Raw genomic sequence first — 144,179 nt, 5'->3', positions numbered from 1 at the left:
TACAAGTAAAATATTCCAAATCTTTACAATCATTGAACTTAACACATAGCTTTTACTAATTACTTGGAATTATTGATGAGTTCAGTTTCAATAAAGAAATGTCTAATTTCCACTGCAAGCTAAGAGATATTGCACTGTCAAAGTTTACGTAATTTATCTCTATGGCACAAATTAACTTTTTATCTATATACATTTTTAAGAATTAGAAAGATAAGGACCCTTCACAAATAACATTTAAATTTTCATGTTGATAGGAATTCTTAACTTAATTTTACCTGTTCAGACTGCTGGGATTTGAAAATATAATGCATATGCTAGGTGTTTTTACAGAGTAAAGCAATACCATTACTTTGGGGGAAGGAAGTGGCTTTGATTTTGGTTTGTATAACTTCATTCCCTTTAAAAAGAATTCTATTTAATTTTAAAGTTGCCTGTGATCCAGTTTAACATTGAGCTCTGATGAAAAATCAATCACTTTAAAATGGTATGACTGAGACTGTAGGAATGTGTGAAAGTGCCTGTCCATTTTGCAGCTGAGTCTGGCTTATCTGTGTTAGAAACATAATTTTCTGTTTCAGCATAGACACAGTCAGGGAAAAAAAAAAAAAAGGCAAAAAAAAGGCTTATGTTTCAATAAAGGCTAAGAACTCATCAGAGATGTCAGGCATCTTCTCAGGTGCACAGCTCCTCTCCTGTGGCCTGAGGAATGCAGTAGCATTCCTTCCCATTCCTCGTATTTAGGTGTTTTACAGCTCCAGAATAGCAAGCTTTTTGCCCTTCTGTAGCCAATTGTAAGGCAGTAAAAGGTGATGCAGTTATCTGGAAACCTAGGCTGAGAGGTTTAATTTCAATTCCATTAGCTTTGCCATCTGTTTCATCTCAGTAATACAAGGTACTGACAGATGTGGATTCTGCTTTTGAGTTCTTTCTGTTCAGAAGAATACTAAGCCATTGGCTAATAAACTTACTGCCGTTCATAATCAGATTAATGGTAAGACCCTTGTACTCCTCAGCTATATACCTAGGCCCTACATAGTAGAATCTATGATACCTACATCCATTCACTAGGTCATTCCAAATTGAGAAAAGAGGTGGGTTTTCTGCATATTTTCCCCCATAAATACTGGAGCACCTCCACTTCAGAGCCAGGCATATCTGAACAGCAATTTCTGTCTGGTGCAGAGTCCAGGTAAGACATTTGGCTGGGTCCAGTTACAATGCACAGATCTCGATAAAACTGTGAGTCTTGGGCTGAGCAAGGAGTATTTCTCTTTATTTTACTTTTTTGTTGACCCTGCCATAGACGTGTGAGCTGAATGATTAGAAGTAAAGCACTGCTAAACCAATTTGTCAGTTATGGTTAATATGACTAAGGGGCTTGGCTCAGGTGAGCTGTAGCTAAACATATGAAGTTGACTGCTTTACATATCTGAGATTCATTTATCCAAGTATAATATTTGTTGTCCAGGCTACTACACTGGAATCACCCTAGGCTCCTTTTCTGTAGTCAGCAAAGAGGAATAAATGCTTCCACAAAATAATTAACTTCATGCTATAGTAGATATCTAGTAGATATCTAGGAACAAATAAATCATACTGTTTCTCTCGATTGACATCAGAATGGCTTTATTTCAGTAAAAATAATAGTACATCTCACATGAAATCTTGAACTATTTTTCAGATTATTACTACCATTCTAAAATAAGTAGTTTAAGACCAGTGTGTAATTCCATATCCACACTGCATAAATAACATGACCGATGTTACTCCAGTTGCAGAAACTGAGAGACTCATGGAGAGGGTTACCTCTTGGCAGCCAGAGGAAGAGAGCTGGTGTCTCCCAGGGCATAAGGTTCCAGGCACTGTGTTGGGGGTGGGCTGTAGCCGTCTGCTGTTCCTGGGGAATCTGCTCTCCCATTAGATTTAATTTGTGGATGGAGCCATACTCAGTGACACCTGCCCTGTTTCAGTACAAAGCTGCCTGTCCTTGGGCCTCAGCTGTATCTGGCTGGCAGATTGCATCTGAAACCATCTATGTGCTGGTCTTGAAGAAAAGTATGCAACACGAATCAGTCTTGCCTAGCGTGCGAATAACCAGATGTGGGTTTTCAAAAAAAGAGGGTTTCATTTCTGTTAGAATAGCAAGTAATAGTGCATAGTACTTCAGATTAATTTCTTGGTTTGAACAAAATCGATAGAGAAGCATGAAACCAAAAAGATACCCAGTTTCCCTACTGCTAGTTTCTTTAAAACAGACAGACCACAGAAACAATTCTCTCAATTATATCCTTACACAATGTGAGGCACAAGGAGGCAGTACTTCCTGAAAAGATGATGTAGAGTCTTTCATTAAGCATAAGAAGACCTCAGATTGAATCTACTCAGACTTTTTTTAGGAGAAGAGTCCTGTTGGTAGAATACAGTAGAAAAGAATATAGACACTCCTATAAGGAAAGTAGATATAATTTGCATAGTTTTATGTAGTTCTCTTTTCTTAACAGGGACCCATGTATGACATACAAAGGAAGAGGAAACCTGTCTCACTGAGATAGGACTCTGATAAAAATAACCTCCCAGGTACTTCACTAACTCATTGCTGTAATAGCTGTAAATTAAGTCACTGCTAATTACTGTGGTTGCAGTTCTAAATTTCTTTTCTAGACTATTTACTACAGATATTAATATTTACTACAAGTGTCAGTTGCACTTCCCTCTCTTTTTTTTTTACTGCAATGTGAAGTCAATAATTTTCTCTCAGTTCTGAAAAGCAAACAAACAAAAACACATCTTAAATTACTTTTTAATGATTCCTTTTCTCAGAATCTATATTTATACTGGAGAACGGGAGTGCAGTACAATATGCTTGTATCATATACCACTTTTGTCAAAAAGATTTCTTGGAAAGGTATAATGCATTATTAACTGTAAGTCCTCATAAGGAAGAGCTGTTTTGAAGGTGGTATTCTTGTGTCAGTTTTTCTAGATGTGATAGAAATACTTTTGCAAACATTTTTCAGTTGTATAAGTTTATACAATTTTTCCACAGTAACAGGTTTGATTTATTGATTCCATCTGTAGATTTAGTTGGACTCAGGGCTATTCCATTTCATAAAATCTGTAGATAGGATCTTTTCTTTCTTTCTCCATTGTCGTTGACTGGTCTTTTTTCCCCCATAGCAAAAAAGGTGGCAGGGTATTTTTAACTTTTCATATAGTCCTCCTCCTCCCTTAATATTTTGTTTGAGCTCATTCCCTTCTGAGTATTCCACTCTCACACTAAGTGCCCGTAAACAGTCACTTATGCCCGTAAGCAGTCACTTGCTTGTACGAGTTGCCTCTGAGAATTCCCCAGTAAGCCAAGATCAGCTTCCAGTTCTGTTCTGAAATCCAGACATAGGAGCGTCCATTACACATTTCATGTTTGTGCCTCTAGTTCCTTGTGATAAGGCAATAATAACCCACTCATGTAGTACATCTGAAGCCTTGTCATCACTTTTAGAAATCTATGTTAAATTATGTTATTCTATTGAAAAAAAAAGAAATTGCTAAGGAGTAAATTTAATTCTTGAAAAAATTAGAAGCATTTTATGGACTTTACCTGGAACAAGGGCCCAGTAAAAGGAGAAATTTTCAGAGGCAATTCATGATGGGACAAGATTATTGTCATGGACCAGGAACATACTGACCCAAAACAAGATGGAAAGAACATCCCAGCTTCAAAGAGCTTACAGTATATAACAAGAAGTAACGAATGGCAGCAGTCTATTGGAAGAGCACAAGAAAACGAGAGGTAGTGATCTCAGTACAGCAGAAGTATACAATTTTCATGTTACAGAATCATAGAATGGTTTGGGTTGGAAGGGACCTTTAAAGGTCATCTAGTCCAACCACCCTGCAGTGAGCAGGGACAGCTTCAACTAGATCTCTCAACTAGAGGCCTGTCCAAACTGCCCTTGAATGTTCCCGGGAATCGAGCACCTACCACCTCCATGGGCAACCTGTTCCAGTGTTTTACCACCCTCATTGTAAAAAACTTCTTCCTTATATCTAGTGTGAATCTACCCTCTTTTAGTTTAAAAACATTACCTCTTGTCCTATCACAACAGGCCCTACTAAAAAGTCTGTCCCCATCTTTCTTGTAAGCCCCTTGTTCATTAAAGATGTCTCTGAAAAGGAGGCTTTTAAAGATGGATTTAGTGGACAATAAAGCCAGATGCTCATAGACTATTCCAATAAAAATAAGAGATACTAGAAGATCAAACTTTAGAAGGAGGAGCCAAAGTTTTCCTTTTAAATATGATGATAGAGTGGTACTTGGGGGCCTGGGAATGACACAAGTAGTGTATGTTTGATATAATGGAGAAGACATAACCAGTAGAGAAATGGGCAAAAGGGAAGCCAGGATGAACATTCTTAAGCAGCATTCTGATGGAGGATGGTTGAAAATTATTCAATTCTTAAACCTGAGAAAGGTGGTGCAAGGAGATGGCAAGCTGCCATTTTATCAGAGACGAAAGTTGAAAACAGTATACAGAAAATCTGCAAGTATTAGCATAACCTTGATTTGTGGATGATGAGATTTGTTAAAATCTGATGATGCCAAAGCAAGCACTGAAGTGTGAAGTGAGGTGAAGGACAGCAAACAGGTTGTGAGAAAGGAGGAAATCTGAAATGCTAGTTATTTATGTTAGACAAGCTGAGAATTTAAGATATACTTTTGGAATATGGAATTAAAACTGTACACTGACTGCAAAAAATTCAGTTAAATCAGCATCTATGATTGAATTTAACCTAAGAAGGTATAGAGAATGAAGTGTTGTGACTGAACCCTAGAAAACACATAGGAATTTGAAGAAGAAAAAGTCCTTTAAAGGACATGCTAAGTAACAAGTGACTAAAAAGTTAGGAGGATATACAGGAAAGGGCTCAGACTTGGAAGGCAATGTAACACAGAGGAGAATAATATCTCATGGAGAAGAATATGGTTTATGGTCAAAGACAGTTGACCGGGAAAACGAGCAGGGTGTATAGAGTACAGTTCTTGAGATTTGGCTAAGAAATGACCATTTGAAAATCTGGTGACAGGGTTTAAAGCTGAGAACAAGACTTGAAAGCTGAGAAAGGGATGAATGCAGATGTGAAGGAGGTGTGACTGCCTGAGGGTCAGGAGGACACATGGAGGAGAGGCGAGGCTATGCCCTTGCCCCCGCACCCACCTTCCAGAGCAGCAACTGGCTAATTCCGGATGGCCCAGACACATGGGGACCATCATAGGACTTGCTCTAGAGCTGCTTTAAACAGATCTTTCTCTCACACCACTGCCAAATATGTTCACAGTTGAGAGCACAGAAAAGACAATACCCACCGCTGGCTGCCAGGCAGTGAGAGGTGCAAATTATCACACTGTTGAACTTTATGGAGGGTGCTCTAGATGTTGACAGAGATCTCCTCTCCAGAGCTCTCTAAAAAAGGTGCAGAGGTAGTGTATTCTTAGAGAAAAGTCAAAGGGAAGAGCAGACAGTCAAGGATTTGGAAGAGGAGATTACAGCCAAGGCAAGAGTAGATAATAGGTATCTGCTTATTGTGATGTATTTCCAGCGCATTGCTCAGAGCTCCTGGGGTTTCAGCTCTGTCATTCACAGAGCACTTTGCCATCTGCACAGCAAATGGTGTGAAAAGGTGTTTAATTCAAAGTGGAAATCATATAGAACAGTGAGTAAACGATGGACTCAGCAAGAGGGAATAGTTGGTTAAAATCTTATATTTTTATACTTCCAAAAAGTTTTAAGAGAGTTGATTAATGTTAAATTCTTCTTGAAATTTTATTTGCTGCCAACCCCTATAAATCATTTGTAATCTCTCTCAAAAAAGTATCATCTCCCAATAATATTAGTGTTGAGTGATTTCCTTTGATTTTTATCCCTTTATAACACCCAAAATAAGAAGGTAAATGGAATTGTAACTCTCTTCATCCACATGTGACCCTGTATATGGCTTGTTTCTTTCTGTAGAATTATTTTGCCATTTAGTATTGAAGGTTAAAGAGAAGTATTAAATTCTGTCCACAGGATATAATAAATGAAGACAGTATGCATTTGTCTATACAGTACATTTAATCATTGGGGTATAATACACATCACTGAATATATCTTGCTGTATTTGCCACAGATTCCTAAATGGTATGATTCAGTATTAAACCAGACATTTTTAAAAAAAAAAGTCTGCTGTTTAGGAATGAAAGTCTGAAAATTTTCTCCAGTCCCTTGTGTAAAATTAGGCTATATAACTTTATGTATTTATAGCCTGATGTTTAACACATTTTATCTACTACAATGAAAATTTTAATGATGCATTAATATATCTATTTTTCTTCATATTCCTCACATTCTTTTTCATTATGTTTCCTCTGCATTGTATCTTCACCTTTTCAGCATCATTCCACTATTTAAAACCAATTATTCTTATGACTCCCTAAACTTATTGTTAGCAAGTGCGTTATTTACACACCTAGCCTGACTTTTATTTAATATCCTGATTCTTAGGAGCAAGCTGCATTATGTTAATTAGAATTCCACCATAGCTTTACCCTACAACTGAACAGAAATCTAAGAACAACAAAAAAGTAATTCCTAAAGAAATTCTGACATATAAAAATCCCCACTTACTATGAATTGGGAAAATAATACATTTTTGAAAATTTCTCCAGACTCCAATTAGCAAAGAGTTGATTTGAAAACCTCATGATTATTGTGAAAAAAAAAAAAAAAAAAAAAAGCTTGGAGTTACTCTGAACAGAAGCAAAATGAAATATTCTGATTTTTTAAGTTTGCTTCTGAAAATAGTACAGAAAGTGAAACACTGAAATAATTTTTTAGACACAATATTTTCTGGAAAAAAAACCCACCAGTCTACTCCATTCACAGAAAGCTACGTATCTTATCACCTTTAAACAATGGGTCTGTATTAGATGCCTAAATATGGATTTAGGAAGTTCAATTCAGACTCCTACTCTTTAAAATTTTTATTTTTTGGTCGTCAGTGCCATTACAGCAGCTTTTTATAAGACATAAATGTTTGATGTCCTGTTAGCTCTGATTATGCAGGACATACTGCATATTGAATATGATGCACCAGGCCTCACTTATTTTTTTCATTTTATGGGAAAAGATTTGATAGGATAAATTTTGACAATGAGTAAAAAATGTACATAGTCTTTAGTATAATTTTAACCTGTTTTCACATAAGGCCATGCAAGCAATATTATCAGGGCAAGTAGAGTATCACAGAGCAAAATTTCCCTTGGGAGCACTAGTGAGGAGTTCCTGAAGACTTCTCACTTCATACTCATTGTTGCCACCTATCCATGATCTCAACCGAAAAGTCATACTTCTGGTTCTCACATTGAATGCCAACTTTTCACTCCTCTGATGTACATCTGAAAACGTAGAGGGACTGATATTGCTGTTCAGAACAGCACTATGTAAACATTTTTACTCTATGCCACATGCAGTGGAGTATGTTGTTCCAAGTGACTTGGACAACCTGCATCTAGAGCACGGGAACTGGCCCCTACCTGAGACAAGGGTAAGCTTACAAATCACATATTTCCCCTGCATTATTTTTGTGGGAAAACAAAAAACAACATCAAAAACCCTTTATCTTCTTTGTTCAAAAACACTCATTACTCTGATGAAGCAGAGTTTGGTCCCTGGCAATAAGTAGCTTTAAAACTGAGACTAGGTCACTTGATGATCTCTATACATAGAAAATGCTTGAGGCACACTTCAGCATCATACAGAACAACTTATATTTCACCCAGTGTATTTACTCGATCTTGCAGGGGCATTTGAATGTATGAGACCATTTTCTGCTTCTTGCTGTGATTGCCTTGTAAATCATACACTTTGTTTTGAGAGGTTTTATAGGCCATTTGTGGGTGAAAGTGAGGAGTCAATAAATAGTGCAGCTACATATCTGACGTATGGTGAGGCAAATTGACTGAAAGTCTTAGACTGATGTAAACGGATATCAAGCACACGAATATACTGATGGTAGGTTTTGAAAATAAATGAGATTATTAAAACTAGCAGTATTGGCAAACAAGAAAATGACAATTAATTTAGCCAATTGTGTGCATTCGTATTTCTGCTAGTAGTCAGCCCAATTGAAAAGATCAACTGAACTGTGGAAAAATTCCAGACCACAGCCTCAGCCCAGCCACCTAGGTTCACAAGTCTGAATTAGAAGTGTGACTCCAGCTGCCCTGAGCTCTACTTCTTTGAGCTGTTCATCCTGGAATCTGACTCTCGGTTTGAAATACTTCAACAACATGTACTTCAGTTGGTAACTAGGCTGTAAGTTGTGTAAGGCAGATGTTTTCTTTCTGCTTTGGCCTCCATTTTAAGAGCGGCTAGAGATAGATGATGCTTCTTATTTTTGGTACCCACCTTAACTTATCTTAAATGGGTCCAATGTTGTAGAGGAAGTGAGAGGTTTTGAATCCACAAATCACATACTCTTTACGGAAACAGGTGCTAAGGACTGAGAATTCCTCAGTATTCTTGAAAGCATCTTGCTCAGTGGAACAGGTTTTTTTCAACTATGAACTGGATCTGCTATGTTTTCTATTTGGTTGGAAGTCCAGACAAAAGTATCAAGGATTTTTAATGTGTTTCTACTTCTTTTCAAGGCATGCTATAAATTCAACTCATGTAATGCTATGAAGTTTCATTTTTTTGAACTTTATTGTTTATACTTCATAAAAAAATCTAGTGGGATATATAACATCTGATTTATACTGTATGTCTACAGATATCAAGCAGAATAAGTCTGTCTCTTGAAAAAGCATATCTGATATTTTTATGAAACATGTAGCCTGTCTTTTGAAGATAGTTTTGAAGGAAAGTACCTTTGTTGAACAAAATGAAATTACCATTTTGGAATATATTCAGGCATGAAGGATTAAGTGGTAGTCTTAAGATATAACTCCAGAGCAAGGCATGAAACCATCCTTATCAGGAAATAGAACAATCTTAATGTAGCAGACCTAGAATGGCTTTGCTGTTCTCTACCTTCAGATCTGCCTTCCCCTGGACTATATCAGATGACTGCCTTATAGTTATAGGGTTAGAATGAGGTGATGAATAGCCTTCCATATTGTGGCACAGTAGGATATGTTAATCGCAGCAGTGCAACCATCTGCTTAGAGTCCGGGGTAGAAGAGACCAATGGCTTAGAGAGAAGGGTCCCAGTCACAAAATTCAGCAAGGGGGTCGTATGCTCTTTCTTTTGAATAGGACTTAGCTGGACTTCTAAGAATACGTGAAAAAAACTTCTGCATTCAAACATATATTCCCAATCAAGTGGTGTTCAACATCATTCCTCCAGCAATGCAGAGCACCTGCAGAACAGTGTATCTTGATGTTCACTGCCAGTCATCCAATGTGGCAACAGATGTTTTGGTAAGACTTTTTGTCCATTCAGTTACAGCAGTTTGTAGACCAAAAGAATCCTTTTAGTTCTTTCATGGGTCTTTTGGTTTGGATTTTTTTTTTCTTTCGAGGGATGTTGGTTGTTTGGATTTTGGATATTTTAACTACCAACTGGATAGATTTGCGTGTGCCGGATTTTTTTTTCACTTCTTTCTGTTTACATCACCTAACATGCACTTATCAAGATTCAAAAGGAGGGTAACACCTGCTCTGTGCCTTCAGGATCTCAGAAATTATAGAGGATTTCTAGGCTTTACTAGGCTTTTGAAAATAAACAGTGTACACGCAGGGGCTCAGAGCTTAAACCAGAATAGATGTATGCTCCAAGCTATTTTTACAGATCTCTGACACCAGCCATACTATGTAAAAATCTGGCCCTGGTCATGAAAACAGAACAATGGATCTATACTTCTGCATGATCAGGGCCTAAGTTATGCTACAGCTTAATATATCTTTTTCAAGTAGTCTACAGTTATTTCCTGTACCCTTATCTTTGACTACTTTTATGGTATGCAACTTGTCATCTAAGCCATATGGTATTGCTGCTGCTCACTGACTGGATGACAACCTTTGTAAACAAAAGGGAAAACATCAAAGAGTTTTCTAGATAGCTATATGAACACTTTACCCCTGCAATCTCATAAATAGCAGATATTGGAAGCATTTTTGAGAGTTTTACTTCTAATATATAATCTTAAGAACTAACCAGGATAGCCCGTAGAAATATTTACCAACAAAAGTTTAAAATATTCAAATTAATATTATTTATTGTTATCTGAGCAAACAAATTCATTTTTAATAATAAAAATCTGCTTTAACACAAAAGAGAAGCTCTAAAAAAGCCCTGAACATATAAGTTCCATTTTGTCTGCCTGCCACAACTGAAAATACAGGGATAAAAAAAGATAAACTTCTGATTAATAATTTTGGTCAGTTTGATCTCCAATATCTAATATCAGCATCTTATAAGTAAGCATTTTCCCAATGAGAGCACTAAAGGACATTTTAGATAAGCTAGTACAGATTTAGCTAATTTGATATATCTACTGTTTTTTTCATTAAGGTGTTCAGTAAATTGAAATTCTTTTCCCCCCTCTTTAAAACATTGTACATTTTTTGCACTGTATGGAGTTGAGAGTGCATCTTAAAAGACCGAAACAACTTTTTAAAAGATAAACACACTGTTCAACTTAGCAAGTAGTAATATGTATCACATCTACTCAGAATTATCTTTTCTCTGACAAGTACTATTATTCTAGACTTTTGGTTTTTTAGTGGAAGGTAGTTTTCTGGTCTTCACTCTTGATTCCATTACTATGACCCATTAATCTGTTATACAGTGCCCTCATGTAAGCCCAGGAAACTAAAAATGTAATAACAAGTTTCTGTATTGTTGCTGTCTTTTTTGTCCTTATCATGCCATAGAATTCTCTTTCACTTTTTGACATTTTTATATTTATGGCTGACGTGTTCACTATACACTTAATCCTACTATTCTCTTCTTCTTCTGCAAAATGTTGCCATTTTACGCACATCTTTTATGAGCCTCCTTCTAACAATATGATAGTTAAGTCAAGCCTCATGGGATATGTCTGTCAGCTCCCCCATTCTCTTAACCAAAACCTGCCTGAATTTTCTCTCTTAAGCTGAAATGAGATTTAAGGAGTAACAGATCTGCATTTTGCAGTGTTGATGTTTGTGTCTAGTAAAACATACAGTGAAGCTGGAGTATTTTTTCAGACTGTACTAAAAGTAGAATTAACCCTTCTATTCAAAAGATGAAAAGTTGCTAAGTATAGCTACAGGGAATAAATAAAGTTGTCTAGTCAAGAGATGAAAGTACAGTTGTGCAAAAGGAAGAGAGAGTCCCTTTGCTCTACTCTTGCCCCAAGAAAACATGTTGTGCAGGTGTATATTTAGAACCAAGGACAGATGACATATAGCGGGTCCCTCAGGCTGCCTGACAGCAAGCAAACTGTTAAAGAAGGGGTAACAGCTGCTTCCGTAAAACTGCCATGAAGATGGAAGTGGATTAAACCCAAATTTGCTGCCCAGATCTCAAAGGAACAAGTCTGGAAAAAAGGCATCCTGTGCCTAAGGAAACAGCTTAATACCATCAAATGAGAGAGCTCCAATAATGTATCAAAGACAAAATGCAAGAGAGTTGAGAGACACTTGGAAGTTGGAACTGCACAAACTTCTCACTCTTGATGCAGTAGGCCATTCTGAGAAGTGTATACCAGAGAGTCAGCTGCCAGGAAGGTGGGTACATCAGCAAAAATGCCATCGTACCTTAGCTAGAACATTGCAATAAACACAGAAAATTGCCAATACTAATATGCCTGCTGCACAAACTAACTAGCTACTTTCATTTTTATGTTTAAAATATATATAGATACATAAAGAAAGTGGAGGTCTTCAAAGGCATGAAGATTTTCTGTGATTGGGTTGAGTGAAATCCTGTTCCTCTTTATACCAATGTTAAGAAAACACAGCGGAGACTGTATTTCAGTGCTCTGTGCTGGACTAACACAGCCAAGGATCACATTAGCCCCATTCACCAATCTCGTTATTGCACGTGTTCCGCTTTTACTGTTGATACAGAACTTTGTACTGAAGACAAAGTTCTGAGAAGTTGCAAGAAATGCAAAGCTATGATCCCCCACATTTTTCCCTTCTGTTTCTTTAAACATGAATTGTAGCCTTTACTGATTTAGGAACTAAAGTCAGGGGGGCAGGGGTATTGTTTTGATTACATACTGTTCAGGAAGCATATCTGGAAACATAGATATACATGGCTTAGTGTATAGGAGGAAGAGAAATCATTTTGCTGGAGATACAAATTAGGAAATTCATAGCATTCATCTATCTTAAAACCTAGCCGTGCCTATGGATAATTTTTTTCTGTTCTCCATTGACTTTAAATAATGTTCCTTGTACTGAGATTTGATAGACAGAGTTGGCTGCCAGGAAGATGGCAGATAGATGGAAATGGACCAAGAGAGCAAGGGCAGATACCTGAGCTTGATCCACAAGTTTTGCAGCCTAGTTTTGTCAACATATAATATGAGAAAGCCATATCCCAGCTGAAATCATTCTGCTGTGGGGACAACCCTTACAGGCAGCTTTCCCAAAAGAGGGTTTGCCAGTTTATAGCATATTTTGCAGGGAGGTAGCGAAACTACTGAGGGAAAAATTCCTTCTGCTAGAGTATGCACTGTCTGTGCTCTGAGGCTGGCATAGTTATGCCAATATAATTCTAGAGAAAAAGGTGGCAGCTTCTCACATTAGTCTGTATTTATAGCTCTAGGTTAGAGAGAGATTGAAAAGGCCATTAACACTTTTATATAAAATGTACTGTTCGGTGTAATTTCTGCCTCTAAAATAAAGAGAAACACCGTGAGGACTCAGTTTGGTGGAGTTCAGGAATGCAACTTCATGTAAGACTTTCCATTCTCTGATTTCATATTTCTGGTTGGTAAAGCACAGACCAGGTGGAATTCAGGCAGCATGTGTTTTACATAACATTTGCATTTGGGACAAGACTAAGGATTGTCACCTAATTACTTTAGCAATTTTCTGACCATGAGTAACAGGAGCACAAATTGCCATTACTGGCCATGAGATGTAAAAGTTGCTTTAAACTGTATTTTCAAAACAGCCAGCTTTTTCTTCCATACTGTAATCTTCCTCATGCAGGAGAATGAAAAATTAGAGAGTTTTAATGTAACAAGGTTTTTCTTGGTGTTAGTAACAGAGCTAGTAGGTATGTAGCCCTGATAGTAGCATGCAAGTTGTGAAAACATATGTTGAAGAATTTATAAAAGGAGAAGACAAATATTGTAAGGCTGAAATTGTGTTGGAGCTTCAAATCAAGCTGAAGTTTTTAGAGATTGAGACAGTCATGTTGCATTTAGTTTTTCTTTATTTCCTGAGATCAAGAGCAAAAATCTGAAAATAGTGTTGAAAAACTCTGATCTTGTATTTTTGGCATTGAAATTTTGGTATTGAAATTACCATAACTTTTAAAAAATCTGTTTTAAAAAATGCATAGCCAGATTAAAGAGGCTTAGGCAAACTTTGAAAAAGAAAGCAAAGCTTTAGCTGTTGCTTCAGACTTGTGGTTTAACCTAGTCGGCAACCAAGCACCACACAGCCACTTGCTCACCCTCCCCTCACAGTGGAAATGGGAGAGAATCTGAAGAGGTAAAGTAAGAAAACTCATGGATTGAGATGAGAACAATTTAATAATTGAAATAAAATTAAATTAAAATATTAAAAATATTATAATAATAATGATGATAATGATAATAATAATAACAATGAAAAGGGAAAGGGAAAGGGAGTGCAGAGGGAGGGAAATCCAGGAAAAACAAGTAATGCAGACTCTCACCACCCACAGACTGGAACCCAGCGAGTCCCCAAGAAGCAATTGCTGCCCCATGCTCAGCTCCCCTCATGAATACACTGAGCATGACATCATATGGTATGGAATATCCCTTTAGCTAGTTTGGATCAGATGTCTTGGCTGTGCCCCCTCCCAGCTTCTTGTGCACCTGGCAGAACGTGGGAAGCTGAAAAGTCCTTGATTAGTGTAAGCACCACTTATATGTTATCAACATTATTCTCATACTAAATCCAAAACACAGCTATACCAGCTACTGCGAGGAAAATTAATTCTATCCCAGCTGAAACCAGGAAAAGACTACCACTGCAAAAATTATTGATAATGAAAAGCAACGTGACTTTGAATTTCCCAAGGACTTATGAAATGGTTGCTTCAGGGATTCAGGTCCAGTACTACATGAATTCCCTATTATCTCGGTCCTTAGAGCTGTGTTAGAAATATTTCGTGTTTCTGTGTACATTTTCAAGCTTATAAAGCTTTTCCAGTTCTTGAGGAGAGTGACCCGTTTTGAAAGGTTTACAGATTTACTATGCAGAAGTGAAAATAGCAAAAATCCTGATCAGAAGGGCACAATGAACCACACTTGAAGTGTTTCTACACAAATGGGCGCAGCATGAGGAAGAAGCAAGAGGAGCCTTGGGCAGTACCAGACATATGACATCATTGGCATAAGTGAAACCTGGTGGGATGACTCCTGTGACTGGTATGCCATGATGGATAGTTACAGGCTTTTCAAGAGGAACAGGCAGTCCAGGAGAGGCAGGGGCTGTGGGGGTGTGTGTGTGGGTGGCATTGTATGTAGTGGAGGAGCTGAAATGCATGGAAATTGGAGCTGGCAATGGCACAGTTGAGAGCCTCTGGGTAAGGATTAAGGGACAGACAAATAAATTGGATGTTGTTGTGGGAGACTACTACAGACCACCCAGCCATGGGGCCATGCTGGGCCACCCAGGAGGGTGACACTGATGAGTTTTTCTTCAAGGAACTAAGGGATGCCTCTAAGTCATCTGCTCTTGTCCTTATGGGGGACTTCAGCTTGCCAGAAGTCAGCTGGGAATACCACACAGCTGGGACAATCAGGTCCAGCAGATTCATAATCCATCTGGATGAAAACTTCTTGGTACAGGTACTAAGGGAACCGACCAGGAAAGGTGCCTTTGTTGATTTGTTGCTTATCAACAGAGAGGGTCTCGTGGGTGAAGTGGCGATTGGTGGCTGCCTTGGCCACAGCGACCATGAAGCAGTCAAGTTTAAAATCTATGGTAACAGGAGGAAAACTGGTCCCCTGGGAAAAAGCTTTTGAAGGTGCCAGGGTCCATCAGTGCTGGTCACTTTTTAAGCACCACCCCCTAAAGGCACAGGAGCACACAGTGCCAAAGTGTAGGAAGCCAAGCGGGTGAGGCAGAAGGCCAGCTTGGCTGAGCAGGGATCTTCTTTTAGAAATAAGGCAAAAAAAGGAAGTTTATGGCCAGTGGAAGCAAGATCAGGCAACATGGGAGGACTACAGGGGAGCTGTTTGCCACAGCAGGGAGCAAACTTCAGTTAGAGTTTAAGCAGGCCAGTACTGTGAGGGACAATAAGAAAGGCTTTTTTAAACTTTCCCAAAGTAATTGTCCCTTTTTTAGATTGTCCCAATCTTCAAGAAGGGCAACAGCAATGACCCCGGTAACTACAGGCTCATCAGTCTCACTTCTGTGCCTGGCAAAATTATGGAGAAGATCATTCTGGAAGTTATTGAAAACACCTGAAAGACAATGCAGTCATTGGTCCCAGCCAGCACGGGTTCCCGAGGGGAAAGTCCTGCTTAACAGACTTTATTTCCTTCCATGACAAGGTTGCCCACCTATTTGACCAAGGGAAGCCAGTCGATGTAATCTTCTTGGATTTCTGTAAAGCTTTCAATACTGTCTGTCACAGTATCCTCCTGGAAAAAATGTCCAGCATGCAGCTGGATAATCACACAATGCAGTGGGTGAGCAATCGGCTGATGGGTCGGGCTCAAAGGGTTGTAGTAAATGGGGTTCCACTGGGCTGGTGGCCAGTCACTAGCAGGGCTCCACAGGCGTCCATCTCAGGACTGGTAGTCTTTAATGACTTCATAAATTACTTGGATGCAGGACTGGAAGGAATGCTAATTAAGTTTGCTGATGACAGAAAATTGGGAGAGGCTGTTGACACTCTCGAGGGTACAGAGGCCTTGCAGAGAGCTCTAGACATAGTAGAGAGCTGGGCAATCACCAACTGTGTGAAGTTCAACAAGGGCAAGAGCCAGATTTTGCACCTGGGCCACGGCAACCCTGGGTGTACATAGAGGCTGGGGAACGAGAGGCTGGAGAGCAGGCCCGTGGAGAGGGATCTGGGGGTTCTGGTTGATGGCAAGTTGAACATGAGCTAACAGTGTGCCCTGGCAGCCAAGAGGGCCAAGTGAGTCCTGGGGTGCATCAAGCACCGCATTGCAGCTGGTCGAGGCAGGTGATTGTCCCACTCTACTCTCCACTGGTGCGGCCTCACCTTGAGTACAGTGTGGTGCACTTTTGGGTGCCACAGTATATTCAGGATATAAAGCTAGTAGAGAGTGTCCCGAGGAGGGCCACAAAGTTGGTGAAAGGTTTACAGGAGAAACTGTACAAGGAGCAGCTAAAGACACTTGGTTTGTTCAGCCTGGAGGAGAGGAGACTGAGGGGAGACCTCATTGTGGTCTGCAGCCTCCTCACAAGGGGAGGAGGAGGGGCAGGCGCTGATCTCTTCTCTCTGGTGGCCGGTGACAGGACCCGAGGGAATGGCAGGAAGATGTGCCAGGGGAGGTTTAGGTTAGGTATTAGGAAAAGGTTCTTCACCCAGAGGGTGGTGGAGCACTGGAACAGGCCCCCGGGGACGTAGCCACTGTGCCAAGCCTGACGCTATTCAAGCAGCATTTGGACAGCACCCTCAGAGATATGGTGTGAATTCTGGGGTTGTCCTATGCAGGGACAGGAGTTGGACTTGATGATCCTTGCCAGTCCCTTCTAACTTAGGACATTCGATAATTCTATGAAGTACTGTGGCCACATGGTGATTTATTATTACGGGCCAGGCTTGTTCAGCCTTTTTGCTACCTCTTTAAAATAATCAAGTATTCACTGTTATTAATTTTTTTCATCCATCCCAGGTGGCTTTTGCAGTCATTGAAATATCAAGGCAGATGCTCTGATCCTTTAGCTATAAGTAAGGACTGGGAAAGAAATGGATTCCAAAGTTATGTAGTTCTATCCTAGTCCCAAAGAACATACATGATTTTGAAATTTCCTGAAGTATCTTTATTGAGAGTTTTGTCTGTAATGGAACTGGTGTCTTCTGATGAGGGAAAAAAAACCCTGTTGAAAAACAAAACTCTCAACAGAGGTCTATTTGGAACATTTCAATTCTATTCATCTTGTTGTCTCCAGCCCTGCATCTCTAACTTTACACTGAAACTTGCTAGTGCTTTTTTTCCTCTGGACTAGAAATGAATCAGTTATCTTCTGGCTTTTCTCAAAAGTGCCACAAGGAACATTCATACAGGATTGATATTGTAATTTCAGTTTACTCACTCTTTACAGAAGGAAAGAATAAAATAAAAGCTCTGTTCATGCACAATCCTTCTACAGAATGTCTTCTTGAAAAGGGCAAGTAGTACATTTAGACCACTCGTGATTTTACAAGATCAAGGCTAAGTTGATTTTTTGAGTAGTTCTGATTACACTATATTGTGCTAAACTGGTTTGTCTAACTGTGTAATCAAATACAGTATAAACTGTCTGTCGCTAGCAGCTTGCAAGTACCAAACAATAACAAAAAGAGTAACTAATAAAATATGCAAGTACAAATTCAGGAGCAATAATTGTAAAATACAAAAGTGTGAAACATTATTTTAGCCCAAATCTTATCAAATACACATTAAAATTCATTGCTTTACAAATTAAATAGAACAGTATCTTTTAAAAACAGCCTATATCACAGTAAAGAACAGTAGAGAAGTTTTTGCAAAGCCTGGCAATTTATGCAGTGTGTGTACAGCCAGATATGTAAAAGGTAATTTTCCTCACAATGGATCTGATAGATAATATTACAGAAAGCAGGTTGATGCACTTTATTCTGGTATGCCAAGTTTCTTACATAAAGGAGGGGGTTTTATATGTAGAACAAATACATTAGTATGCAAAGTTCAGCTCCAAAGCTATACTCTCATAGATTTTATGTGCTGTAAGAATAACGCAATGATCTAGTCTGACCTTCTGACATTGTTCACCCTCAAAAGCTATACCTCCTAATTCCTGCATCAAGGCAAATAACCTGTGGCATTACAACATATGCTTGAGAGAGACATCCAACCCCCATTTTAAAGTTTAGGTAATATTTGTTATTTATTTGTTAATTGCTGTTTATAGATATATTACTGTAGTGCTCAAATAAGCTTCAGTCAACAACTACAATCCCAGACTATTTAGCACTTGTCCCTAATTTTTTTCCCCAAAAAAGGCATCCAGGCCAACCATCCTTCCTAAGAAGACGACAGGCTTCAAAAGCAAAACCTTCCTGTTTCAGATGGAAGTTTTCTATATATGGCAATGATTTCTATCTGCACAGTGTGAAACCTAAGCCTCTTTGAAATTAATGTACGTGCTACCATTGACCATTGGCTTGCTAACCCAGGGGTGTATTCCTGAAAAACACTCTAGAAGTTTATAAGAGGACACAGTCTTTCTCTTGCATCACTGATGTAGTTTTACTTCAAAATCATTAATAAGCTGAGATTTGGAAAAGCAGAGGGATATTGTTAAGGAAAACTATTTTTAATGCTCACGTGACTAGATTGGACCATCTTCTTTACAGATGTATGCCTCAGAGAATTCATACAATACAATGCATTGTCATTTCAGATGTAAATAATTAAGAAAAGTGCTCTATTATGATGAGCTTTAAAATCTTACCTGCTCCAATAAGACCTTAATTACCTATGTATACCACTGTCAAAGATCTATGATGCTACCATTGCCATAAAGTCCCAACAGGGCTGTAATTCAGCAGTGAAAATTAATCTCTTAAGTATAGGCTTAATCTCCTAAATATATGCTTAAATGCATTCCTATCAATCAAAGAATTAAAAGTGGTTTTATGTCCTACTGACTTTATAACCTGTATCACTCAGTTTTGAATGGTAAAATAAACACAAATAGAAATTAGTTTTAGGAACTCTGTATTTCTAATTTCTGCTTCTCAAACCACCTTCAGCTTTACAAAGAAACAGCAAAACATAGAGATTATAGCTCCTGTTGGAGTACTTAAATATTCCGTAGTATCTAGATATTTCATAATTATTTCTTCACCATTTTTCAAATTATACGAGCCAAAGTTATCTTGTGTTACAGCAATGTGAATGCGTGAAGGTGGATAAGTGTTTGTAGCTTCCTCCACCACTCCACTGCTACACTTGCAACCCAGATATCTTATCCCTACAGGAGACACATTTGCTTGGATTTGGTCTGCCTGGTTGAGCACCTAGTGTCTCTGAAGTTACGCATCCCTTCTTCTTTTTCCTTGAGGATCAACAGTTTGGGCAGACTTCCATCATGATCACAGAAACTGGCCTTCCTTTCACCTCCTGAGACACTTTTGCTGGGTGTGCAATGAGATCACTCCACTCTGCTCTCCAGAAGAACATGCTTCACTCAGGAGAACATAAAGGTCAGTAAGGTGAAGGAAGGATGTTCAGTCTTACAGATCAGTGGTAGTGCAAGTTAATGTGTGGGAGATGAGAAAGAGTCACTTATATTTTACCTTTGCTGTACTAGAGTAATTCTATGAATTTTTGTTATATTATTACTTTTTAGGTAAGTCAAGCTGAATTGGAATTAGAAACTGTAGACAAATGAAGAAGACATATTTTTCTCATATAGTTTCACTTAAACAGAAACAGAATGGCAGTCTATTTTCTTAGGAGTTAATTGAATGGGAGACGTGCAGAAAAAGACGTTAAATAATGTAGTGTAGTAAGGAAGTATGTTTAGTTTATTTTTAGGATAGCCTAAAGAAGCAGATAATCAGCAACCTTATTGCTTACTCTGGATTACATTTTCCTTATGTTCTGCAAGGAAAAACTCAACTAGACTTTCCTGATTTAGATGGATATCATGGGTTGACCTTGGCCATCTGCCAGATTCCCACCCAGACTCTCTCTGGCTCCCCCTCCTCACATGAACAGGCGGAGAAGATGGAAATGCCCATGGGTTGAGATAAAGACAGGGAGATCCATTACAAATTACCATCACAGACAAAACAGGCTCAGCTTGATGAATATTAATTTAATTTTTGCCAATTAAAATACAGTAGAACAGTGAGAAAAAAAAGACAAATACTAAAACATCTTCCCCTTATTCCCCCCTTTCCCAGGCTCAACTTCACTCCTTCATCCCCAATGCCTGTACCTCCTCCCCTCTGAGCAATGCATAGGGAACGGGGCAGGGGGAGCTGCGGCCAGCCCCCAGCAGCCCCTCTCTGCCGCTCCTCCCTCCTCACCCTTCCCCCTGCTCCAGCCCGGGGCCTTCCCAGGGGCTGCAGGGAAACACCCGCCCCGCCGGGGTCCCTCCCGGGGCCGCCGGGGAATCTGTGCCGGGGCGCCGGGAGCACCTCCTCCCCTCCCGCCGCTCTCCTCCCCTCGGGGCTGGCGGGGCTCTTTCTCACCCCCTTTCCCTCAGCCCTGGCTGCCGGGCAGCCCTTTGCCCTCCGTCCCTGCCTCCCTCCGTGCCTGAGGGGCTCAGCCGGGCTGTGCAGTGGCACCCTCGGAGCCGGCTGGAACCGGCTGTGTCCGGCGCGGGGCCGCCCCGGCCGCTCCTCACGGGGGCCGCCCCTGCATGTCCAACGTCTTGACATATAAAGAGCATTCCGTCGATTTTAATGATGTTTGTAATCTTTCCACCTGGAGAAACAGTAAAATTATTGTTGCTAGCTGGTCGAGGCAGGTGATTGTCCCACTCTACTCTCCACTGGTGCGGCCTCACCTTGAGTACAGTGTGGTGCACTTTTGGGTGCCACAGTATATTCAGGATATAAAGCTAGTAGAGAGTGTCCCGAGGAGGGCCACAAAGTTGGTGAAAGGTTTACAGGAGAAACTGTACAAGGAGCAGCTAAAGACACTTGGTTTGTTCAGCCTGGAGGAGAGGAGACTGAGGGGAGACCTCATTGTGGTCTGCAGCCTCCTCACAAGGGGAGGAGGAGGGGCAGGCGCTGATCTCTTCTCTCTGGTGACCGGTGACAGGACCCGAGGGAATGGCAGGAAGATGTGCCAGGGGAGGTTTAGGTTGGGTATTAGGAAAAGGTTCTTCACCCAGAGGGTGGTGGAGCACTGGAACAGGCCCCCGGGGACGTAGCCACTGTGCCAAGCCTGACGCTATTCAAGCAGCATTTGGACAGCACCCTCAGAGATATGGTGTGAATTCTGGGGTTGTCCTATGCAGGGACAGGAGTTGGACTTGATGATCCTTGCCAGTCCCTTCCAACTCAGGACATTCTGTGACTCTGTGATTCTATGACTGTTCCAGTGTTACCTGTAGCTTTGCTGATGTAGTCTTCTCTTGCTACAGGGATTTTGCACAGCCGGGGTTTTACATAGCCAGGTTTTTAAATACCAAAAGAGAATTTCACTAAATTTAGTACCTTAGTGAACAAAACAGGCAAAAGAAAAGAAAACATGAAAAAAAAGACCCAAAACAAATGCACATTTACTCTTTCTTATGAAATCAGTGTTATTCATCAGAGTACTCTTTAGATTGAATCATGTCTATAAAATGGTGGGTCCCTCTTTATTCCTTAGCTTTTAATCTTTGCCTTGCACCGATGGTCATGCACAGGGAGACCTATCTCAGAATCTGTTTGCACTTCAAGCTTCAGTAGATACTGTTTTATTAAAATAGAGTAGAGCTGGAAGTGAGTTACCGGTTTTGCTGTTGTCTTTGTTGAGGACTAAGATTTCACTGTCAAACTTCGTCAGTATTTAGAAGTTTGTCCCTTGTCAGGGAGAAGGACAAGTCCAATATTCCTGTGTGGGAACCTGACTGTTTCTGATCAGCAAGTGCACTTATAATCCTGTTTTCTCTCTAGCAGACAGGCATCAAATTGAATGAAGGGAACCTGAGCTCTGTTTCCGGTTGAGATACCAACACTGTCTGGAGAAGATTCTGTATTTCTGTTTTCCTGTCTCTGCTCTGCCATGTCTAGTTGGATGGTGACTTTTTCCTACTCTGTATTTGAACAATACCTCACAGCTAGTTCTAACTGACTTCTAGATGCTACTGTAATAATAAATAGAAAGAATAAAAAAATGTATGTACAAACATAGCATTTCAAACATCTAGACTAACATTATATCTTGGGTACTAATTCTGGCTTCTCCAGAAGCTTCATGAGAGATTAAATAAGCCTAAATGTCAGTGCAGCCTTTGCTCTGGCACATTTGTTTATCTTGGCTCTCTGAATCGTCAGTTCACTTGCAAAGTCAGCAGAAAACTAACCCAAGAAAGAAATAGAATAGTTTCCTGCAAGTTCAGTAAGTTGAATTGATCATTGGAAGGCCAAATGAATGCTGGAACTACTACAAAGGAAGAGCGAAGGAAGTGGGGAACTGTCATAGCCCAATTTAAATCAGTTTATGCTGCCCTAGAATTATTTCTGATTTGCCAAGAAAAGTAAACAGTTTAGAATGCTTAATGGAAAATGCATGTCAGCCATATTAACATATCTTTTGTAAATTTTTTAATTTATTAATATTTGATAAGTAATATTATCTGGAACAAAATTGTGGAACAGAATAATGAAGCATAAGCTCGTTGCTACTTTTTTTATTTTCAGCAATCTAGAAAAAGATAACTTTTGCATGGTTATCCCTCACCTCTGGTTTCTGATCACAAATAGAGTTGGCTGAAGTGTTTTTAATTTCTATCTTGTACAGAAAGAAAAACCAAAATTTTTTCTTCTTCTCTCTTACTTTTAGTGGATACCTACTTCTATAAACACAATAACAGCAAAAAGACTAAGAAAAAGGTATGTTCATGGTTCAGTGGGGTGGGGAACCACAAACAGGACACGGAAAAGGCCAAGGTACTCTATGATTTTCTTTTTTTTTTTTTTTTTTTTTTTTTAAACTGATAAAGTCTGCACTTGGATGACTCAGCTCCTTGAGACTGCTAGCAGAGTCTTTGAGAGTGAAACAATAACCATGTAGAGAAAGATACCTGAGCCATATAGACATACAGAAGTCAGTGGGCTGAGTTGGGATTCATCCAGGGGTACTGAGGGAGCTGACCAATATTACTACAAGACCTTTACCATATTGGAAAGGTCATACTAAGCAGGGAACATGCTGGTAATTGGAAAAAGACAAATATTACAGTCATCTTCAAGAAAAACAAGAGGGAAGAATGAGCAAACTTCAGGCTAATCAGCCTCACCTTGGCCCTTAAGGATGTTATGGATCAAATTCAATGGAAACCATTTCCAAATTCATGAACAGCAAGACAATAGGAATTTGCCAAGGGGAAACAGTGTCTTGGTAAATCATGATGAAGGGGCCAGCCTCTGTGAACAAAAGAAAGCACAGGTTGTTTCATTTGACTTTAGTGACACTCCTGATCCCATCTTCCGTGGTGTCATAATAGGCAAATCAGTGAGATATGTACTGGATAAGACAGCTATAAATCAAATGGAAATTTGTAAGGACCTCTGGCAGCTGGTCATTTAACAATATTCCTCAGGCATTCATCCTGGCACCAAAACTGTGGAATAACTGTATTAATGACATGGAATACGAAATGAAATGTATCCTCAAAAAGTTCATAGTAAATACTGAATTGTGGGTCATGGTCAATATGCTGGAAGTCAGGGCTGCTAGTGTGATCTAGACAAAGCTGGGAAAGATGGGCTGACAGGGACTTCATGGAATTGAACAAAGACAAATGCAATTTCATACACCTAGGGTAGAATAATCCCATGCAGCAGTACAGGATAGAGGTTGACTGATTAGAAAACAGCTTTGTAGAGGAGAACTGAAGAGGCTTGGTGAACAGCAAATTGAAGCGAAATCAGCAATGTGCTTTGCAGAAAAGAAGGCTAACAGCATCTTAGGCTGCATTAGCAAGAGTGTAGCAAGCAGGCCATGGGGACATGATCCTTCCCCTCTACTCAGCATTTGAGCAACTGCATCTGGAGTATCATGACCCTGCTTTGAACAGGGGTTTGGACTAGATGACCTCAGGGGGCATCCCCCCACCTCAAGTGTTCTGTGATTCTAAAGCCATAATTTCATACACATAATACCTAATTATTAAGACCAATTATATGCTACATTATGTTTTCGAGTTCCTAGGTGATGTGTCCTTTCTGGATGCTTAGAGATTCGGAGAATTGGATTCCCAATTAGTGAGAATACTACGACCCAGTTGATAGTAAGAATCAGTGCAGAAGTGCAATGGTATTGGTGTTACTGATCATACCTTTCTAGTGTAAGTATTCATGTAGCACTAACCAGATTCTCCAAATCTTGTCCTAGGTGGCTACATTTAAAATATGGATGGATTCTGTAAACAGTATTTCACTTTTGGTTGCTTTCAATCCTGCCAAGCCATTGGAATGGACACTCAAGGACATTACATACTCTTTCCCTCTTCAAACTTGGGTGAGAGAGGAAATTTTCTTTGTCCTTCCATAAATAAGGAATCATTGCCTATTCTTTATGTCCAGTGATGGTTTGTCAAGTGTGTTTCTATCATTAATTTATAGCATGCACTGCTGCAGTCTTGGAGAGATCTGTTATTCTGAAATACTGATTGCAAAATTACGAGTCTAATTTTTCATATTAATGTACCGGAGAATTATAATTGATTACCTTTCTGTATAGCTTTTTGAGATACCACAAACCTCTTGGTAATCTAGTGACTTTTTGTGATTGAGAATGTATTGTTTTATACATTCCATAAAACATGATTTTGTATAAAATGTTATATATCAAAAGCATAAAATGTAATTATTATTTTTCTTTAGATTAAAATGTATCAGTGAAAGTTCTGCATAGTTCCCACAATAAGAGTGTGTTGCATAAAGATTTAGTGCTGAAAGGAACCTCCTTTTCACTGAATAGAACCTTGCAATATACAGCATACATAAAAATGAAAAATCTCATTTTTGTTACAAAAAAATGAATCTACAGAGAATTATTAAAAAGTGGAGTCACAGCATAATGACATAAAAACTTCCATGCTGACTTTTCTGAGACAAGATGTATGTTACAACTGTGCTACATTAATAAAAGTTTAGCTAAATATGCCAATTATCTCTTCAGTGTAAAATTTCTCCCTCATTCAGTATCACTAGGAAGTTGGGAAATATTTTAACAATTTTTTCCATTTTAATCATCTTTATACAAGACAAAAATTTACAATAAACCCCCCTGAATTTGATTAAAAATAGCACCTTTTTTTAATTTTCACCATAATATTTTTGTCTTCAGATGTTGTCAGAATAATTATTAGAAGTTCTGGCCAAATTCTGTCAAAAGCAATTCCATTGTTTTCATTGGAACTGCTTCTAAGGGGCTTGATCCAATTTCTGCAGAAAGAAAAAGGGATTTTTTTTTCTTCTGATTTTAATAGGAGTTATAATAGTTCCATGATTTTGTGATTGTGTCGATATATATAAAGTATTCCATGAAAAAAAGAGTGGGTTGAGTTTTTTGTTTGATTTGGGGTTTTTTTGTTTGATTTTTTTTTTAATCAGGAGAGTATATTCCAAATATCCAAATGGTCAGTTGGGAGGGTTTTATTTACTTATTTTAATGTGTTTACTTTTATGTAGTTAGCAATGACACCGGGAACAGTTCATATATCTAGCCTGATCTAATCTAGTTGGTATAAACTATTGATTTTAGAGAGAGAGGACAGCAACAATCCCAGTTTGATGAGACTCGTCTTGATTTGAGAGCACATTTCTGGATCAAATCCCAGGGTAAGAATGTCAAATGCTTCTACAGAAGCTTAAAAACTGTTACAATCAGAGCGTCTTGGAAGGTATTAAGTGAGAAGAAAGAAAAAGCAAAGAGATTCTATTAAACATAATAGTGCATTTCTGTGTGCTTTTTTATTACAAATGTGCTCCTGTCTTGTTAAAGTAGCAGAGGTTATCCCTGTTGTAACCATCTCTATCTGCTCTATAAATATGCATTTGACAGTTAAAAATGTGGCCGTTTAAATTTCTATTATTTGTTGCTGAGCTCTTCATTGTCATTTTAAAGCTAGGGAATAACATTAGAATTGTTAGAATTTTCAAAAACATAACAACTTTATTTTCAATATACCCGAAAGCCAAGGCTTCCAATACATTGAGGGCAGCCATTTCCTATTAATTTCTGCTTATTCACATTACGTGAATTGCATATACAGACCTGTACATAAGGGATTTCAATACCCTGTTTCAATTAATTTCTAATTATAATTGGGAATCAAAACCCTTTGTATGGCTTTGACAACCCAAGAGAAATATTTTAAGGACTCCTATAAATATTTAGGGAAGAACTCCAAGCATTTGAGCTGACATTAAGACAACTACCTATGCTCTTTGAGTTAAACCTATAACCACCTTTTTCATCATTTGCATCCAATTTGGGGTTTAATGCAGAATCTCTGAATGAAGCAGGAATCTTTCCAAAGCTTCAATGGAAGCCAGTGGTCAACTGGGAAAATAGGAATTTTGTGTCTTGATGGATGGGATCTTCACACTTTCTATTCGCTGGTCTGATCCACGCTCCATTTGAGGAAATGGTATCAGTGGAGGAGAGACAGTCCAGTACCATCCATCTTTTCTTCTTTTCTGTGAACCCCAGCTCAACAAACAGCATTCCTTGTATTCCTGAAGTTAAGTTAGATACAACTTTAACAGGCAAGGAAAGCAACTAGGAGTAAGAAACTGATAATTTAAGGTCAGAAAAAAGAAATATTGTTGCAGTAAAAAGATGTAGGGAGGTTGTTCCAAATGGTAGTTTTTAATAGCACAAAGGATCTAATAATGACGTGACTGCAGGCAGGGCCAGTGACAAAAGGACAGAGCTGTTGAAGGAATGATGAGACAATATATCTCTAAACTACCCTGCATGTTTTTCCTGATTTAAAAAAAAAGAATATTTTCTAGATTTGCATACTTATTCTTAACATGCATTGGAAAATACTATTGTATTCAGCTGATGACCTAGAAGGAAAGAACTTTAAGTTCCCATGCAGAAATGGTGAAATTATCTTCCCCCATTTATTAAAAGTGGTTTCTTTCTGTTTCATAAATAACGCTGAAACAAACTTTTAGGATTTCATATTCTAGTGCCTTTGCTCTCTTTTATTTTGCTATTTAAACTGATGCTCTGAGGTGCAGTGCATGAAAAACCCTGAAATAAAAATTGAATGGTGCATTAAAGTGAAAAAAAGTTTTAAAGCACATTATGCTGTGGTGTCACGTTATTAATGTACTTAGATATCTTAAATTGCATTCCATGTATTAGATTGCGATTGTTATATAAAACTGGCTTCCTGGCTTAGCTAGCTATTTCCAGAAAGTTCCTAAGGTAGAATTTCTTTCTTTCAGTTAAAACCCTGCTTACCGTTATTTTTACTGTCCAAACGCACATACGCACAAATAAGCACACACACAGACACATACACCTTTCTATAATGGGAGGAGTTTCTTCATATCTGAGAAACAGCTGGAAACCTTCTGTAGGACTAAGGTAGGATTATAGTTCCATTTTAACGTTTATACTCACAGATAAAAGCTATCGCCCATGCAGCAGGGGAGATAAGATGGCTGACATCACTAAGCTGCCTTCACTAAGCAATGCTGATGGCTGCCTTTTTGGCAGCCTAGGGCAGTATGCATGATTAAAGAGAGAAACTTAAGCTAAACTAGACACTTTAAAAACAAATACACTTTGGAATAATGTTAACTCTGCTTAGCACCTAGGATTTTACTGTATATATCATAATAGTCTTAAGCAGCTCCCTTTGTAAGCAATTCATCCAGGAGTTAATGTGTCAAGTTTAATATGCATCAAGAAACACTCATTTGTAACTAAAAGGTTCATAATGCAGAGGAGCTTTTCATCTTGGACATGTAATCACCAGCCTTCAAGCAGAATGTACCAGAACATACATCCTGTGCTTGAGCTCTAGGACTGCCACAAGAAAAGGCTGGCATGAATTTTCTTGCTGTTATTTCCCTTCTCAGCCTCCTGGATTCCGAAGAAATCTGGATATGTTGGAAGATGCTGAAAATGTGCAGTAAATCAGCAACCATTCTCACTAGAAATTGTATATGTAAAATTTAAAAAGTATCTCCACTAGCTTAGTAGACAGAAAACAGCTGGTGATCCAGCAATACTTTTCCTTTTTTCTGTCTTTGCCTGTAGTAAGCCTGGTCCCACACTGAACTTCTTAGGAAAGTTTTGCCTGTTTAAGGTGACTGAAAGATGAAAAACTCTAGGGGTAATCGGGCATGCTTTGGCTTTCAGGTGAATGAATTTTCATTAGCTGAATGTGCAACCTTCTTGATGCAAAACAGAAATACATTAGGTATGTCCAGTTCAGAGCTTAAGTGTTAAATATAATATTTTAAGAAAGATTACATAGACTTACAGCCTTAATAAAGTATTTATTGTTAAGCCACAGGCATATGGTAAAAAAAACCAAGTCAATCTATGGACTGTATAAATAGAGATATACTTTTCCTCTCTTTCTATCTAGTTTAGAATTCAGAGTAAGAGAATTAATATCAACATTTAGTTTAAACACATAGTTAGAAAAATATTTACTTGGTAAGTATCAGGTAATTGTCACCTTTGTAAGAGCTAGATAAATTTTATATAGCCCTTTTCATTAGTAAACACCAAAGCCCAGTCTGTGGATGATCTACCCAAGCCACCTTGCAGAAGTAACTTAGATTAGACCTCATGTCAGCTTAATTGCACTCCAGTGAGCTGCATTCTCCTTTAAATGCCTTGATATATTATATTTTCATATAACTTTCTAGATGGACTTTAGCAGACAATGTACTCTACATTTTATAAAACTGCAAGGCTTTAAAGGGAATTTTTGGTAGGCAAGCTGTCAGGCAATGAACTGCGTAAGGAAGGCTAAAGAACAAAATTCATGAAGTCCTAGAAGTGGGAATGTTCAAGTCTTCTTCATTTATCTTGAAACTACTTCGAGAATTACTTTAATTTAATGTTTGTTCAAATAATAGATAGCCTTGACACTTTTTCAAAAAGAAGAGAAATTCCGCATGTTATCTTTCTATCTTTAATTACATTAAAGAATAATGACATACTGTCTTTCGTAGCTGGTCTTCTCAAGAACTTCTGTTCTGATTTTTCTTTCTTCTAGAGAGATCCCTGATTTTTCAGGTCCATACTGGTTATCTAAACTAAAATGTGGTCATAAGAACATTATGTGAACTTTTTATATACGATGTTTTACAGTGCAGAAGCACCTTACTGTCTTTTTGCATAAAAATTTATATCATATGTTGAATTATTAATCTCTTTAGTGATATTCCAAACAAATGCAATTGGTTGACAGATTCTTTCCTAACACTTTCTTTATAGAATCAAACTTTTTATTTTCCTAAAAAATATATATTCAATTAAGACAAAACTTTTTAAAGGAACATACTGATGTAAATAAAGAATCAATTGGTCAAAGTGTGGACATTTGGCTGAGGAAGAGCAATAGCAATTTGGGTCTGTTTGGAACAGTTTGGATCTTCAGAAATTTAGGTTTAAATCCTTAATCTGCTTTCTTCACTTAAAGTGGAACAGCCACAATAACAGAGCAGAAGACCCTCAAATAGTCAGTTTTTAAGCACTTATAACACTGTCCTTGCTTGGGGGGAAGTGGCAAAGCAGGGGTTTGAATAGTTGTTTAATACTTTTACAGTGATCAGTTGTATAGCCTTCCTTGTAATTTCTTCTGAAATATTTGTAATGGTTTTAGTTATAGAATTATTATTTTTATTGTTCTTGGAATGTTGTGGGTGATAGGAAAACAGATTTTTGCTCTCCTCTAATTCTGAAGAATTATCTAAATAAGAAAATACAAACTTTCTTTCAATTCTTGAAAAAAAGCCTGTGGGATTTCACTATTTATTGGTATTACAACAAAACTCAACTAAATTCACATAGCGATAAAGAGGTTCTGTACTAGGAAATGCAAAATATAAAGGAACAAAGGTGTTCCATTAACATTAAGCATTGAAATCAATCCATGCTTTATAGTTGAGAAAAACAAAACAAAAAATAATATAAAAAGAGTTTAAAAAGAATTTACATCCCCTTTCTAACACTGCACATTAAAACCGTGACACAGCTAGAGACAATTTCTGGATTCTAAGTATACTACTTTACCATTCCTCAGACAGAATTTACTCAGGGATTCTGTGTTTGTGGTAGAATTCTGCCAGAGAGCTGAGAAAAAGAATAGAAATTATCTGACAGAATCTGTAGGTATGGCTAGAATCTCTCCATGCCATCACTAATGGAATACTCTTATTGACTGTGGTAAGGCTGTTGCAAAGTGGGAAAAGGATTCTGGCTCAGGGGTTAGCAGGCCTCATTGAGAGAGCTTTAAACTACATGTGAAGGGGGAAGGGGATAAAACCAGGCTTGCTAGGGGTGAGCCTGGGGGTGGCATGCCTGTGTTGGAGATGAGATCCATAGCTCAACTGGAGTGCATTTACACCAATGCACGCAGCATGGGCAATGAACAGGAGGAGCTGGAAGCCATGGCATGCTAGGGAAATTATGATGTGGTGCCATCACAGAAACATGGTGGGATGACTCGCACAACTGGAGCACTGCAATGGATGGCTACAAGTTCTTTAGAAGGGACAGGCAAGGAGGGAGAGGTGGAGGGGTAGCCTTGTGTGTTAGAGAGTGTTTTGACTGGCTAGAATTCCATGATGGTAATTATAAGGTTGAGTGCTTATGGGTAAGGATCGGGGGAAGGCCAATAAGGGAGACATCCTGGTGGGAGTCTGTTACAGACCACCCAACCAGGATGAGGAGACAGATGAAGTACTCTACAAGCAGTTGGATGAAGTCTCACAATCTCTAGTCCTTGTTCTCATGGGAGACTTCAACTTACCAGATATCTGCTGGAAATACAACACAGCAGAGAGAAAGCAGTCTCGGAGGTGTCTGGAGTATGTGGGAGATAGCTTGCTGATGCATCTGGCAAGCGAGCCAACCAGGGGAGGTGCCCTGCTGGACCTGCTGTTTACGAACAAATTAGTCCTGCTAGATTATGTTGTGGTCAGAGGCTGTCTTGTGACCATGACATGATAAGAGTTTTCAATTCTTGGAGAAGTAAGGAAGAGGGTCAGCAAAACCACTACCCTGAATTCAGAAGAGCAGACTTTGGATTGTTAAGGAGTCTGGTTAACAGAGTCCCTTGGGAGGCAGCCCTGAAGAGCAAAGGAGTTCAGGTAGGCTGGATGTTATTAAAGAAGGAAGTCTCAAAGGCGCAGGAGCAGGCCGTCCCCATGTGCCGTAAGTCGAGCAGGCAGGGGAGAAGACCAGCTTAGCTAAATAGTAAGCTTTGGCTAGAACTCAAGAAAAAAAGGAGAGCTTACCACCTTTGGAAGAAGGGGCAGGTGACTCAGGAAGACTACAAGGATGTTGTGAGCTTATGCAGGGAAAAGATTAGGAAGGCGAAGGCCCAGCTGGAACTTTAGCTGGCCACCACCATTAAAGATAACAAAAAATGTTTTTATAAATATATCAGTGACAAAATGAGGGCCAGGGAGAACCTCCCTCCTTTCTTGGATGCGGAAGGTAACCTTGCCAGGAAAGACGAGGAGAAGGCTGAGGTACTTAATGCTTTCTTTGCCTCAGTTTTTAATAGTCCGACTGGTCATCCTCAGGCTTGTCAGACCCCTGTGCTGGGAGATGGAGATAGTATGCAGGATGAAGTCCCAGTTGTTGAAGAGGTAGCAGTCACTGACCTGCTTCTTCACCTGGATGTTCACAAGTCCATGGGGCCGGATGGGACCCACCCAAGGATACTGAGGGAGCTGGCAGAGGAGCTTGCCAAGCCACTGTCTATCACTTATCAGCAGTCCTGGTCAACCGCAGAGGTCCCAGATGACTGGAAACTAGCGAATGTGATGTCCCTCTACAAGAAGGGTTGGAAGGAGGATCTGGGGAACCACAGGCCTGTCAGCATGATTTCGGTGCCGGGAAAGGTCATGGAGCAGATTATCTTGAATGCCGTTACATGGCACGTGCGGGACACCCAGGGGATCGGGCTCAGCCAGCATGGGTTTATGAAAGGGAGGTCCTGTTTCACTAACCTTGTCTCCTTCTATGATAAGGTGACCCGCTTAGTGGATGAGGGGAAGGCTGTGGACGTTGTCTACTTGGACATTAGTAAGGCCTTTGACACTGTCTCCCACAGCATTCTCCTGGAGAAGGTGGCTGCTCATGGCTTGGACAAGTGCACTCTGCACTGGGTTAAAAACTGGCTGGATGGCCAAGCCCAGAGAGTGGTAGTGAATGGAGTCAAATCCGGTTGGCGGCCAGTCACGAGCTGTGTTCCCCAGGGCTCAGTGTTGGGGCTGGTCCTGCTCAATATCTTCATTAATGACCTGGATGAGGGGATTGAGTGCACCCTCAGTAAGTTTGCAGATGACACCAAGCTGTGTGGAAGTGTTGATCTGCTGGAGGGCAGGAAGGCCCTACAGAAGGACCTGGACAGGCTGGATCGATGGGCCAGAGCCAACGGTATGAGATTCAACAAGGCCAAGTGCCGGGTCCTGCACTTGGGTCAAAACAACCCCATGCAACGCTACAGGCTTGGGGAGGGGTGGCTGGAGAGCTGCCTGGAGGAAAAGGACCTGGGGGTGTTGGTTGACAGCTGGCTGAACATTAGCTGGCGGTGTGCTCAGGTAGCCAAGAAGGCCAATGGCATCCTGGCTTGTAACAGGAATAGTGTGGCCAGCAGGAGCAGGGAGGTGATAGTGCCCCTGTACTTGGCACTGGTGAGGCCGCACCTCAAGTACTGTGTTCAGTTTTGGGCCCCTCACTACAAGAAGGACATTGAGGTGCTGGAGCATGTGCAAAGAAGGGCAACGAAGCTGGTGAAGGGTCTAGAGCACAAGTCTTATGAGGAGCAGCTGAGGGAGCTGGGGTTGTTTAGTCTGGAGCAGAGGAGGCTGAGTGGAGACCTTCTCACTCTCTACAACTACCTGAAAGGAGGTTGTAGCGAGGTGGAGGTCGGTCTCTTCTCCCTATTAACACGCCATAGGATGAGAGGAAATGGCCTTAAACTGAGCCAGGGGAAGTTTAGGTTGGACATTAGGAAAAATTTCTTCACCGAAAGGGTTGTCAAACATTGGCACAGGCTGCCCAGAGAGGTGGTGGAGTCTCCATCCCTGGAGGTATTTAAAAGAAGGGTAGACATGGTGCTTGAGGATATGGTTTAGTGGCGGAGTTGGCAGTGGTAGGTTAGCAGATGGACTCGATGATCTTAAGGGTCTTTTCCAACCTTAGCAATTCTATGATTCTATGATTCTATGATTCTAAGAGTACAATTTCATGCAAAGTTTTAAAGATGTCATTTCCATAAAAAGCTTGGAAAATGGTAAGATTCATCAAGTATGCAATTTACTTTAAATATGGAAAATAGAATGTTAAAACTAAGAGCTTGTTCTTGCTGCGTCCAGACATATTCAAGTACTATTTTTCTTTACCTACAAGAATCACTTTCAAAATTTCTGGTAACTGAAAATATCTATCAAATTTGTTTTCAGACACATATATACCTTGTATATATGAACACCCTGGAAAATATGGTGTTGTGTCAATCTGCAAAGGCTCTTGATTCCCCCCCATCAGGAAACTGGGAATCTGAAAACTTTGATTCCAGGAAAGACTATCATGAAGAAAAAAAAGTGATGGGCAATCCCTGATCCAGACAACATATTAGTATACAATTGTGGGACCAAGTAAGCCATGGTCATCTCTGTTCTGAAGTCAAGTGATAGCTGCAGTAGCCAAAGCTGTTACGAGTGTGGGAATAAAAGCAACCGGATGAGAATATATTAGGAATCAGTAATATATAGGAAGAGAATGGAACTGATAGGAAAATTTAAAAAGAAATCTTGAAATGGAGTATGTCAGTGATTCTTGAATTTTGGGGACAAAAAATTAAACACCATTATTCAAAAAACTAAAACAAGGCAATAGCATTTTTCTCTTTCCTTTTCTAGACCACAGATCATGGTTTGACAACCGCTGACAGAAAGGGTCAGTAGAAGGAAAAAGGGGTAAAAGAGGCAGTTTCCTGTGCTGAAATGTCACAATACCAAAATATAAATGGATGTGAGAAACTAATAAAAGTGGTAGTAACAGAATTATTTTGTTGTCAGGATATGGAAGCCTAAGTGGTGTACCACAGTAAGTGATAGGCTAGACATAGATATGTGGGTGACACAAAGAATGTTGGGGATCCTCTCAAAGGGAATGGAATAAGTTCACCACAATACTGTGGGGATCCATGGGATACATGTAAGGATATATAACAACAGTCTGCTTTATGATCAATATAGTATGAAAACTTAAGAATAAAGAATTGATAAGAACTAACTCATTAACTAGCCTAAACAAGCTATCCAGACCTTGTCTACTGGGATTTAAAAAGCACTGTTTCTATGCTAAATTCAAGTTGCATGATATATTAGTGTAAAGGGAGATGGGAGAGGTCTAGGTTTCATCACCTCCTTTTCATTATATTGTCTTTCTTGTTTCTCTTGAGCAATTTTGAAAACGATGAAAGGTGAAGTACAAAGATGTCCCTTGACCTCACTGGTTGATAAAGTTGATATTGGGATAGTGTCACGGATGTGAAATTTTGGTGTTTGTCTATGTTGTCAAGGGGATACTAAGACAAAGCAACAGAAAACATTTCAGCAGAAACAGAACATGCTTGTGACAACCATTAGCCCACCTTTAGATGCTAATCTTTTTGGAGGCAGAACTGTGTAGTTCATATTGTATCCATAATGCCTAACTCTATGGATGTCTTTGCTTATTTAATCCCTAGGCATTGACTTGAGCCCAAAGAAGGGTTAATTTTTGAGAAAATGTATGTTTTCTGGAAAGAAAAGTCTAAAACTGTAAATATTGCTGTTTTTTCACAGGAAAAAAAAATTGTGAAGGAAAACCTAAATAAAAATAAGACAGTTTTGCCTTTGTCAAAATAATGATTTCGTGACCGGTTTTAGGAGTGCTTAGGAAAATCATGTCGTTATCTTTCTGAGTGTAGGATTGAAATGCAAATGCAATAAAATGGCTTGTTTAACTAAAACCTTTAAAAAAACATTAAGAGGGAAGAGATATCAGGGAAGATGGGCATGTTCATTCAATTTTGACTGAAGAGTTTGATGTTTTTTTCCCTAAAGGCCTTACATAAAACTTCACAATGTAGCATTAGCCTCTACAGCTCTCTGCCACATATCCTTTCTTGCCTCCTCTTATTTTACAGAGGTAAAGATTTTGTACAAGAGAACTGAGATTTTATAATGCCAACTAGAGCAAAACAGCAAATCTTGAGGCCAATAAATTATGACCATAACTATAGCCAGTATCATTTAAGTGCTTTTTGGTTTCTGATGTAAAAGCACTAGCTTATCACAGTGTTGACAACTGCCAGCCCCTATGGCTCCAGCTTATAACTTGTCCATTTTTACCCATCAGCCACAGTGAATTTAATATAATGCAATAAACAACCATGCTCATCAGAAGCAGAAACGGACTTAAACTTAACTCAACACAAAAGACTACCAATTAGGCAGAGCAAGATAATGAAAGAAACTGATGTGAAGTCTTCTGTTTGTATACCATGAACCAATTAAACTTGTCAATAATTTACTTCAGTGGAGAGAAGATCTAATGCAATGAAGGCATGACGACTAACCAAGAGGGGACCACTTGTATAGTGAACATCACTATGACAAAAATCTACATCTTGCTACTTTTTGTACCTCAGCTCATAGAAATGGTAGTAAGACCAACTCAAATGTATAATTAAGCTTTGTGATATTTTCACTCCATGGAAGTATGTAACTTGCATTATTTTTTCATTATGATAGACTTTCCTAGTGGAGGGATATATGCCACAGTTTAGTCCAAGTCAGCAACTAAGCACCACACAACTGCTTGCTAACTCCTCCCTGGTGGGATGACAGAGAGAAACACAGAGTAAAAGTGAGGAAACTCGTGGGTTGGGATAAAGACAGTTTAGTAGGGATAGCAAAAGCTGCATGCACAAGAAACCCAAAACAAGGAATTCATTCGCTGCTTCCCATGGGCAGGCAGGTGTTCAGCCATCTCCTGGAAAGAAGGGCTCCATCATGGATAACAGTTACTTGGGAAGACAAAACAAAATCACTCTGAACATCCCCCCCCTTCCTTCTTCTTCCCCCAGCTTTACATACTGAGCATGATGTCATATGGTATGGAATATCTCTTCGGTCAGTTGGGGTCAGCTGTCCCGGCTGTGCCCCCTCCCAGCTTCTTGTGCACCCGGCAGAGCACAGGGAGCTGAAAAAGTTCTTGACTAGTGTAAGTGCTACTTAGCAACAACTAAAACATCTCTGCATTATCACCACTGTTTCCAGCACAAATCCAAAACATAGTCCCATAATAGCTACTATGAAAAGGATTAACACATCCCAGCTGAAACAAGGACAGAACAGTAAATTTTAAGTCATGTAATAGAATACATCATACAATGAAATCAGACAATTCGGTATGATCTCCTGCATAATTCAGATCATAAAATGTCACAGTATTTTCCTCATGAAACCCATAGTTTCTTGTTTAATCACTGCTTATCTTTCAGAAGGGCATACAGCTAGATCTTCTACTAAGCTGTCTCCAACCCATCTCAGCTTTTTATTGGAAGCACATTCAGAAGGTGCATTACATCCAAATTTGTATGCAGGTATGGATATGGTTAGATATTTTAAAATTTCTTCCTGTAATTGTACCCCTATGATGTTAAATATGAAAGGTTGACACAGTATGAGTGGGAGGTTCGAGTGTTTGTTTTGGTGAACTTTTCTCAAGTCCTTGACAGGTGTTCTGGTAAGAAGATGAAACACCCTCAGATGTTTGTTTTCACAACCATGTAGTAGTGCAGTAATGGTTGGATGACTTAAATTCAAATGTCTGCTACCCACCCCAGCTGAGAGCTCAATCCTTGGTCAACTGAAGTGTGTTGCAGACATGAGGAAGAAGCAAAAAGTTTTCTTATCTACATTTCTCTCAATTTTCAGGAACATTAAAAAAAAAGCACCCAAATGCTAACAGCTTTGAATCCTTGCTTTCTAGTCAACTATCACTGTATTAGAATACAATGTACTAACAGGATGAGTTAGTACGTAAATGTATGTGTGCATGTATATTTATGTATATATTAGTAACTATAACTGAAACTACTCCACCTGCAAAGTTTCTAGAATAATGACTGTGTCATGGCCTGCTGTTTAAGATGTAAATTAAACAAGGAACAGCTCATCAAGAATTTTCTTTCTAAGGTTCTTGTAAAGGGTCATAAAGGTACTGCCTTTGAGATGGCTCTCAGGATCATTCGTTGTGCTAAACGTACTCAGTGATTTCTGTCTGCTGTGTTAAACACACTGTATCAGCACACTGGCCAGAGAGACTTAGAACAAATGTGGCTTTTTAGTTATTAATTTCTGTTTACAGTAAAAAGACTTCAAAGTTTCAGCTTTATTTCCAGTAGTTACATCTGGATCCTGTCACAAAAAAAAAAAAAAAAAAAGAGGATTTCACCATGTTTAACACTTCAGAAGTGTTTAAGAAGACATGATATAAACTGCATATGCAAAACTCAAACAACCATACTCCAGAAAGGATGTCTGATCTAATAATAGGTGCTGTTTAATGTAAGAGCTCAGAAGCCTAACCACACTAGGAGTTCTGATTCTCTGTAGCTTAAGAGTGCTGGATCAGACCAGCAGTGTGCCTAGTCTGGCCTACTTGACTTCACCTTTAGCCGGTATTGTCTCTTTCATTATTGTTCCTACCACTGCAATAGATAATAAATCTTCTAAGCTGGGGAGGAAAGACATACAAACAAACCAGAACCAGGCAGAAATATAGAGGCTGTCTTTTTTCCTAGCCTTTGAAATTAAATTTAAAATTTATTTAATACATGTCAAATTTTCAAACTGAGTACCAGAGGCTGGAGCATCAGGTGACCTGTATTTTTTTTTTCCCAGAGGTGTTCTCAGGTTGCATCAAGTTTTCATTTAAGAAGACAGTGTCATCAACAAAAACTGCAGGATCTAAAAGGAGATACAATGGAAGTCTACCATACCTTTTTGTGAAAGCATCATCATTGTTGGAGGTCATTTAGTGCTCTTCTTTTTAGCTCAAATGTTAGTGAAAGAGCTTTTTGGCTAATTTGTATCAGCTTGAGACAACTAATTAAATGGACTCGTTTCAGTCATGTTTCTTTGAAGATGAAAGAAAATATGTGAAAATATTTTATTCTTCAAGTGTTCAGAGCAAGTTATTGTAGTCTTTCAGAGTTAGGTGACTATCTATCTATCTATCTATCTATTATCTATCTATCTATCATCTATCTATTTATTTATGTAAACACAGGGAATAAAAAAGGAATTAAGCAATCTCTAATTTTTGCTCTGTTACCTCTCTATCAATTTCTCACCGATTACTCTCCCGTCATAGTTTCACTCTCTGTCCAACTTTTGTGACAAAATGCTGCAATATGCTTCTTTTCCTTGAACTCTTTCTCTGCCCTCTGAATTGTTTAAATTGCTGGAAAGCATGTCTTGGTAGCAGTCACTAACAGCAGTTAAAATTCTATAACTTTTATTTATAATTACAAATTGTGCCATGAAGTGAGCTATTGAGAAGAGCGTTTTTAAATTCATCCTGTAAACTACAAAGCGTTAATACCCCTACAGAAGGAAATAATGGGATTCCTTGTATATTATAATTAAAATCCATTTGAAAATTTGGATTTTTCAAATCCATTTTTATATTGCTTTTTTGAACTATAAAAGAACTCTTTCTACTAACCGAATTCACCCTTTTTTTTTAAACATCAGAACAAGAACTGTGGTCAACATCTAATGTTTTATTAATTTGAAATTATTTGTTTTTCCTCCAGAGGCAATTAACAGTTTAATCTAGCAGTGGTGTTATGAACTCATAAATGACACAAACTATTTTAAAATAAAAATCTCATAGAAAAGTATGTAAAAATATTTTGACAAATACTTTTGTGTTGTAGTACAGTGAGCAATCGGAATAAATTTTCAGTCATATTAATTTATTTTGCATGTGCTTTCTTTAGAAAGATGGGCAAGACACTAATATACATTGATACTGATCAAACTGTGGGATTTCTGTGGAAATAAGGAGGGGGGATGATTAAGAAGGGGGGGGATGATGTGTGGGTGTGGTTTCTTTCCTATGCCATTGCAGATTTCAGTCTTTCCTTAAACTGACTTTAAGACCTAATGCTATTGACGGCTTTCCAAATTTTGGAAACTACGGTCAAATATATAGTAAATTTGCACCAGAGCTCTTCTGCACCCAAGAAAGATCTGTCCAAGGAGATTGTGCTGGGGTTTATTCCCAAAACTTATATTGCTGAATATTTTAAATAATAATAGCAAAAGGAATTCACCTTCTTAACAATGTGAAACTCAAAGGAAATAAGGAAATTTAATACTGTAATTTAGTTTCATACTGTAGATTTTATTCGTGATTTGGTAGTGTAAAAATACACTGAAAACTTGTAATTTCATTTGGGATGATACATTGTCTGTGCTTGTGGAAGAATGTGGGTAGTGTATACGAGGGAGAATATTTCTGGCACATCATCTGTGCCATCGTCTGTCATTGAACATGCTGGACTGTGTTCCCCAAAGCTGCTGCCTGATGAACGGCTTTTAGAGTTTTGAAAGATTCTCAAAGAAGTTATTCAAAGAAATGAGATTCTTTTATCAAACAGAGAAAAAATCCAACTCAAGTGATTAAATTTGCATGTTTAGATTGCTGATGAAGTTTTACGTGACTTCACACCTTAGACTTATTTATTATGCAATGTCGCAGTGCTTTCTCAGACAGTTTTCGTAACATGCTTGCCTTAGTGATGGGTGAAATGCATCTTGCTGTATCTCACATTTTGTCCACAAGTATGCTGTTGAAACTTAGCGTTAGTAAATTGCTATAGAAAGGCTGAGATGAAGAGCAAGAAGGTCCTGTATACTGTGATACACAGGAAACCAGAGAGCAATCTCTTTCCTCTAAGAACTTTGAATCTATCAAATGCCTTAGACAAGTATAAACTAATGCTTCTTTGTTGTTCATCCATCATGAGCAACTCTTTCATTTACAATACACTTACAAAATTGTTATTTTCTGTTATTGTCCTAGATTACAACAAACCACTGTCATACGCAAGTTGATGATCTTTGCATATTTTGCATAGCCATACTTCATCTTTATCTCTGTATTCACAGCTCTGGTTTCCAACCTTAGAAACAACAACTGAACAGGTTATTGTGTTGCCCAATGGCTTTTAATTTTAAGCCTGAAATGCAAGACAATTTTCACTTCTGATAATCTAGTGCACATGAATTACTTAAGTGTTAGGAAGAGCTTGCAGTGTAGGCATGGTAACGTGAAATCACTAATTTTCCTGCTTATCTAGTGACGGAGCTCCTGCCACAAAACAAAGAGATGAGGTTCATTGCCATTATACCAATAGTTATTTTTTATTGAGTCATTTGGATTTGGCCTACATTCTGCCTGAAGTGGTTTGAAAGGCTGGGGAGTCTTCAGTCTGTTAAAATAAATCCTTTTGGAACTAATCCATTACTTTTTGAAGAAAGGGATAGGTTTTCTAGTTGATTTCACTGATGTTAGATCAAATAGCTATGTGATGGTTTGTCTGTTTTCTTACTGGAAATTGAAAATGTGAGTGAACCATTGGCCTCACTGAATTTCATCCAAATTTTTTTGGTCAGTCTAGAATCTCATCCATTATGTCTGTTGTGAAATCAAACCCCACCAGCTTCCTATGGCCTGAAATCAGTGCAATCTAAGTTGGGAGCAAAGATATTCAGGACTGTGTATATTTAAATATTGCCATGTTTCTAAATGTGATCAGACTTTTTAGACAAAAGCTTATGAGCAATCACAGGGCAGCAGGTAGGCAGCCACATAAATGAAGCATAATTGGTCGAATACAGATTTTAGTCAGCAGCAAAATGTTTGATAAGGTGACCTTTTAAATTAACCTGCTTTAAAGATGTAATCATTCTAAATAGACAGATACAAAGCAGCTTATTAACAATAGGTAAGTTGAAAATACAACCCATCAATCAGGTTTGATGAGTACTAGATAAAAAAGGGCAATTTCCAAACAGCCCATATGACCACTGAGGCCTTTTGCTTTAGCAGGAACAATTGCTTAATCAACAACTCTCAGCTTCAAGAGTTAAATTCTGTTCTAACAGAATGTGGCCATCTTGGGCGTTCAACAAAATTTCATACCAAAGGAGGAGATTGCAGATAGTTTTCTGGTGTTCCTTTAACTTATTTTAAAAAAAAATTCTAAAAAATTAATTCCTTAGTTTGTGTTTACATGCTAGAAGAGCAATCCAATGCAGCCAAACTGACTGCACAGCAATATCTCAGAGCTTGAAGGAAAATAGGCATTGCTAATTACCTAGTCAACTCAGTCTAAACATATGCTATTCACTTTAGCAATCATTTAAAATAGCTCCCAAGTAAGAGCAAAATGCTGAGAATGGTTGTACAAGTGAAAAAAGGTCACAATGAAGAGGCAACTGTACGGTATGTCATGTGGGTTTTTTTCCTCAGTACCTCTGTATGTGGCAAAGTTCCATCTGCTGCAAATAAGGACGATTCATTTAATTTTCGTATGCACCATCTCCTTCACTCGCTTGGTGTTAGGATGTAATACTGTACAAAACGTCATAGAGATCCGATGCCAAGATCTAAGAAGAGACAACAAAAAGTAGTTCCTTAATTTCTCTTAAACCTTTGTACAAGTCTGAGGGATACAAGGTGATCAAATCCTAAAAGGTTTGGGAATATCTTAATTTATCAGATGGAATTAAACTTAAACGCATGCATGTTTTTCATCTCAGAAGGCCTCTTCTGATTTAATTTTTAACTGAAGCACAAAGAAGGATTTTAAAGTACAGAGTTGCTTACAAATGATTAGTACAGGAAAATCCTTCCATTCCATTGCATTGGCTCTTTGGAAATTTTCAGTGTACTAAGCCTTGCATTCAACCACTAGATTTTTATAAAATGTGTTTCATTGTATAAGGAGGTAGCCTGCTGAAATATGAATTAATTTCATTTTATCTTAACCACAAATATATTGCTTACTCCTATATTAGGTGGAGTTGGTTTGGTGCATACTATAAGAATGGAAGTTCTTTTCATATCAGTCTCAGTTTCTTAAATCTCTGAGACAGAAGTTAATAGTGTTAAGATAACAAAGAGACTGCTGAAAGAAGAAAAAGAAGAAAAGGCAATTTGTCAGATTTTTTACTCATTGCTGGCCTCTAAACATGAAAGATCTTGTTGGTGTCCCCAGTTAAATGTAGGAGATCAAAGAAGCATTGATATATAACCTGCTGTCTGTCCAGCAGTATTCCAAAAGAGAGATCCACTGAAAATTCTAGAAAAGTGTGCCATAAGCTTTTTTTTTCTTTGTAACGGAAAGAAGAGTGAAATTGCAGGTGATCTTTCCTGACTGTTTTACATTATCAGACTACTATGTAGTCATCAGATGGAGCATTAAATGACATGAGGCAGAAACACCAGGAATTGCAATTGTTCAGAAAGTATTTGTGACAGAAATATCAAAAGATTATTTGTCTCCCCTGGCACCCACAACAATATAGTAGCTACTATATGTGTTCTGTACGTCCTTATTCCTGAAAACTTTTACTTAGAACAGTGAAAAACTTTAATTTTCAGATTATATTTTAAATTTAAAAAAAATCTGTATGAAATATCTTTTCCCTTCAACCTCATACTGTCCAATTTTTCTAGTGCAAAAAGCTGAGAAAAGACATGAAGAAAGAAAAGTTGGAGAAAAAGAACTGTCTGAATGAGGATTGCTCTTTTTAACAACATTGCCTTCCCAAATAAAAGTTGATTGACATAATATATTTTTGCTAGAAGTATGGGGTTTTTGTTAAGAATTTTCATTGCCAAAACTTCTGCTGCATTTTTTTGAACTTTCGTTCTTCTTCCTTTGATGGTCCACATAAAAACTGGTTATCTGTAAAGATAGTAATTTTGTTGATTTATTCCTTGCCTGATTCTTTCACAAGATATGTCCATAACTGGTAGGATTTAAGTCCTAGAGGCATTCCTCATCCCCCAGTGAAGGTGTGGAAATACCTATGTGACCAATATTCAAAGCATTGTGATGCATGTTTTACCAGCCTAGAATTCAGTTTCTGCTTTTTGGTGGAAGTCTGGGTGCTAACCTTTAGGCATTCAGTTTCACTTATCTTCATAGCTTCAGTGCTGTAATTTTTCTTCTTTTAGGCTGTTGCTAAAATAAACTCAATACATAGCGCTAATGCAAGATTTAGATGTAACTTTGCCTATGGGATGAATATATTACTCAGACTTTGCGTTACTTACATTCATTAAATGGACGATGTATGAGTTTGAAAGGCTCTTTGATGCCAGAGCTGCTCTGCTATCCCCCTTGTGTAAGCTGCTTTGAGATTTCCAGATGAAAAGTACTATAAAAGTTCTAAATGGTATTGCTGTTATTATTTATTATATATTAAGCTAGAGTAAACTTCACATTACTTTTTTATGTTTATGCTTGCAAAGGGTAATGTATAGATAACTTATTGTCCTGGTTTCAGCTGGGATAGAGTTAATTTTCCTCCTAATAGCCGGTATAGTGGTGTATTTTGGATTTAGTATGAGAATAATGTTTATAACACACCGATGTTTTGTTGTTGCTAAGTAGTGTTTACACTAAATCAAGGACTTTTCAGCTTCCCACGCTTTGCCAGGTGCACAAGAAGCCGGGAGGGGGCACAGCCAGGACAGCTGTCCCAAACTGGCCAAAGGGATATTCCATACCGTATGATGTCATGCTCAATATATAAACTGGGGGGAGTTGGGTGGGGGGCAGCGATCACTTCTCAGGGACTGGCTGGGTGTTTGTTGGTGGGTGGTGAGTGGTTTTATCACTTGTTTTTCCTGGGTTTTGTTCCTCCCTCTCTCATTGTTTTCTGCTCCATTACAATATTATTACATTAAGTTATGTTATGTTATGTTATGTTATTTTATGTTATAATTATATCTCAACCCACAAGTTCTCTCTCTTTTACCCTTCCAATTCTCTCCCCCTTCCCACTGAGGGGAGTGAGCAAGCTGCTGTGTGGTGCTTAGTTGTCAGCTGGGGTTAAACCACGACACTCATATTTAACATTGTAGGTATTTGGAACATTTGCTCTGCCCCCTACTATGTATTTCCATTATGAAAGCCAAGGGAGAGTTTTACATGAGCAGAAACAGAATGAAGATAGCAAATTCATTTCACTGTTTTATGTATTGAATCAGGGATGCTTCTCAGTTCACTTTCTAGTTTTCATACTTATCCAGCTGTAATTGTCTGCTATTTTTTCACACTATCTTTGTGCCAGTCACTAATGGTGCACATCACTGGTCTGTGAGAAACGTAATGGTTTGATATACTTTATTACACAGAGCTCTCTCTATAAACATCTCAAAATCTAAAATTACAAATAATTGCTTCTCATTAGCAATGGCCTGTAAACAGTTTATTGGTTCACCAATACTAAATCTGTATAAATAATGGTTCATCTGTTTATGGGACTAGATGAAATAACCTACACACTAATAACACACCTTGGACTACGAAAAGCAAGATACATGCCAGCAAAAAAAGAAAAAAAAAACAAACAAAACAAACACGAAGAGCTATACTGTAATTTCTTGCTTTTAAGCAGAACTAAAGAATTAACTGAGAGGTTTAGCTTAACCATTTATGGTACAATGAAACCCATAGATATACAACAATAAATTTTAGGCAGAGTTGCTATTTGCTGTTTTCATCTCCTCTACCTTTTTTCAGTTTGTCTGTCATGGCCACATGTACCACTATTTTTAAATTCAATAAGAAATCCTTCAAGGATAATTGTGGAATATGTTAATGCCTTGTACAAAATGAGTCTTCACCTTCGATATGGCTTCTGGCCGCTAAAATAATATTAATTGTAATATTAATTGCTGCAGTGTTAGCAGCCTGCTAGATAATTGCAATTATGTAGAACTCAAATGCTGAAATTTTCTGAAATTATATGTGATCTCAGGTTCCACAAATTAGTTGTAGTCACTGCCAAGCATGACATGCTACATATGGGAGTGGTACTCAAAAAAAGTCCAACATTTTCAAGAAATAATGTGTTGCAAGGTGTTTCTCATAAGGGGATGCAAAGCACTAGCCATATACAGAAACCTGGCAGAAATTGTGGAATCAAGGGATTAGCATTCAGACAGGTACCATATGAAAATGGATCAGAAAGTAACAAACAGTAAGAGCCATATCTGAGAGCAAAATTCCTGTAGTCTCCTAAATTCAGAAGGAGGCACCTCACTTACACGATTTTCAAGATTTCAGAGCCTCAAGAGGCCTTCCGGAAGGCAAAGGGAATGGGCTCTTTTAGTGCACAGGTTTCGGCTTTTCTGTCTTTGATGACTAAAAAACAACATTATGGGATGCCTGCTGATTGCAGGCAGAATTACTCAAGTGCAATTTTTAAATGCCTTATATAATAGGACTATGAAATTGTTCCAAACATGAATTGTTTAAAACATCTGCAGTAAGTGCCTGAAATTATTTCATCTAGTACAATGCCGTTTTAACTCCTTTTTTAAATTTAGAAAAATATATGCAATTAAAGTGCAATTACAGAAAAATTAAAGTGCCAGTGCAGTTAAAATACATAAAATGTATAAATCTGTCCACAACTCTTTCTGATTTATTTGTGTGCTTCTATACTCTGAAGTCTTTTGTCTACATAAATTTTTCTCATGTATATTTTAGGAAGCTTAGCTGGTGGAAAACATTTCCTGTATGTCATAATCATTTAATATCTTTCCCAAAATAGTTAAATTAACACTTATTTTAAAATCAAATTAAATGTAACATCAAGAAAAGCTATATCACTAGATCAGAATGTGGAAGTAGCAGTCCTGCTACCTAATGTTCAATTAAACCAAGAACAAACTCACTCAGCATTACTTTCAGTAGAAAGAAAAGGCACTCAAAATTCTGTCTCCATATGACTGAAAAGGGTTGAGGTGTTTACTTAAGAAAGAGGACAAGCAGAACTGAAAAAAGTAGAGGTGGACAAATCAAGGTAGTGCAGAGAAAAATTAAAACAGGCATGTCCCTTCACCTTCCCTTGCAGTACTAGGCATTCAGGGAAATTGAAATGCAACAACTTTACGACCGACAAAAGGAAGTACATTCTCACACAAGTAGCTTTGGGAACTCATTGCCTCAAGGTATCACTGAGGCCAAGAGCTTATCAGGACTGAAAACAGGATTTAAAATTTACATGGATAACAAGAATATACAAATATATAATAGTAAGGATTAAGTGTTTGACCCTGCACTAACTGAATTGAATGGCTTTCCTGTGACTTCGATGGTGTGAGATCCAGACTAGAAAGGAGAGAATTTTAGAAAGGATAGAAAACCCTCTTGCTTCAGAGTATGAGAAAGACTTTAACAATCAGAGATTAGGAAAATATTTTTATGATAAGAAATCCCATAATTTCATGGTGGAGGTTTCCTCTCTTTGATATTAGTTTGGGGATGAATTAATCTTTGCCTGTATTTCTTTAGGGGTAAGCCTAAAAGCTCTATCAAAATCATCATCAATAAAATGTAATAGTTAGTCACAAGTATAATGGAGCCAGACCAGTTAGTATTTAAGTATAGTTAGAAATAGTAACCAGTATCTGCTGTGAAAAATTAAAATATGTGGGTTTTTTATTGTATTTAAAGGAGTATTGTACATCAAGTCAAATCCAACTGAGAGTAATTAATTTCTGCAAGGAGCTTTTCTGTATCTTGCAGGCAACATATTATATACCAAATATATTTCTGTGGTTGCTATAGTAATTATTCTAATTTTTTAATTGAATAGCAGAATTAATACTGCATGTTCAGATGAAACCTGCACAGAGGATATTTTAAAGCTACCCTCAGCAGTCTCACCTGTCCTTTCATTGGAGGGTCAACTAATATTGGTATGCCAATAATTAGATACACCAATATGTAACTTCACAAAACTTTAAATTGTTTTTGGTTTTGTTTCCACTGTGAAATATTGACTTAATGATACTTCAAAGTATCTTCAAACCTAACGTATAAAAAAAAAAGAATCATTGAATCATATTAAATAAAAATAAATTGGGTATTACTTTTTATGGTGTCATGTTTTCTTGACAGTCTGGAGGTCCGATGTTACAGCATGTGTATGTCCAGAATGTGCATGAGCAAACAATTTCACAGTAGAAATTATTCCTTCTGGATTCATCTGAAAATAAATTTGAAAGTAGTTGTCTGACAGTTTCTACTCCTAGATAGTTAGAATTATGACATTAAGTACTGGATGAGAAAATGTGCATTTCTGTATGGAAATTTTTTTAAAAAAGGACTTAATGTTACAAATGAAATTTTCATTGATGAAGCACATAATTGAATGTACTTATATTTTCTAAATTAGTTCATAATAAACACATTCTATACATGCACACACATTTGAGTGCCTACACTTTATACGTTCACTTGAAGTCAGCTACTGATAAATGCAAAGGACCATGGCTCAATTATTCAGAATTAAAAAATGTAATTTAAAATTATGACTTTCCCTAAATTCAGAAAGTAAGTTATATAGAAAAGAAGCTTTGAATTAAAAAGAACTTAGTCCTTAAACTTGCTCAATACTGCAGAAATGGGAAATTTGCGTAGCAATGTTGATAGCTGAATCATCCATTGAATTTGAAAGAAACTTTGGAATTGAAAAATATATGCATATTTATATGAGATGGCACACTTAGAAGGTGTTGTTTTATATATAAAGATAAAATTTTACTCATTGGACACCAGCTTGTTTACTAGCAAGGCAGGAGATTATTACTCTTCGAATTAATCACAATTGCATCTAACAGCATAAACTGTTCTTCAGTTTCTTCACAGAAGGGGTGTAACAATTTATGATTCAAGGTGGGAAAGTAGTTGGTAGTGCTACTTTGAACTTTGTGTCTGGAACCTAAGACTACAGATGATTGCTCTTGGATACCCATGCGAGAGAGTTGCTATTAAATTATTTAATAATTTCTAGTATAGTTACTGATGATTGTGGCCACACACTCCTTGAAATCTATTGAACTAGGATAGGAAACATGAAAAATTTTGGAGAAAATTACACAATTTTTCCATTATTTTGGGCAGACATTGTCAGCAGGGAATTTTCTCATTTCATAACAGAAGTTGAAACGTTACTCATATACCATGGTGAAATTCAGACACCATTGTAACATGGGCAATACTGCACAAACAGATCACTGTGGCATGTGTATTCCAGTTCAGAAGAGAATCATTAACTTGTCCTAACAAGCAAGTTATTCAGTTAAAGAAACTGCATCTTTCACCTTCCTATTTTTTTGGTGAGATGAGGGCCAAGTGTAGTGGTAGACTGTAGAAGCAAAAGCAATAGTAATTGAAGTTTCCCTAGTCTTGTCTATTTTGTCTGGAATTATTTATATGAGATGGTCATCAACATTTTTTCTCAAGGCAGCCTCTCCTGGCAATAGAAAGATTCACATTTTTTCCCCTGAACTTTAGACGATACCTTTCTTGTAGATTAACCTAATTTTAATTCCAGGCTCTCATTAAGGTTCCAGACAATTGACAAACCTTTCAGACAAATTCAGTTTCTTGCTTCATCTGTTTTTAAACAGATGCAAACCTTGATATTAGAAATTTTGAAATTTGCTTTTATTTTCTGTACTTTTAACAAAATCTGCTTGTTATCATGGTATTTGTGGCAATAACAGTCAATGCTCTGTATCTTTGTCATAAAAATTATGCACTATTATCTCATAAATAACACATAATAATGAGCCATATGAGAGCTAACGATGAATGGATGGTTCATTGTCAGGTTCACTGTAGGACAATGAGCTAACAACGAACAGAGTGAGCAAAAAAGCCCACCAACAAACAACCCCCCCCCCCAAAAAAAAAGAGAAACTTCTAAAGTGTATGTATTGGAGACTATCAGTTCAGCTTGCCTAGAGTGGAAAGTATTACAGCTATGAATGACCAGAGCAAAAGTTTTTAAAGACTGGCACATTCACAATGAAAATTACACACAGGATCACTGGGTATTAGTCTGCAAAAAGGATAATATAAGGCAAAAAGATCATTCAGTTTCAATATGATTGCTGCTACAGGCAATGGAGGCAGCAAGGTGAGAAAGGTTTCATGACAGTTGCATGCTGCTTCTCTACTTTTTCCACTTTTAAACTGATTCACACAAAATTTCCACAAAATTTTCTTTGTAGAATTCTTCTTTTCACATAAGTACTATGCTATATAATTACTTCCTTTTCCTAAGAAATCACATATATATCAGGGACAGAAACAGTATAGTTCAATATTGTGGAGTATTCTCATCCATTAATATCTTTCGTTTTGTCTATGAGACAGACCACATGAGTCTGGTTGGCCTGAAAAAGGGAAAGGGTAATATTTTAACTGATGATTTTCAAAGTCTCAGTCCCAGTGATTGCTTATACTGATAAGCCATCAAATCTGCTTTATAAATCTTTATTCTTAGTAGTATCCTAGTATATATCAAGTGAAATATGAGATGCAGGCATACTACTTAACCTTATTATAAATTTCTAACCCTTGAACCTTCTTGTCTTTACTCAAGGGTTTGACTCATCTGTGTCCTTTTTCCTGCATGACCTTTCCTGTGTGGTTCCCAATCCTATCAAGTATTTTGGCAAGAAGAAACAGGTCAGGATTTTGGATACTGCTCAGCTTCTAGGCAGATCCTGAAGATTGTGTAAATGAAAGTAGGTGAAAATTTAGGCTGCCCTGGGTTATACAGGAGGGCATTTACAAGTCTTGGATATCACAAGGTTAGAGAAGCAGATAGTTGACTTAAAGATTTCATTCTCTTTTACTTTTTTTTTGGCTGTGCTGAGCATAAATTGAGTGCACCTGAGGCGTAGGCTGACCATAAATTGAAAGTACTCCGCCACATTTATATTCACAATGTGACAATCTAGGAGATCTCACAAGACTTTGGAGTTGAGGTTCTCTAGCTCTACCATCATATCTAATATAGTGCTTATAGACCAGAAGTTAATATTGATCTTCACCCAATTGCCACTGTCTGTGGCAAAAGTTTGTAAATAAATATTTACAGAAAAAATTATGAAATGGAGATTAAGACCTCTGGAATTCAAGCCTTTTACTTGTTCTTTCTAGATAGAATTTATTTTTGTTTTTAAACCAACCATTCCACCAAAAGAATCTTTCATCTGTTTAGTCAGAAGGGAGAGTCTTTTCACTGTTATGTTGTTTATGGGACAATTCCCAATGAAAGAAACCTAAAAAGCAAGCCAAAACCTTTGAAGGACTTTGTCATTTTCTCGTAAATCCTGCCCTGAGTGCAAGTGTAAAGTAACCACAGAAACAGGAGAGCTTTACATTCTTCATGTAGACTAAGGATTTTGACTTGAGGCACTTCCCTGATATCTGATTCTTGTGCCTTCTCCTTCCTAGAAGAATAATTTAACTGTGTGCTTTTATGCATTTCAGTTTGTCCAGTATGTCAAATGTTACATTAGGGTAGTGATCTACTCCCTGCAACTGGAAAACATAAGGTCTTGTTTATACTTAGGGCCATGAATCTCACTATCATGTTGAACATGAGTAAGGAAATGAGAATAAATTTCTATAGTTGCATATATATATATTCTTGGACATGTGTATGGATGCACATGTATACACACATTAATACTTTAAATATTAATCATTTTATGATATTACATACCTTTTGCAAAAAAAAAAAAAAAGTGTGATTGATTTGTATCTATTTAAAGTGAATACACCTTTAAGTTTCCTTTCTTTACCCTTAAAAGTATATTTGCAACTTTCACGCAGCTTTGGTCTCGACCAAAGTGTCTGACAGTGTTTCCAGCTAAATTTGTTCCTGCTATAAAATGCTGGACTTACATTTACACTTAAGGTAGGTGTCATATATTGTTTATTTGATGTCTTGTAGATGGGACATTTGAAAATACACAGGCTCAACAAACCAGCCATGTTTTTTCCCCTGAGAACTTTATCTTTGTCAGCGCAAACACAGATAGAAAACAACAGAAGTGAAAACCAAATATTTCTTTGCCTTTAAGTTTCTGACTCAGTTCTCAAATTCTCAATTCAAATAACCATCTTCAAAGTTTTTCTGAGAAACTTTTTAATAGCCCACTTCCAGACCACTTCTTTGAGTTTGTTATTGTTACCATTATTTGATCCTTTTTTAGGAACATAAGGTAAATTCCTGAACCTTAGCACGTTGTCCTACTGAATTCACTGTTCTATAAAACGTTACATCACACTTGATATCTGTTTATTTTAGTATTGTCTATAGGATAGAAAGCTTTTCCTCTGGCTGAAACTGAAAGTGAAGGACGTATTATTAGCTGAGGGTTGAGATGATAATAGGGCTTTCAACTCTTCATATACATTCAACAGTTTGGTTTCCAAAGGTTTTATTTTTAATTTATATTTCTTTTGAAAATGCTTCATTATTTTGAATGTTAGCAAGTATAGGGGGCCTCATAGAAGGCAAAACTTAACACTGTCTTCCCTATGATAAAATTAGCAAATATTTTCTGTTCTCTGATTTCTGTTCTCCTGATGTCTTATATTTTCTTCTTGCAATAACTCAATGCATAAGGCATTTGGTGCTGCTTTTAACTATGGGGCTAGAAGAGTGTATCTCTTTCTTCTTTACTGGCAATAGATACAAGGCTTAATCCAACATTCATTGCATAGTCCTCTGATTTCACTGGATTTTGGAACATGCCTTAAGTGAGTTATACATCCCTGATTCACTCAGGAAGTTAGCCCCAAAACTCCATCACAAGACATGACCTCATCCTTATAATGAGGGTTGGACAATTTGTTTCAGTAATGGGTATAATGGCAAAAATCCAAGGAGGGCAGGGGAGAATCTTGTCTGTTATTTTTGTCAACATAGGAATAATGTCAGCTTTGTACAACGTACAAAGCATCACTTAGGAGCTGTGCCTAAGTTACTAAAGATGAACTCTGCTCTCTGCAATAGGCAGACAACTCTCACTGAGAATAGTAAGTGTAGTCTATGCATGTCTGAATTTAAAATTCTTCTAGACAATATTGTTTTGTAGCACTGTTTTTTCCTGTGAACCCTCTCTCAAGTTCTTTTCCTTTCAGCTGATTGAATGAGATGATTTCTTGTTCTCACTTCAGTATCTTTACTACAGCTTTTCAACCAAAGCTTTTTGATCATGAGCCCTTTCAGTCTGTGACCACTTTGGGGCAAGCATTGTTTTTTACTACTCATTCAGTGCTCAGGAGAGTATTCTTTCTTAGACCTGTTGTATTCTGAATTATAAGTAACAGGCCAAAAACTTATTTAAAAAATATGGCTTGGGTAAGAATTGGGTACTTGCATCCAATTCACTTGGAAACCTTCACTGTACTCTGTGGTACCCAGCATAAAGAAAGCACAGTCTTTTCTCATTTATGGTTGCCGACCATTGAAATAAACAACTGCAGCTAATTTATGTTTTCCTAAAATCCTCTGTAGTCTCAGTTTTTTGTAATGGCCTTCATACCTAGGAAAGATAACGAAATTTAACATTGGAAAACAAGAAATATAAATTCATTTTATGGTTGAAATCAATTTACGTCAGAAACAATGGATCATGAAAATTGAGAGATAATTTTTGATACATATTTTTGTTTGCAATCACTATTTGACACACTTTGACCTAAAATTCACACAAATATTTTTTGGGAAACTAGACATTAAGACTAACAATGACATGACATAAAAGTAATTTACAATTATCTTAATGAGAAAGAAAACTGTTTTGCCTTTAATAAAATACAGTAAGTTCCTTGTTTTTATAATATCATGCAGCTGACATATGGATCTCAATGTTTCATCTACTCTTGAATGTGCACATTATACATTCTTATACATATACACTTAACAAAATCAAGCAGCATTTAAAGAGCAAAAAAATTTTGTATTTGTAGGTTCAGAGAAAAGACAATAAAAAGGAAAGTACATAAGTGTTCAAAATAATTTATGATGTCAGGACAGCCAACAAAATCAGCTCCTCTAATAACTTGATGTGACAGTCTGCAAGAGTGAAAGATAACCCCTTTCAAATAATGGAAGGGAAATAAATTTATACACAGTTCATCATTAGCTTGAGATAATTTGTTCCACAAGTTATCTTTTAAGTCAGGGCTCAATAGGATTCAAAACAGCCTAATATATTCATGGACAACAAGAATATCTATGCTTACAATAGAAAAGTCACAAAGTCAATGTAAATTAAGGTTATAAACACTAGGTCACACTCCAGTCATTAGACATTTAGGATGAAGAAAAGCTTCCTCACTGTCTTAGGCCACAATCGTACATTATTGTTTCTTCCTTACCTGATATTGGTTATTGTCAGAAAAACAGGTGGCTGGACTCAACAGTCCAGCTCAACTCCAACTCAACATGGCCTGGACTAAAAATTATTACAGAAGTGATCGCTCCTGAATGAAAATGATCTTAGCTTCACCGGTCTCACTAAAGTTATGAAAATATCTGTTCATGGGTGCTTCATGTGTAAAACAAGTACCTCATGTCACAGCCCTTCTACACGCATGTTGCTTTTGGAGGATCATTCACTACAAGGCCACTGAGAACGTTCCATGATGAGCCTTTTATTTTCCTTTAAATTAAATCTTATTTATATTAAATGGGAAGCTCTAGGCTTAAAACATGGCAGAGAGAGAAGGGAAACAAAATCTTGGCACTTCAGGGAGGGTGGACAGACTGTGTGTCCCTTCTTATCAATAACATTGACATCAAGTTTTACCTTTTTTTTATTCCCATTCCTCTAGTCCGTGGGATCTCAGGCTAGGCCAGGCCAGTCTGAAACTTCCAAAATGCTCAGCCAATTGGGCTAATTCTGATGGTGTGTACACATGGCAATTGCTGGTATAAAATACTGTGTAAGTCAGCATGCCAAAAAGTAATTGGTGGCAATATTCCAGAAAGAATTAAATTTACTGAATAGCTGTTAATAAGGTTTCTCGTCGGGGTACTTCTTCTCTCTCATCCTCTGTGTTAGCAACCCTAATAACAGAACTCTCCCTCATGAATTAGTGAAGTAGACTAGATAAAACAATATAAATGGAACATATAAAGGTTTCTATTAAATGATACCAAGCTTAAAGACTTTCCCTAATGCACTCATCCATTACACTAGAGCATTTCAGATACTCAGAGGATGCAGATGTTTTGCTGAATAATATAAGAAATACATATGTGTATATTTTTACACATGTATGTACATGCATACATGAAAGAAGGAAGCTGCTTTTCTCTCTGTTAACACAGTCATAGAAGGAATCCATATATTGAGGAAGAAATCGTGTACAAAACAGTAGTAGAGACTTACCAAAGACCCTATTCTCCAACTGCAGCACAGGCAAAGAATCTTGGCATATTATAGGGAGCAGCATGTAGTTTACATGAAGACTATGGATTTCAGGAATTTTGGAAGTCCTCTGTAGTTCTGAGTTCTCCCTTTCACATTGAAGATTGCTCATTGGCATTTGTATTTATACCCCCAATCCTCATCTCAACATCATAATGACCTAACAACAATTCTGAACTTTCTTTTCTTGAAACAAACAAAAAGGGATGAAAATTCCATATTTAAATATCTTCATTTGTGAAAGCATTATACTCTCCTGACTCCATTAGTCATGAACTACCTACAGGCAGAGTAAACTATTACATATGGTAGGTCCAACAATACTATAGGTTTGATTCAGGTTGATAAAATCTTTTACACTAACTATTGGTTCTTCATAAACACTTTTTCTGTAAAGCTTGAGTCTGTTCCCAGTGAAACTGTGCCAAAAGATATCTGGGAGAAACATGTCAGTAACTACTTAGAAGTAATCCTCACATCTTTCCTTCAGTAATTCATTTTGCAGTACCCTTTCCTGTCAAACTGCAGATGAAAAAATTGCCCCTTCTGAGTTGATGAGATTGATTCCTTTTACAGGCAGTGTTGTAACTAGTTTACGTAAAATGAAATGTGTGTCACAAAAAATAAACCACACAGCAGCACTGAATAAAGGAGCAAAGTGTTTCTTTATACTGATGGCAAGACTTTTTTTGAGTAGGACAGAAATATCCAAGAATGTTTTCTAATCTGTTAACACATTCTTGGCTGATTGGCTGTCAGTGCAAATAGTATGTTGTGTTATAGCTAAATGGTTTAAATTATTAAGGCTTACTCTAAAATAATCTAAGCATATTACAAAATATAGCTATGCTGTGAGTCATTTAGGTATAACTATTGTTTATTTCCTTCTAGAAGATGCTTTGCATTGTAAGAAGAGCTACAGGAACCAAGAAATCGTTTTGGACTCTTGGGAGAAATGGAGAAAACTGAAGAAGTGTCTGCAAATTCACACATGTATCATGTCAGAGCTTGTAAGATTTCTATGTCTGTGTAGCATTCTAACATGACACACAAATATTCTCACTTATATACACCATCACCTATTTCAATAATTTTCTCAATAAATGATCCATCTATGGCACAAATACTAAGAAATATACCTAGCATAAATCACAGAGAAACAAGTGAGCTTTTTTGTTTTGTTTTGTTTTGTTTTGCTTGTGAATCTTTGTGTTTAAAGCAGTTGTCACTTCACTATTTCAGGGAAGTCAGAGAGGATTTTTGGTTCAATGAGTAGGGATGTCACTGTATGTAGATAACTTAGGAAAGACAGGAGAGATCTTTTTGACTATTGGGGGAAATGGAGAAAACTGAACAGAAATTGTTAGCAAATTTACATATGCATACCTCTGTTTATGAAAGAACTATTTCACTATAACTAATGTATAAAATTAAGACGGCAGGGGAAAGTAATTGTACACTAAATTATGCTTTGTTTGTAGCCTTGGCTTTAGTTGATTTTCATTTAAATGAACTGTCCTTATGCCTTTATGGAATGAAATATGAGGAAGAAGGAGGATGCTTCAGGTTTACTTGAATCACTTGAGCATCCTACTTGGCTGCAGAATGAGACTTCGGTTTGTCTCTTCAACTTGTACTACTACAGCTGTTCCACTCTGTATGATCATGTAGTGTATTAAGCTCTATTATTTGGTGGTTAAGAACAGGATATAAATGAAACAGTATGTTTGTGTGGCCTTCTGCTCTGTCTGCCCTGGAAAAATATTTGAATAATAATATTAACAGCATAAACTTGAGCATGGATCTCACAATGACAATCTTGATGACAAGAATACTGACTGCTCAGGCTTTTCTTTCTTGTGTTTTGACTAAAAATTCTGCCTGAATATGTTTAAAAAGAAGGTAAAGTTAAAATAAAATACTTCCTTTTGAAATTTTGATCAAGCTGCATGTTTCTGAGAAAAGCGGTAGTTCAAGTATGATTTTTTTTTAAATAGAACAAATTATTTTTAAGTTGTTTTGACAAGGTCTATGAAACATTCCACTTGTGTTAGTGATCTTTATATAAATATGGTCAAGTGCTAGAAGTGTGCTACATATTCTAATAGCAAATAAAGGTGGGTTCCCAGCAAATGAAAAGATGTTAAAAGTTGCTCAACCTTCATGCATGCAAAATCCCTCCATTGATTTGGGTGTCCTAAGTTTTGGGCAAATGGAGATTGCGTTCAATTCATTTTTAATAAAAAAAACCAAACTCCAATATCTGCTTCCTGTTTAGCACATGGGTCAGTAGATGTCTATGCTTTTTGCTAGGATTTTATTACAACCCAGTCATCTACAAATAAGAATTAAGTATATTTTTCTTACAGACTATATTAAAGAAATGTTTAAGCCTTGAAGAAATTCAGTGACCTTTTCTACAGTCTAACTAATAGCAACTGGAGTGTGACACTATGGGTTGGCCTCAGTTTCTGGTTCTGCCAGTGGTTTCCTTGGAGACCTTCTGCAGGTCACTTCCTTGCCCTTTGTCATCAGTGGTACTAATTTGATGTGCTATGTCATCTTTGATTTCATTTCATGTGCTACATAATCCTTCATTTCCTTGGCTTTTATTACTGGTGTGTGAAAACCAAATGTTTCAGAAGTACTGAAACTAACTTTCACCATTTCTGTCACATTTTCTTCATTTTGGCTAAACCTTGCTGAAAAATTCCACTTCGCACACAGAACTTCTTGAAGCCCTCCACTTTGGCTGACACATTTCTATTGAATAAATAAGTATCTGAAACACATCATTCAGCTCCATTCTGATTTGCTTCTGTGCAAGAATTCAAAATTCAGTAATGGAAAAACAGAGTGTTCTGGGGGTTATCTGACATAAACTGGGAAATACTGCAAGTCTTGTTGGAAAAGTTTTTGTGAAATTAAAAAATAAAATCTAGAGGCAAGCAGTCTGAGTATTGGTAGAACACCCAATGCTAACTGAATATTACCTTTTTTTCTTTCTAGCAAAGAAGTTAATGGAGTGCTAAAGAAAGACTGCTTGATGACCAAAGCGGTTGATATTGTCTGACCCACAGCTGTATTTGAAAACTATTTTGCTTTACAAATTCTTTATATATTATCTTTTATTTTTTGAAATGTAGACATTCTGTGTTTGGTACCCTCACTTAACTTTAGCAGCAGCTGAGGAGCTATGCAAATGGTCTGAAGACAACCCAATATCCTTCTTTTTTTTAAAGGATGTTGATGGTGCAGTTTGGTAACGCTAGCAATTCACTTCAATCTTTTCCTTTCCATTTGTACATTTTTTTTCTGTCGTGCTTTATACTCAGTCTGATTCTGCCTTTGCTTACTCAGTCTTGAAAATATCATTTGAGTTTAATCAATGGAAATGAAATCCAAAACTAATCTCTATTTTCATAATATGTAACTTCCATTTTAAGGGAAAACATTCTGAAAAGAAGTTACATGGTACAAATACCCTTCCAGACAAATTGCATGCATCACACACTATACCTTAAACTTCTTATTTTTAATCTTAAGGTAAAATTCAAGTAGGAGACAGTAATTCCCATTTTAAAGCTCACAGCCTTGTATTAAAAGAAACTTGAACTCCTGCCAACTCTTGGCCACTCTACAAAAAACAAATCATTATGGACTTGAATGAGTTGGTTTTTACTGCAAAATTTTCCATTCATCTTGGCAGTTCCCTACAAGTAAATGTACGCAAACAGTGTCCATGATGAGCAGTACAGTTTTCAGTCAGAGGCTGTCAATTTTTATCAAAGTATAAGGACCAGCAGATGGTGCTATTGCAGATGGCTATCTTGCCCTTTATTTTCTGACCAAAACCAGCCATAAGCTCTTAAAAAAATACACATATATTCAGCCATGGTATGGTACTTTTCAAAAACTGTGGGTGCTCCTTATATATAAGGCTGTATCTCAGATGGTGTTATTTTCTTAAAGATGTATTACGGATTTTAGTCATACAACCAACCTGATATTACATGGTACGAGGAAATTGCAGTATTTGCCATGCTGGAATGGAGGCAAAGTACTCAAGTAAGAATTAACAATGTAATCTTGCAAAGACACAAAACTCTGGTTCCATATGGCCTGAACAGAGCATCGTGAAATTACTATAATTGGCATGTTTAGTTACTCTCAGGAGGTAAGGAAAGGTAAAAGCACATTGTGCTTCCAAGCACATAGTGTAAGTCTTCTCTAGATAAGCAAAACAGAAGGGAAGTGTCTCAAGACAGAGGCATTAGTGCTTCAAAGCAATGACAGTTTTTTGACAAATGCTGTAATTTATCAAAAGTGCAAAGCTATTTGTAAGTTGGAGCAGAATTTGATGGTTACCTCCAGTAAAAAATGAGGAAGAAACAGAAAAGAAAGTGGACAGACACTTAAATTTAAAACTATAATAAAAGTTACAATAAAAAAGACAGAGAGTCGCTTTTCTTGACTGATTCCTGGAAAAAATAGAAGCCTTTCTCATTTGAATTTTATTTTCTGAACCAGGTTCCTCACTGAACAGAGATCTGTCAGCGTCTCCATGATCAGGCTGTTGGTACCCAGATACAGAACCTGTGCCACAAAACTTCCAATGAAAGAAGGTAAGTATGAACTGCCTTTCCCTCAAGAATGTCTTAGGAGCTTTTTATTTCCTGCAACATGAAAAATGGAGAGAAAAAAGGAAAAGAAACAAAACTATATGTAAGCCTGTCCAAACTCTCAGAATCTCCAGTCTCAGGCATCCCACTCAGCTTCCTATTCTGGCTATCTCTGCACTGGGCTTCCTTTGTTAGAGAACAATACATAACCCAAAATAAACCGTCTATAAAAATAGTGGGCCAAGATAACTAAGAAAATAATATATTACTTTTAAGTATATAAAGGAATACTTTAAATCCAAATCAGACCATCTGGTAAGTAAAATTAAGTACTAATAAATTTCAATGGAGAACAATAGTCTGAAATGTATGCATAAAGATATTAAGAACACTTTTCCAATTTCCAATTGCTTTAAAAAAAAATGCTACCTGGTTTATCTTAACTTGGCCTCTCTCCTCAGACTACCAAAGAAAGTTCTTTAATAGTACTTTAAACAAACTGGTTGCTTTTCTCCAAAAGCTAAATGAACTTATCAAATCACTTTACACAGCACACTGAACAATTAATAAATAATGACAGATTTTGGCCCATGCAGACCTGGCCTAGACCTGAGCTTTTCAATGCAGTGGAAAGATGCTTAATATCCAGTCCCCAGTATCTTATAATTCCCATACAGGTACCAGTTTCTCTGTGAATGATACGAAACTTGAAAAGTGCTGCCATTTCCTGTCTGAAGACAGTTCTCCACCTCTCGTTTCTGCCTTTCCTCACTGCTACTTCAGTGGTTATCACAGATATTCGGAGCAGCCTTGGCTTGAGGCATACAGCAAGAAATGAGTGGTGTAGCTGGCAACACACCCCTAGCTTCAAAGTTTGATTGCACACTAGAGACTATGAAACACAGGCTCTTAGTTAGCAACCTTTTTACTATTGAGCTGATTGTGCCAAAAAAAGACAGAGGAATCACAGGAAGATAAGAAATGGCTAAGCAATTTGAGAGAAAAAAAATCAATGTCAAGTATAAATGGTTTAATTTTATTTTGGCTTTAGTTTGCTTTGTGGTTTGTTGTTGTTGTTGTTGTTCTGAAAACCATAATCTTCCTAGAAAAAATACTGAAAAAAGAGGGCAATTACCACAGAGGGATTATGCATATCAAAATTGCTACATGTGATAGTCAGGAGCAAAGGTCCTTCGGTGTAATGTAGGAAGCAAGCTGTCTCACTTCTCACTGTTCACTTTCAAAGGATGTTGGCCAGTCATCTGTTCTCCCATCCCTTACTGATAGCCATTGTAAAACTCAGATGCATTTTTTTTTAAAACTTTAATAGTTAGTCATCCAGAGTATTTCAGAGATGTAAAGACAGTGATAACTAACACAGATCTGCAGTATGTCATGATCATGCTATAGGGAATAGATGTGGGTGCAAGAATGAAAAATTAGACTCTGCTTCTCTGGACCCTACTGAACAACCTTGACTTGAGAACAAGCTTGTGGAGAAGTGCTTCACATCTTCTGTCACAACACTACAGATCACATGCAAAGATGTTGTCAGAAGGAATATTAACCCCCATTCTCTCTACTCCAAAAAGCCTGTTACATTTGCAGGCATCCCAAAGAATAACACCTGGGCCGTGTCCAGTGTCTAAGCCTATATCTACAGCAACAAGTTTTGCCACATTACACTTCCTACCTTATCTATCTCTCCATGCTGCATAGTGCAAATATGGTTCTTCTGCTCATATTCTTGCTTGCTTGCTTCCAGAAAAAAAATATTTTCTGAATCCCAAGGTTTTGCTGGGTTTTAAGTCCACAGTCCCTAACAGTCTTCTCAGTGTATCTTCAGCGTGGCTTTTGTGCAGAAAGATCTTTCTTTGGGAAAGACCTTGTAGGTAGTTTAGATCTCATGAAGGCCAATACTCTTGGCATTTCTGCATGCTTCAATGTCTTCAGAGGGGTGCCTTGTCAGGGAGATTACAGTTGGACATAAACAGAGTGATCTTCAGTAAGGGTATTTATTAGAGTCAGCTGCCAAGCTGTTAGACTAAGATATGCTTTAAAAAATCACTAAGTGGTATGCTATGAAAAAAAAACCAAATTGTTTATGCAGCCTGAATGATAAATATTAGTCATATATGCAGTACTGTTGACAGTACTCTGAGAGGAAAACCTGGATAATACTTTAACACATACCATTACACATTGCAGAATTTTGTATCTTTCACATCTTTATTGCATGCAAAAAGGCAAATAAAGTCAATGAACCTCAATCATTCCATGAAAAACAAATATAGAACCATTAAATCTATTAGTCTGATGACAAAAATATTTCAGAAATGTTTTATTAGCATACTAAAAGGACTTTGAAAAGCAACAAAGGGATTTATCATTGTGCTAAAAAGTTTTGTTGATAAGTTAAAAATTATGAAAACCATTGGAAAATATTTTCCTGAAATTTAAAAAAAAAATAAAGCTTGAGGAGAGTGCCAGCTGTTTATGGAAGCTTTAGTCCTCAAAGACTTGCCATACTTAATTTTATTCTCCACCTGTCCAGCATTCAGTGTTAAAGACAGGGCTTGTATTGTTTACTGTCCAAGAAAACATGTAGAGCAGCACAAAAAGTGAATATTACCAGTTGTGCATTGGAAGTGATGGAATTTTGGGCCATTTTATGCAATTATCTGCACCATTTTGCAGATGCATGGTGTCCTAGGGCACTGTCCCCCCTGCTTCTTTCGGTCCTCTGCTCCTTCTGCCACAGGTCTTCTATTTCCTCTCCAGTGTTGGATCCTCCCAGTTCCTCACTCATTGCTCACTCACAGTTTTCTTTTTGCGTTTCCTGGTCTGAGTCAGTCTCATACGCCTGTGAGAGGCTCCTGACAAAGACACTGATCAGGAAAGGTAACATGATTGTTTGAGGGGACAAAATAATGACAAAAGCCATCTAAATTTCTATTTCCCCTCCATACTTGGTCACTTACAAAGGTTCTTTTACTGATATATAGAAGATTAAAGTTTTTTCTTCCTTTTATTTTGGAAATGCTGTGAAGCTGCAAGGATAGTAGCCTGTGTGGTGATCTTAGTTCCCAGCCACAGGGAGAGATGTTTGTAAAAGGAGTCCAAAGATGTGGGTATTTTGGTAGGGAACAATTTAAGGAACTTATTCCAGGTGATGGGGTTACGGCTGCAATTTTTACTCCTGAGAGTGTTAAAAGAGTTGTATGGCCCCTCTGTTACCTAACTGCACAGAGAAATTATGTACATGGATTTCACTGCATGTTGGCATTGAGAAGTATCTTGGGCAAAAGAATTCTATGCATTTTTTCTAAAAATTCTGAGAGTATCTGCTAGACTGTCCAGGACATTTGGCTATAGACTAACAGGCTCCCTGATGCAGGACTTGGGGATGTTCTTGCTGCTTAGCAACACAAGCCAAAAAAGCAATTCCCTTTTCCCTGTCCTTGCCTCTATGCCAACTATGTTACTTTAACTCTTAGCATGCTCATGAATGGTTTATCTGGGACCAGTATACTGTATTTTAATGTAATATACCTGTGTATTTCTTTTCAGAAGCAGCACAGGATTAGTCCGTCAAAGCACAGTTTTTTAGTTAGGTGAAATGAATTTGCTCTTCTGCTTTAGTTTATAGTGGTGAGGCACAGCTTTGCTGGCAGGATGCAGCTGGCTTATTATTGTTTATAGTACCAACATTCAACAGTGACTCTGAAGCTGTCCAGAGCTGTATGCAAAACATACCTCTAAATAATAAATAAAATAATAAATAGTAAATTTGAATAATATAAATATGAAACATTTGTAAAAGAAAATGGTTCTTTTAAGAGTCCTTTAAGAAGTCCTTCTGCCCTTAAAAAAAATGGTAGAATATTGGTCTCAGACTGAACAGACTGAACAAAAAGTCTCTGACATGAAATCCACCAGAACATTTTTCTCCATCGTTCCTATGATCACTTTGCTGCTGTTCCTTTCAATTCTGTACACAGTGGCTGGACCACATCAGCTTTTCTCCCTTTTCCTTGTCCTTGATGTACATTGATACAGCTGCTCCTCTTTGTTCAAAACAAGATGTACAGATAAGAAATCAAGGCATCTCTGACCTCCTGTGTCATGCAAGTCTCTTTTGACAGGTTAAGTCCCTGAAGACATTCCAGATTTTAATTTCTCAGCACCCACCTTATGGAAGGTTTGGCATATTTCTTTACTTTTGCCATTTATTAATAATTTGCTTCTCAGCCTCATCATAATCCTTATTTATTTTCTGCAGTGACTGCTGTGTCTGTAGTTGCCCCATGATTAATCCTACCAGCCAATAAAGTCTTTCTTCAGTTTGGCAGAAATAGAAGCACCGGCTGTTTTCTTTTTCTTAGACAATGGTACATGGACTTAGTTAGGACATGATACTGTACAAGTAAAGATGATATTGTTTCCATAAGTTGAAGATGAAGGAAATAGGAAAACTGAGAATTAAACTCATGGTCACTGTGACCTTTGAGCAGTCAGTGCAGAGGTAGAATGAAAAGCCATTGAGAAGCAATTGTTATGTGATTGTGAGAACAGCAGAAACCAAAACAGTCAGTGCTGCAACAACACTTGATTTGTCCTTGTTGGATGTCATCCTTGTGCATAACACGCGATTTTATTTTGTGACTGAAAGGCTTGGTTGCATCTAGCTGGATTGCGTTATGTGGAACCACAGTCAAGGCTACAGCAACAAAAGGCAAGTTCTGTCAAAAATCTTGAGGCATAGAGCAGGGCTGCAACCGACATAGTCACAATACTTGCAATATGTGCCCTTAAAGCTGTAGTTCATGACTGTGTACAGAGAACCCTCCCAGGCTGGGCATCTCACTCCCCTTGAAGTCATTCTCAAAACTTCCACTGGAACTGAATTGGGACCTACAGGTGAGAGTCCTTTCTAAGTAAGCATTAAAAATCAGAGGCACTCCTTCAGCAGTCTTGCACTGTGTACAGTTGTTTCCTTTCTTTTCTTAATGATCCTGAACTACTCTTGAATAGCATTCGCTGAAAGCACCAGGAAGAAAAAAAACCAAAAATGTGAAACTACAGCAATTCTCAAAAACTTGTTTATTGAATGTCAAACTGAGAGCGGTTATTGACCAGGGGGGATTACAGTTTATTCAGGGTGCCAAGTAATTATAGAAGTGACATTAGATCATCATTTACACTCACAATATAGTCATGAATGACAATGTCAGCTAAAACAAGGACAAATGAGAAAGAGCCTAGAGTTTATAATATTCCTGAGAAGCATTGCAGAGGGTGTAAGTAAATGAGGGTTGTCTGGTCTAGTAGCTGCTCGGCTCTATTGGAAATTACCTCCTGCTGTTCTCAGTAGCAGTTAACACTAATATGAGAATCCCTGAGCCAAAGCAATAAACTAACAGTGAATGTTGTTTTCTGTTTCCTGTTTTTTCAGTTAGGTAACAGATAGAGGAAATTACAGAAGAGACCTCTTAAGCAGAAAGCTTTGGTACTCAGCACATGTATTCCTTTATCAGGAAATTGTGTAATAGAATTTTGCAAAACTTAAAGCACTTGCTTAAATTTTTACAGGTTATTCATTTACAGGTCAGGTATCAGTCCCCTTCGCATGTTTTCCACACAGCACTTTCCAGATTAAATTCCAACATAGGCAAACTTATCTGCTAGAAAGGTGAGAACTCCTCAGATTGGAAATACTCACCGCTGGTCTCTGGTATCAATGTAAGCTCATTGCCTTATGCAGATCTGCAAGCAAAACTGAACATCCAACCCAGAAATATTCAGTAGAAAATATCTTTCTAAAAATGTTCATGTTAGGACAAACAATGGGGCTTTTGACATAACATGACAGCTTTGCAAACAGGAAGGCTGGATGAAATTCTTAGAAGTCATTAGGAGACAATCATCAATGTAGTCTTCTACTAGACAAGACTTCTTTAGACAAGACTATTTTACAAAAATATTGCTAAGAACCCATACTGATGGTTTAATGGACTCTAGCAGGCGAAAGATCAATAAACTCAGGAGAGAGGAGCATGGGAACGTGCACATTAACCCTCTCACTCCAGCTTGGACAGAGAGATGTCTGTTTAGCAAGGTAGCAGACCTCTTGAAGAAAAGAAAATAACAGAGCACTCTGCTAACTAAAAGATCAAACTACAGCAAGAAGAGAGAATTTCACATGGAGTTAATTTTTCAGCTTCTTTTTTTCTCTTCATCCAAACTAAAAATATCTCAGGTAGTTTAGCTTAGGAAAAGGCTACACCTATATAAACAAACAGTACAAACTCCACCTCCCTACTCATTCAAATTAACATTACATTAAACTTTCTGAAGCAAAGGCCTTTTTGTATAGCTGCTCTGGAAAACAGAAAACCCTTCTGTTCTTCTGTTTTCTTTATAGCAAGCTCTCCTTTATTGTGTAGGTTGTGGAAGATGAGCACCAAGAGCAAAGGAAAGACAAAACCAGAAAAAAATAAGGAAGGCATAAGAGGAAGCAGGCTGGCCAGGAAGGTATGGTCAATGAGTGCCTTTATAGATGTGCATTTATTATGTTCATGCCAATTAACTTTTTCTGCAGGCACAGAAGCAGCCAAACACCTACCCAAAATTTCCAATCTGCAAATTTCTTATTTAAATCCTCATTTATATGTGCATTCTGTGAACACATAAATGTTTGTACACAGTCACGCTCACATAATTGCTAAACTATTCTAAACACTGTGCTAAACTGTTACACACTATATATTTTATGTGCTATATTCCATCCATATATTTCAAGCTCTCTACCAGAGGTTTCCTTTTGTGACCAAGCTGTTATTCAGATTTGAGTAAAAATGCTGAATAGCAGCCTATTGGAACTTCACCTGAAATAGAAGTCATGAATAAAAATTTACCAGCCAAGACTTAAAAAGACACTGAAATGTTGGGCATGGTCCAGCAGAGGACCAGCAAGGTGCTGAGAGGATTAGTAACTTGGTGTATGAAGAAAGGTTGAGGGATTTGAGTTTGTGAAGAGAAGGCTCAGGTGGAGCTCATCACAGTTTTCCAATACCTCATAGAGAAGATGGAGATATCTTCTTCATGAGGATGCATGGCAAAAGGAGGAAGAAATGGACACAAGTTGCTTCAGGGCAAATTCTGCTTGTATATAAGAAAAAGTTCTTCACAATGACAACAAATAAGAATTGGGATAGGTTGCCCTAAGGAATCTCCCAGTTGCAAATATTCAAGACTCAGTTTAATAAAAATCCTGAATAAGGCCTTGCTTTCAATAGAAGGTGGTGGCAGATGATCTCCAGAGGTCCCTTCCAATCTACATTTTTCCATGAACCACTTGTTCCTGTGATTCCCTCATTATAAATGGATATGAAAGTACCTAGAACATGGTCTTCTTAAGCCAATTAAGCCTGCAAGTCAAAGGTTACAATGTTTTAGCTTGCTTCTGCATGTGTCCTTGGTCTGTAACAGGAGCCATGTGCTCAATAGTATCACAAGCACAACTGCAATTATCTGCAAGGAATTTTTCCAGCAGCTAAGGAAAGGGACACAGCAGTGGAAGCAGTAATGAAAACTGGCACGTGGAATAACCAAGTATCTGCACCACAGTGATGGAAGGAAAGAAACTATAAGGTAGTTTCCCGGTGACTACATGCAGCCAATTTTTCTCTAAACCTGTTTATAACTTCAAGAAAAATAAAAGAAGGAATGTTTATGCATTTAGAAAGAAGGGAAGGAGAAGGAAAATGGCAGAGCAAAGGAGAAGGAACAAGGATTATGTTGTGTGTGTGCAGCTGAAATCCTCTTTGTGGTTTCAAGCTGATTGTCACGCACCTGCATGCTTTCTTAAATGCAAACACATCACAGGACAGCAAGAGTTATTAATGTCCAAACCAGCATCCAAGAATGCTAGGTCCTTGTCTGGTCAGTATTTATGCATAAATCTACAGCTAGCCACAGTGTATTTAGCTTATTGTGTGTATTTCAGCCCAGATAATTATTTTCTGTTGTTGATATACTTATTTTTTTCATTAGTAAAATGTCTAAGACTGCAAAATATTACAAGAATACAAGGTATAAATTTTGCCCAAGTGCTGTGTTTTGTTTAAAAGGAGAACATCAGGACTTTTCTTATAATTTAATCCAACATGGTTTCTGTTGTTCCAAATGTTGCTCATTACAATTAACTAAAGGAGAGAAAAGATCGTATAACGAAACTATCCGGGGGACTTGACAGTTGGTTACTATTAGAGCCTGGGTTCAATGCATCTTCAATGATCATCTGATTTGTACATCTGACCTCAGGGAGCAATCACTGTTAGATACAAAATTTACCATGACACACAGTCTTGTAGCTGACTTTGAAATGGCTGTTTCTAACAACTCAAGTATTCAAAAATCAAGGCATTTATACCCTGAGATTTAGATTAAAACTCTCATATAGCCCCAACACTTTGCCTAACACCTAGGAAAAGAAATACAGCGTTTCTGCTACCATGTAACTGTGGAAAACAGGTTAGGAAGCGAAATATCTACGTTACAGCATAATTCTGACACCTAATAGTTCATCTGCCTCATGCAATGCTACAGTAAGAGTGAGCTGTGTGCAAAGCTGCTGGGCAAAAATACGTTTACTTTAATGGACTTACATCAGCATTTGCAACGGTAACTTAAGCACATAAGAACAGTTGAGAAAAGTATGTCTTGCAGGAATTACAGTGTTAGTTAGATGATATCCCCTGAATGACAAATATCCAGACTCAAATTCTCTTTTTCTGACCAATGCAGGTTAGGAAGGAAGTCAATTACTTTCAGCAGAGTTAAGGAAGAATAAAATGCTTCTCTTATAGTATTTTTTTTTTCTTTAAGAAGAAAAGCAATAAAATCACAGTATATAATCCAACATTGTTTTCTGGTTGAAATAAGAGGAATAGGGTTATGTTCTGGAGCAGGCTTGTCTCTAAAATATTAATGTATGTCTATTTTCTGACAAGCACTGCTAAGATGAACAAATCACCATTTCTGCTAGGAACACAGATAATGTCTGCAAATAGACTTCACATCTGGACATTAATATTCTAGCATGGGAGTTATTTCATGCAAATAGTCCTATAGCTGCAAACACAGGTGAACCTTTGAAGGTTTTTCTCTAAATTAAAAATTTCTAGTGGTTATTAATAGTTTAGTAGTTATATAACACTGACTGATGGAACTACTTATTTTTCTTATTTCTGTTTCTTAGCTAAATTCCATGGTCTGGTTAATAAGTCAAAACAAAAATGTATATTTTTAAATTAATTTAACGGGAAGAGAAGGTTTTAGCCTATGATGTGCAGGGTTCATGGATTCTTATGAAGCCCAAGAAAAGAAAGGCAACTAAGAAAGCAATTTCAGAGATGTAAGTTTTGATGCAATTGTGACGAATATCCAAAATTCCTAAAGAAGTCTACCTTTCTATGGGAGAGTTAATACTGCAAAAAGGTTGAATGCTATTGGCTCAAGTTCTGTTGCAGCGTCTAATCACAGCTGCTTTCTCCATCAGCCTGTGGAACAGCTTTGCTATAAACTTTAGGAGTGCAAGAGATAAAATGGTTATTCTGTGCCATACTTTCATTTAAAAGAAGCAAGTAGCAGCAGAACATTTGCATGGGTAATAATAGTGTCATGACCCTTGTGTACTATGCAGTTATGGGTTTATATGATTATTCTTTTAGGTCATATGTACCATACCTGTCATATTTTACCTGGTACAGGATAGGTATAAAATTAGATATGCATTTCCCAATAGCTTGGCATAGAGATCACTCCTACTGCTGTACTTTGGCAGGTAGATCAATTATTCAGTGTTAAAGTCAAGATTCCTTCTAGAAATTCTACATCCTGTTATGTTTGCACAGCTGCATTGTAGTAGAAAAATCTTTCTTTCCCTCCCCCACAAAAGCCGCAGTGTTGGAATAGACTTATGTTTTGTTTAGGGCTGAGGAGGTGCTTATTTTCTTTGGCTTCTGAGGGCTGAATGTGATCATACTTACAGGTAACTTTTACTTACAGGTAAAAATTGTTTGATTCCGTGACAGAGAGTGCCGTTACTAATTTAGTTAGAACTCACTCATATATGCTGTCAAAACTATACAGAGTTATCCAGAGTTCTCAAAGCTCCAAGGACTGCACAGACTTTTAGAATTGAGTATATTGCATTGTCAAGTTTCATTGCAAATTAAATATATTTAAAAAAAACCAAAAGTATCTCTTTGCAGCCTATCTTTAACCACATAAGAATGGAAAAAGAAAGTCAATTTGTTTTGTTTTAAGAAACAGTATTTGTCATTATATTCTGTTTTACCTTGTCTTCCTCAATGTGTAAACACAGAGAACAAACAAATGGAGGAAGTCACTTTGATATGCAATGTGAGACCTGCTCTGCAAATAACAGTTCATTTTATAAAGCTTATCTGAAAAACTGATCAGATTTTATACCAATCTGTAACTCCAGAACAGTGAAAAATAATATATCATGGACACTAAATGGTTCATTGCTGTCCTAAGATGTTTGTATTTGCTCCAGTAAGCCTATGAGTTGCCTGAACAGGCTTCTGGCATCTTCTTTGAAGATTTGGGTAGGTTTGGTGGGGTTTTTTTTGCAGAAGTGTTGGCCTTAAAATATTGGTATTGTGAGGCCTGTTAGATTGGTACAAATGTCCCAAAGATATACATACAAATGTGAAATATGGTCAAGTGTGGGATTGTTTCAGGGAGGATATTGCATAATCAAAATAAATGTCATTCCGTTGCAGTAATATATATATATTTCTATGTCCAGCATTCACCCTCTGGCTGGAAACAGACTGCACAGAGGGCTTCAGAGATGTCAGAAAGCTTTATTTATTTTTCTCTTGTCTACCTATATAATCAAGAAAACCAATCCTACAGATTTTCTTGTGTATTGCAGAGGATGAGATCCTAAAGTCTAGAATTCTTTTCTCTATCTTTTTCTTTTGTTTGTTCATTTAAAACCTGATCACTTTCAAGAGTATTTTTAGTAATTTTTTGAATGCAAGGAATAAAAGAAACCTTAATGAAAATTTCATAAGAAATACAAATAAACAAATTCTGGCAATTTTCTTCTTATACGCAGGAAAAGATGACCTTAAGTTCATCAGTTTTTGACATTACCAGTTTTATTTTTTTCTTTCTTATGGAAAATAATTTCCTCCTCTCTAGCCAGATTCCTAATTGTTTTTTAAGATCTATCATAGCCACCAGACATGTGCTTTGACATATCCATATTGCCTCTTAATTATCTGCTTTCACTGTCTGCAGATAACTAATTCTGTTTTTCTTGGGCTTTTGTAAAAGGTCTTTTAGAAATGGCATTTTGGTCCTAATGAGTCAACAAAGAGAAAAATGTCTAGGGCTCTCAAAATACTGTGTTCAAACAACGTAATAGCACTGAAAAAAACCCCAACTTATCAGATAATTATTAAATGCACATTAGGGGACAGCTAAAATGATGTTTTTGTCTTCTATTTAGAGAGGTTTTTCTAGATACTTAAGGAAAAATCGTATCAGCTGGCTCTGATTCTGCACACAAGACTGGAAGAAAAGCCATTCCTCTATTTCATAATATACAGACTGTTAAAAGTTGGAAAATAATTTTTCATTTTTAGCTCCGTCCTATACAAACAAAGCCACAACATGCAAGAGGAAGTTTCCTGAACACATCTTGGCCTTCTGGAGCACAGTGTAGAAGTGCGAATCCCAGGTTGTTTTAAAAAAACCAAAATCAATCTTTCTTGTCCTCAGTTCTGCCCTCTTCCCTCATCTCCCCCAAAAAAAGCATGACGTTTAAAAATAGTGCTGGTTTTCTTGTTAAAAGTTGCCTTACTGAACTCTCAGGGCTTATGTCTTCTGATTTTTCTCCACACCAGGAGCTCTGAAACCTTAGTGATATTTTCTTCTTTTAAAATTTAACTTAAAATTTATTCTTTAAAATAGACGATCACTTAACTCCAGGAATTGCAATTTAGAGGGAACCATAGGCACTCTCTGGCTCAGCAGTGGAGTGAAAGCAGGGCAACAGCTCCCCGTGGAACAAGCCAAGGGACTCCCCTCTCCCCTCACTCCACTGCTCCACTTTCCACTCATTGGTAGGGAATGAGGCCTCAGACACTTGTCCCAGCCTACTTCTGGGGGAATCCAAATTCTGGGGAATAGAAGAATTACACTGGAGTCAAAACATTAGGTGGGATCCAAGACTCTGGGAACAGAAAGAGCCTCAGCCTCTTCCCATCCCTGATGTGCAGGCACTACTCAGCCTCACTGCTTCTTTCTGCACAGTGGGAACCAACCAGTAAATGTCATCATCATTGTGGGTAGATTTTACCAGACCTTCTTCTTTTTTGTCCTCTGTTAGGGTAAGATCATATCACTATGGCATATCATAATAAGGTATGCCACCTATCTATTTATCTGATCTCCTTAGCAGAGAATGAATGCTAGATATGCCGGATCTCTCACAAACACAAGTAAGTAGTAGTAGTAGTAGTAGCAATAATAATAATAATATCAACATCAACAATAATAAGTACCTAATTTCCAAAGAACTTTCACAAAAAATACTGCATATACACAGCTCTATAAAAAAATATATTTGCTTTTAGGCTTGAAAGCACTAACCCAGCAGTAAATAGAAAAGTAATCTTGTAGAGGAGGAACAAACTTGGTCTGAGAAAACTTGGATAAACTGCAGCTTCTACAAAAAGAGTCATTACTTTTGTTTGCCCTAGCAGAAAGTTTTCACCTTAAAAGCATTATGAAAATCTAGTATAGCTCAGAAAGATGTAAATACCAGGTGGAATTTGCAAGGATTTGGACGGGGGCATTAGAAAGTCTGGCCATCTCAAAAAGCATGCATTTATATTACTAAATGATGTCCTGCAGACTAGGATTACTCTTCTATGGCCCTTGAAAGATTACCTTCAACTTGCACTGAAGTTAGTGAGTTATCAGAGAACTCAGCAGTTCATGAGAAGTGAACTCAGTGAGGGGCTGGGTCTTTAATGCACCAAAAAGTGGATCAAATAAGACAATGGTTTACCCAACTCTATCAGCGATCTCACTTGGTGCCAGATCTTAAGGTAGATTTCATCGCTTCCTTGCTAAGCTTCTCCACAAGGTCCTGAGTGATGCAGACAATACTGAGGAGTTCCTGGGGTAAAGAGAGTGAAATAATCCCCATGGGAAGTTGTGGTGAGTAGTTGATTCAATAACCCCACCTGAAGTATGTCATGTCTTAGCCAAATAGAGCTGGAAAGGGTTGTCTGGCTTATCAAGGGCAATTCTCTGCGATCATAGGCAATCACAAGCAATCACTTTATTTAATTACTTTCATAGACCAAGTAAAGTCTGTCTTAAAATGAATTCAAGTTTATTTGTTGTTGGTTTTGTTGGGGTTTTTTTTGGGGGGGGGAAGGGGTAGTCTCAGAAACTGCTACTTGCAGTAGAAATCCTTTTTCTAATTGCTTCAATTCATACCTTTTGTTCTACTTATTATATTGTCCTTCCTCCCAGTTAGTCCTTCTTTCACGATATGAATGCCAATTAAGAAAAAGAATCATGAAAAAAGCTGTCAGGAAAGGTCTAGTATAATATACCACTAAAAAACTTTTCCTGGTTTTATGCCATTTTTCACTACTTCCATCTCCTTAGTTATGGTTTCCTTCAGTCTGTGCTTATGCTTTGCTTATTATTGAATGTAGTCTAAAAATGCTGTAGTCCATTTTTCCCCAATGATAGATGGAGAAAAACAAAACCATCTTTCTTCCTTGACGTGTGATTGCATATGTAATTTTTGCCTCAGTTTAGAAATGGAGATAACTAGTTCCTCCTTAAACATTCAAAAAGTACTCAGAAAGTCAAAATTCTCTTTGGCTTCTGCTTTGACATTAGATTGGCAATTTTTATATCCAAATTCTTGTTACCCAAACTGCCCCTTTTGAAAGAAACCTGAAAAAAAACACAGCAAAGATCCACCATAATCTTTTAAATCCAGATGTGTCTAGAATATGGAACATGTATGAGCACACGTACGCTGTCTGTATGGAAGTTTGTGTCTTTGTTTAACATATCATCTGCTGTGCTATAATCACTTCTCTGTGTTAAGTTCAGGGTTTTTTCCAAAGACTTTGTAACGGTTAAAAGAATAACTAATGACCTCTGTTAATACAACACAAGCTAGTATTTTTGGCAAAAGGAGGTGTACGCTTGAGAGAGTAGGCTCCAGCTCTCAGGAGGATTTGCTTTTATATTGCTGAACATAACGCAAAGAGAAGTATCTGTCCTCCCATATACCTTTTCACTCCCCTGTGGGGAAAAGAGAAAAGTTACAAATCACCAATTTAGCAGCCTGCTTGGTCTTTTTTTAACTTGACTTTTAAGGGGCCAGGAAACAAAGGAATTCAAACTCATTCAGTTGGAAAAGCTGATTAATACTTTCACTGATTTAGAAGAGAGGAGTAATCCACTACAAAGAAATGGGGTGAATTTTGAGATTCTTACCACCAGAAAAAGAACTAGGGGAGATCTGGATTCTCAACAGCTATGGTAATCCCTGGCTATTAACAATGGATGAAACTGAATTTGCTTGAATGTAAATTAGTTTAATGTGATGCCATAAATAGGTACAAATTTGAATAAGCAACTGTGATATAATTGCCACACTAATTTTTCTTACTTCGTAGAGGAAAGAAAGCCTTTTGTGTCAGTAGGGTTGATCTCTGTGGGACAGATATTGCCAAACAGTGTTATTCTACTGAAAACTGAGGTAAAAAATATTTATTTATTTGAGGGAAATTCCTGGGTCACTTTTAATCTCCAATATATCCCCATTGTACACTGACCCCACTTTTGCTTTCCTTGTTCTTTTCCTCTTCATATAGCTGAAGAAGCTTTTACTTGTTGAAACATCCTTTGTAAGATCTAACACCTCCCTGATGGAGTTTTCTTTGCTGATCCATATTTTTCCAGTCCTTGTAGACTCCCTATTTATTCTTACTGTCTTTTTGAAGGAGTTGTCTAGCTAGGTCTAGAATTCTTCCTTTAATGCTTTTCTGCCTTACTTGGAGTACAGTTGACAGGCCTTTGGAGGACAATATCAATAATTTCCATTATTCTTTCAAAGTTTGTCCAGTAAAAAGAATATTAGTTTTCTACTGATTTTTATGTTTCTCTTAAATTTAAGCTAATCAACACATAACCCAAGATCAGTTTTCTATAGCATCTTCCTTTTCAGAAATCATGTTGATATCACTGCCCCTTGTTTTTTAGTAACAGAGAGACGATCTGATGAAGAAATGTTGAGTTCTTGTTTCCAGCAGTGCAAGCTAGAAGAATTCATTCTCAAATCCCTTTAAGGAAACAGTTTCCAATGAAGACACAGTAGCCACAGTGTTTATTTCAAATACTTTTAGACATATCCAAGTCTACCTAAAGATAGACTTTAGATTAAAGCCTATAAAGATAGGCTTTAGACTTCAACCATATCTAAAGGCCTGTAGAAGGTAAGTGAATCTCAATAGTTTGTGAAACCATATTCCTTGCATATGTTTTATTCTATTAACAATCTTCAGGTATTTGCATTCACAGAACTATGGGATAATATAAAGGAAGGAAAGTTGACAGAACCTTGCGGTTACTGATGTCTTAGGATACTTCTATAAACAAATGATCCAAAACCTTTGAGCAATACATATAAGTACAAGGTGGTCTGTGCTATGTGTCAAAGTTATATAACAATTAATATCCCTAATAAGAATCTAGTGTGTTTCTCTACTCATCTATAAAGCACTGCAACAGAGTACTCGGTCTTTATAATATTATCAGATTGTTTCATTTCTTTGCAAGAAAACTAACTAATATCACCTTCATGTATCAAACGGCAATTGGAAAGCAAATGAAAACTGAATATTGTGTAAAGGATAAAATCTAAATATTTACTTTGTCTGAGAAGTCTTTATTTGGAAAAGGCCAGTAAGCATGGAATACTTGCAGCACAGTATAGCAACCCCAAGTTCTTCTTCTGAATGAAGGGAAAGTTCAGATACCTGAAACTGAATATTTGGTACAGCCTTCATGTCTAGATTCTCTTTATAGCAAGAACACATTCATTTACCTTTTTAAGAAAGCATGACTTAATTTTCTTGCAGAGCATTGATTCAGAAAGCTAACAAGAACAATGGCCTGGGTGAATAGCAGCAACAGGATCTTGCCAAGAGAAGCTTACTGTGCTTCTCATAGACATGCAAATCAATAAAAATATTAGATTATTAAACAGTAAGTATAACATATATCAATATGTATACATATATATACTGTATACAAACAGTATGTACAAATGTATAGTAGCAAAATTTCTCATAAATACACATTTCTAACTCATAAACAAATGTACTCTATATCTGAGATTCAATGTCTCTTCAGTCTCATTTCATAGATTTTGCCATGCAACATCACAAGTACTCATTTTGGCATAGTGAATGCCTTTTCCTAAAAATATTTGCAGTGCTGTCACTAAGCTTTTTCAGAAGAACAAAATAACTTTTGATTTTTTTCAATTTCCTCAGCTTGAAAAATATTTTTTCACTTTATAATTTTGGCTATATATTTGCAATGTCAATACCCCAGGGGTACCAAAATGTACAAGTATTTTTGGTTTTACCTTTGTTTTCCATCTAAATGGTAACTTGCTTCACAGTTCAAGTAAATAGTCTACTAACTGTCTACTTTATCTTTAGTAAAATAGTTTCTTCTGTCGAGCCACTGGCTGTCTTTGTGTTTATAACTTGGTCATGAACGTTTAACAGCTACTGGGTAGCTTCCTTAGGAATTTGGCCCTTACAATAATTGCCTCTGGAAAACAAAAAAAAGTGTCAGACATAATTGCCTCTGTATTTTTTAAACTCTATAATCCTTACACCTGTCTGTTTCTGGCATTACTAGTCATGAAGGTATTGAAATCATCAGAGCTAAACAATTTTCTCATTTCTGGTACTTCTTTTGCATAAAACATTTGATCACTATTGTTTTTCTAATAATTACCATTAATTCAGTATGTTGCTTTCTAAATATAAAGCACTTTTAACATTTTATAAGCCAGTGTTAGATGGTGACAGATTTACTTAGAATCATTTTTCCTCTCAGTCAAATTATACTGGGGAAAAAAGTGTTACTGAGCACAGCTTTTTGTGTCTGAATCTGGCCTGCAGAAGTGTGCAGATTTCTCTGTTACACAATGGCCAAAACAGTGAAAGAAAATATTCCTCTGAAGCCAAATGGACAGGAAATATTACTGCAGAAGAGTATGAACTGCAGCCAATACAGAGTTGTTAATTCTCCGAGAAGCCTCTGAATAACAAATAGATATGTAATTCTCTCTGACACTCACACAAACAAAACAGTTTCTTCCTTCGACCTTATATTGTTGAAACCTGTATATTCAATAGCTGAGATACATAATGCACTCAGTAAAATGAATAAATGAATAAATGAGCAAATAAGACTCTTTCGATGGTTTGGTTGGCTGCCTATGAAGCTGCCACCCTTGGTTAATGAATCCAGACCACTTAATATTTCCAAACAGAAGAGTTAAAAACTAAAATGAAAGAGAAATGGGGCCAAAGCCCAAGTCATCCTGGCAGCTGCACGCTCACTAATTGCTTTTGTCTCATCAGAAAGTCACCAATTTTGTGTGTTACTCTTAAACACTTTGAATAGTCATATCCATATACAAATGTGCCTAGTTTAGGAGAGTTTTCTAATTTTCAGCTATGTTTCAGTGTTTGGAGAAGAGAGGAATGAATGTGACTTTTGTTTTGACCAAACTATTACCCTATTAGAAGCAATTGCTTTGTCACTGTATTTTAAAAGGAGTACTTTTGTATCCTATGAAATATTTAATCCAGAGTTCAGTTATTCATTATTGCCCAAAATAGATCTGTGTTTTCCATTCTTACCCAAATAATTTTGTTGTTGTTGTTGTCTTTTAAACTAGCCTTACATTCTGCTTCAGTGACGTGTACACGTAAGGGGCTGAGCTCTGAGAGATAAAGTGCCATCTCTTATCAAAACTGGGAGAAATATTTATTTTTAGGAATGTATCCAAGCATGTTAACATGTATATTTTTAAGACAGTTTATATGTATGACATTGGACTATGGGTGAACTTTGACTTCCCTTGTGTTAGGGAAAATGGCAGGCTAGTTTTGTTTAAGCATTTTCCCACAGACCGTGTCTTTCAACCTGAGCAATAGAAACGTGCATTAAGTTTCATATTGAAATTGAAGCATTTCAAAGACAGAATATTGACTGCTAGATAAAATCTCTTAGATTTCAAGTTTTGCTGTATGCTCCAGAGAATGAGTGGGTCTATGGATGTTGACCTTGGCCAGCTGCCAGATGCCCACCCAGCTGCTCTCTCACTCTCCTTCCTTAACAGGACAGGGGGACAAAATACAATGGAAAAGCTCATGGGTCAAGGTGAAGACAGGGACACTTACCAGCTATTGTCATGTGCAAAACAGATTCAATTTGAGGAAAATTATATTAATTCATTGCCAATTAAAATAGAGTTGGATGGGGAGAAACAGACAAGCACAGACAAGAACTAAAGGTCTGCTCCCAGACTTTCCCATGCTCAACTTCCGTCCCTCATCCCCAACTCCACTACCTCCTCTCCCCTGAGCAGCACAGGGGCTGGGGAATGGGGGGCTGCAGTCAGTCCATAGCAGCTCCTCTCTGCTGCTCCTTCCTCCTCACACTTTTCCTCTGCTCCAGTGTGGGGCCTTCCCATGGCTGCAGTCCTTCAGGAGAAACCTGTTCTAGTATGGGCTCTCCATGGGCTGCAGTTCCTTCAGGGAATATCCAGCTGCTCTGGAGCAGGCTGTGCAAATAAATATATAAAAAAAAAAATAACTGGGAGGAAAAAAAGGAAAGTGAATGGTTCCAGTATGGGGAAAGAATCAGAAGAAAGTGTTTTCATTTAAAATGAGCTGAGATCATTAGGTGATGGACTTGCTTGCCTCACTGTTTTTCATGCTTAAAAAATAACTTATGTATACTCAAAGTTATTTCTTTAATAGCTCATTACAAATTAGTAAATGTAATTCTCAGATATTTTTTTCCTTAGAATCTTCTATTAACTGGCCATATGATAATTTTTCTAATAAATAATCCTCATATTTCTTCTCCCTTGCATAATGTACTGTATACTGAACTCTTATTTCAGTATCAACATGTTATAATGGTTTTGAATACTTGTTTTATAATTTCTCAATAATACAGAATAACTAGAAGATAATGTTGGATACACTGACCAAAAATATATAAAAGGCAAGAGTGGAGGCTTCAGGTTATATTATTACCTTTGAATGTAACAGTAACCTCCCAGTTTTATGGGGATAAGACAAAATATTTTGTAACTTCCTCATAGTCCTGTTCATTTGTTCAGTCTGTTTAGAGTAATTTCTAGATATCACCTGCCATTAAATTCTTACAAGGGAGGAGGTGAACTGGGATGTACATTGTATATATTTATGCTCTGTGAGGATGATATCTAGAGAGAACGTATATTATTCAATTATCCCACAACCTTTGTTTTTTAAATTACATAAGGCTAGGAAAGGCTCCAGTTGTCAAAAGCACCTCTTTTTAACGGGGCACGTGTAAAATATATGCTTACATCCTACGTTAAACTTCATAAACCTGTACTACCAGGGGAAAATACGGAAACTTCTTTGCTTCATCATTTTCCTCAATAGTTTTTGTGGGTAGTCAGACGCTGTTTATGAATGTCCATTGCATTGAAGGCAAAAGGAAAAATTAGTGGGCACACCTCAAAGGAATTTAGGCATGGATTTTCTGGGAGCCGAACTGCCCAGCCCTATCAAAACCAACCTGCTCAAGACCAAGCAGTAAGCAGCAGCAAGCAAGCACTGCCAAGGTCGGACTTCAGCTGCAGAGAAGCATTGAGAACTGACCTTTTAAAAATCTCAGATGCCAAAATCCCACCTAACTGTCCTTAGATATCTATGTTTCCATAAGATACAGGCACCAGTCCACAGGGTTCCTTCCTCCCAGCATCATTTCAGCATCTTCTCTATTTAATGTCAAATGCATCTTTGAAACAGAGACCAAAACTTCAATTTGTTTCTTTCTCTTTCTTAAGAGCCTGTTCCTTAGCAGTGGGATATGAAGCATTAAACCATTTTGTGTAAGGAGAACCTATCTTCCCTGGCAATTGCTGCCACCTGGGAACCGTTTTGCAAAAATGCGGGGTAGAAAAAAATGTTTCCTTGAGCTGAATTCGGACACCAAAGTACATACTAAATGGAGTGAGCCATGGGACTCAAAGTGGAGCTTGGTAATTTACCTTCTCATCAGTTGGATGCTTAGCAGCTCATTTCTGGGATTAGTCTATTCTTCAATAACTGGAGAATACTGCATTAAAAAAACGAGAAAATTACTCAGACTACAACCACAGCTACAACTACCACTGCAGCTGCAACTGCAACTACAAAGCACAGTTGAGAGCTCTGGAGCAGGGAGCTCCAAGCAGTCTGAGTAAATTTGGAGCTTGTTGATCAGAGTAAGTAATATGCACATAATCCAGAGTACACAGGAAACCACCACAGCCTAACATGATATCATACAAATAGGTAGTAAAAAGATAGACACAAGATCCTGTAGTCAAACCTGGAATACCCAACACATATGTAAAGTCTCAATCCTGCCGGAAAGGATTTGTCATGCATATTCTTCTGAGGGAAAAGACTATTTTCTTCTGATAGAAAGCTGTGAATCATTTGCTATTAAGAAGAAAAGCAGTATATGAGGACAGTAAAAGAGAAAAAAAAAAAGTTTGTGCTTTCATTGTGTTCATAGAATCATAGAACAGCCCAGGTTGGAAGGGACCTTGAAAGATCATCTAGTCCAACCTTTTATGGGAAAGGGAGCCTAGATGAGATTGTCTAGTACCATGTCCAATTGCATCTTAAAAACATCCCAAGGTGGGGACTCCACCACATCTCTGGGGAAGTTGTTCCACTGAATGATCGTTCTCACTGTAAAAAAATTCTTTCTTATGTCCAGATAAAACCTCTCCCTGTGCAACTTTTGGCCATTGCCCCTTGTCACCTTCATGTGGCTCCTTGTGAAGAGAGAGTTTTGTCCTCTTTGTAGTCACCCTTTAAGTACTGGAATACTGTGATGAGGTCCCCACTGAGCCTTCTCTTCTTCAGGAAGAAAAGACCTAACTCCTTCAGTCCTTCCTCATAGGGCAGGTCCTCCTGGGATCATCTTCATGGGTCTCCTTTGGACCCTCTCCTCTCTGTCTGTGTCTTTTTTGAATTGTGGGGACCAGAACTGGTCACAGTACTCCAGCTGTTGCCAGACAAGTGCTGTGTTAAACTAGGTTACATAGTAGACATCATTATAAGGTCTCTTCTAGTTCTTTGAGTCCCTGTGTTGATGTGAACCTGAAGTTGCACCATCCTTGCTCTCTCAGATGAGGACTTGGTGCTTTTGTTTTATTTTGTGTTCCTTGACTGAAATAACTACATTTTGGATTATCACAATTTACCTCCATACTTCAAAGGTGAAATACCAGAAATTACCAGACCATAAGAAAACATGAGGCCTACAAGAAGTTCTATTTGCAGTTAAATTAACTTCAGTGCTGCACTGGAAATTAAGAAACGTTGCTTGATACAGAACTGCAAGTCTTGGATTCCTTCAGACACTGTAACATGTTCACTGTGAGAAGCTCAACCACCCAAGCACTTCACTGGCTTTTATTAATTCTACCCTTTCTTTTTTCTTTTTGTAGTCAGGTGATCGTCTCTTAAAATATGCACAGAGCAGCCATTATGCTACTGTGCACAGTTAATATAAAGTGGTCTCTACCAATCACCAGCAGCAACTTGATTGCTTTAGAATGGAGAACACATGGAACATTTTTGTCCTCTACTAAAACTGAATTCACCAGGCTCCACTTCACAGTTAGGTAATACCACATGCTTTAGTGAATAACTCTATGTTTGTCTATTTGCACAAAGATGTGCATACATGGACACACACAAATTAATTTATGATAATCTCTCCTTTTCAGACATCTGCCATAATGATCCCTGATTCCCAATAGCTTTTGAAGTTCATTTCAGCTCAGGTATGTGTTCAGTTTAATAGCTAAATACAGAAATACAGTCTGAACTCTCCACATCTCTGCAGTCTGAAAAAGGCGGCTGTAGCTTTCTCAAGATAACTCACAAGATGTTCAGTACTTTCTGCTATAGGGCCTGATTCCCTCCTGAGAACTGTACATGAAAGAGAACTGACCCTCTGCACACAATTCTTTCTTCTGCAAGGAAAGAAACAATAGGTTCATCCCTAGGGATGCAGTGCTTTTGAATGGAAAGATACTCGTGCAGAAAAACAGTCCAACAATATCAGAGATCAGGGCAGTGCCTGTAACTTTCCCCACTCCCTGCACCCTTAAATCTCATTGTGACTATATAGTACTCTTAATATTTTTGAAAGCCGTATCCTTGCTGTCAGAGATCTCCTTTCACACATTTCTAAGAGCAGGGAAACAGGAGAGCGGTTTTGAGGGTATATTGTTACAAGAGTCTTTGTACTATTCTGTTGAATCTCCAATTGATCTACACACTGCAAAGTTATCCTGGGTGATGAGTGAAGTGTTAAGGAGTTAGCCCGGATTAATCTCTCTTGATTTAGGTGGGTAACCTGGGCCCAGAACTTTACCGTCATCACTCCTACCTTGAGAAACTTAACCAATGCGATTGAATGAGGGGCTTGGCACTCCTAGACTTCCTTTGTAGTAATTGTAGGGAGTGTAACTTAAATTTTCTAAATCTTTCACTGTTGAGTTGAAACAGAGGGAGTTTAAGATAGCTAAGCTTTATTTTATGTGTCTCAGGTAAATGCACTGAGTAAGAAGGATTAAATCAAAGCTTTGGAGCCCAGCAGTCATGGAGGAGATCCTTACTGTTCAGTGTCCAGTGTCAGCTAACAATCTCTGTTTTGTAGAGTACAATGCTTTTGCAGGCTTTCCTCACACTTCTCATGCTCTTAACAACATAATTTCTAAAGCAACCTCAGCTCCGAAGCCTGAGTCCCTGGTTTAGCCAAGCCTGTATGAGAAGGCATACCTCTGTCACACTCTTCTTTCCAGTGCTGCACTCCCCTCTAGGCCTTTTGGGTGTCTTCTCATATCCTCTGGTCAAACCTGATGGTATTTCTGGACATTGGAGATAGAGGGGATATATTCTGGAGGACTGTCAGTACACAAATTATCTAGCTTGAGTCTTCACTTCTGGGCAGTTTTCCAGATACTAAGCTGTTTGAGCTCAAAGTCCTGTTGCAACTAGGACACTTCATTTTGCCGCAATATTAATGGTAGGTAGTGCAAAAGGCAAGTAGCTAAATGTGCCAGGGAACATAACTGTAGCCAGCTGACAGCATGGAGGCAGGAACCATCATGCAGCTGTGTCTTCATTTGGGCATTCCCCATCCTTCTGATTTTGGTAAAACAATGAAAACTGTCTAACTTCCACATGTAACATTTCTTTGGTTTGAGTGTAATTTTCATTTTCCTTTTTTTCTTAAAATAGTTTATATAAGTTTCTAGACATGAATTGAATTTGTGTCAATAGTGTTACGTTTACATGGGAATCACAGAAATCATAGTAAATAGGATCCCAAGAGGTTATCTAATCCATTTAGTTGCCCAAAGGCAAGATCAGCTATTACTAAACTATTCTTGACAGATTTTTGTCTCACCATTCTTGAAAACTTCCAGTGGCAGCAGTTTGCATGTTGTCCCCTTGGCAGTGTACATTAGTGCTTGGCGATGCCTATAGCCGGAAAGACTTCTCCCAATTGCCAACCCAAATCTTTCTTGCTGTTGTTTAAGCCCTTTGCTTCCTGCCCTATCTGCAATGAATAAGTAGCACAGTTTATTCTAATCAAATATTCTGGGGTTTTGAAAATTATACTTTTACTCTGAGTACTTTCCAGATTTATAAACAGCATACCTGTTAATCTGTCCAGTTATGATGCCTTCTGCTTCTCCCGCATACATGTTACCAGCTACTTTTTCTCAGAAGGCCTAATCAGGCTGGTCTGATGTAATTTCTTCTTGACAAATATGTGCTGCCTGTTACTTCCTATATTATTATTCTTTATAGGCTTTAAAATTTATTTTGGTGGTGGTGGTGGTAGCATTTTAAAAATATTATTTTTATATCTATATCAAGATCTAGCTCTATTTTTTTTTTTCTAGGAACTCTGAAAGTCTGATCTATAATTCCCTGGTTCATACTCTCTCCTGCCTTTCCTTTTAAAGACTAGCACTTTTTGTCTTTCTGGAGTTTCCTGAAAATGTACCTGTTCTCCACAAGTTCTCATAGATAACCCCGATAATGTTTGATAACGTTTCAGACACTCCTTAGACATTCTAGACTAAATTTTTTCTTGTTTAACTTGGTTTCAGCAAAACTTTTACAAAGAGTCTCTAAGCAGTTCTTCTATATTGCACTGAGTTCTTACCACACTGTGAATGCACTACGTCAGCCATCTAATCACAGTTAATGCTTTTTTAGTGGAGTTTATAGTTAAAAACCCTCATAAATAAGATCTTCCATCATTCTCACTTTCATCAGTCAATAACATTATCTCCCCCTGAAAAGCAAGTAATCTCTTCCTTCTAATGAAGTGTGAACTGTCTTACCTGAGAATGCACATTTTCCTCATTGTGCATAACAATCTCTGTGCTGATTGTTTAGACATATGACTTTAATAAGCTTATACCAAAAATCTGAGCTGCCTGTCATCTCTTGCTGACTGCCAAATGTTCTAAATGTCCCCAGATGAAAACCCCAGCTTTCTCCTGACAGCTTGTATAATACATGAAATATTAGCCATGGAAAACACCACGTGACATCAAAAGTTAGTTAGCAATACAGAATTGAATCAAATTGAAATTCAAGTTAAAGAAGGGGTACTTGAACACTGTGTGTTCATTTTGACATTTGTATGAGTACCCACCTGTATTTTCTGATGTGCCTGAAGCTGTGAAAGGCTCTCTGCTCTGTTGCAGTGGAATGCCATGCGAAGTAATCAACTGGTATTTTAATCAACTTGCATACTGCCTGAGAGCCTGCCAGGTCATGGGAATCCATCTTACTAGAGGACTGGAGTTGTCTTCCTTTTCTGAAATGTATAATGGACTCAATCTTCTGTTGACAGAAAAAAACGGGAAAGGAAGTAGCAAACTCTCTGTGAGAACGGAGGAAACATACCCTTTCTTTGGACCAGCAATATTAAGTTCACCTTTTCTAACAGTACCTTTTTGTTCTTTTTCAAAGTGCTGTCTGGACTCTGTTGGACCCAGAGATGGTGAAAACAGACATGGTGTTACTGAACATCATTTTATAATACTAATTTTACCTTTCTACTTATGTTTCTTCCTGATCTCACTACGAAGTTACATGAAATGAATCCAGTTATTTATGCTGTCTAGTTCTCAAAGGGTTTAAGTCATGTTTGCTTTGACCGCAGAGAAAAAAAGTTCACTTGTTTTTGTTTCATCCATACTGCTGTTTTTGCCGTAAGCCTCTCATAAAGGAGAGGTCATTAATTCTTCCTTAAAAAATGTAAACGGGTTTGTAGAGCCTGATTTACAATGGAATTTTCAAACAAAAGTTCTGAAGGATGAGGTCCCATTTAGGAGGGTAGTTTCATCAGAGAACTACTATTCTCAGATATTAATTTTATGGCCTATTGAGAAAACACTTCTTTGAAATCTGACAGTGTTTAGGAAAAGCAAAACTGCTTTCCTCAGTGAATGGGTCATATCTTAAATATTTAACTTCTGTCTACTTTGTACCAATTCAGGATAAACATAGTGTGTGGTACAAGTCTTGATTTTTTTTTCCCCTGTGTTCAAAGAGCCCGAAGAATCCACTGAAGATTTATTCTATGGGAAGAAAGATCTGCTTTTCATCATCTGGTTACTCAGGTCCCATAAAAAAAGTTCAATGCTTGACAGAAGCTCAACTCCTAATCTTTGTTGGCAAGGTAGCGTCCAAATAACATGAAACCATGCCTCTTTGGTGTTCTGCAATGAAAAGTTAAGTGGTCTATATTAATCATAGATAAACTGGCATGCCAGGACTTCAATGATACTGAAAATTTGCTGCAGCAGGCAAGATTTCAGAGCAGGAAAGATTTAGGAAGATAGAGGGTTATTCAAAATTCACTGCTGGGTTCAGCACTCTAGAATAGATTGGAGTGAGACTGTGGGCCTACTGTCCCAGTATATAGAGGAGTAAGAGTTGTGGGATTATTTTTACAAACCATCTTAAACACAATGAGTATGAAATTTGCTGGCAAGTGCTGAAGGTTGATGGTCTCCATTTTTTGGTGTACTTTAGAAAGCTGGCCATGAAAAGGTTTAAATAGCAGCTTATTCAGTCCTGTCTGTTCCCAGCTGGTCAATCAAATTTCAGTTGGTGCCAAGCAGTGAAGCAGGAATTATATATTGTGAGGTATCAGCAAAATCAAGATGGAATTGATAGTACCACAAGGACATGGAAAAATAGAGAACTTAGACTTGGGGAATAAAAGCAGATAAGAGAGGCAGTAGATGTGGACCTAGACACTGAGGAATAAGAAAGGTGGTAGGAAAGCAAACAACCAGTCATTAAGTGAAAGGGAGGCCTGAAAGAGTGAGAAATATAAAATATAGAAAGGTTATTGCTGATGAAAAAAATCATAGAGGAAGCAGAGGAGAAAGTTCTTGTAAAAGCAGGGAAAAAAGGAGAGAGCAGAGCCATGTGAGCTATAGTAATCCTGCTAAATATGGAGAGATCATAGCCTCCTGGAACACCTTCCATGAGGTAAATTAACTATTAAATTCTTACAAGGTACCTGCTAATATTGTTTTGTCCTCAAGTTATTTACAGTTGTAAGAAGTAATCAAATAAATATTTTTCATTCATTGAGTGCATTATCAGTAACAAAAGTGTATTATTTGCAAAGTTCAGGGAAAATGTAATTTCAAATCTAGCCAGTCCTAGATCTAAACTAAAAGCAGAATTCTAATTCAGTTTTGGAGTTATCAGGTCCAAAGGGCAGCCACAAAAGGTCCTGAAGACTGAGGAAAATAACACCATTTGAACAACAGGTAGTAGGAAACTGGAGTAAGGAGTAAGGTCATGCTAATGGCTCATGTATATTTCTGTTCCTGCACATATTCATGTAATAGTTTATAGAAAAGTAGTCAAATTTAAATCAACATGAATGCACAAAGTACAACACTTGTTTTCTGATGTGAACCTAGGGGAATACTGCTGTCACTGATATGTAAAATTAGACTTAATTAATTAGCATTTCTTCCTCTTTTACATTAATAACTATATGAGGCTTAAAATCAATAGCTTTGGCTGTACTTTTATATACCTGTTGTATTTACCTAAAACAGGTGAAATCCAGTTGCCCCCTTATTGGCTTGAGTCTTAATTTTGTTTGGAGCTGTACAGAGTTCAGTGCCTGCAACAACGCATTTCCAATTTCATTGGTAGATACAGGCATAAAGAAGGATTAAGTGATCACACTGTATATTAGGGGACGATGTTGAAATGAAGCCCAGTATCCTGATTTCATGATTGCAAACTAATGCTGCCCATGCCCTCCTGCAAAAATCTTAGCATCAGGCATTTTCTTTATTCTTTCAAATGTTCAGTGTAAAATCCTGTCCTTTTGCACTGGTGACGCTTAAAGGTTTTCTCCTTTCTTTGAGGGTTGTTTCCTGGATGTCAGGAAAGGAAATTGAAGCAGCAAAAAATGTTTTTGCACACATCCTTGCTGCTCAATCATTTTAGCTACTGACCTCACCCTAGTCAATTAAGAAACCTTTGGAGCCTCAAGGTAGCATCTGACTTGTGGAGTGCTGGGTGCTTTCTGCTTCGTTTGCTGTTCATAGTGCCTTAACAGGAAAGCATGCTTCACAAACTAAGAGTATGGAAAATGTGTTTGTGCATGTGTATGCACATGCATGCATATGTGCATGTGCATGCATATGCGCACTTACATATATACACATATAGTATAGCTGAATAGAGTATATATCTCTTGGACACTGTGGTTTGATAACAGACCCAAAGTTTGTAAAATATTTTATGTCATTTATTAGAAATAAATGTATAAGCACAATAAATTCTGTGTTTACACACCTATGTGTAAAAATATATCTTAATAAGTAAAGATATATCTGAATATATAAATACATATTTCCATATGTGTGTGTGTGTCTAAAATGCATGCCTATGGACTCTATATATACGACTGATGGCATGTGGGTCCAGCAGGTACTCTAGGCTTTGAAATAATGTGACTAAGCACTGAAATAATGTAGATGTAAATTTCATTTGGGAAGGGAAGATGAATTTTTTAATTTGTTTATGTAGCAAAGAATGGGGTCTGTTAAATGAATGCAGTTATGCTGCGAATAAGGGAATTGTGCAGCTGGATGTAATTTGAAGCCACATGGCAAACAACGTGCATCCCACAGAGGAAAATGGTAACAGGGGAAGGGCTACAGCCTTTTTATCCTACCTAACAATTATCTGTTTGTGGACTTCATGGCACTAATTTCTCTTTCCACCTCTCACTCCTAGTCTTATACAATGGATAAGACTTCAAAGCAAATGCTTTCTCTCCTTTGACCACATAATTTTCTTCAACAGCTCGTCAGAGATAACTTCAGAAGACTGAAAGCAGAAACACCAATTTCACATAAGGTTTTCTTCCTCAAACAATGTGGCAGCAACTTGGCATACAGTTACAACAGGAGGCAAGGAGGGGACGCATGTCTGTTTGCAGTGTGCTGGCCTCTTGCTGGATAGGTGAGCTGCCAAAGATTGATCACACAGAGCAGAAATGCAAATGAGTGCTGAATTACAACCCTATTGCACTAATGAGAACCCAAAGGCTACCTCACCTCGAAGGCTGCAGTTATTGCTGCTGGATCAGGCCACAAAAATGCTGCTGACACAATATACTTTAAATTACATATTTATGTTCCAAGAAATGGCCCCTCTGGAGAATACATTGAACTGACCTACAGATCATAAACTCATGTCCTCTGCTCCCTTTACTAGTTATGGAATTGACCCCCAGAAGCCTTTAATCTTACTGTTCACCTGTCATTTTATTCTTTCTCCTTCTGAGGGCTATGGGTTAGCAGAGAGGAGCCTGAAAAGGATGGAGATGAGGCTGCTGTTAAATAACCTTGAATGTAAAGAAATTAGCTTTGAAGAAAACAAGAAAAAAATCCAGTGAGAAGGGAGAGCTCACCTTTTTGGCTTTCTCCTCTACTGAAGGAAAGCCATAGGAGTCTCAGCCTCAGAAAAACGCATCCTAAGGTAATATAGATCAGCCTAGGTCTGCTCAGTGCAGTGCTGCTTCACTAGTGGAATCAGCTTTTCCTAAGCCCTGAAGTAGGCAAAGCACTTCCTTATCCTTTTCTTCATTTTCCTCATGCCTGTTATAAGACTCTTCTTTTATGCTTCTTTTTGCCTTATATTTCACTGTCCTGACAAATTAATGTAAGCAGTACAACCTTCAGTCACCAGTATAAATTTTGCTTATGGTGCCTAATGTTTAAGTGCGTATTTGTGTTCTTTTCAGGCATATCCCATGTTTCTATCCCTAGAGGTGGGACAGGAGGAAAAAAGCTGTTTCTTCTTTCTATTCACAAAGAATTTGAAGTCTGCTTGACTCTTAAAGGAAACATACCTTCACATCAATATAGCACTTTTCTTCCTTTAACCTCCTAATACTTTTAGAAAAATGAATTGTGTCTCTAATACTATTTCTGAGAATGAGAAGTCATGTTAGTATCCACTCACATGTGATAAACCAAGCAGAGAAAGAAAAGATGAGATTCCTGAATTCACAGAACATATTTACGGTAGAAACAGAAAAAAAGCCAGATATATTAAAGCCTTTTTCTTTGCCCCAGTCACCAGATCCAAGCTTTTAAGTTTTCACTGTGAACAAGAGTTTGTTAAATCCAAAAACTGTGAGCAGCACTCATTTAATTGGAATCACCATAGAAAAAACCCTATATGCATTGACAGACTGCATTATTCAGGAAAAATAATATAGAATTCAGGTTTTAATGTCTGAGTATTAGGATCATTGGTTCCAAATAACATGTTCATTTTGAAGCATTTTCTTAGCTCTGATCCAGATAACTTAAAAAAGAGCTTAGATCTAAATAAAAAAGCTTGATTTCAACCAGTATTTTGAATAGCATGCCTGATGACTTTGGTGATTGCTTCTTCACAAGCAAATCGGGAATATGACACCAAAATGTGCCAATGACCAAATTATTTTTTTAAAATATGTACTTTTCCACCCACATATGACTGTCATCACAGAACAAGTGCATGGGACAGTGAAGGTAAATTAAGCTTGCAGATCTAGGCTGGAAATGAACATGGCCACAGGCAAAGGTTCCTTGGTCTTGACTGGGATTGTCTTGCTTCTTCAGAAGAACTGTTCCTGTCTAGACTAGCTCTGTGAGAAGACTTGTATTTGAGCTGGTCCCTGAATCTACTAACCTTTCTGATGTTATACTTGGATCTTGAAGAGACTAGACATTTAGTCAAGGCTAACATATTGCAGGGATGAAACAATTTTGACTGTGCCTGCATATAGAAGTTCTGTTGGGGGTGGGGAGGGATGTAGTTATGCTGGAACTGCATGTGATGAAGGCAAAACGACAGGATGGGTAAAAGTGACTCACAATCTATCTACAGCACTGTTCTGGTTAGCACTGAAGGACCTGATATGCCCACAGTGCCATGCAGCTAATACCCCAGAATCAGACAGGTTTTTCAAAGTGCAGGAGTGTATGGGTGGTTCTTGGGTTGGAACAAGAGCACTTGGGAAACAGGAGAAATAAAAGATGAAGCATCATACTAGTGTGCTTTGGATAACATAATCTGGTTGTGGGGTTACATGGAAAGGTTTTGGTAGCAGAGATGTTGAGGGGTGGTGTCTGTGAGAAGATTGCAGAAGCTTCCTTCATGTCCAACAGAGCCAGTTCCAGATGGCTCCAACACAGACCCATAGTTGGCCAAAGCTGAGTCCATCAGTGACAGTGGTCTGTGATAACATATTTAAGAAGGGGAAAAAAACTTCTGCACAACAGCAACCTGAAGGAGAGGAATGAGAATATGTGGGAGAAACAGCTATGCAGACACCAAGGTCCGTGAAAAAGGAGGGGCAGGATGTGCTCCAAGAATTGAAGCAGGGTGTCTCCCTGCAGCCCATGGAGGTCCATGGTGGAGCAGATATCCACCTGCAGCCTGCGGAGGACCCCACAATGGAGGAGGTGGATTCACCTGAAGGAGGATGTGACCCCATGGAGAGGACCCCATGCTGGAGCAGGCTCCTGGCATGACCTGATACTGTATGCAGAGGAGCCTCAGCTGCAGCAGGTCTTCTGGCAAGACCTGTGACCCTGTGGGGGGGTCCACACTGGAGCAGTCAATTCCTGAAGGACTGCACCCCATGGAAAAGACCCACATTGGAGAAGACTGTGAAGGACTGTCTCCCGTGGGTCAGACCCCACGCTGGATCAGGGGAAGAGAGTGAGGAGGAAGGAGTGGCAAAATAAAATAAACTGACCATAATCGCCATTCCCCATCCCCCTGTGCTGCTCAGGGAAAGGAGACAGAGAGTTTGGGAGTGAAGTTGAGCCCGGGAAGAAGAGAAGGGTGGGGAGAAGGAGTTTTAAGATTGAGTTTTCATTTCTCATTATCCTGCTCTGACTTTTGATTGACAATAAATTGAATTAATTTCCTCATGTTGAGTCTGTTTTGCCCATGATGGTAATTGGTGATGTCCCTGTCCTTACCTTGACCCACAAACCTTTCCTTATACATTTTCTCTCCCCTGTCCAGCTGAGGAGGGGGAGTGATAGAGTGGCTTGGTGAGCACCTGGCATCCAACCAAAGTTAACCCACTACAGGGTCACAGCTTGACTCTTTCCCATTCTCCTCCATCTCCTGCTCAACTACAGTATATGAGCAGCTGTCCTGGGTAGCACTAGTGTGGAGTAATGTCCTAGCTAATTAGGTTCTTTCTCATTTGGGCTAATTAGCCTGGACACTGAACTGATGTGCCTAAGCTAGTTCCAATTCTAGACTTAACTTCTCAAGCCAGTTTGGGGAATCCTGCCCCAAGATACGTTGCATAGCTTAAGTAGTGCTTGTAACATCAAGATACATGGCCAGACACCATCTCCTTGTTTTTTTATTTTGGGCATCAGCATACAGTCCTTTTGGGTATTTTTTGAAAACTTACGGTTGGAAATGCTGCACGAAATCAACGAACTGCCTGTTTTTCTGCCTCTATGGACAAAGCCTTACACAGTGTGTGCTACTGAAATATAAATAATAAATAATGTTCTCTCCTGTGGACTCAGTTGTACAATCTACTAATGTAAAATTGGTTTTAAGGATGACTTCGTTGTGTATGTTATTTAAAAATTAAGAAAGGTAGGTGACATATTTAAAGACTGTCTTAAAAAGCAAAGTTGCATTTCAAATTTAATCTTAGCCAATATTTGAAATGTTTCTGTTTTGGACCTGGGTTTAGCTTTGTCATCAAGGTAACAGGTATCTTTAGAATGCTCAAATAAAGGAAGAACTGCATCAGAGAGGAGACAAAGACACACTAAAATAAGCAGACATAGGTGGATATCAATAGAAATATGTGACTAAGTGTATGTATAGACATACATATTTATATATGTGTGTATAAACTACTATATATCTATACTTGGCTTGTGTGACTTCCATTAAGGGCAGTCTGTCCAGATGAATGAATGGTGTAGTAATAAAATTAGTCTTATAGCTCTCACATCATTTCTCTAATGCCTACTTACCTAAAGCCCTGGGGGATGTGAAATATTTACAGACTTGCTGTATGAGTAAAGAGAAGTTGACTTGCTCAGTTCTACCTTTTTTTGTAGGAAACATCACTTGAGCTTCGTGACAGTGTGGGGAAGTGAAAGGGAAGAACCATCTGGGCCAAGAAAAATTGCTTTAAACAAGCAAGGGAAGATTCACATGGGTTAAGAAATATTGCTTTAAAGAAGATAAAAATTAAGTTACCCTACCAAAAAAGAAAGTATCAACACCAAAAATGGCTTAAAAAGTAGAGAAGAGGCACATTAAAAAAAAAAAAAAAAAAACCCAACCACAAAAAAACCCAACCAAAAACATGACTGCAAAAGGACTTTCCCTTAAAAAATTACTATTGAAAGATTCTTGCCACTCTGAATTTTAGTATTTTTACCTCCTCCCAGTACCAGTTGCTTTTTATCAAAGAAAAAAGAAAGCTGCTCTTGACTTCAGGAGTGAAGTTGAACTCCTCAATTGTTGCCTGATTTCCAGTGAAATCTTTGGCAGTGGGAACTGCATTCAATTCATAGTACATAATCTATACAGAATAGGTTAACTTGCAAATGTATTTATAGAGTCCTTCTGAATCCTTGTGTTCTGTTAGTTTCTTTAAAATGCCAGGTAATGTTGTGGAAACTAGTATCACTGTTTCACTGAAGTTCTAAGCAATGTTTTATTTCTCGTCTTTTAGTTTTAATGAGACCATGCTGCTTGCTGCTAATAGAGCTGAGTAAACAGTCTATGTACATTTTATTCAATTACTTTAGCTCTTTTTATTCTTATGGTAATTACCTCTGAGCGGACAATCATAGCTACCGTTTGTTTGTTCCTCCCAACTGCTTGCTGATTACTCTGCCCAAGCAACTTGTAGCCTGTGTTACTGCAACTGACTGCTCGCAAATATTCCTTTGGGGATCAGTGTTTGGTTGCCTAAAGACAAGTACTTGTTTCTTTTCTATGATTGGATGATCTACTTTGTCACAAAACACCTTTTTTAATAAATGCATAGTTTCATCCTGCAAAATACTCTCCAGACCAGCAATCTGGAGCTACACCATGACAATGGGAACCTACATATTAAATACAATATCTGTCATGAAAAAATAAATCCTGATAAATACAGTCATTCCAAAGCTGGCATACCATTCTATGTTCAGATATTTATTTAATTTTGCTGTTGATGTTATCATTTTGAAGTGTTTCTTTCATTCAGGTTCCTGTCCAAACAACTTCAATTGTCTTCAGGGACTGCAAATTAACTCGTAATAAGACCTTTAGCATTTGGCTTTGTTTCTTTACTGGATTGTAACGTTTCATTTTAGTCCTTGGGTTCACTTCACATAGAAAGTGCAGTGGACAAATGGCTATGGTTTGCATCAAAGCAAATACATTTCTGAAAGTCTTTTCATGGCTACTATCTTAGCAAATCTCTTCCCAGCCTTCTACTTTTCTAAAAAAAAAGTACGTTTTTGACAATTTATGTAAATAATAATTGTGCAGGGTCTTTTGTGAAACAACATTCTGAACTATAGAAAGCAATATTATTGATACATTTTAAAATAACTTTTAGATTGAATCATATTACAAAGAAATGTGAAATAAACTGAAGACAATCTGTAAGATTTGGATCCTCAGGAGAGCCTCTTATACAATCTGACTTGATCTGTGTATCAGTTGCCACAGCCAGTATAATTTCTCTACAGTCAGCACCAAATGAAACAAGTTGCTCTTGATATTTTCTGATAACACATCTTATAACACCATATAGATGTTTGATCTACTCTAACATAAAAACACAACAATGATTAAGCCATAGACTTGAATCTTTATCTCACAGCTCATTTTTGCTGGTTAAGTGTGGTTATTAGCTGAAGAAACTTATTTCAGTTCATCTCAGTTTCTTGTATTTCTCATTGTTTCATTAGCTTAGTACCTAGCATTGAGGCTTCTATTTTGCTTCACAGTAGATTAAGATGTCTGTTCTCTTAGCAATGGGTTATGCTGACTGTCAAACAGTAGGACATGAGGGGAGTTTCCAAGGAGTAGTTTGTGAGGCTCAGATTTGTCTCTGCACTGGATACTCTGTAGTGGGTGTAAAAGAAGCAAATACAAACAGCTGCAGTAAATTACAAAATGCATGAACAAATTATGATGAGAGACCATAGCAACTCAAAATTCTTCTACAAATGTCTGAAGACTAAATAAGACCATTTGAAATTGTCTTCTGCCATATAATTTAAGCAAATGCCAGTAAGCTATGTAAAGATCTTACAACATTTTTTCATTTAGTACTTGCCATTATGTTTTCTATTTCAGACCCAAGAAATTACTTAAGTCCAGCTCTGGTTTCTCTTTCCAGGCCTGCACCTCTCCTGTAGTGTAACAGTGAGTAGGGCATTTACCTTCAGAGTTTAAGTTTTCCAGCTGTAAAATGATGGCAATGATGTTTGCCTTTATTATTTTTTTGAATTTGCTTGTAGACTCACAAATGAAAGGAACTATTCATAAGCCAGTGACTTTCGTCTACTATCTGACATCCACTGGACATTTTGCCTGTAGGATACCTCCGGAAACTGAACAGATTGTCCTAATTCATCTAACTAATTTAAAGGGATTAGACCAGATCTTGATATTAAATTTTTGCAGTGATATCTTGAGGTAGAAGGCATGGATTTGAAGTTTTATGACACAGGAATTCAGATGTTCAAATTATCCATAATCTTATGAAGTCATTCACAGCATCTGGGATCATCTAAACAAAACCGGAAAAATAACATGAATGCGAAGTTCACTTTAAAGGGTTCTTTATGGTTTTAAAAGCTGAACCACTCTTTCCCTCCCCAAAAAGATGGCATCTTGGTCCTTCATCAAACACCAGCAACAATCCAGTAAGGATGTACTTTAGCTGATGGATACTAATGAAAAAGAATGAGAGGTTAATGTTGAGTCCTGCAGTGCTGTCATTGGAAGAAACAGATATGAACAGCAGCAACATTTATGAAGAAACTTTGAAGTTTTGGTCCCACTAGATTTTAGATGGAAACCTGCCATGGCTTGGATTTCATTGTCTCTATTAATAGAGATTTCAGTAGCCAGATGGTCAGGGAAAATCTAAAGTTGCCTGCACACTTTCTAAAGGTTAGTGATATGTGGAAAGAGATGCTGTTACTTACACGTTATCTTTGAAGTGAAGATAATGCTCAATGACACAAGACCAAAACATGTCTTTTTGTGCATTATGCTTTATTGTTACGCTCATTATTGCTGTGTTAATTCTTCCCAGGAAGGTTTTGATTTTCTTTCCAGATGCTGCAAATTGAACTGGATTGTTGTAGTCAAGAACTGATTTTCAAGTTTGTTATTCTGTTTTTAACTCTATCAAGCTCCAGCTTGACAGAAATACTGAGAGTCTCCTGAAGCACAATTCAGCTGACAAATCAAATGAACCTAGATTGTCAGGTTGCAAATTACAAATGAAGAAGCCATAATGTCTCTAGAAATATAAAAATAAGAAAGTCCAATAAACAAATCAAACATATCTCAATAACCACAAAGATTGACTTAAATTGTCTAATACTGTACTAGAGAGTTGTGTATGTCTGTTTCCCAGTTCTGGTCTTAAGACAATTAAAATCAGATAAACTGTCCCTGTTGATTATGCTCAGATATTCTCTATCCTGAGACAAGGAAAGATAAAAACCTCAAGAGGTGGCTGTCTATAATGCCCCTACTCTTAGGAAGTTAGCTGAACTTTTCTTAATGAATCTCAGAGCTCTTTGTTCTTTAATTATTTTCATTACTTTTCACTGAACTTAATTTGTCAAAACTGTTTCTCCATGAAAGTTTGGCTTTTTTTAAAAGTGTATATATGTATGGTGTGTATGTGGGAAAATTATCCACTTTTGTAGGAAAAGAAAGGTTGACTTGTAAGAAACAGGTTTGGTTTATATTTAAACCAGAACTGTAAAAAAAATTTCTGTGAAATGCTGAAATTCCTCATGTGAGTTATACTTGAAGTTTGTTGATGAACTCAAGAGGTAGAAGACTCACCTAGACTAGACCATTTGTGATACCCTTGTGGTAATTGCAAAATACGCCTTTCTTCCCAAGGAGGAGGAGAAAGAATTATAGAATTATAAAATGGGAAGTGATATGCAACTAAGGAATTTTCTACAAAGAAAGCACTAAGCTGATTTTCTTTTTACTTTTCCAAGACATGCAAAGCACAACTCCTGTGAAGTTCTACAGCTCTTCATAATTTAAAATACAGCAGTTTTTATACAGGGGAAGGGATATACAGAAAGTTCAAGGTTATGGAAGGGCTGTCTTTGAAAATACTTACAAAAAGATGTCAATGTGTGTAGCACAGATGCAAGAAAAACATGATTCTGTGCTTTGTCACCTGAGGGAGTCATGTTATTTCATTTTAACTGAAGACTGACAGCTGAGTATAACCTGAAACCAGGGACCATCATCTGAAGTCTATTCAAGCCAACAGAAAGATCTGTACAGATCCCAGTTGTTCTCCCACTGAAGTCAATGGTAAAGCTCCCAGTGGTAGAGACTTGTTCTCAAATCATTTAGTTACAAAACAAATGTGATGCAAAGAAACAAAAAAAAGATAAAAAAGTGACAGGTGTTTTTAAAACTGAATGGGGCAGCATTGCACTGTCAGTTAAAAAGACACTAAACAGGAAGAGATCCTGAACACTAATTTTTCTGTTCCAGGTGATTGTAAGCATAGTGGGGTAACAAACAGAGTCAAAAATAAATTGTTTTCCTATGAACAAAACAAATAAGTGTTTTTTAAAGGAATTTTATTGATCCAAATATTGATCTGTAATATGGCAAAATAATTTACTCCCTTCTTGCCAGCCGCTAAGCAAACTGTAGTTAAAATTATAAAGCACAAAAACTTGTTTTTAAACTATAAAGTCTTGATGTATAGCAGTACTAGCATAGCCCTGACACTATGTAAGTGTGGCTAAAATCCTCACAGGGCAAAGCTGCAGTGTACTGTGAATGTCTACTGAGTCTTCATTGTGTATGTATGCAGCCAATTCCCTCATGATATATATTTCTTCATATTATTATCATTATTATTATTATTATACACATTCTGTTGCCTCTGCTTCTTTTAGCAGTATGGCTTGTGGTACAGCTACACTGGGGAATCTGTCTCGGATGAAAACTAACACTTTACTTGAACAACCAGATGGACCCTCATTCAGTAATGCATTATAAGGTTTACTGAGCATGCCTGTATTTTTTCTGAGCAGGCCACTAAGGAAAAATTCAGACAACTTTCCTAATCTTCCATTCAGAATGGTTTTCCCTATTCTACATAGATTTTAATGGAAAAAAGGGCCTAGTTATTGCTGCCTCTACATTTCTTCTAGCACGATGCAAGTGCTGAAGGACAGATTGAGTTCCCTTTGTATTCTAAGTTATATTACTGAATCCTAAAGCAAAAGCTTGGTTAGTTAGTTAGTTTGTTTCCAAATATCAGGGGTAGAATTGATATTGTATTACCTGCCTATAGACTAATCATATAGTCTAAGGGATGGTCATGCGCAGTAGATAGGAGTCAGGACAGTCCCAAGATAGCAACATGGAATGTGAAGGCTCTAACAGGCAGTAGTTTGAAGAGGCTGAGCTCTGCCTACTTGTCGGTTTTATTAGCTCTCCTGACAACAGCAACAATAACAATGGCTACTGAAGATATAATATTTACAGAACACCATCTCTTGAAGAGATGCAAGCATAAGCCCCCCACACCTGCCACTGTACCTGACTTAGAAGGACAACAAGCATGAAAAAGCTCAAACCTTTGGCAGGGCATGTACCTCCGACACAGGCATGGTCCTCTAGGCCGTACCCTGCCCAATCAGTCAAATACTGCAGGGTATCTGGGGGTATCCCAGAATCCAAAATAGTCCAGGTACAATATTCCATCTGGCCTTAGACCGTAAGTGGAGGCAGAGGTTGAGGTTGTGGCTAGAAGTGATCCGGCTGAATAGATTTAACAGAGAGATGTGAGAAACAATGTAAGTCTGGAGAGCACATGGGAGCTACAAATGGAGCACAACCAGACTAATCTGGGCCATTATTTTATATGGGTCCAGGTAATGGTGGTCCAGTTTAGAAGGATGCACTGAACGAACATGCTCACTAGACAACCAGACATAGTCCCCAACCACAAAGTCTTGTGCTGGTTGCCAATATCTACCTGGGCAGACTTTGTAATCAGCCTCTGCTTTTTTCCAGGTTCTCTTGAAGAAACAAATGTAGGCTTTGCAACCACTCGAAGGAATCCTCAGGGTAAAATATCTGGAAAGCCAACAAAGTAGGTGGGTGGCCACAGGGATGAAAACCATACTGCGTATAAGGAGAGAACTGCTGTGACCACTGCTGTTATAGGCAAATTCTGCCAGCAGTAACAGAGACATCCAGTCATCCTGGTGCCAAATAAAGCAGGAGATACTGCTACAGCATTTGGTTCACCTGCTCCATCTGACCATCTGACTGCAGGTGATATGAGGTGGGAGGAGGGAATTGCATCCTCAGCAGGTCCATAAGCCTCTGCCAGAACCAGGCTTCTCCCTCTGTCAGCATGTGATCATCGCAGACTATGGCAGTAAAACACATACTGCAAAGACAAATGTGCATACTGAGGGGCTGTAGGCAGCTGCTTCAGTGGAGCAAAAGTAGCTGCTTTCACAAACAAGTCCACCCCCACAGGCATTGCTGTATGCCCATGGGACATAGATAAGTCCACAATAAAAACTGAAATAATCTGCCATAGCCACTAAGGAGCTTGTAAGGGTTGTAATAGTACCTGCTGCCTCTGTGTCGGTCTCTTGACACAGGCAAAGATATCACAAGCCCAAACACAGCTCTCAACATCAACATGCACTGTAGGCCACCAGTAGCTCTGCATGACTTGATGCAAAGTCTTCCAACAACCACAATGCCCTGCTCTCTGCACATCATGACAGCACTAAAGGACCTGCATGCACAGCATACTGCTGGAGATTTACAGCCACTCATCGTGACACAAAAAACATCCTCCCTTCTGTAGATTCTGAGAATTATGCACTCAAAACTTTGCAACCAGAGGATCATCAGTGGTAACTCCACACAAAGAAATTAAAGAGGCTTCAGGTGTCACAGGCAAAACAAAATTTTGTGTAGAGAAAAAAATGTAGGGGGGCAAATCCACCTCAGTAGCTCCTGTTGGGTCTTTCTGATGTGACAGGGCATCCTGTCATTCTGTTTCCCTGGCCTGTGTTTGAAAATGAGAGAGAAAAGTCGACAAGTGGACCATTGGTGGGGGAGGAGAGGCACTCCACGTTCTGAAAATATTTCAGATTTCAGTGGTCAGTCAGAACCAAAATATGCCTGGCAGGACCCACCAAAAAAGGCCTCCACTCAGCAACCCCCATGGGGGTGGGTCAGCAGCTGTCAATCCAGACACAAGAATGAAGCAGAGCCAGCCTTTTCTCATGCCTCACCATGATGCCAGCTCCTGTGAACACTGTGACTTGAGCTGTTACATCCTTTCCATACACCACAGTAGAGCTCTAACAGCATCCTCTGCAGATGCACCCACAGGGCCTTGAGGACAGCACATCTTCACACGGTATTCCCATCAGAAATGGTCTCTTCAAGAAAGTTGTCAAGGCCTGTCCAAGATGAGACAAGAACAAAGGATGTGAGGGCTCAACAGGCAAAGCTCAAAGAGGCTGAGCTCCATTTACTTGCCAGTTTTGTAGCTCTCCTGACAACAGCAACAATAACAATGGGTACCAAAGACATAACATTTACAGAACATCATCTCACTTGAAGGGATACAAGCATAACCCTGACAACAGAAGACCTGAGATACATCTCTAAGACACATGGGTTGAACCACTTTCAGAAATTAATCACAAGTCCATGTCCATATAAATACAGGCAATAGGCAAAAGGAAAATCTTCTAATTATCTAGGAAAATACGGTGTTTATGTGCATTCAGTATTCTGAATTAATTAATCAAAACTTTCTTGGCATTATTTACTAGAGTACTTGGTACTTGAAATATATACTGCTTTTACTAGATACACTTCTAAGTGAGACCTTTGGATAGTATAAACTGAATAGCTCCACTAAAACCTATAAAATTACAATGCTTTAACTGAGGGTTTGATAACGGTAAGCTTAGAAGAAATTTAAGCTCACTAACAGAAATTATTTCGCTCTTAGATTCTGGTTTCTGCAGTGTAAGTAGTTCCTATTATGAATTCAAGTTCAGCTCACAGCATATACTTTAAATTGTTTACTTAAATTCCAATTAATATGTCTTCTGAAAAGTTCATCTGATTGTAAATCTGTACCCAGTTTCACCTGTATCCATAAACCAATGCTAAAAAAAAGCCACAATACACTTTTTTTCTACAATAAGCAATGGGCATTTTGGATACTTGTATGGTCTAACAAGTGTCATGGTAACCTTGAAGTGTGAGAGGGAATAGAAAACACAGAAGTATGTTCCTAAACTCAGGGAAGCTGACTTTATCCCTTTTTTAACACAACTGACCTTTGAGGGTTAAGAAGAAGACACTCTGGTTTCCTTCTCCCCCCACCCCCACTGCCCTTCAAACAATGTGAGACACTGATCTAAAGTCTGTTGAAGTAAAAGAAAATATTCCCATTGAATATGATCCCCCTTACAGTAGGATTTGTGTCATTCCTTAAAGTCTTAAACACTTATCTTTGAAAATAAGGAGCACAGGTAGTTAAGTAAAATGTCTATGCAAGTTTTGGTAAAAAAAACAGTAAGACATTTCTGCAAAATGAGTCAGTCAATGTACTGTGGTTGCCATTTCTGCATATCGTAAAAGCTCTTTAGCTAAACAGTCCAGACAAGTACGTAATCCTGGAAATACTATGCATTGGATGGGCGAAGGTGGAAACAAATGGAAGTGTTTCACTGTCTTCCCCACCAAACTGGTGCTGCTGCTCAATCCACTTCCTGATCCCCAGCTTAGTGCCATTAAGGTTGTAATAAGAAATGCCTCTTTTTCCTACTTGTGTTGATTGCCAGTGCATTAAAATCCTCATGAGAGGATCTTCTAGGCAATGTAATTTCTCATCTTATTCCAGTCCATCTGAAAGAGAAGAGGGACTGGCAAATCCTTTAGTTATTGTAGGCTGCGTCTTTACTGGAGTCAAGTACAGAACAAACGACCCTTTATCTATTATGCTAAGGTAATGTGATTTTAAGCCATTTAAATATGTAATGGTTGGTAGACTGGAAGTGCTTTGGTACCAGAAGGAACAAAGGGGACACATGGCCTCTGAGGGCTTCATTCACCACTAAGTACAATCACAAAACAGTTCAGCCTTCCACTGACATCAGTAGGCCTGCCAAATCTGTCTGGAATCAGATTCAGAAGCTAATGTGGTCATTTTTCCTAAAACCCTAGATCATGCTAAAGTCCCTTCCCCAGCTAAATTTTCTGTATGGCATTTTTGGCATTTTGGAACTTTTTATTATAGAATGGTGTGCAGCCAAAATCTGAATGTGAATCCTTTCATGGTAGTTAGAGGGTTGGCTGCGCCATTCTAGGAAGGTAAAAAATGATCTGAAGGCAAGGTAGGAGATGAAGTGGTAGGTCAGAGTTATAATACATGGAACTCAGAAGATGATACAAGTTTTGCTCAAGCTGCCAAAGCCCTAGAAGGTCAGATATATTCCTAACTATTGTAAAAACTTAGGAAATATCACACTTTATGAAATATTTAAAACATTCTGTATTTATTAATGGATAACAGTCCCCAATTCACACCTTTTTTTGAGACGTTTTCTCAAAAAAGCCATATAGCATCTTTCTGTTTCTCCAGTGTTTCTTGCATAAAGCAATGAAAAGTACTGCATGAGATGGGCATTAAGTCAACTATCAGATCTGTTTAGATGTGTGTCAAAGGAGTTGAACATTTTCTCTGACATTTTTCTTTCCACCAAGAGGATTTTAAAAGGTGAGTCCTTCAAGGGAGTTTGAGGGTCTTTAGCACTTATTTTTTTTAAACATATAATAGGTAACTGAAGCCTGTAATGACTTCTGAAAATTCACACTCTTAATTTTTAATACAGATTTGTGTTTAGTAACTGTAATTATGGATTTGTTTTATTCTTTACCGAGTTCAAGTCCAAATCTCTGTAGAGAGCTTAAAGAAATAATGTAAAGTATAAAAATCAACAAGAAAAAAATTAAGTGCACCATTAAATTTTGACATACAGGAGACTTCAAGCTTAAAGTCAGAACTCTTGAAATATTCATACTTATTATAAGAATAATAATAGAGGCAACTGCCAATAATCTTCAGCCACCCCTGAGTACAGTTAAAATTGTTTGCCCCTGAACAAGAGAACTGATTTTCTCAAGGTTTGGACACAGCCTAAACAGAATTGAAAAAATAAATAGATCTGAAATGAACTAATTCCTAGTTATTTCATTTCCATTTTAGACAAAATATTTATCCTCTGTAACTTTCCTAACAGGTTAAATAGCTATTAATTTTCTTTGTCTTAGGTCTACTCAAAGCCATCAGTGAAAACTTCCCTGATCCATGGTATAGGCCAGACTTTTGTAACCTGTACGGACAAAGTTAAGCATAAACTGGAGGAGAATAAACCTCAAAGAAGTGGAGATGACTGCTCCAGTCACCCTTTGCATTAACAAAGCAAAACACTACTCAAAGTTTACATTGTGAATGAACTTCACATTTGCCATAGTTCCTTTGTATGCCTAATATCTGTGATGTTTTTCAGCTGGACACTGGTATTTACACTAAGCTTAAACAAAGTCTTTTCCTTTCCAAAATTAGCTTGTTCATCAGCTTTCTCTCTTCCATCCACCCACCCTTCATTTTTTTACGTTGGTTTTTTTTTGTCTGCTGTGTGTTTATGCTTTTTCTTTCTTTTTACCTTTATCTCTGCAAACTTTTGACTTTGAGACATCTTAATCTCTGACTTTTCTTTATACAAACTCATTGAACATTACCTAAACTGGAAATGTTGCCTTTAAAGTAGAATAAACTAAAGTCTAAATATATTAAATGTCAAAGAGCATAGACATGTTAAGTAAGCTTTACAAATTCTTTCCTTCATTCTATACTCATAATGCAATGGAAAAAGTTTACATTGCTGCACTTTGCAGATATGTTCTTTACATCCCCAAATGTCTTCATTACATAATGTTATACTTTTTAATTAATAGCTGCAGAAGGAAACTTATGAAATGAAATCCAAATGTCAGTTTGTAGGTCCATCCCTCTTATTAGTGAATCAAGCAGGAGCTATAAAAAGGATCTCTCAGGACTAATGTTATCTTCCTGCATGGGAAACCAGAGATTTCCTCCATCTATCTAGAGAATGAAATGTCTTAAGTTTTGCAACTTTATTTAGCCACATTGTGCGAATTTGCTCCTATTAGGTTTCTTCAGCTTACCCAACTAGTAATAGCCATGTAGCGTGCTGTGATTTCTTTTCTTTATATTGAAATCTTTCCATACACACAGTTGGAATTGCCCTACAAAATACTGAAACAATGCAAACAAACAGCTTGTTGTGTTCTTTATTGCTCACCCTACTAGTAATCTATCATTTGAAAATTAACATTATTAAATTGACACTAATTTTGTATAATTACTGGAGACATTCAAACTCAAAACTGGCAAAGCTAGAGATCCTGCTTAGAAGGTTGAGCTAGTCATTACAAAGTATATTCTCCTGTTGCTGTATGAGGATTTAATCAGCTTGTTATTGGGTTGCATGTATTTCAATTTCCCTGGAAGAAAGAATTCCTAAAGCTTTATTTTTGCTTCGACTATAAAAGATATGATTGAGTTTGTTTGCTTGCATTTTGTTAGTGATAGTTTTTCTCCTGCTTTTCTTGTAATAATAGTGGGAATTTGTATTTGTTATCTCCTTCATCATAGGTATTCATAACACTTCATTGCCCTTCGGCATGGTTTATGACAATGAAGCTAATGGCGTGCATTTAATGTACTGGAGCCACAATTGCTCTGTAGCTCATAAGAACATGAATACTAGTGAGGTATGTAAAACACTACTTTTTCAAATTGGTAGCAGTTGGTAGAATTTATATCTTATTTAGCCTGCCATAACAAAATACTACTCAAAATAAAAATCAGCAATGAACCAAGTCCTACATCTCTGGGTGGACACACACAGAGCAAGTCCTTTTAAAAACTGATATATTTTAACTTTATCTACCAGTATTTACCCTCAATGGATTCCCAAGATACTGTACATCTTAGATACTTCTCATATTGGTGTAAAACGTACTTATCTGGAATGGAATTTTAAGCAAATAGCAATTTTTTAATGGTGAAACATTTGGGCCAATCCTACCGCAGTGAATACCATTTTTGGATATGATAAAGCCATGTGAGAAAGCCCTTGCTCTGTTTTCACCTGAAACTTTCCTGACCATTTATGTCTGTGCAAAGCATGCTGCTTTTCTGAAGTTGCTAGTTTTCACTGATGTAAGCAAATAAAGGTTTAAAGTTAAGTTAGTCCTCATCTAACTTGGTTCCAGTAGATGGTCTGTAGATTCAAAGTGGGTCAAGTTAAAGCTTTGTTGACAAGTCATTTACTCAACTTGGGAACCAGATATCAATAACAACTAGGCATTTTTCTTTAATGTCCTTCAGTATAAATGAGAAGGTAGGTGGGTTTACTGGTTATGGATGATCCTACTCTGTTCTAGAAACTAGAGAGTGAAAACCTAGTTTCCCAACTTTTTAGGCAAAATTTGTACTGTTTTCTTTCCCTCCATCCTCTTACTCTCAAGTTAAGGGTTTAAGGAAAAACATAAATCATTGCTTTTATTTATCCAGATCCCAGACAGGATTATTCCCCTGAAGTCCTGTGCCAATAGGAGTGCTGTGAAAGAAGAACCAGTTCCCACTTGTGTTTTCATATTTACCAAGCAAACCCTCCTGTGCTACATCCTTGTATATACTGTGAAGTCAGGCATTTGTCTTTTCCACAGGACACTTGCCTTGCTGGTGGCTAAGGACATTATAAAGCACAAGGCATTTCAAGCTGTGCTATTTCTACTTCCCTCTGGGAGACATTTTTCTGCAGATAATCTGCTTTTTATACCTCATATGATATTCTAGCAAAGTTTACATGTATCACAATACTCAGAACATTATCCTTAAATAGATACAAGATGTATTTCTGTAGAGAAGCTCATGAAAGCACCTGTACTGTAAACAAAATATTGCCAAATGCTTCGTCTGAAAGAAAAAAAATAGGCTCTGCAAACTTATTAAAAAAATAGCAGTGATAGTAAAGATGAGTAGGTCAGATTTGCAGGTTATTAACCTCAAGAGTACTTTATTAAACAGGCAAACATTTTAGTAATTTTAATAGCTGGATTAATTCTTGAGTAGGTCAAAATTAGGGCCTCTGTTAATAGGCTTTGAAGAAGATGTTTTGAAGATCTTATTGCAAGGGTTGTGAATAGAAATATTATTGTGATAATTCAGGCCTTGGCACATGGAATTGAGAATTTACACCAAAGGCAAAAGCATCAATAAGACAGAGTCCTGTCCTGCAATGGGAATACAGTGCTTTTAGTACAGGTGGGCCCGAAATTAGAGAGCTACTTGTTCATCATAAAAAAGTAAGCAATTTCATATGCTTGTACTTAGAATTTATTTGTCAGTTATTTGTATAAATACTAATAAATTTGATTATTATTATTTATACAAAGTGACTCATCTCACCAGAGAAATGGAAAAATATGTAATTAATCTGATCAGTCATAACTAACCAACATCTAAATGTTGGATACTGTGGACTGAATTCAACATCAATCTCTTCGTCAAAAACCCAACAGAAACAAACAAACAAAACCAGGAAAACATGCGTTGGGCAAATTCTGATTACAAACACAGTGACATTTTGAGTTGTCATGGACATGCAGTAAGTAAAACCAGCAGATAGGTTTGTTGGCTAAAGTATGTACCCCATTCTATTCACAGTACATTTTGCTTCAGCTTTCAACAGAAATGTATGAAGACCTGCTCAACCACAAGAAGTCTGGGGCATGTTTAGAGAAACACTACACTGACATTTGATTTTGTGCAGAAAACTCCAAAATCATGACCTCTTTTATCTTAGCCCTACAGGTTTAACTTGAAATGAAAGGGGAAAAGGACTGCATAGGATGCATAAAGGTCTGCAAAACTAGAAGGTTTGGTATAGGTTTGGGGGGTTTTTGTTTTTTGGGGGTGTTTTGGTTTTTGTTTTTTGTTTTTTAAGAGTAGAGTAGAGTCGTCACACTCCTATGACATGCTTGAAAATTTCTCTCTTAGCATGTGTCTGTAGTTTGTTTTCCTAGCATTACAGTGCCACTCGCATCACTTTGATGCCTTCATTCTGACAGCTACTAGTTATAGGGCATAATTCTTTTGTGGAATATCCTCTAATTCTTTATAGTCATAGCCTGTAATCCTTTGCACATTAAGTACCAGAAATCATACCGACATGTCTGTATTTAACTACCCAGTCTTGTCCCTATTACTTTTCTGTAATAATTGATAAAATAAAGTTTTATTTACAGTTGAATCATGTCCATTCCCTGTAATATCTTCAATTAGATATCTAGTCCACCATCATAATTAGTTGCCAGTACCTTGGAACATATACCACTTTTTTGCAAGAAAAGTGTTCTTCACTGCACGGAGTTGATGGCCTGTATACTAAAGATAGACAAGTCACAATTTATACAGAAAATTTTTACAGTTAATCAGGCTACAAAGAGATTATCTAGAGTGTCCTTTTTTTTTTTTTTTTAACCATTAATAGACAGTTATACCAACTATTAAAATAATGCTTTGATGAACTTGTCCACCTGAAAGGAACAAAACTCAGCAAGACAGGATCTCCTAATTAGTTGCTCAAATGGCTGCTGCCTATTCATGGATTAATCTCTATCAGTGCCAGTAAAAACCAGAAATATTCTAATTTATTTTGAAGCCGTTGAACCAAAGAGATATGAGCTGTGGGGCTGTTCTTGCAAATTGCTGAGCACCTCTGGGAGACATTCTGTGTTTCAAACTCTCATCATACCACCGGGAACTAATAATGCTGAACAGAGGAGAAAAATAATGCAAAATAGTTTCTGCAAATATTTGCCCAAATTTTAAATACAATCAGTTTTGCTTTGTTTGCACCTTATTTTATATTCAAGCTTGATGAGCATTGGCAGTATATTGGCAAAAGTGAATGATAGTATTTATGCTTGCAATACTGACGTGAGTGAAGAAACAGAAAAAAATGGCATGATACACCTAGCTGCCTAGATCCTTTGGCATAGATGATTTGTTAACAGTGCCACTGGTAAGAGTTCAAACTCCGTGATGCTTCCTTGCTAGAGACAGACCTGAGGAATTTTGGTTTTGCCCTGTGTTAAATGCTGCTTAATGGAATTCACAGAAGAGTTGAGGTAATTGAAAGATGATAATCAGCCCTCATTTATCAGTATGATTCAGTAGACAAAGTATTCAAACTTGGAAAACCAGATGCTTTGATTCCTGTAACATCACTGTTTTGTATCTTGCTTCAATTTCCCAAACTAAAAACTGAGCACATATCCCATTTTGCAGTAAAGCTCCTTCTAATCTAGAACTATCTGCCTATACACACACAAAAAAAGGTAATATTTTGATTCTACATTTCAGTCTTTTGCAGCTTCCACCAGCTTGGTCAGGTCCACACTAGTCTTTCATAATATAATTAAGGATTATATGACATGAAGGATAAAAAAGAAATTCTACACTATTTAAAAAAATGCTAAGAATTTAAATTTTCTCATGTATTTATAAATATATGTTCTTTAATCCATTAGAGAAAAAGCAGAAAAATCACAAATTTGTATTTTTCTTCAGCCACAAACTATAAATCCAGGCTGTTAACACAACTTGAGTGTTATTCTCCCTTTGCGTTTCCTAGTTTTACATCATTATAATTTCATTTGCTCCAGTGATGATGCTCTTGATTTACCTTGGCAGAAGTTAATTGCAAGTAAAAAGCTTTTTTGTTCTTCCCCTTTATTTTTTCCTCCTTCTTTCAAACAATTGGCTAATTAAGCCAGTTACGCCAAATAACATCTCCGTCATATTTTAGGACCTACATGAAGTCTTAGATCACTTTTCAAAGGATAAGTATCTATCTCAGTTGAGTTGATGTTCCTGTTATAGCCTTCAATGAGAACTCAAAGGTTGAAATTGTAGACTGCCATTTATTCTAAACCTTTAGATGACTTCCTCTGGTGGTCAAACTTAAGGAAATTCTACATAAGATAACAGAAGAAAAGGGCATTTATATGTGAAGAGTTTGTGTTATCAGTCAGCTGGGTCCTGCCTGAAGTACGCCACAAAACTCTGTAGAGAGTACAATGCACAGGAGGTAAAACCTACCGAGCAATTTTAAGTGTTATTTTTCAAGTTCATTAATAAATGTAGAGAATTAAAAAAAGGGAATTATGCTTCCTGAAGTCCTGAGGGATTTTACTACCAACTGTCTGAAAATTATCATTTTTATAGATAAGCCAATTAAAGGGAAATAAGGCTTTTGCATCATACCGTGAGTACTAAACAGGGAATTTAAAAGGATCTGTTTCTGCGTAATAATTTAATAAGATTTTGTGTTTTGTATTCTCACAATGGGCAGTTGAAGAGCAAAACCTTTTCTATAATTTCAGTTAGAAGTGAGTTATTTATTGATTTGGGACATATGAGGACAGGATTCTTTATTGCTGTATATAGTTTTCCAATAGCAACTGTTTTGGTTTGAAGAGGAGAAAGCTCTGAAATGGTGATTCATAGTCCTGCATAAAGGTGATAAGGAGGGAGCCCAAATGGAGCCCTTCAGTTACTGGCCCAATCCCACTGGCTCTGAATAGTGTAAAAGCTCTTTATCTCAGTGTGCTTTGGATCCACCTGGTAACTGCACCTTTTCGCCCAGGCTAGAAGTGGCAAAATGATAAAGGTGTCACCTGACACTTTTGTCACTGGAAAGGGAGAAGCCTGAGTGACCTTGTTAGTCCAAAATAAATTGTATTTGGATCTTCAGCAGGTTTCATACTAGGAGTGCTCAGCCAACCTCCATTCCTTCAGTTAAGCTCAGATTGTGAACCCAGAATACTTTGCTGCTTATAAGCACATAATTCAGCTTTACACTGAAGCTCCCAATGAAAACATATTGTGATGAACAGAAAGAGAGAGAAAAGGAAAGAGACAGAGACAGAGGCACTGCTATGGATCATTTAATATGCATGGAGACATGTATCAGCCCCTGCAGACATACCCAGGTACCCAGGAGAGAGTTAATATGAGCTTACCTAGGTTAGCTTTTAAAGATGCACAAGATAAAAAAGCCTTCTATGAGCCTTGTTTAGGATTGTAAATAGTCAAAGGACTTTTGTTTGAACCTCTTTTTTTCCTTCCTCAGAGAAATTACTTTTTGAATAAAAAGAATCTTTCAATTAACAATTTTTGTTAGCTCGCCCATATAAATCCCAACAATTAATGGATTTTGGCTTTCATAATTTTATTCAGTTTCAGCTTTTTGTTAAATAACTGTTCCCATAGTCAGTTAAAAAAAAAAAAGTCCTACAGAAAAGCAATCTCTATTTTTCAATAAATTGCAGAGGGAATGTGCAAGCAGGTAAACTACAGACACGCTAAACTCTTTAAAATACGTTGAAGTTTATGTGCATGTTGTCCTATTGCCACAGCATGGTAGCAATTCAAGGCTTCATAGGAGCATAAGCCACTTTATTTGGTCCTCATTCTTGGAATGACAGCAGAGCAGGGTCTGGGGGAGGGAAGCTGGAGGAAGAAAGAACATGTCCCTCTGTTCCTCCTCTCCCCTCTGCATCTCCTGCCCTTTCAAGTGATCTGATTATTATGCTCTGCCACAAGCATGCCAGCACTGTTTCTTCTACAGAAAAAAGGCAGGCCTGGATTAAAAAAAAAAAAAGAAAAAACTCAGGGGAAACAGAAAGAAGAAAAAGGAGAGTGGAGCTAATGAGTCTATGCAAACTTCTGGGGAATCCCTCTTAACCCCCTGAAATAAGTCCAGTAATTGCCTTTTGTGAAGGTGGAGGTAGAAAGTTGTTCTCTGTCTTCCACTGTTCAGGCAAAAGATAGTGATGAGCCAACTGGACAACATACTCTGCTCAAACAAATACACTTTTCTCCTAGACACAAGGAGAATATGCAGCTGCAATTACCTAGGTGTTCTGGGAAGTCTTTAAGCATAAACTGATGCTTAGTTTGCCTACGCAAAAAGACTGGCCCTCAGTAAGCACCTGTGAATTCTGCCTGGTAGAGTGGAGCAGAAAACATATTAAGGACCACACAAGCTAAACAGCTTCAAATAATTTTCCTCCAGCCTGGTGGACAGGAGAAGAGGTTTTTGGTTTGGCATCTGACACAGGGGCATGGGTAACAGGATAATATATTACTTAGCAGCTAATACAGTTCAGTGCAATACACTTTTTGTTTTCTCTCTGTTCTACATACACTGGAGAAATGAAGACTGTAATGCATACTTCCAGGAAAGGAACACAATAAAGCATACTTACACTATATACTACGCCTTGGTATAAAAAATAATAGTGAATACCCCTGGCATAGCCATATAATATCTATATGCTGCCACCTGAGAATTCTGCACACATTTTTTATCACAATGTACAATTTTACTGCTCACAAATGTGAAAGGACAGATACTTTATATCATAGCTATATGTGTGTGTTTGCATGCACATGTGTGAGCACGTGTGCAGGTGTCTACATGCATGTTCATTCCTACAGCTCTATATATGGATTTAGTTCGATGTTCCTTGTTTCTTCCTGCGTCAGGAATGTGAAGCAGTTAAACTATGAGAGCAGAAACTCTATACAGAAAGACCTAAGCTGGCTTAAGATGGCAATAACATTAAGAAAAGATGTGGAAAAAACCATAGAAGCTGGTATGTAGGCATTAAACCCAAAGCCAATAGTATGTCATGAGATATTAGCATTGCTTTAATGAACCCAAAAGTGAGACTGCATTTTTTACCAGCTAAGGATCCTTTAAAGAAAGAAAAAATGCAGCTGAGTGCAGAATGTGGCCCTCTCATGTAATTCCCCTGAATGGGGAAGGTAGGCCTAAGCATGCCCTGTAAAATTGGCTTTGACTTTCGATTTTCCTTTTAATGTGAGTTTCTGACTTCAAATGTTACTCATGAAGGCAGATTTTTAGCTTTCACAATTTTGCTGTCAGGAAGCAGGGGGGTGGGAGGGTGGAGGGGGCAGTGATGGTTTCTGCACCATTTAATACCTTTATGCCATTTCCAGCATTGTCATTCACAGACTGAATGCAGATACTGATGGTACACAGCATTACACTGAAGGTCATATTTTTCTTTTTAAACCATTACGCTTGTTTTTGTATGCTGTTCCTTTCCTATTGTTTTTTTCAGGGACAGCTTTATTCAGAGTAATGGAGCACTGGGTATTAAATGAGTGTGCCTGTAGTCCAATGAACTCAGTATGCTGCTCATCTTGTTACTATACTTAATCTAAATAACCTTTTTTATGCTCTGCTGGAATGGCATTTTCAAAAGGCTATATAGTAGTAAATGAGTGTATATGTCAGTAAGGATTTGCTAGACAAATCAAATCTTACTGACAAGTACATTTATTCATTACTATTTACTACACACTCCAGTTTGAAGGACAATTTTTGTGATCGGGTCATTAACATTTACTGTCATTTTGGCAACATTTTCCAACTTTTCTCTTTACCTCCTTTCTTGCCTGTTGTGTGCTTAGCAGCTTCTGCCTAACAGAAGTTAGCTTTACAAGGATTATATCACCAATATGTTAAACAGATCTTTTTTTCCCCCTGTCAAGCTGGTTTATTGCACAGAAGGCACCTAAGTATTAAAGTAAATGTTAAATACAAGGTTCCTAAGTGGAACATTAAGAGTCTACTACAATTACAGCCTTGATAAACAGCAGAGAATATTTTCTTATGAGATCACCACTTCTTGACAGGCATATTTATATATTAATTTTTTCAGGCCATGTCTTCAGTAGATATAAATCAATACATTGATCCCAAACTGAAGGCTTGCCTCTGACATTGAAAAATACCATGCAATTATGTGGACCTTCAATGTATTTTCCTCTTTTTATTTTTTTTATTTTGACTTCATTTGAATAAAATCAATTTCAGTAAACTTTTACTTAGCAAAATTAAATGAGGAAAATAAGGGGTTTTCCTCTTTGGAAGGATTTGTCCTTTAGCTCATCAAGAGTGACATGGCAAAAGTACTCATAAAAATTGCTGAAGTGTGCAAGGGCTGGAGACTGTGGGAAGCAGAGTCCAGGAATAAACGCACTGTGCTTAGGCAGGTAGGACACCAGAAGAGAAGCACCAACATCATACCTATGAAGAATCTAGCTTTCTTCACCAACAAGGCACAGCGTAATAGAATTACATCTCTAGAAGTCTGTGTAAGTAAGTTTATTAATCCAGAAAAATACGCTGTCTCCAGGGCATTTCCAAGCTAAAACCTTTGCATAACAAAGCTCACAGTTTATTTCCATGTTAAAACCTTCCTATAACAAAGCTCACAAAAATACGTAAGTAGTCAAAAAAGTCTCCCACAGTCAAAATTGTATCAGAATTTTTTTTTCCCCTTTGGAGTATGGCACCTGGCATGCTACTGGAAGTTCAAGGTATCTACTTAAAGCCAGTGACACTATTTTGGAGTGACAAAAACAGGGAAGAAGTAAAAGGTACCTCAACTGCTTGCAAAATAAATGTTGGGTTACCAGGATTTAGCTGAGGATTAAATCACTGAAAGACAGATTGTGGTATCTCCAAAACAGAACGAACTGTTTAAAAAAAAAAACCAAACAAATTGCTAGAAACACTTTTAACACAGCAGAGATCCAAACAGCAGACTGCATCCACCGCTGCTTCATGCCTCATCAGGGCTAACTGGAAAATACTGAAGCATTGAACACAATAATAAAAATTTGGGGGGAAGGAGAACTCTAAGGAATAATAGACGTTCATGTGAATTGCTGCCTTGCTGGTTAAATCCTGACTGCCTATGAGTCAGTACTAATTAAGCCTCAGAGTAAATGAAACACAAAATGAAAATTTGCCAAGAAAATTGAAATAATTACAACAATTTTAAAAATTATATTTGTTTAATACATTTTTTCTGAATCTTACTTTTTTAGTTTGTTATTTACATTTCTCTAGAATTAAGAGTAAAGTCCTAACACTGACATTACATGTCAGTTTAACCTAAGCAGTCTAACATAGTTCCCCAACCAGCACCGAAATCTGTCTGCTCACTTGGTTAGCTGTAAATAAGTAAAGAACTTGGATACACAGACAGCCTAACCCACTTGTTCACCCCAAGATGGCTGTGGGTTGCCCATGGGAAACTGAGAGTCCTGACAGGAGTGAGTTTGAGCCAGAGTTTCTGGTCAAAGTCAATTACTTTCAAGACAAACAAGAAATCTGCTTGGAAAATTGGTTAAAACTGTGGTGCTCCTAAGAAACATTTTAATTGTGACAAACTGCCATGTTCCACTGGAAAAGGAGATATTTTAGCTGCAGTATTTCTTACGGATTCTCATCAGAGCAGTTTGGATTTCCTATTTCCAGCTGAGCTTATAAACAGGTCCATTAGGAAGATCATCTTGGAATTGGTACTTCTAGTATAGAGTCAGACAGAGCAGCTACATGAAGTTGTCTGTTTTTCAGTTTCTTTCCTTACCATTGAATTTTGAATATGAAAGCTTTTGTTCCATTATCTTGAAGCATCCCCCCAAAGTTATAAGCCTATTTTTTTTAATAAACCACTTCTGCTGCTGCATTTTGCAACTCTCCATCTCCCTTAGATTAACCCAATACCAGACTGTACCAGCAGGCATGTGGTGTTGTGAGTACTGTTGCTGTAAATACATTAGTCAGAGATTCATAAAGGAGGAAATATGATAACTGAGCAGGTCAGAGAAAGTAATGCTGGATGCTAACTTAATTTACACAGTGTAAAACAATGCCAATGAAATTTACAGAGCTACATAGGTTTAAACCAAAGGTAAATAAGCACCCTAAAGACTGCAAAAAACTTCCCAAGATAATACAGTATTATATAACAAAATTTAACATAATATTCCAGATAAAAAATTAAGCATGTGTTATCTGGTAAAACCCTCTTCAGAATTACTTTACCCCAATGAAGGCATGGTCTCCTATTAGAATTATTCATCCTTCATTCTGCTTTTCAGTCCTTCTCTTCTCTGTTTGAGAATACACTCTGCAAAGATGAGTGTGAATAACTGGTGCTGGATAAGGCTTTCAAAGGAGCCGGTATTTCACCCTTCACCCATAAGCACAGGAACACAGCATCAGAACATTGACCCTTCCAAGCTCTTGGCTCTTGATTTCTCAGTGTTAGAGTCTCAGTAATCCTAGGTAGGCTGGCTTATTTTTTCTTGGATAAAAGCTATTTTCTTTGAACTGGAAAGGGATTTACTGTGGAGCTGTTTAAAAACAAACAAGCATAACATATTGGCGTACAAAAGATTCATATATACGGCATCTAGGGTGGTGCCTGGAAATTCAATATGAATCCCTCTTAATAATCTTTGTCTGCCCAGATTTATGCAGACACAGCTAGAAAAAACGTGTTTGTGTTGATCTGATCTTTGTGTCTAGGTCCATCCATAATATAAAGACAAGGGAACCATGCCTCAAACCGGGGCTTTATTGTGGTTTCTTTTTTATTACTCCAGAGCAGTACCAAAATATTAATATCAAAGGAGTTGTAAGCTAAAAATATAGCAATGCTTTTAAGTTTTACCTTGCTAATCTTATCTTGGAAGCGTGCGGGATGTGGGCTATATCACTGCTATTTAAAAGGCAGAAAGGATACAAGGGCTATCTGCCTTCAGAAGGTTGCGGTTTGTTCCACTGAAGGAGGAGTGAAGAAAAGAAAAAGAGTATATAACATCTAGGGGAAAAACAGCCTACAAGCAAACTATCTTTGACTTGTCAAGAATATTAAAATCTCACAGTTTTGTTTCATGTTTCAAGGGTTGTGCATCATGTAGTCCCACAAATCTTGGTGAGATGCAGGATCTGTTGTACTTGCTTGGTTCCAGGCAGTTGCTATTTACCATCAGGGCAGGCAGCTCCATCTGCTGTATTCAAACAGGCCTAGAAACTTCACACACTGATTTTAGAGCTGTCTCATTTTCCCAGTCCTCACCATCATCTGATATCAGGTTCCTTGTTCTACCAAAGCCTGGGAGAAGGAAAAAGGGACGTAAAATGCAGGTATCTGCTTCAGGCAAAAATGTGGGATGTTATGGTGTGTCTGAGCTCCTGCCTATGATGGGTTGGAGAACTGTCATAAAAGCAAAACTGTTCCCTGCATGTGTTTGTGGGTCAAAACTGGTGAGTAGAAATAATGGAGACTTTGCAGGTTGGAAAATTAAGTTGCCCAGCTCAGCAATTAGTATTTCATAAGATAATTAGGTTTTAAAAAATAGGGTGGAAAAGGTTGGGGAGAAGGGACAAATAAAAGTCATCTTCGAAACAAAGTGCCAGAGGCAGCAAATCAATCCAAAGTGCAATTATCCAGCAAAGACGTATCTACCCAAGAGATAATGGGAACTCCAGACCTTTCTTTCCTCACTGTTTCTCTCACAGTTTCTGTCTCTTACAGGTTGTTTTTTTTTTACTTTCTCTTGTAGAACATGCATGACAGCAGAACATCCAGCTGCTTATGGAAAATTCAATAGCTTCTGTGATTTAAATCAATATGATTTAACAGGTGGTTGTTTTGCTATTCACATTTGAAAAATCACTGCAATTATAATTCTTCCATAATAAAATGTTCTTTACATTCACAGTCTTTGACAATCCTTGCTCAATTGGCAACTTTCCTCACATCTCTGGTAGTACCAGATCTCTGATAATTTTCTCCCACGCATACTAAAGTTTCTTGGCTTACCTTAAGACAGCCATTGCATCAGTTTTTTGGGAACTACTATCATTAATACTCAAGGTCTTTGTTTGTGGATGTTGCCACTGGTGACAAAGCCACTGTTTTACCGTCTGCAAAGCTCAGTGGTAAGAAAATCCTTAGCCTTCTGGACATATCTAAAGCAAGAGCTAACAAGAAGTGAGAAGCAAAAGTAACAAAAAGCACTTTTCTGAAGAATTTGCCACTTTTCATAACAATGACAAGTTATTATTTTGGTTTGCATTTTATTTCCTGTTTTATTGCCCAGATGGAATTATATTATTAATTTTCAGGCCTTCTTATGACTTGTAAATTAAAGATGTACAAGTTAAAAAGTTATTTGAGAGGGCTGTAAATTGTGGTCCTACAAATTCAGAACCTTGTTTGACACAAAGACCATGCAAATGTAGCCTAAGCAATGTGTTTAGATATATCCTGCGGTAGTGCTGTGCTCCCATATTGTATCATTTTGGCCTAATATGAAAATCTGAATTGGTCTGACTGAAAGGTGGTGTTTGAGGATCATTACTTTTTGTTTTTCCGCCCTCTTTCCACCTTTCACATGTGGGTTTCTAAATTTGACTCATCCTACATGTCAGAAATGTAAGTCTGAGCATTTTGAAGAGGTTTGGGTGAATTTTTAAAAAAACAGATGACTAATTTGTATGTGACATGTTTTGGCAACCTTGAGCCCAGATGTAGCCGATTTCCACTGTGCCTTTTAAAATAAGAGGTTGAAAATAATGAAGATTAAAAACAAGCTGTTGTTGAAGCCTTGGTAAGAGTTTTCCAAAAGACCATCAGAGCCTTATTGTGCACACACAGTATGGTACTCTCATTAGTCTGCATATTTTTGTTTTTCCTAGTACAGAGTCTCTCAATGACAAGATGAAGGCTTCAACCCTCCTGATCTGTGGCGGGTGCAGTGTCAATTGTTTGTAAATTGAGCATCCCCACCAGCACACACAGCCACAAATCACTGCAACATCCGGGAAAAATTAAGATATCCTGTTGTATCAATAGGACTGCTGCAAGCTCTGAGAAGGGAGCAGTGCGACTGGCATGTTGTGGATTTTCTTGCTTTTCTCCTACTTCATTCATCTGCCTTAATTTGCATACTTCACAAGCAGTTGAGTTGAATAATTTTGTACTCTTCTATTTTTCTTTCCTAGAGTCTTATGAACATAAAATCCCTCCCCCCCCCGCCGATATCAGTGTAGTAGCAGATTCTATTAGTCAATACTAGATTTCAGCGTAATTGAAGGCAATTTGACCTAAAATGCAATATTAAAATTTAGGACCAAGGTCTGTCTCAAACACAGCCTCTTATTGGAAGACAAACAGGCTTGCAAATACATTTGACTTCCTTCTTTTCAAAGAACCATGCAGTTTCTAAACCTATACACGGGTTAATTTCTAAACCCAGGATTAAAAGGATTTTATATACATATAAGGCTTTGTTTGCTTAATAAACTAAACAAAGTGTTTCTTTATCTTGTTTAACCTTTTACAGATAATTTTTCCACTGCCTTTGAGTGAAGTGATTATTTATTAATTTTGACTGTGTTTGACCCACTATCCAGTATTATTTTTCCTCCTATAAGGTTTATTTTGAGATTAACCTATGGGTTTGGTGTTTGGTCAGAAATCCTTCTATCTGGGGAGTCCAACAGTGTCTGAGTCCTAAATGACTGGTTTAAGCCTTCCTGTCTTCCCAGCCTACAAAACAGGGATAATAAGTACTTCACAAACAGGGCTGCTGTGAGGATTCATCAGTTAATATTTGAAGACAGACATGTCAATGATTTAGCATTGACCTATAATAATGTGTGTCTTTGGAGTTAGGTTTCACTGCTGCATTTCCTATTGATGGAATAACTAACAGATGAAGGGATATCTCACACAAGATGTTCGCCAGCAAATGCGTGCCCTCTGGAGTACATGATACTGCTAATCACCCACAATCTCTTCACCTTCACAGCAAGACCTCTAGCGTTGCCGCTGAAAGTAATCATGCAGCGTACGCTTTAACCTGCACTCTAACACTGAGACGTAAAACTGGTTCATATGTTGTTAGGTGCAAACAAAGTTTAAAACAATATCCCAGTAGATGCATGCATGTATGGCTAAATTAAAGACTTCAGGGGGTACTAGAATAGGACAAGCAGGCTTAAGTAATGATCATTTGGTGGTTGTACAAGAAAATTTATGAGTTCAAAAATGTAATAGAAGTCAGTCTGCATATTAGTAAGACTACTGCAGCCTGTAGTTGAAGTTCACTTACCCAAACAGTTGTGGTTAATAAATTTACAAACAAATTAGATTCAGTATTTCTTACTGTTGTAACCAACCTTCCTTCCTGAGAACTAGCAATTAATGGATGTTAGTGAGCAAGGTGAGGAGTAAAGACCTGCTGAATAAGTGGAGCAGTTCACAGTTGTAAAATTTTCAAGAACCAGCAGAAGAAATGATGGTATTTCCACGAGCACTGCAGAATCTCACTCTGCCTGGGTCTTCTCTCCCTTTCTCTGCCCTCTTTCTCTTCCCTTCTAATTTCTTTTCTTTGCTTTTGGTTGTTTTTTTTTCTTGCTTTCAGCTTTAACTGAACAACCAAAATCCCACAGCCAAGTAAAATCCCTGTATCCTAAGAACATCAGAGGACCTTGGAAAGGTGTTACTTAGAAAAGTCATCAGAGTCATATATATATTGGAATATTTCTTTTTCCTTTGCTTCATTCAAGATCCAGGTTTGGAACTTGGCAGAAATATTCCTTGGCAGGCCATTGCTGATAATGATATGTTGAGTGACATCTGGGATGAAATAACTCAGATTTGATTACCGCTACAGTGTATTATTCCCAGAAGCAGGAGGGAATGTTGTACACTCTTGGACGTGGTCGAAATCCCAGCCTAAGCTGAAGCTCCAGAATCAACAAAAAATTATGCAGAATCAAGTATGCTACCCAGTGAAATGAAGTATCTTTGATCTAATGATGTGCTTCTTGCACTTAAAGAAGGAAAAGTTCTGATAGTTTTATGTTATGGACTGCTTAAAAATAGAGATGTGTGGGCTGTCATATACTTTCTGTGACAAAGATCTGATCAAGTAATTATCTGCAACAAATTTTGGGCCCAATTTCTGCTACCCAGACCCTTTTAGAATTCACCAGAGGGTGATTTTGGCAGCCTGTCAGCAGGAAAACAAGCGAATGAGTTGGGAAACATTAATAAAAGTTGAAAACAACAGCTTCTGAAGCATTTGAATTGTCATTCACATGCATGCGAAGAGGCTGCCAGATGAGAAAATAAGAAAATAGGCTGACGGGAGATAACAGAAGACCACAAAAAAGACATTGGAAAGTTATATTCAGAAACCTGATGTGAAATTGAAACTGTTGTCTTTTTTCTAACCTCTTTCCAGGTGGCATCTCTCGCAAACCCAGAAAAAGGGTCCTTATGCCCTGTATCCACATACACACACCTGCTGTGTTTAAACACACATAGTGGAACAGATCCCCATTTTTGTCTGCTTTAGCTGAGAAAATCATTAAGTCCCAACTGGGAGAGGAGGAAGACTGTAATAGTCACTCAAAGACAAAGTCAAAACAGTGAGGAATGCAGCTACAGCCATTATAACCAGCTAGCTTCTGCCTGGCAAGGAGAGGGAGGAAATCCTGGTACCTTGTTGCTCAAACACTGCACCTTCCATTTTATCTTCTGTATTACTACATAAGGAAGAAACATGCTCATAACTGTGCACAAGTACATGAGACACTTAAAAGGAACATGGTTTGTAGGAGGCTGCTCTCAATATGCAAATTTTGAAGACTTCTGTCCTCTTTCCTGGGAAGCCTACAAAAAAATTAACATCTTGATCTTGTAGTTTTCCTCTCTCCTTGTTTGTTTCTCCCTCCTCATTTTTTTCCCATTTATCACTATCAAGGAAATATTAAAAAAAAAATAAAAAGAGCCTGAATATGGGCAGAAAAAAAAATAAAAGAGTTTTTCCTTGGCTAAACAGTTTTTTGCTCAGGAAATGTTAGTCACCTGTACACACAACAACATTGCAATATATTAGAAAAGCAGAGTACAAATGAATATAAACTCTTGGTCTCTCTGACAGGGACAAAATTCTGAAAATTATTCAGAAATAATCTCCAAATCCATATCTCTAATGTTTGTAGAGATAAAAAGGTTTACATTTCAGTGTGATATCCAAGCAAGCTGAATAGAATGAACATAGAGATATTTTATTGATGTCTCAAAAGAAAAAACATGCACAAGCTACCAGAGCAGAGGGTTTTCAGCCTAAAAGACACTTTTTGTCACAGAGCAACAAAAAGCACTCAGAAAGTTATTGAAGAGTCAAGAGCTAAGGACTTGGAGTGAAATTTGCAGAAGTAAAAGCAAAACTATTGACCTGAGTAATGCTTGGATTCAGACTCACATTTTCTCACTATGGCAGTATTAAAGGTCTTTAATGACAAAACAAATTATATTTACAGTTCTTTTAAAGAAGGTTCTTATTTATGCCACATGAAAGCACTAAAAATGCCCTTAGTCTATGTGAAAATCGGCCTTCTATATCTGAGGTAAATGACTTAGACCTCTAAACCAGCACAAAGAAAAAAGATCCCAGATTTTTAAACCTGTGCCCTAAATCTCAGTGACTGGTATTTTAGCACTACAGGAGTTCCTACATTGGCTGTGAAGAACTGGCTTGTCCTACACATTTCTAGTTTGGAAGGTGTCACCACTGTGTCCTTCCAGAGGTCTTCAAAAATCCCAAAGCCCATTACATGGGAAATCATAAATATTTCAACCTTTATCTTCATTTTACCTTTTGATGAGAAGATCAGCTAGCCACATGTAGTACATAAATAAGAGAAAGAGCCAAAACCAGTCCTTAAAATTTGCTGTGTTTTATTTCTAAAAATTTCAGTGATCGTTTCCTTCAACCTGAACTCTCACAGACAGGAGTGAATTGAGATGCACATGCACTGAATGTTGGTGACTGCATTGGCTCTGGCGCTAAGAGCGACTCAGATTTGCCTTACTGGTTTGGCTGCAGCTAATACTCGCTGCCAGTGTGTTACGGCGTGCAACCCATCACTGACTGCTGCCAGGCTGCTGACATCTGCACCACCATCAGCTCTACAGTGTGGATCCACATTCAACCTGGGAGGAGGATGAGCTGTACAAGGGAAAATGGACTTACCCACAGGCATGAGTTAGAGAGGAAAACAGGAGCATTAAATGAAAAAACGCAGCACCCGTAAGATGCTGCAAAATCTCAAGGTAACCTTAATATTACCTTTCTTAAAGCATTTTGATTTGGCTTTTGTGATGGAAAATTGTAGATGTTAAGGAAAAATGTAGCAGCATTTTAACATGGAAAGCTCCACTTTTGCTGAAACTAGTTTCCCTCCCCCCTCAAAAAAAAAATCCAAACCGCAAACCAACAACTTCTTTGTGGATTTCTTTCTAGTGCTGTCATCAGGGCCTGACTGTGTAGCATATTGCATCCCTTAGATACCAGCTACAGAGAGCTAAGTGGAATCAAGATTTCTGTTTCTATTTCTAAATGGCATGTTTCAGTGTTTTTACTTGTGTTAATGGGAATCAACTGATGTAACTTTTCAGTTACATGTTCCTGAGATACACTGTCCAGAAAATCTAAAAATAAAAAAAATAAAACCTTAAATATTAAGCTCTTAATATGCACAATTTCAGGCTCAAAGTTCTGGACCAAAGGAAACCATCTTTGAAAAGTAGTGTTTCTAGGCTTAGACGTACAGTTCCTATTTCTGCTGTTAAAATTAGAGACCTACTGCCTTATTATTAAAAACATGTATGTGTACAGTGCCATTTACATAAACTAGTGTTCTGGAAAGCATATCCTCTGTACTTTTACAAGACATTATACTAGACTCTAACTGCATCTAAATGGATGTCCTGATCATACTGTTATGTGTTGTGACCTAATTATCAATAAAACCTCCAAAACTCCAAAGCACAAACAAGTTTTTTAAGAATACAGCCAAAATACTTAGAATTTCCTTCTCTTTCTTCCCTAAATATGCATGCCACAAAAATATCACAGTCTGCTAGATTAAAGTAAACATTTCCTACAAACTTTTCCCTCATGTTTTCAGAAGAATTTTGGTGACTGATAGGAAATAGAACTAAAGTTATGCCCAAATATTTGTTCATTTTCCCAACTTTCAGGATCAAGGAAGAAAGATGAGGAAGCTTCTAATTAATTATCTTTTTTTAATTGCTTGTAAATTTTCATTACCATTTGTAGGAAGAGAAATGCTGAAGTAGCAAAAAAAAGGAGATGATTTTCGCAATGGCTCTAGCCTGCATGAAACCATGGAGAAGCGTTTTTCCAGAATCCTGATAAGCAAAGACATGGCCCCAGATAAGCATTTTGTGGGACTTGATTCATCACTGTATAGCTGTACACTGTACATTCTTATTCTAATTCCATGGTGTAAAATTCTGTTGTAATTTTAGGGGTATTGTATAGGCAAAACACAGTTAATAGCGCAGTAATGTGTCAACATTCTGGTTTCTTCTTTGCGCTCTGGAATTTTCATCTGTAACGTATTCTGAAGCAGTACCTACGACTGAATTCCTGAAATTATTTCTATTATTATTTTACTTTTTCTTCCATTTTTTCTTTTTCTTTTTTTTTTACTTTCTTTTTTTTTTTTTGACTGTCATGATCAACAAACTGAGTTTTGTTTGTATAAGTTGGAATGGCCAGTTTTCATACTCTACTTACCTTTAATGTAAGCAGTGAGACAAAGTTAACAAAAATTAATCCCTAGCATTAGACTCAGTCCTCCAGAATGCAAGTCAGTGATATTAAAAATCACTTTAGCAGGTAGTTACCTGTTTATTTAGCAGGTACATTTAAGCAGCCATAAACAGGCATTTAGCCTGCCTATTTAGCAGGTAGGCAATGAGATAGTCATCACACCAGCAGGTGCTTAAAAAAGACACCCAGTAAAAGTCTGTAATCATACCAGAAACACCTGAACAAGCTGCAAATTTCTCTTAACTTCTATCAAGAAAAAAATTTATAAACTTCACTGACTTACATGGAATTAGTTCCAGACAGTGGATGTAACCAGTGACATTAGTATGTTAACAGTGCTTGAAAAGAACATCTGTAGGAACATTTTTCTAATATTTTTAAAAATTCTGTTTACTCCTTTTGCTCACAATAATCTTTTGAAGTCTTGTCATCTGCTTATATTTAACAATGTTCATTTTTAAATAACATACCCGGGGTATTTAATTTTAAAAGTTTACAATAAAGACTAGCTAATCTTGGCAAAGTAAGCATAAAAGCATCATATGATGATGTAAACCTTTGTATTATTTCAAGTGCAGAGAAAGCCAAGAAATAACAGTGACTACAAAGTAAGAATTGTAAGGATAAAGTTCAGTTTTCTTGTCAGAATACTTGAATTAAATATTCTCCTAGTTTAGAAAAAAAAAAAAAAAGACTAAGATCTCAGCTGGTGTAAATCAACATAGCTCCAACATTTACACCAGACAGTCTCAGCAAGACTTCATGTCCAAAAATGTGTGATTTCTCAAAAGCATATATTCATGGTTGTGTAATACTGAAATAATAGTGGTTTGTAGTGCTGGAAACAGTGAGATTTCATGGAACCTCTAAGGTAACTGTATTTTCTCCGAAAGAGATGACCGGCTCTTTCAGCCCAAACAGAGGTGAAATAATTTAATGTGGTGACACAGAAACCTCATAAGCAGTAGTCCCATTTACCAGCACCCCCAAATCCACTTGCTTCCCAGATATGTTTGTTGGCTGGCACCTGTTTTAGCCTTGTTTCCCATGTTATCCCTGCTGACCTAATCTTCTCTACTACCAGGTTAACTCTGCTTAAGGGAACAGTGAAAGATGCTGTGCTATGTCCACAGTGAAGAGAGTCCCTTTTCTGCATCCATCAAAGTCCCCAGTTGTTACTTACTGACAGGGACACACTTGTTGTCCGGTGTAAAGGACTGTGCAGTCCGTGTGGAGTGTCAGTGAGACCACTCAGTGCCTACTGAATTCCTAGAAAATGCATTGACAGAACTACAGGATTTTCTTATTTTCATATCTAACTTGGGGTATTTGGATACACCGACTGAAAAAAATCCCCTGTACAATAAATTGATGTGCATATTAGATAAAGTTTATTTATGAAAATACAAAAATCTATTAAAAAAAGGTTGAGAAAGCTGAGAGAGAGAAATGGAGAGGGAGACCTCATGATTGCATTCACTATGGGTAAAGAGATATTATTTCACTGTCAGTTTTAATTAAGGCACACATTTCTTCCCTATATAATCAGATCTACAGGCACATCCAGTCAGCATGGATCAGTTGTGTACTCTGTGGACAGCCTTCACAACTAGATTTTGGTAAGAGAACATTCAGTTGAACAGAATGAATTATAAAACATGTGAGTGATATGTACTATGTATCAATTCTGGGTAAGAGAAAAATATTTTTCAGTTGTTAATAAAGACATGGTCTTATTCATTTTCATATTTTTTCCTGATACAGTTCTCATATCTAATAATACAAACCACGTTTGCCATATAATATTTAAATTTTTAAAATTATGGCAGAAAACCATATTTGCTAATATTACTTTCAATAAAATTTGTTACTTTCAATGGAAAGAGTAAAGGAACATTAAAATTTTAATCTTCTTGTTAATAGCACCAAAGCTGGTTAAGATATAGCCTGGGAATAACCAGGATAGCCAGCTTAGATCACAGAACCAAGTGAAGTTCATAAAACTCTAGGATCACTGTAATTAGGAAAAGTTTACATGGTTTCCCTTCAAAAAAACTTTATTTAAATAATAGGCATTTTCACAGCCTGAAACTCTTCCTTTGAATATCCCTTCCTTTCCCTTCCCCTCCCCTCCTTTACTGTGATATTGTATACCTTATTAAGTTCTGCTAACGAAAAGGGTGTGGGATTTGGTAAAGGGAAGGAAGGAATCAAAATTTTTAAAATGGAAGGCAAAATTAAACAATGTTTTGGATTTTACTGTTGCATTTTTCTGAAAGGTATTTTCTAATTTAAAAGTCCATTTTGAAAGTTTTTTGGAAAGTTATTTTAAAATGTTGCTATCAGTTCTAATATAAAATCTGTGCCTTTGGTAGTAAATATGGCAATTCATGTAGCAGTGCACTTGTTCTTCTGCCCACAGGATCTGTTTTGTTTTGCCACCATTTCAGTAACTGTAAGAGCTTTAGTGTAGACAACTGGAGCCATCTGGGATTGACTAGAACTGCTAAGGCAAGTCCTAGGTAACTCATGGGTCAAAACTTCATTTCCCCTTATTTTCTGACCACTTGGGTGCCTTCCCTGCACTCTCTCTTCACTGTGCTGCTGTTGGCAGTAAAGGGGAAAAAAAAAGAAGAAACAATATCTAATGTGTGAGAGGCCTAGCTACCATTGTTTGAGGAATCCCAGTAGGATGGCACAGCCATTTCTCTAATTTTCTGGGTGCATGGAGTTCCTAGGTTTATACTGCCAGCTAGAGAGATCAAGTGCAAAAAGAAAGGATTCTGTAAACCTTTTAACACAGATAAAAAGCAGCATGTTATTTGTAGAGATGAAGAAAGTCTGCTCTGCCCTTTTCCGCCTTGAAATGTGAGATACACCAACGTAACAAGCTCTGCTCTTGTGCAGTACCTCTCTCAGTATTTCACCACATGTATTTTTACTTTTGGGGTGGAGAAGCCTTTCTCAGTAACATTCATGAAAGAAAAGAGTAAATTTGGTAAATTTTTGCTTTGTGACAGCCTTCTGCCCTGTTGAATGAGCACTACCCGCTATCTGTTTTCTCTCTACCCCTTCCACCCATAGTACAGAAAATCATGTCCCAGGTACCACTGCTGGGGTAAAATGGATATGAAAAAGACAGACCTACCAAAGGTTAGCTGTGAGGGTGGCCAGCTAGGATACAGATTTTATTTACGCTGGAACCAGTCTTCTTTTACTTAACCACAGCCTATCTTTAAAGTCAGCTCTGGAAATCAATACAAAATTCCAGTGGGGGAAGCACCACTCTCCCAGTGTTCTTGTTACCAGGATTTTGAAACCTCTAATATCGTTTATTGTATAACACCAACTGTGAAAAAGGTTATCTTGCTTGCCAAACAATTATTTTGTATTTATAAGTGGAGCCTTTTATCAGCATCCAGAAGAGGACACTAATTTGCATACTTCCCCAAGTTTTATGGGAACGTTAGCTTAACTGCTTTAAAAGCACATTCATCAAGTCATTCCTTTAGCTCTGGTGTGGCTCACAGCCACATGATATAATAAAAAGTCAAGCTGGGGTAAAGGGTTACCATAACTTAGGATCACATTTTTGGCAATCAGCTCATCCATTCCCTCCAGCGTTTATGCGTAAACTTAAACCTGTCACATGCAGAGAACATTGCCACATTTCAGCAAAGGCTTATTAACTACAATTCTTCATAAGTTTAAATTTAAAGACAGACTTACTCAAGGTTCTTTCCCCACACTTTTGAGAATGCAATTTCCTACAGTCAGGCTTGTTTATTGGCTTCACCATGCCAGCTTCTAGTAATACGGCTTATGTTTGTTATGTTCACAGCCACTTTTAATGTGGTATCTTAAATACCAAGTGCAGGCATTCAGTTCATCTGAAAATTAAACACAAGGGACATAGGGTAATGATAAATGAAATTGTGTCAAGTGGAAGAGATATCTAGTCAGCACCAAAGGAATTAAGGTTTGACTCTGCATTATTTAATTAACAGTCTGCAGGAGGGGTTAATAAACATTAATAATATTAACAGTTCATATGAGCTATTAAGATGAAGCAATATGTCCTGTGATCTGGAAAGAGGACTGGAAGGCAAAAAGCTCAGCGCTCTCTCCCTGGCCTTGCCAGAGAATCTGCAATCAGTTGTAAGCAGATCTCTTTTGTTATATCTTCTAAACTGCCCAGACACTCAGATATCTGTGTTTTGTTTCTGGGATCCAAATAAATCTTACACTGAAATTTCAGAGGCACTGAGCATCCACTGCAAGTGATGCTCCAGCAAAGTCAGCTACCCTGAGCTCACAAAAGTTGTACTGAGAAACAGCTTCTGCCTTGAATATGGTGTCAGTCCAAGATGATGCAACCAACAGGTTCACCTTCTCTTCGCAACAGGGAATGAGAGTATCCAGGACTCCTGCTGAAAACAGGTCACCTACACCAGCTGTGCACACCATTGGTGCTAAGTCACCGAGCAGGTTGGAAAGAGCATGTTTAGCTGTGTTTCCTTTGGATTATTAATGTAGCTGTGCTAAGATATTAATAACATTTCATCAGTGGTAGTCCCAAACTGCTGTGCCAGAAAGGTCAACTACATAAAGAATTAAAAGCAAAGAAGAGCAACAAAAATCTACACTCAACTCAATGAACCAACCAAAAATCCCAATGCTCCAAACAAATAAATATAAGTACCAACTGATTTTAGATGACAGGTATAAGCATATGAGTTTGACTGTACTTGCTTTTAATAATTTTTCTGTAATTGTAGTACTGTATTGTTGGATTTTTTTCCCCTGTTCATATTGTACTTGATATTTGGAGTGTTCCAAAGAAAGATTTAAAACTGCATGGGACTTTATGGTTCAGAATGATTTTCTAAAGGATTTAGATGCCCCCTTCCTGTTCATTTCAATGAACAGTGCCATCAAAATCACCCTAATATCTCTGATAAGTTTTGAAACTGTATTTCCAGAACACTTCAAGAAGAGTGTGTGCTCATATCAGTGTTTTACTCCAGTCAGGAGTGTGCTTTTGAAGCAAATAGCTAAATCATTCCCATATATCACATAACTTGTTTCACACCATGTAGCATTCTCAGAGTGCATGAACAATATCCCTTTTGGATTAAATTAAACTGGAAGATGAACACCAAGAGCACAACTAACTTGGTCCAAATGCTAGTGGGGTTTTAGTCCATGGCACCACACTAGGTGTAGTCTGAAATAACATTCCTTCCCTAAAAAACATGCGTAGTATGGACCTTGAATTCTCAACACTAACAGGTTCACTTCAGAGATCCAATATAAAGATGCAGTTCAAGGCTGCTAGTACAGGAAATATTTCGTTGACACAGTTTAGAGATAAAAAGAGCAAAGGAGAAAAAGTGATCATTCAAACAACTTTAGGAGCTCACCAGCAGCAAATAAAATTTTGTCTTCCTCAAATTTCATGAACACAAATGGCAAGTCCTCCCAAAGCCTCATGGTAAACCTTTACGTAATATTTGCAAGAACAGCTGCTGCACCAACAAATTAACTTAAGTACATTTTTTAAGCATCAGTACATGTGAAAACGCTCACACTAAGATTCTGCTGCCAAAGCAACTTGCCTGGCTAGCACTGTTTCAAGCAGATCCTTTACCACAAAATGACATTACCAGCTCCTAAACTCATGCAAGCCGGTGGACGTGCATCTTTTTTTGCCATCTGTGTGTTGTGCATAAATGCATTCAGGTACTGGACAACGCAAAAGAGGCCCAATCCTTTTAGACAGTTTTGATTTCAACATATTTTTAAAAGTACAATGTCTTGTCAGGTTATTCAGCATCTGCTTTAATACTAGACAAGATTTAAATGGCATGTTTACTTAAAACAGAGGTCTGCAGTAACAGAACAAATCTACAAACAGCTTAAATAAGAAATAAATTACTAATGCTGCTGCTAAAAATTCATCTTTGCAAGCGTTTGAGGTTCACTAATTAGCCTCCAAAGCCTGTCCCTGATCTGGCATGCTCAGGAGAACTCGCAGAGCTCTGTTTTAGCTTCCTGCCATTGTTGACTGCAAATATTAGAGACACAGAGCAGACTCTTAGCTCATAATGGACGGGGTCTCCCTCTATCTCAATTTCTTTTGCTTTTTCTCTGCTGTGACTGAGCAATGGAAAGCCTCATGGTAATGTGGAGGATTAAGACATCTTAGAATATCTTGATTCACATTTCAATCACATCTCTTAATTAGCATATTCCCAGCATAGGCTTCAGCCTGCTTTTCTTTTTCAAAAACCTCTAAAGATGCACATTTTATATAGTATATTATAGGGAATAGCAAGTGCAATGTTCTTCACAGTGAACTTATTGCTATTTGCTCTCTGCAGATACCATATAAAGAGAAAAATATGAGTAAAAGGTGAGTTTTTGAATGGAGTGCTTATGCTAAGTAACATATGCTTCCCTGAAAACATACATTCTTTTTTAGGATGTAATCATACTGAACATGTATATTAGCAAACTAAACAGTGCTCTTAGGGATTTCATTGTTCATATTCTATTCATAATCAAACAGTCACTAGCATAGCTTTGGCCCAGCAAATGAGGTCTTTCCCAAACATTTATTGGATACAAATTGGGAGTCAACAAAAAGCAAGGACTGTTCTCCACTTGTGCCCAGTTGGTAGCATAGTTGTTAGGAGCCTACGCTGAAGACAAGAGAACTTAACAATAGGAAGGGGGTCAGACTATGCCAGCTAACCTGAGAACAAGAGAAAAAAGCCCTAGCACTGTTCAGTTTACTAGTATAGAGGTAACTACAACATCCCAGCATTCTTTTTAGCCCAGAAAGGTCAGCAGATGACTCAGGAATTTATCTGAACATCATCCTTTGCATGACAAGGAAGCTTTCAACCCAAGAGGCTTTTTTTTTTGTTTGTTTACAATTGATCTCTGATACTGATTTGTTATTGCAGATAGTTTCCTTTATGAGCAGGGGCTGTTGAAAGAGATGAACATGGCTGGTGCACTTCTACCATCTCTTGGAGCTAACCTGGAATGCACTTGGTGACACAGGTGCACTTAAAGAATGTGATACTGGATGAAATCTTACCTGTTCAACACCATAGCATCTTGCAGTAACAAACAATTTCTCTAGCAACAAAACCCTGGAGAAAGTATTCTGGAAAGACTTAAAAGTTGTCTTTAGGCATTTTAAGGAAAGTTTGCTACAGAAAGACTTAATTCTGTGATATTGATCTGGAAGCTGTAGGAGATAATTTCTAATCATAAAACGAACAAGTAAAAATAACACCAAAAGAGTAAAGAAGAGGTAAAATGACACTGCAAAACAGAAATTTTGTTTCTATATTTTCAAATATTTGTGCGAAGATTTGATTATATAATTCTTGTTAATATCAGTAGAATTTGTGATGTGCAGCTAAATCCTTGTGAAAAGCTTTACAAATACTTACACATGTCAAATGACTGGACGTTAAATAGGAAACATGAAACTTCTTTCCTCAACCAATGTTTCCCCAGGAGTAGATAAAAAAAAAAAAAGAAAGAAAGAAAGAAAGAAAGAAATCTTCTGCTTTTGTGATTTATATTACAGTAGAAAATAGAGGATTATCACAACAGATCTGTGTGAGGAGGAGATTAATTTAGAACCAAAATGAAGACCCTCCCTTCCTAGGACAATTCAAATGCTTGACACAGAGGCCTGGCTACATGTAGATATGGGTTTGGCACAGCAGACATGAGAAGAAAGAGTATAGCTATTACAGAAAGCAAGCAGAAGCAGCAAACAAGCAATGTATAGTGATGAAACAGCAATAGATGTACCATAAAGAAGCAGAAGCAGACTCCTGTCTTTGAACAGATGCTGAAACAGAAATGAACTTTGCAGCAAAGGCAAACAAAGCCAAAACTGCAGTCCTGTGGATGTAAGGGCAGAAATCCAAATGAAATCAGCATGTCATTCTGATCCACCCACTGTGTATCCAAAATACCCATAAAGGGGTATTGCCCATCAGACTTTGTTTATAGTTTATCACAATGGGCTTCAATTACAAATACTGGAGCTACATTATGCATTTGGACTCTAACATCCACAATCTCAGCTGCTGCACTTTGGTGTATGGTATCCCCAGCTGACTATGTGTATTTATATACACATATATACACACACATGTGCGCACCTATTTATTTGCCAAAGAAATCAAAGGGACTGGATTCTGTCAGTTACAGTCTCAAGAAACATCTGCTGTTCTCTGGGCCTTCAAACAGATAATGTTGAATTTTTGTAAGATACAGGGTAGAACACTAGTCACGTTAAAGTAATTGAAAGAATTCCTACCAGCTTCAGTGATATTATACTTTGACCTCCTGATTCTCTCAGGTCCTCTGAAAATCTTGCACAACCACTGTTTTTCGCTTAAGGTTTCTTCACCATCTCTGTATTTGTTTGGAGTTTTTTTTTGCCTTGTGATTAAAGCTGATTTACTATTTTTACAGATACAACAGTTTTCTGTTGGACAATACTGGTTCAATGATATCAAATGTTTTCTGAAATGTACAGATAAACGAAAAGTTTTACACAGGTTTTTAGAAATACGTCATTTTGACAAGGTCAAAGAACCTTGTTTCAGTGACTGTTTTGATTTTGTGATTTTATGAACATTTATCACATCCAACAAAAGCCTTATTATCCCGTAGCTAATAATAGAAAAGTCAGAACAAGTCAAAAACAAATGCTTTATTCTTAAAAAAAAATGAAGCAAGTCATGGGGCACTTAGATATTTCTGAAGTGAAATGATTTGGAAATGGCATCTTGTAAGAAATTGCATCTTTTTGCCCCAGTTTGAGATGAAAGGTACTTCTGAACTAGAATGAAGACTAGGAATTCCAGGTAGCTCTTCTTGTCACTGCAAATTCCAAGAATTTCAGGAGAACCAAAAATTAATTTCACATTATTTAGACTGCAATACAGTTGTCCATGGTTTTTACAAGATGTTTTTTTCTAAACAGGATCCATACTGAAGTACTGCTTTCCTTGCTGCCAGATACAGCAATAATTCCCCTTGCAGCTTCACACCTGCCCAGTGCTGACCTTCAGATTTGACAAGGCACATAAAAAACTGTTTGAAGAGGAGCTACAAAAATATTCTGAAAAAAATGCTGTCACCCAATTTATAAAGCTAGTGGCGGAGGTAGTGACCGGGAAAAAATATCTGCTTTCTTCTCTAAACACTTCCAGAGGCTTACCACTGGAGTGCAAATGAGGAGACTGTTCCTCCAAACTTGCAGAGCTACTGTCACTGTCTAATCGCAACCATCTAATCCTCTGACAACATTTGGACATTAATCTTCACATCTTGAACTTGCAACAGGGTGGCTGAGGTGCAAAGCTCAGTCTTGTGGAGTCTGACTTAGAGACTCTGAATACTCTGTGCTGAGTACAAACTATCTCATTGGCAGAAGCATTAGTTTTACGTATATATTTTTCATTCATTCATGGGTGCTTCCCTTCCTTACAGGAGATTGTGCATTTTTGCAATAGAATTTTTTGATGTATTTGGTGTCCAGTCTTTTATAACATCAGGCAAACCCTCCCTGTACATACAAGCATAACATGAAGTATGCTTGGACTTCGAAAGCAAAGGATATGAAATGGTACAGTTACTTACCTTACTGGTTATTCTCATGCTCTCAATAAGCATGTAAAGAAATGAGAGCTCTATCCAAGACAACACAGCACTTTTTAAGTGGCAGTGGGATATTTATACTAGTTGACAATAAAGCCCATATGTTTGGACTACAGAATGACAGGTTATTCTGCATTAAAAATGTATTGTCCTGACTGTACATACTGATGTTTTGCTATACAGGCAAACATGAACCCTTCCATCAGGCCTGATATTGTGCAGATTATAAGGATGTATGGCACTATAAGCACAAATTCTGTTAATTATCTAATCACAGAGGTGATAGATTTTTGTAAAGTATAAAGATAATGGTCTAGTACGAGTGATATTATACCTTAACACCTCATTCTCTCATAAATGAATGGAGCTTGACTTACAGGTAGAGTTTGGGAGGCTGACACCTGAAGGCTGCCCCATAGCAGTGTTGCGTGAAGTTGACTGCATGTCACCAGATGAACATAATTCAAGAAAAACCAATACCAGCTTCAAATGACTGCGTCTCCCAAAATCAGCCTCTGTCTGACTGGGAAATTTCTGCATTCTGGGCGTGTATTTGCCTCTTCAGACTCGCTCAAAATAATTTCTCTCTTAAAATAATTCTTCTACCTTTCTGTTAGAGAAAAAAGTATTAAAAATAAACAAAATAGGAGCAGCTGACTCAAACCTATCAGATGCACTCTTCTTTGGTTGTGTTGCTCTGCTCTGTTACTCAGTTTGGGGGACTGAAATGTAGGTAATTTCACATACGTGGGAAATTAGGTGCATGTCCTAAGAGAAAACGAAAGCCTCACAAGTCCACAGTGAAACTGCTAGCTCCTGCTTGTATTGTGTGTTGAGCTTTGTGGAAAAGTATGCTTAATCAAATAAAACTTTCCAACTGTTCCAGCTTCCTGTTGTATAAAGAAAAAAAAAATACACTCAAACCAAAAACCCAGAAGATACGCTTCCTTACTGCTGATCCATTTTTACTTATTTTGAACTTCTGGTTTTTTCCTAGCTTCTCTTTGTTAAGCAGGAGAGCTTCTGTGGTTTGGAAAGATAGTGCTAAATGAGAGACAGTAATCATGTTTGTGTGCATGTGTGTTATTTCATTAACATATATGCAGAGTATATGCAGAAAATAAAACCACCAGTATTTGAATGTAATAAGTAGGACCTTTTTTCCTGTGAATACTTAGTGGCATTAATGCATTTTTGCCCATATTGCTTTCTCTTTACATTTGCTTTCAGTGAGCCATCTAGGAATTAAGTTTTACTAACATGAATATTCATTCTTTCTGTTACCTCTAGTGGCTTTGGATCAAGCCCAGAGCATAGTTTCAAGTGTATGTACATGAATATTTACAGGTGCCAAATTTTATATCCACATTTGCAAATGCTGCACTAGAAGTGATTTCTTACATTTCCAGTCACAAACATGACAGTGCCATATCTCTCTTTTGACCCATCACAACAGCACCAGTCTGAAATGATGATTATTCATGGAAGACTGTGCATGATCAAAACAGAGTTAAAAAGATTTGCCAAAACAAAATACACTGAATAATTGTGAATAATAAATTCCAGGAAATTACAGTCTGAGAGCAGGATTTCCACAGGCTTAAAAGGAACATCAAATAATTTCTTTGTCAGCTCTTCTCAGTATCCACCGCATCAAATTTCTTACTGCAAAACAGTTCACAAAATCTAGCATAATCTTTAAAGCGTATCAAACTTCTGACATTACACCTGTAAAGGGAATAAGCAGTAGAAAACTCAGACATGGCATTTACCCCATTTCTCTGTTTCTGCTGCCCATCATTCACAACGGGTAAGCCGCATTTCTGAGGACAGCGTACCCATATGACAGCCTGAGATAATGCCACCAAGGCTGGAGCTGAGCTGAGCTAACTTCGTGACTGATAGAGCAGACTACACAAAAAAAAAGTATATAGACAGCCACAGAGGCACTAAAAATAGCAGACAACTGGAGGAGAAGTTACTTTTTGTCTTTTTTCTTATTGCCCATCAGTAAATGTGTTGACTTTGAAGATATTTAGTACCCACGAGACTGCCAGTGTTACAAGCTTGATCTGTCTCCTGTGTGTTGTAATTTTAGTGCAATGCTCCCAGTGAAGGAAATCCACTGAGTGTCTCAGATCAATGAATAAACAAGTACAATGTTATAATAAACCTTTATAATTAAGGCATTAAATTACAAATAGAGAAAAAAAGAAAATTATGAAATTAAATTAAACTTGGCATATGGTTTTCTTCAGGAGTTCTCTTTCTTTTTCTGTTTTCTTATTTTTTTTTTAAAACTGTACTCTTCACAGAGGCGAGAAGGAAACAGTTGTTTTTCTGTTACAGGACAGTCTCCAAACCTGCTGAGCTCACCTTTTCAAAGAGGATTTTCCCCATCCTGTAAGCAGCTGTCACACTTGCAGGAAAAGAATCAGTTCAACACTGCTTTTCTGCTCCTGGAAAGTAGGCAGAGGACTGACTCTTCCCTGGCTTAAATTGGTTTTATAAGTCCATGGATGTTAGTAGATTTTTCCACCTGGGCACAATCCTGATTGCAGAGTTCATCTGTCATTTAGAGCAAGGACATTGGCGTCCGGATTCATGTGTTTGAGTCTCTGCTATGGCACTGAGGAGCTTCATGCCTTCAGGCAAGTCACTTAAACCCAGTGTTCCAATTTATCGTTCTACAAAATAAGTATAAATAATACGGTTCTCACTGGGGTGTTTTGAGGTCAAAATCTGATCTTGCTTCGGCAAAACTAGGAACAGCACTTCTGAAGTTGATGGAATTAGGCTACAGTGAAATCACCGCAAGTGTGTTTCATTGTAAAGTGCTTTACAAACTACCTACAATGCAAAACAATGAATTGCAACCAACTCAGAGATAAAGAAGACAAACCAACTGGTACAAGGGGCTAAGCACTGTCATACAGAGGGTTGAAAAAGTCTAACCATCACAGGACGAATGCTTAATTTGATTAAAATTGTAACAGCATCTTTCTAACTGTTGTGCAGGGAGACAGCACGGCACAGAGCAGTCTTGGTGTTGAGATTATAATCGGATACCTTTGCACATCAAACAGCAAGGAATTTGACTCAGGAGTTTTCTTCCCGTTGGAACCACTGCTTTCAGTTTGGTTCTGCCACATCTAAGGCTTAGAGCTGTATTTTGCTCAAAAAAATGAGGTTTAAGATGCTGCCAGCACAACCAATCCCTAGGAATACTACAAAATCCTGTGGCAGTTCCACTCATCCCCCGTCCCCTTTTCAGAGGCTGGCATGTCACACACACCACCTGCGTCTCTCCCACGATGCCCTACCAGGTCCCTTGGTTGCCCCACTACTCCCTGTGCCTTTCTGCCCACCCAGAGCTTCTCAGCTCCCCCCTTTCCCTCCTTCCACTCATTTGTCACCCTTACCGCTGCTCACCACGACTCTGATCTCTCACTTCCTTCCTATTGAACATGCACACGTTAAAATATCCACAGCTTTTACAGCTGTGAGCCAGGAAGAAAGGGCACGACAATTTAGTCCACTATATTTTTTACCATTGCAGCTTTTGGTGCTTACACCCAGTCTGCCCCAGGCAGTACTCCCTGAGATATTAGCTGCGATTAAAGAAAAGAGCAAAGTAATACTGAAACATTTTGGGAAAAGAGCAAATATAAATCACATATCAAGCACTTTTGGGAGCACACAGAAAGCAAACTGCATGTAAATCGGAGCTTGAAAATCAGCTGCTTAAAAAACCAACCATAATTAAAAACAAACAAACCACCCCACACTGTTATTGTAGTTATTAACAATTAATCCAAAAGAAGCTTACTTCGTTTCATTTCATGTGCACACACATCCATACACATGCATGCACCTTTTTAAAGCAGCTCCTCTGCTTTAACCTTCATTTGTTCTTCACAGCTGGAAAAAATGGTTAATCTCTCACGGGATCATGCATACTATTTGTTATTGATTTTATAGCTCAGTAACATACTAGGGCTATGAACAGGTTGGTATCAGATTAGGAAACAACCACTTAGAAGCAGACACCAGCTGTGCACTTGTGATAAATTACATTTTTTCCTTATGAATTTTTTACTTAGTTATACTTAGTTTACAGGATTTAGCACCATATGGACTGCCTGCTAGTGAGGTAACAACCCAAAACACAAGCACCTTCCACAGCAAAAGAAGCAACCGGTAGCTGGAGACTTTTCTTTTAGGCTATTGTATTGTAATCATGCATTTGGAAATCATGAAAGGTTTGGCATGTACCTCTGTGTTTTGGATTTAACATAGACGCTGAGATTGTATGAAACAGCAATACAGAAATGGTAAATGCGATAACACCAATATACAGAGAACCTGGAACCAATGTATTCTAAATACAGGGTTCTTTTGAAAAAATGGCTTTATATTTTTTACAGCTGTTAAAAAGAAACCTCCCTGAGATCCATACAGGGAAGAAAAATCTCAAGCTGTGCATTGCATTCCAAGGATCAGTGTTACAGTGCTATGTTTACCATTAAAACCTTTCCAAACGTCATTTGAATATAACTAAAGTTTTTGCATTTTTTTTAGAATACGGGACAAACTTCCTTCTTGACAGAGAGATGTGACTGTAAAAAAAAAGACTGGCAATCACTTTGTTTAGCAGAATAAGGGACCCAGAAACATTATGAATAAAGTATATTTCACTCCGAGCTTTTCACTTGCTCTCTTATTGCCCAGTATTGACTATTATGTTATATATTCACGCACAAGACACTGTCTAAAATAACACATAAACCCACACATATCTATATGCATTCTCCCCTGGTTTTCCACCAGCATTATGGACCACAGTTATGTGATACAATCACTAAATCTAGATATGGAAAGGTCTGATAATTCATCCTGTGTGTTATTCTCCTGCCACAATGAAATTGTTACCTGATATACATCCAGAGGTGCTGCTCCGAGTGTGATGAGATTATTTTCCCTGGAAATTGTCTAGACCACTTTTATACTTATTGTTTAGGCTAAGCTCAAGTATCCTGCTGAACTGGCAGCATACTGTAGAATCCTACTTTCTGTTGTCCTCTGTCCTGGTTAGAAGTTTCCTGATATAAACAGAATTATCTGAGCATAAAACTGATGACAAACCTCATAGACTAATGAAAGGGTATGTCATCATGGGTGTAATTCTAGCATTAGTGAAAGGTAAATATGAGGACTGGATTTTGCCATAGGTTCCTATACAAGTTTAAATAAGGGGAAAATGTAGCAAAATACCCTCTTAGTTTATGAGAACATTCTGTAAGAAAACTGAAATTTAAACCTAAATAGGCATAAAGATCCCAAATCTGAATTTGCTAATCAGATTAAACTGCCATTTATTTGTGAAGTAACCTTATATAAATACACGGTTCAAGGCTGGACAGCATTTCACTAGCTTTTGGATTTAATAACAGGTCTTCACAAGACCCTGGAAAAAAAGGAGTTGCCATAGTACAGCTGATATTCAAGAGTCAACAGATACTCCTAGGGCTGAGTGAATAATTAAAAAAAAAATTAATAACTTATTCAAAACTATGAAATTCATCAACTAAATTACTTGACTAATACATCTATGAATTATGAACTGACTATGCTGGGTGAATAATACATTAATAATTAATATGAAAAATATAATTAAATTCTTCAAATTAATTACTCAGAGAATATGAGAAACCATAATTATTCTCTATACTGTATTCAAAGAATAGAATGCCTGAGTAGTCTATATGCTCTTCAAGTCTTACATTTTTTCAGTGCCGTGTGTAGGATATATCTTTATAATTACAGAGTATTGGGGTGATATCTCAAATATCGCTTCAGGCTAAGAATGAAGAAACATGTCATAATTGAACAAAATAACATATGTTTTAAGAGAAATATGCTAATGCTGGGATGTGTAACTCTGCCTGGCTGGCAAAGACTGGCTCTGTCTCTTTGGGAAATTCAGCAAGGAATGCCCACGGGAGGGAATTTTTGACAAGTGCTCAAGTGCTGGGGCTGTGTAAATTGCGTTTGCTAATTCTGACCATTATATTACTTTCAAACACCGTCTTCTACAGTGCCTGCATCAAGACACGAGCATGGTTCAGGTATGTGCAGCAACACAGCCTCCCACCCACCCTCAGCGTTGGTGCCCAGGTGTCCACTCAGACACAGGCGGGGGGCTCTGGCCTTGAGCGCTCCTGCAGTGGAAAGCTCAAGTTGTAGGACCCCGCTTCACAAGGGTCTCCGGCATGCTTCTGGATCAAGCCTTACTGCATCTAGCTGGCTAGAAAGGAAGGAAAATGCACACATCAAGGGCCTCAATGTTCGCAGGCCTCCTCCAGGACTTGCATCTCGCTCAGCAGTACTGACCAGCCTTAGTGCCCAAAGGTGTGCCCAGACAGCTGCGGGCAGCGTGGATAGCTGTACTTGCACACAGTGTTTGTCACTGCCATGATGATGTTACAATGACAACAGCTTTTCCTTCTGGGATGGGGGCTAGCTGCGAAGGAGGGGATGTTGCCTGTAGGGTACTGAGTCCCTCCTTTCTCACAGTGGTAGTTTTGCACTGAGCACAGGTTATGAGGAGCAGCAGAGAAATCAGCCTTGCAAACTAAGAATGGAAAAAACTTCTGGCCTCTATTCAGGATCTTTCCTTGCCTGTGGTTACACTTGTCACAAGTTCATATAAGTCAGTGTAGTTATTTCCTGATGGACTCTGGCAGTCATCATAAAAATATGCTTGCATTCTCCATGCAGGCATAGTGTGTAAGGTTATGTTCAAATATGCAGCAATACTCAGAGGGATGTCAGTGAGAGTTACAGCTATGGATGGAGGTCAGTGCTATGTGTGGGCCACAGCATAGCTCTGATGAGGACTGCTATTGAAGGCAGTACTTTTTGGGTGTCTAAAACACTATATGTTTTAACAGCTGTCTCAACTCTTGTTCAGTGATAGATGGAGGAGTGATTTATCATGCATTAAACATAAACAAAGTTAGCACATTCATTACACTATTATGAATGGAAAATGCCATTTAACCACAAAACTAGGCACACACCCCATCCTTCTGTATACTATTGCTATCTTGAAAGCATAATAAGTTCATAAGTTTATTTGAGGGAATGAAGAAATCCTACATATCTTTGTCTCCACGGGTTTTGCTTTGACCAGAACTGGTTTTGCTTTCAAATATAAAATATTTTTAAAGATTCTGAAACAAAAAATCCCAACTCAGAAAAAACCCCTACCCTTTAAGGATGTTTTTCTCCATTTTCATAGCCTACCACGCCTACACACCTATCCCCTACCCCCACAAACTGAGTATTCAGGTTGCAAAATAAATTTCCTTAAAGTTTAAAGTTTCTTTAAAGGATATTTTGGGCATCTTGCCAGTCCCTGATCTGATCTGGCTGGTTAATAAACAAACAAAAACTGTTGTGAAAGTAACTGTCCCTGACTATAAAGACAGACCCTAAATTATTTATCCCTTGTTACTGTATCCATTACACTGTAATTTCCAAGCATTGCTGCCTTAGTCTCTCATACCTGTCCCAAACCTGTCTTTATCACCTAAATTTTCCCCTTTAGCCCCAATCTCAGCAACAAACTCCCAGTTTCCCCATACTGTTCTAGAGGTCAATCCGTTCAGTTTGTGAAAGATTCCAATTATGTGGAATAAGTAATAAGATATCCATTTAAACTGATTAAACACAGCCTTGCACTCCTTTCTCTTTCCAGGATTCAAACACACTAGCTAGAGAGAATATCTGTTTCTGGGAGCTTAGCTGTGCTTCTTTTTCAGTAACCTTCAGTATATTACTACAGTGTAGGAGTCTTTAGAAATGAAGAAGTTGCTCTCCAAAGGGACAATTACATCTACAAAAGCAACCGGTGATGTTTACGTATGACTTTCTGTAACCAACTTGCTACTTCCATCCTGTCTCCTGGCCTGAGACACGGTTCTGTACATAGGCTTGAAATTGGCAATTACATCCTAATTCTGCTAGGCACTGACTACCCTCTCCAAAACATTGAGTCTCCTGGAGCGCTAATGACATCAGTGGGAGTGAAGAAGCTCAGTTCCCCACAGGGCTGAGGCACAGCTTCTTTCACTGGGGATTTCAAGTCCTGTTTATTCCTACAGATTCTCATGCCCTATCAGTCCTTGAAGGTGACACAGGAGAAAACATGGTTACAACAGGGCATGACAAATCTCAGGGAAGATTTGAATGTAAATACCCTCCCGTGAAATGTAGATATTATTGGAATAACCTGAACAAATCACAAAATTGGCTGGCAAGGGCATGGTATCATTATCACAGTGCAATATCTTCAAGGAGAAATTGTGTAAGGCCCTTTATAAGATTTATTATATTTCTGAAATGAAATAAAATATTAGACCTCTAAAATTTTTTATTTAAATTCTCTCAGTAACTCCCTACATACCTTCTCCCCACCCAATGAATTAACCACTATCTTATTTTTGTCTGAGATAAAAATGAATGATTTGCTTTTGATTTAAAAAAAAAAAAAAAAAAGAAGAAGAAAGGAAAAGAAACCTTCTGCATAACTTTGAACTATGAATCAGCCTTGGAGCTCTCATTAAAAACTCCCTAACTTTTAATCGCAGAATACAGTCTCTGTTGTCTCCAGACTGCAGAGTGAGATTCCTGGCAATTACTCAAAGGCAAAATTGGGTGGGTGGGGGCGTGGGGGGAAGAAGGCATTATTATCAGAACTTAAGACACAGGTGTGGTGTAAGCACAGTTATCCAAGTTAGAAGTTGCAAATTTCTGAACTTTGCTCCTTCGCTGAATCCCTCTGCTGAATTTTGGCAAATGGTATTCATTCTTCACCTCATTTCACCAGTTCAAACTTTCTAGTAAACACTTACTGTACTGGAGTATCATATTTGAAAGTAGTCCAAAGCTGTAGCTTTGGCTTTGTATTTGTAGGAGCAAACACTATAATACTATACAAGGCAATTTGAACAGAAGAAAGCATCTGTTCAGTAACAACTTTGTTTATAGGTCTTTGCCCAAGACTCTGGTATAACAGGCAACCAGTAATGTTCATAAGGTTTCCAATTATAAAGCAAAAGCAACTTTTAATAAAATTATTTATTACTGCTTCTTTGCACTTACTTTATTAAAAAAACATTGAGCACAACACAGAAAATGTGAAGGTTCAGATTCAAATCTGTGTTTGTGCAAAATTCCATCACCATTACTGGATTCTTGCGCTGATGCTGATGAGGAACCCGATGGTAATTGAGAGAGGAAAATCTTCTGAAAAACAAGAAAGCAGCAAACAACTTGGGAAGGTAGAGAATGAGGTGGTGTGTGAGAAAAAAACAACTCTCTGAATGAGTCATAAAATATTCTGCAGAACATAACTTTCATGTGTAACTTTGAAAAGATATTTCTTCAGTTTTCTCAGGATGTTTCTAATTCAGTCTAATATACTTACAGTTCAATCAGACACGCACAAATGCTGCCATTTGTAGTCATATTCACAGACAATGCCATCCAAACTAACTTATGGAGATTTGAGAGCACAGAGGTACCCCCTCCCCTGCATTGCTCACAGGGTTACATGGAAGTTGGAATTTAGCAGCTGCAGACATAAGGCACCATAGCCACTGAACCCCTTTAGGACTCTGCTTCTGTGGGGTGTCTTTGGACCTTAGGATAAGCTTGGCTACAGAGAGGTCCCCTTTTATGTTGAGAAACAGGTAAGAGTGTTTTCTTTCTAGTGCCATAGATAACCCTGGGGATTCTGGTGTTATAGAAAGGGTGAGGAAGCTGGCTGGTTAGGCAAGCCACTCCAAAAGGGCAGCGGGAGTGGGAAAGATGACAAAAGCAGAGAGCTCTGGAGCTCAGAAAAAGGAGTAGTGGCCACCATGTGCTATAAGAACAGACATTCAAATAAGTGTGTGTTTTTCTTTGCTCTTTGGAATTCTCTACACCCACTCCTTAAGTATGACACATGTAGAAATAGAAAACGAAATGATCAAGCACTGTATTCATTAAGGGGTTTAGTGTAACCACGTTGGCATGGGCTGAAACTGAGCAGAAGGCTATCCAGAAAGACAGAGTTTAATATGGAGGTTCTGATTTAGCTGGTGAGTTGCACTTCCCCATCAAAATGACACTTTTCCAAATGACCAGGTAGGGTTGGTTTTGCCTTTACTAGAACAGGTAAATTTCCCTGAATGGACAAAGAAGACACAAATATGTTGAAGGAATAAACATGAAAGCAAGCATGACGGGGAAAGCTGTTTTTTGGGGAACAACACATCATTTTAGGTTCTTTGAGGTCCCCTGTATGCCTCCAATTCTCACAGGAGCTGCAGCTAGGGTTTTCACATTTCATCAGTCGATACAAGCAGCTATGAGAACACTATTAATGAACTTGTAACAGTTTCACCCCTACCAATGGATAAATCCTTCAAGGCCTAATTCCCCTGGAAAAATACCGACAGCTCACTTTTGCTTAAGGTAGAAGCTGAGATTAGCACCAACGATTATGCGGTCAGATAGATAAGGACTGTTAAATGCTGGCTCTGCCCCAGACTGGCTTACTTTATTTCTGTACTTAGCTCATTTTTATCAATCGCTCTGCATCCAACTATTAAAATGAATCAAAATATTGTTGGCTCACAAGCCCATTTCCTAACATTTTCTGCAGTCATTTTCAACACATTAAGGCAGGTATACAGCCAGCCAGGGTTCTCCATAAGATTCCAGCTGTGGAAGTACTCTGTGCTGTATTCATACTAAGATAACACACAAATCCAAGCATATGTAGTTCCAGCTATCTACCAGCTATATGCAGATGGGCTTATATGTGCCACACTTCTAAACAGCTTCTGGCTGCTCTAACTGTAACA

Source organism: Phalacrocorax aristotelis, chromosome 2 (assembly GCF_949628215.1).
Source record: "Phalacrocorax aristotelis chromosome 2, bGulAri2.1, whole genome shotgun sequence".
NCBI classification, from domain to species: Eukaryota; Metazoa; Chordata; class Aves; order Suliformes; family Phalacrocoracidae; genus Phalacrocorax; species Phalacrocorax aristotelis.
The sequence above is the reverse complement of the archived record's forward strand: the minus strand, read 5'-3'. Positions refer to the sequence as shown.